Below are 144,179 nucleotides of genomic sequence, written 5' to 3' on the forward strand. Positions count from 1 at the left end.
TACATGCAAAGCAGTAGAGTAATAATAATCAAAATAATGATACCAATAAGAAAGGGTAGTAGAGAACATGAGAAGGATAATACTACTACACTCATACAACATGGGTGAATATACCTAGACATAACATGGTATTATGAGGATTAGGTGTTCAGCAGAGTGATAGTATGAAGGGAAAAACTGTCCCTGTATCTAGTTGTTTTGGCATATGATTCCCTATAGCCGTGATGGCGAACCTATGGCATGCGTGCCAGACGTGGCACGCAGCGCCCTTTCTGTGGGCACGTGAGCCATCGCCCCAGTTCAGCTCCGCTGCACATGCGTGTGTGCCTCCCGCTGGCCAGCTGGTCTTCAGGTGCCACACATGTGTGGGGGGCGGGGCGCATGCAGGAGGCTACATGTGCATGTGTGGGTGAGCGGAGCACATGTGAGGTGCATGCATATATGGGGGCTGTGCGCATGTACAGGGCCTGTGGGCGGATTGCATTTTGGGGTTTCGGGTGCGCTTTGGGCATTCGGTCCAGAAAAGGTTAGTCATCACTGCCCTATAGCAACATCGTTGCTTTAGGTGTTATCCTACCTGGATGAATATGATGATTAAAGATTAAAAAATACCTATTTTGGCTCCATATTGCTAATTTTTTTAAAAAATGTGGCTCATGGTTGCCAGAAAGAACCCCATTTTTCATTGCTTCTAATTAATTCTTAAGACTCAGTTCCAAGTACTAGATAAAGAAAAGATGAAAATGAACACAGTGAACTACATTTTGTAACTTGGAAAATCAATTTACTACTGTGACTGCAGTAACACATTTAAGAAACACAGCATATGAAAATATAGTGACACAGAAAGACCTAAATGCTTCAAGTCCTAATTATGTCAGTGAGTCTCTACTCTCTTCAGTGAATATCCCTAGGATTTAAGACCAATAGCAATAGCCAGTTAGAAATTCTGATACTAAAAACAAGGAAACAAATTCAGGGCAGAGAACTGTTCATAATACTCCAACTAGATACTTTTTAGGAAGAAAGGCATAAACTCTATGACTATTGATTTATGATGGAGCAAAGCAATGCCATATCTTACATTTTTAAAAATATTTTTTTAACTTGAAAATCAGGACTTTGCCAAAAAGTACATTAATTTACACAGAAGGAAGCCTACACAAAACTCGAAATGACAATTTGAGAGATCTGGCCATATAAGCATATGCAATTTGGCTAGTTGCCCATGGGTCCGGACACTCGAGAATACCATTGGGATTATAATGAAAATGTTAAAATAGTTATCCCACATTGCTTATTTATTTTTAGTACCATTAATTTTAGTTCACCCAAAGGTTCTTTGACCAACAGCCTGTTTACAAAAAGTTTGGGCTGTTTGCATGACAAATTGCTTGATTCATTCTCTACCAACACAAAAGATTCACAAAGCATTTTAGTCACGATTTTTTTTTCGTCTATTTGCTCTATAAGCAATGTGAGCTCATGTATATTGGAAGAAGAAAATTGTGTTCTGTTCCTTCTTCTTGGTTTTTATAAAGAAAAATCTAAGCATGTATTTGATAGACAAGAAAAGCCAAAGTTCCTGATAGGGGGAAAGAACCCCAAAGTACATAAAATAAATAGAAAATATCCTTTCTGGTACATTGGATCCTACTGCAGGTAGTCCTTGAATTATTACCACAATTGAGCCTAAAATTTATGTTGCTACTGAGACATTTGTTAAGTGAGTTTTGCCTCATTTTACAACCTTTCTTGCTATAATTGTTAAGTGAATCACTGCAGTTGTTAAGTTAGTAACTGAATCTGACTTCCCCATTGACTTTGCTTGTCAGAAGGTCACAAAAGATGATCACATGACCCTGGAACAGAGGTGGATTTCAGAAGGTTCTGGCCAGTTCTGGAGAACCGATAGTGGAAATTTTGAGTAGTTCAGAGAACTGGTAGTAAAAATTCTGACTAGCCCCGCCCCCATCTATTCTCTGACTCCCAAGTCCCAGCTGATTAGGAGGAAATGGAGATTTTATAGTAACCTTCCCCTGGAGTGGTGTGGGAATGGAGACTTTAGCGTATCCTTCCCCTGCCATGCGCACCAAGCCATGCCCACCAAGCCATGCCATGCCACGCCATGCCACGCCCACAGAACTGGTAGTAAAAAATTTTGAAACCGACCACTGCCCTGGAACACTGTAATTGTCAAAAATATGAGTCAGTTGCCAAGCACCTGAATTGTGATCACATGACCTTAGAAATGCTGCAATGGTCATAACTGTGGAAAATGGTCATAAGTCACTTTTTTCAGTCACTAAATGAACTGTTGTAAATTGAGGATTACCTCTATTTGAAGAAAATGAGAGTACAGGCAATAAAGCCATTTAGTAACTCATGAAAGTAAATTTCTCATATTTCAGTTTTACTGTTTAAAGAAAGCTCCAACATTTACCTATTGGGCCTACTGCACTCTTAAATCAGCCATGATTCAGCAATTATTTGGGGCGGGGGGGGGAGCCCTTATGTGGAAACAAGATGCCACAGAAGCACAGTGTTCTGCAAAAAAATGCCTCCCTGCATCACCATCACATGCATCTATCTAACAGTTAAATATTCCTCATGCACACAAAATATGGTCAGTTTCTATTTTGGATGGACAACCTTATGTTCCACAGAAAAAGCCATGATTAATATGACACTGCAATGACAGCCTTATCCCAAACACCAGTGGTTATCAGTACCATTTACAGCTTGTTGTGCTTAGTCCTTTCTTCAGAATTCCAGAAAGCTCTTCCGATTTGATGGAGTAGCTTTTATATGTGTGGAAAATTTAATGAAGCCTGACTAAATGATGTTCTTTCTAGGGTACCAAGTACCTTCATATAAAGATGCCCTTGAGTTAAACTTCACTCTGGGTAGCTCCCCAGACACAACCATATAATTTTCTTGGCAATAACATGGATGACTTGCCAATGACTTCTTCCATGATGGTTTTCAAGTTTTACTCTAGACTAGGGGTGTCAAACTCAAGACCCGCAGGGTGCTTAGACCTGGCCTTCGGGGCCGCCCTGGAGACAGCAAAGGATTGGCCTGCAATGCCTCTGCCAAAGAAAACAGAGTTCCATTTTTGCTAGCAGAGCGTTGCAGGAGACCATCGCAGTCAGAAACGGAGCCCGCAAGGGCCTCCCAAGTTCCATTTTCGCTGGCAGTGGGTTGCAGGAGGTCGTTGCAGCCAGAAACAGAGCCTGGAAGCCCATTTTGGGGGGCAGAGTGCTCAGGCAATCATAGGTTTGATTTGATTTGATTTTGATTTTATTAGATTTATATATCGCCCTACTCCCGAAGGACTCAGGGCGGTGAACAGCCAAAAAATAAAACACATAGATTACAAAATTTAAAAGACGGTATAAAACCACATTAAACCGGAACGAATTAAAAACACCCCCAATGGTTAAGACTAATTTAAAATTTACAATTTAAAAAGGGAAAAGTTAGGCCAGGCCAGCCTGTTGAAATAGAAAAGTCTTAAGGGCGCAGTGGAAGGTGCATAGATCTGGGATCTTCCGTATTTCCGGGGGGGAGCTCATTCCAGATAGCAGGTGCCCCCACAGAGAAGGCTCTCCCCCTGGGGGCCGACGGCCGACACTGTTTGGCCGACAGCACCCTGAGGAGCCCCTCTCTATGAGAGCATACTGGCCGGTGAGAGGCTACTGGTGGCAGCAGGCGGTCCCGTAAATATCCATGTCCTAAGCCATGGAGCTCTCTAAAGGTAGTAACCAAAACTTTGAAGCGCACCCGGAAGACCACCGAAAGCCAGTGCAGCTTGCGCAGGAGAGGTGTTACATGGGAACGCCATGTTACTCCCATAACCACCCACGCGGCTGCACTTTGCACCAGTTGGAGCCTCTGGGTGCTCCTCAAGGGAAGCCCCATGTAGAAAGCATTACAGTAGTCCAGGCGGGAAGTGATGAGGGCATGAGTGACCGTGCGTAAGGAGTCCCAATCTAGAAAGGGACACAACCGGCGAATCAGGCGAATCTGATAAAAAGTCCTCCCAGCCACAGCCGTCAAATGCTCTTCTAAAGACAGCCGTGAATCCAGGAGGACACCCAAGTTGCAAACCCTCTCCGTGGGGGCCAACGATTCACCCCCAATAGTCAGTGATGGCACCAAGTGACTATATCGGGATGCCGGAAACCACAGCCACTCGGTCTTGGATAGGTTTAGCCTGAGTCTGTTTCTCCCCATCCAGATCCGCACGGCCTCCAGGCACTGGGACATCACTTCAAGGGCATCATTGGGGTAGTCCAGGATAGAGATGTACAGCTGAGTGTCGTTAGCGTACTGATGGTACTTCACCCCAAAACCACGGATGATCTCACTCAGTGGCTTCACATAAATGTTGAACAGAAGGGGCGAGAGGACCGACCCCTGCAGCACCCCACATATAAGGCGCCTTGGGGTCGACCTCTGCCCTCCTGCTAACACAGACTGCAACCAGTCAGAGAGAAAGGAGGGGATCCACCGCAACACAGTGCCCCCCACCCCCAATTCTTCCAACCGTTGCAGCATGATACCATGGTCGATGGTATCAAAAGCCACTGAGAGGTCTAACAGGACCAGGACAGAGGAGCAGCCCCTGTCCCAAGCCCTCCAGAGATCATCAACCAACGCGACCAATGCCGTTTCTGTGCTGTACCCAGGCCTGAAGCCGACTGGAACGGATCCAGATAAACCATTTCATCCAGGTGCTGGGGAAGCTGTCGCGCGACCACACTCTCAACAATCTTCTCCACAAAGCGAAGTTTTCCCGACACAAGTGACATTGAGCTGGCCATGCCCCCCCTGGCCATGCTCCCCCTGGCCCCTGAGGTCAGACACAATCCTGATGCAGCCCTCAATGAAATCAAGTTTGACACCCCTACTCTAGACTACAGTTTGGATGTTCCTGGAGATCTTTCAAACAAGTACTAGCAAAGCCTGATCTTAGTCAAGCACAGATAAAATTCATTTGTATTTGCTTGCACCTGCAGTCATCTTGATTTGTTTTCAAATAGCTGGAGACCTAATCATACCTACCTTACAAAACCTATTCTTTTCACATATTCCTTGTTGCTCAGGGCATTGGGGATGGTTTTTTTGCTCTAGAAAAACAAGAATATTTTCTAGGCAGACTGAAGGCAAGTGAATACTAATAAACACAGACAGAAATCCAATGACAAAATACTATGCCTTTGGCCCAATGCATTTCAAATATATATCACTGAGTATATTACTCAGTGTAATATATTTGTATATTTGTATATTACTGAGGATACCTTTCCTCAATCTCAATCCTCAAGACATGGAATGCACAAATAGCAAACTATGGAGCAAGAAAGAGAAAATCTGAGAGCAGTTTTGATTTCCAAACTATGTTCTGGAAACTACCGGTAATGTACAAGAGAGAAAAGGTGAGCAATTCTCTCTTGTAGCAAACTATCACAAAAGGACAGAAGGGAAGATGCTTGGCTTATGCTACCGAAGCCCCAACTTTGAGATATCTGGTTACTTATACTGCTAGGGAACTACACAAATCTGTCACTGGTTCCAATTTTGTCATAGGTTTGGCAAAAGTCCAATATAAATACTTGAGATGCAAACTGTATAACCATTTGTGATTGTGGTCTTAGTCTTTTATGTTGGTCTTTTATGTTCTTGTTATTCTGAAAATATCTGGATATCATATATTTTTGCTGTTTCTTTATTTGGAGCTGGAAGACTCCAATGCATATTCCACTCCCAGATATGAATAAGAATAATTAAGTCCTAGTAACTAGTCAATGCATTTTGTACATATTCACACTTTGAACCTAAATGCAATCTATGACATTTCAGGCAAAATGTTATTGGAGAATACAGTCCTAATATGATGGATGGGGCTTGTCTCCTTGAAGTAATCAGAGGCATGGCAGTGAACTGTTGTCAATTCTCACATCAGTTAAAGAATGTAATTGCCATAGTAACCGTGGAGGCATTTAAACAGAGCAACAGACTTTTTATAGCATCTTTTTGCTTGTTAAACTGGCATGTGCTTTTATATTCAGAGCAGATACAAGATGGCTTTTAAGGCAAACATGAATGGAAGGAATTAAAGAAGGTCCATAGATAGGGTATATGTGATCATTTACTTTTATATTTTATGTATTAAAATAAAGAATGACTAGTATTCAGTTCTATAGAGAGAAACCATTAGAACATTCTCACCTGGCCCAATTTTCTGCCAAAGTAGCATTTTCAATTTGCTCTCAAATTCAGATTTTCCAAGCTCTTTCTGAGAAAACATTCTGTATTTGTTTAGTGTCCCTACTAATAGCAAGTCATGTCTGCAATGGAGGCTTATTCACAGATTGGGAAGTAGCGAAAGAAAGGTACTTGGCATTTGCTGAGACTTGTTTATACTGATTGTTGCTTCATAGTTTACAGAGCTGAGTGTTGCTTCTGAGTTGGCAAGATTATAAAAGAAAATCCTAGCTCTTATTCAGCTTACAAAACCTATATAGGAAAACCTGCCACAGCAATACACACAATAGGATCCCAATTGTTTGGTTCAAGATGGAAGTGAATTAGGATATAGAGCCAGGTCTGAACAGGGATGTTTCTAAGGGAATGGTTACTGACTTAAATATCACCTGACATTTTAATGAGCTATCCAAACTTTAATCAGCAATATGGGTTTCATGCAGTTGAAGTTCTTCCCATGACTGATTTTTGAGTCAATCTACTGTATGTGAATTAGAGCGATCAATAGTGATGTGTTTTATTTTTATTTTATACTGTACCATTGCAGCATATAATGTATATCAGGTGTGGGATTCAGACACTTTGGACCGGTTTGAGCGAACTGGCGCTATGCCGTCCTATTTAGTTGTGTTTTTTAAGCCGCGTGCATGTGTACAAGTGAACGCACGAGCAAAGCACATGCACAGAAGGCCGTGCACTCACATTTTCAGTGCTGGGGCGAACCGGTTGTTAATTCATGTGCTGCCCACCTCTGAATATATTACAGTTTTACAAAGAACCATATTATTTAGCATTTTTATTGTTTAAGGAATTTACACAACACAGATGACCAGACTCAGATTACCATATTTTGGATGCATTACACAAAAACCTAGCTCTCTGGAGAAGGTTATAGTGGAAATAGAAGAAAAGGCAACCAACAGCAAAATGGTTGGGCTCACCATAGGGTCACCTATGGAAAACCTAAAGTACTAAGTTAGGAACAAATTGTCACAAAGAATATCTGTATGGCTGCTAAGAGTTGACATCAAAGTAACGGCACATAATCAATAGGAAAATGGAAGAGTCAAATATTTACTGTGCTTTACTATGAAAATACTATGCTATTTTCTTTTATTATATACTTATTTGAACAGGGGGAAAAAGCATTTTCCCTCACAATAAAATACATGATTAAGATGACTAAATAGGTAGGAATTCTTTAAAACATGTTATTAATAAATTTGATCCAAATTTTATTTTCTTCTCACCATACAGTGTAATGGTGTGAGCTGATAGTATCAATAATGTGTACCCATAAATCGGTTTATTTCAATTCAATCTTTTATATTATGGTTTTTACCACAGGCTTCCCTTGAAATTTCAGTTAGGGTTTTGTTTTGAAAGTTCTGTGTGTAATAGCTTCCTGAGCAGAACATGACCGTGTTCTTCTATCAACAATCTGGACCACTCTACTTCATCCCCACCCCCTAAGAAAGTTTTGAGGCCTTGGAAGATGTAAAAACAAGTGATTACTTTTTTAAAGGGATATAAAAACAAATTATATTTTTAAAAATTGCATCAGGAACCAGAAGCTGAGTGAAGCTTCTTCCCTTTCCTAACTTCACACTCACTTTTTTTTTTTTTGCCTTCCTGACTCTTTTCCAGCCCCATCTTTTTTTTTTTTTTACTGCCTGCATGTGGCTGATTCTACTATTGTGTTGTGGATTAGATCTCATTCATTGCGATTCCTCTTGGTAGTACAGTGGTCTAAGGCACCCTGTTATTAAGCTGGTTATTAAGACCAGCTGCCTGCAATTACTGCAGGTTCGAATCTCGCCAAGGCTCAAAGTTGACTCAGCCTTCCATCCTTTCTAAGGTAGGTAAATTGAGGACCCAGTTGTGGGGGCAATAAGCTGACTTTGTATAAATATACAAAAGGACGAAGGCTATTGCTTAGCGCATTGTAAGCCGCCCTGAGTCTCCGGAGAAGGGCAGCATATAAATCAAATTAAAAAAAAAATGGGCTATTTAACATTTTACACAGCGATGAAGATTTGCCCAAAACCATATGCACTTTTAAAATGGTCACATCTTTGAAAAAAAATCTTTTTAAAATAAGGATGGACTGGGAAACACCTCCATTCAGAGCAGTGGTGTGTTTCAAATTTTTTTACTACTGGTTCTGTGGGCGTGGCTTGGTGGGCGTGGCATGGCTTGGTGGGCATGGCAGGGGAAGGATACTGTAAAATCTCCATTCCCACCCCACTCCAAGGAAAGGTTACTGCAAAATCCCCATTTCCTCCCGATCAGCTGGGACTTGGGAGGCAGAGAATAGATGGGGGCGGGGCCAATCAAAATTTTTACTACCAGTTCTCCGAACTACTCAAAATTTCCGCTACATATATATATATATATATGTGTGTGTGTGTGTGTGTGTGTGTGTGTGTGTGTGTGTGTGTTTTACTACCGGTTCTCCAGAACTGGTCAGAACCTGCTGAAACCCACCTCAGAGTGTCAATAAAGTTGAATGGAGATATATAAATGAACTACAGAGCCTCTTATCCTCAAAGGAAAGACTGGCGTTCAAAAAAGGGAAATAAGATCTAATGAAGGCCAAAACCCAAATAAAGGCAAAAGGATAACACACGCATTACATGTTCTGGCAAGACATCTTCTCAATAAAAAATCAATGAGTGCTGTGTTATCAAGGCAACTTAATTTTTTGTACATCATGATTTAGAGGCGACAGATGGTTAATTTCAGGTATTTTTCTGCCCACAAGGCATTTTTTTAATCTTGAGCTCTTCCACAAAATGCTAGTTTATATCATTAAGCCTCATTTATACATTCCTAAAAATAAGACCCAAAGCAAATATTCCTATTTAAAAAGCACTAAGTTACCTTTCTATAGGTTTTGTTAAAACCCACAAGTTAATATAGTTTTCCTGCATGAAAATAAGTGCAATTTGAAAGTTTTCATATTCAACATTCTAGAATGTCACACCTGAACACTTTACTGTAAGCATTACAAGCTATAGACTGTAGCTGATTGTAGTACTTGCTATAAATATTAAGAACATCCTCTGTTTTCCTGAATGATTTAAAACTTGTTTCAAATTATATATCATCCAGCCCTTGAGACGTGAAAGCAAAATGATACCCTGGTGATCTTCCAAGAGTAACATACAATGAAGGCAACCAAGTCCTTATAGTAAATCTTTAGATTTCTAATCCTATTGTGCTCTGCATTCTGTCTCACTCGTTCACATACATAACAGCAGGGGATGTTAAAATGTGAGCATTAAAGTGTGACATTTCCTGCTTTCATTTTTTTGGTTTAGAAAATGATGTCAAACATATCAAAAGTATTCAGGAACCGTTTGGCCCTGAATCTCAAAGACCAGCTATGAAAGCTATTTTCTGATCCTTAGAGATTACAACTAACTCAAACTCTTGAATATACAAGAATAAGGGAAAAAAAGAAAGAAAAACAAATATAGCATGCATTCAAACAGAGCAGTAAATTAAGGGAGAAATGTACATAAGAAATTAAGAACACCAGAAAGCCCAGATATGGGAGCTTAACATGTACTTAAAGGAGATCATTCAGAAGGAACAGAAATAATGTATTCTATTGGAAATAGCACAGTGCTGTTCAACATATTTCTATAAAATGCTGTAATGCCTTACAAAATACATACTTTTTCAAACAAGCTACAGTTTATCAACCATATTACAAATGTGCAATAAATATTTCCAGAAGTTGGAATTCTTGACAAATTTTAATAAGAGAGTATGATGGAATACTTTTGAACCAGCCCAGATTTGCTTGTATAAATATATTATCCCCATAATCTTTCAGTTCATGGTTGCCAACAAACCTGAACAGAGGTATCAGAATACCTAATATACTTTAAAACAGTTATTTATAAACAAATTTTAATTACCTGCAAAGCAATTACAATCGTGCAGTAAGGTTTTTTTTTTAAGTTCATTTACACTTAATTTTAGAAATCCTTAAAGAAATCTCCAGGGTTTGCTTATAGGTGTTTTTAAAAAAAAACAATCAAAAAGAAATGGAATCACCATTCCAATGTCACAGTTTTGGAGACATCTTCTGAAAAGACAGGTTCCAAAATCAAGTAGATACTCCATCAATTTGACTCTAGACTCTATTAAGTGAGCATATAGCATAGAAGCCCATACAGTTGTACATTAGTGCTAGAATGCTTATTTTTACACTCATTTATAAATGGATAGTAGTTAATCATCTCAAATTTTAAATAAAGAGCTGTACTTAACAATTAATGTAAAATCACAATTTACTGATAAAATTAATTAGTTTAAACATCAGCTGACATTACTTTGAGCATGGTTTTAATAGTACAGGAGAAGGAAGTTTGCTAAGTACTTTACCAAGATACCCCTGCTTAGGAAACTGAAATCCAAGACAATAAGACTTATCTAAAGCATAATAATGTGGTACTGTACCTTTAAGGTAGAAAAAGGTTCCTTGGCTGAAGAAAGTGCTTTACTCTTGGTTCGCAGTGACCACTTACCACTTAACTGAGCAGTTCCTAATTTTCCCCATTCAGCAAAGCTTCTCTCTCTGTCTTTCTCTCTCACTCTCTCTCTCTCCTATTCACTCTGGGAGCTTTTACCATTTAAGGTCAATGTGTAACATCTGGCTCCCTTAACAAAGCTAAAGCACTTGCTAGACTTAGCCAAGCTTCTAACATTAAAAATGCATTTTAAGAAACTATTCAGAAAGCTAAGTGAATGCTTTCCCCTATTTTAGCAGAAATGCTGGTGGGGGAAAAAACAGATTAGCATTCTCTCACAGTTTATAACACGAGGACATTACTCATTTTTGAATAACTAAATTTAAAATGGGCACATAGGAAACAGATGAAATCTCAAGATTGTGTTAACTCTTAATGCAGGTATATGTATTAGCAAAAGCATTTTTCTGAGATCTTCTTTTCACACTACTTGTGAACAAAGCTTTCAACAACATATTAACTACACCTACACATTTTGGAAAAACCTCTGACCCAGTTCCAGATTAAGACTGTATTCTCCTATTTAAAAATGTAAACTAAAAATGCATATCCAAAAGGATGCTATTTACATCTACTTGCATCTTACATAATAAGAGGAGAGACAAGCAGTAGTTTATTTTTATACCATGAATCTCACCTAGCAGAAACCTGATTTTAAAATTTGGACTGTCGAAGTTACTTGTAGCCATAAACTCCTAGTTTTTATGGCCTTAGACAGAATAGTGAAATCTTTCATTATTTATCATATCACAGAATCAAAAATGGAATTAGTACATCAGTCCTGTTAATATGGCTGGGGTTTTTTACTTTTAAGCAAATTGGATAAATACCAAATTGAGCTATTTAATGAAGAACAAAAAGAACTTTATGTCATTTATGCTGGGACTCTATTGTCTGGAGATGCATACCTTTCCACCATTAACACTACCTAATTTGCCTATATGGCCTTTTTTTTCATGACTCTCTATGGCAGGAGTATCAAACTTGCGTCGTCACGTTGTCACGTGATGTAGCACGACTTTTCTCCTCTTCACTAAACTGGAGGTGGATGTGGTCAGCACATGACACATCTGGTCTGTGGGTCGCAAGCTGGACACCCCTGGTCTATGGAGATCCTCAATCTTCCAGATCATGGTTGTCTCAAAAGTGATTTTTCAAAAGGACTTTGTTTTTCCTTGAAGATGTTTCACTTCTCCTCCAAGAAGCTTCTTCAGTTTTTTTCATGACTTATTCTGAAGACATTACTTAAAACACTCGATCTGTTTTCTGCCTCTCTTCCCCCCCCCCTCTTTTCTTTCTGGTGAATTTAACCATTTTGTCATTAAAAGGTTCTGGGTGAATTTTGCACTATTTTATAAACAATTCGTTGATTTGATAAAGATAGTGCCTTAATACAAATTCTGGATTCCTGGAATCCTAGATCAAGAATCAGTTTGCTATAGTGGTTAAGTCATAAGGCGGGAAGCTTGTGAGTTCTAGTCTTGCCTGACTAGAGGCACAAAGCCAGCTGGATGACTCTAGAACAGTCACTCCCTCTCAGCCTTAGGAAGCAGGTAATGTAAACCCATTTCCAAAAAGCCTTGGTAGGAAAACTGCAGGAACTGCAGGGCTGTAGGATAGTCTTGGAAGCTGAAAAGGCATTCTGGAGGTAGGCAATGGGAAACCATTTCTGTATTGTTGCAGTCTGTTTGTGGTGTGCAGTGGTCAAAAAAAGCAAGAGGTCAGATATAGTATTACAATACAAGATCCACTACATCCAACAAAAAAATTGGAACTTGCATTGCAGTGACCCATTTATCATCTTGCCTCTTTTGATGCTGCCTGTAGACACCACACAGTTATCAGGAAAATTGCATGAACATGACAATGAAATCACCAGCAATCAAAATGAATCTTAGAGGGAATCTTCTAAGGGAATGATCAATATTGCTTTTTAATTATTTTTTATTATTCAAGTTTCTTAGGGAGCTTTATTCAATAGACAAAGTGGGAATAAGAATGGTAGCATGAGTGTAATGGGCTTCTCTCTCTCTCTGTCTCCATAAAATATTAATCACATGGGATAAGATACTTAGTCACCACAGTCCTCACATGGATGCTCTTTGACCATTTTCTTGAAAATGTTGAAGACTGAGCATTTGCATTGTGATGCCTCTTTGTTTCGTATCTGTCTGATCAACATAGCCACAATTAACAAGAAGCTTCTGAATAATAGCAGAGGGAATATTAGCATCTTTCTTACATTTTATATAAACACAAATGTTAACTGCAGTGGTGCATCAAGAAGTATGAGTGATAATTAAATATGAGAAAGGTAAAGAATGTATTGGATTACTGCTGAGTGAATGACAAAAAGTGATTGATTTTTTTAATGGTTTAGCCGTCCTGCATAGACAAAATCATTTAGGATCAAATTGCAAAATAAACACATGAAGGAGGAATGAATGAATGAATGAATGAATGAAGAGGAATATGAAAATCAAGGCTGTGGTTACATGGTTTTTATGAGATCCTAAAAAGGGAGAGGAATAGAGAACAAAAAACAATAAATGAAGTGGTACATGCATGTGATGGAAGCTTGAGTAAGACGTTAACTTTTGGAGTAATATAATGAAGAGTATTGGTTTAGATTAATCTTAGCATTGTTTTCTTTTTCTAACACTATGCCATAATTCCACTACCATATTATTTCAGTGCTGGTATAATGCTGTTTATGCCAAAGGGAATATTTGGCGGATATGTATGAAAAACTAATATATCAAGACTACAGAGATAGGATGGAAGTCCACCACTGAAAGCAATTCTTCACCATATCTGGTATAGCGATCTGAAATTGAAAGACTGATGTCAGCTAATCCTGAACTGATTATACTAGGATTGCACAAATGCTGGGACCATTTGGGTGAAAAGAATGAGCAGAGCATGAAGCACTATTTGGATTTTTGCACTATTTGGATGTGCAAAAGATTCCGGGAAACAAGTCTATCTATGGAATAGAAGATGGAAGAAAAACCTTCCTCAGGAGTCATACAAATTTGCTCCAATAAAAGTAAACACTTGGAAAAGGTACTGTAGTTCACTGTAAATCAGAAATCCTCAAAGAGTGACAAATTGAAGATAGTGCTTCAAATCTCAATATTGGCAAAAAAACAATAACCCCATATGGGTTGTCTGCTATGCCTTGTAAATGGAGATAGTGGTGTATCCAGTGATGTATTGTATTTCAAAAGGAAATGCAGGGTATCGGCCAATTCAGCAGTCTTGAATGCAATCACTAGGACTAATATTTCAGGACTTATTTACAGAGTAAGAAAACACATCTCCTTGAAAACCTAGAAGAAATAAACCAAATACCTTAGGGAGGAAAATTTACTACAAAGGAGAAAGAATCAAATCTGACAAGTTTTCAGAGTTCAAAACATGAAAAGATGCCTAGAACCCAAATCCTTAAATGGACAGAAATAGTGTGAGGTTATTTCAAGATATTACATTGCAAAACATTGATACCTAAATCATGTGCTTAATTTTATTCAAGTCTCTTAAAAGTTCTTTCTACTCAATCTTATATTAATGTTACTATTTCAGTTTAAAATATTTCACCCATATTATGTCAACAATTAGTGTCTGTCTTCCTTAATATTTAACTGGTCTCAACTTTATGTTAAAAATATTACAGTAGCCCTTGACTTACACTCACAATTGGACCAGAATTTCCATTGCTAAGCAAAGTGGTTATTGAGTGACTCATGCCCAATTTTATGACCTTTCTGCCATGGTTGTTAAGTGAATCACTGCAATTGTTAAATGAATCATGTATTTGTTAAGCAAATCTGGCTTCCCCTATTGATCTTGCTTGTTGGAAGTTGGTTGAGAAGGTTGCAAATGGGGATCACATGACCCTGGGACATTGCAACCATTGTAAATACATGCTGAAGCTCCCAAATATCTATTATGTGACCACGGGGATGCTGTGATGGTTGTAAGTGCGAGGACTGGCTATAAGTCACTTTTTTCAGTGCCATTTTAATTTCAAACAATCACTAAACTAATGGTTGTAAGTTCAGGACTATTTGTAATGCAATTTGTAATTTAAGACTGCCAACAGAGTATATCCTCTGGTTTTTTATTGCCATATCTTCTACACAAGCCAATTCTATATATTACTGTGATAATTTCAAGCTATTTGTACCAATGAAGACTGTTTTGATATTTTTGTTTACTAGGGTATTCATTTAGGTCTCCATCTAAGCCACTTATAAAACTATTGCCGAGTACAAGGCTTAGCTATGAAGCTCACTCAATTCAATTCACTTCAATTTGTTGCCATACTACCGATGAACACTGAGAATGATTTCAAGCTGTTCAATTGTCTTTCATTCTAGCTTTGCCGCCTGCACTAGCTTTCCCCATTAGAATATTGTTAATATTATATAATTTGTTAAAACAGGAAAAATCCAGTAGAAAATTGTCCATACGTGCCTAGAAAGTACATTCTAACACTAAAGTGAGCTCTGCAATGAAATCCTATTTTAAAAGCACAAGCATAAACAAATCTGGTTCTCAATCTGCCCTGAGAAATTCTAATTTTACACAAAGTTTCTTGAAGATGTTATTCTTAGTATAACTCATGGAGGCCAAGACCACTCTTCACCGTTCATTAGCAAGAACATTTATTCCCATGGAAAAGTCATGCCAGTTGAATTACAAATGTCACTCCAACTCCAGTTAAATAGCCAAAAACAGCTAACTTTAAAAAAAAATCTTGATATGAGGAATCTTGAATGATTTTACTGGACATTAATAAAGTGCAGACAATCCGTTATCAGTTGATCAGGCTATTAATTTTGTAATCACACTTTAGATGAAAAAGAATATATACCTTACACTGAGATTGCATTTTGGTTTTAAAATAAGCTAGAGGCAACTTTTGTCAGTGTTAAAAAGATGGGGGTCGTGATTGGCAAGATGGGATAAAAAATTCCATGGGACTCAAAGTTATATACAATCTTTCAAGTTATCTAATTCGGAACCACTAAAAACTCTGGCTATGAACTACAGGATACCAACTACAGGATACCAACTTTCCTGGGTGCAATATACTGGTTCGAACATTGCAAACAAGGTAGTAATACTTGAATTAACTTGCAGGGCTGTTATTAAGATTACTTTCATACTTTCTGGTTGCTCAGGCTTTTTTTACCTCCAACAATCTGACTCTATTTTTGCTAAACTCTCAGTACCATACACTACAATCCCTTTCAGATATTCTTTGTTTAGTTTTGTTAATCACCCATTAATCTACCATGTAGAAATTACAGCTAAATATCTTACTTTTAAATATGCTAAAATAAGGTTATATGATATGAGAACTTACTCTAGAGTAGATGAAAGATGGAAAATAAACCTAGAAATTCAATGTGATTGAATCAAGGTTATTTTTCCCTTCCTTTCTTTTTTTTTCCCTGCCAAATGATTCTGTGAAACAACCTGGGAATTTTAGGTGAACTGACCAGTTTCATCTATACAAGCTTGTATTTAAGAGTATGGCAGCCTGTATTTTGAATTCTTTAGATATGAATTCTCATATCTAAAGTTCTAAAGGATGACTAGACAAAACTCACCCCTGCCTTGCATAAATTTGCTACTAAATTTTTCACCAGATGGAACATATATTTGTTTTGTTTTTATGTCTGATTATTTATTACACGGCATTTTGTTAATCACAAATTCCAGTGACTTCTGATTTAGCCTCCCAAATTGGCCTTTGATCCAGGCATCTCCTGGATCTTGGTTTCTGGCTTTCTCTCTTTCTCCTAGTTCAACTCCTAACAACAGAGCCCCAAGTGACTGCTCTTTTCTGTATTTAATTATTTCTAATCATCATCATCACAAAAAGCTTGCCCCAAGGTTAATATATATAAAATGCCATGGTTCCAGAAGTGGGTTTCAAATCCAGGCGCTACCGGTTCGCTATCGGTAGCACGCATACGCACACGCTTGCTTCATGAGTGCACGGTGCTTCTGCGCATGCACAGAGCGTTTTTGATGACGTCTGGGTGGGTGGGCGGATCCTCCCGCTACCGCCGCCACTACCGGTTTGCCTGAACCGGTTGCCAGGAGCAACCCACCACTGCATGGTTCCCATACAGGAGTGATTTTTACTGCTGTATCTTTTAATGTATCTATTGTCAAAATCTCCAGGAAAAAAAGTAGAAATATACAATTCCTGGGAACTGTAATAATATAAATGAAATCTATGCCTATCCAATAACAATTTCTGCAAACCACTGAACATTCCTATTAATAGTGACACTTGGATAATCAGTCACTTTATAGAACATCATCACCCCTGAGATGAGAATTAGTCCCAACCTTTATGGCTTTCACAAAACCCTCAAAACATATTTTTTTTTCTTCAGTTCTGGCGATCCCCTGGCAGAAAAGAGCCTACACATGTGTTGTGCACTGCCCAGAGTCCTCTTGTAGGAGATGGGCAGCCATATAAATTTGAAAATTAAATAAATAAACAAATAGCACAGCTATTATTTCCAAATTGTTTCTTATTGGATACTGCCTACTCTATAGTGTCATCCAGCCTGATAACCTTATTTGCCTTTAAGGCTGTGCTATGAATTTCATGAACTGCTATTAAATTTTATTTTTTTAAAAAAAAAAAAGTCCTTACAACATGTATTACTGTCAACATCAAGAAATCATTTCAGATATATTACAAATCATTATATAAGAATAATTTGGAAGCCAAGTTGTAATTTTTAAACAATCCTGATTCCTCTAGAAATGCAGATAATCCCACTGTAGAAAAATTTAGACTGCCTTACAGTAAAATCAATATAAATACATTCTAATATATAATGCCATCAGATTATGTTAGTCTTACTTTCTTACCTTATTGAATATTTTGGTTTTCATAGGCAATAGGACTTCTTTCTGTAAAGAATATCTGTCATCTGCTCATATCAAGGTAATTCAAAAATGTGAGAGAAAAATGATTAAAACAATAAATGCAAGAAACCAAACAACGTAGTGGAAATCGTGCCAGAACCATCTTTACAACAATACTGATTTGGCATTTATCTTCTTATAGTTCATACAATAGCCTGGCAACCAAAACCTTCAGAAGAAATCCAACAATCCAGTCTGATTATACCTAGCAACAGTTTCACTCATCTTCCTACTCAGATAATTGAAACTGATTATAAAAGTACTGGGTTACAACTCAGTAAAATTTAGAGGGCCAAAGATTCCTTATTCTTGCAGTGGGAATTGATGATTCTACTTTACTATATTATGGAATCATGTCATATTCATTTCTGCAGGTAGTCTTCAACTTATGGTCATTTGTTCAGCAACTGTTTGAAGCTACAATGGCACTGAACAAAGGGGCTTATATAACCTGTGCCCATAGTTAGGGCTATTGCAGTGCCCTGCAGTCACGTTGTCAGAATTTGGGCACTTGGCAGCCTAAATACAAAAACCTAATACAGAAATACATTAATAAAGAGAAAAAAAGTATATACACACACAGGGTGCAGGAAAATTAAAAAAAAAAATCCAAAGCAAAACAATATACAAAAATTCTCTTCTCATCCCTAAGGGTTTTATGTATCTTCCTCAATCCCAAATCTTCTACCAGAGGCCTGGGAGTTTCAAGGTTCTGGGCAGTATCTTAGCTGTTTCTTGCACTGCACTCTTCCGGACAGAGAACTTTAATGTTGTTCCTTAGACTTATTGGAGCCACTCTCCCACCTTAAGAGTCATGGCCCTGAGTGCTTCTACGACCATTGGGATCACTTCAGCCTTTACTTTCCATATTCTCTCTAGTTCCTCCTTCAGGCCCTGTTATTTCTCCAGCTTCTCATATCCATTCTTCCTGATGTTGCTGTCACTTGGCACTCCTACATCTATTACCACTGCTGTCTTCTGGTCCTTGCCTATTAGCATGATGTCTAGTTGATTGGCTGGTTTGTGCCTGTCTGCTGGATCTAGAAGTCCCATAGGACCCCACCCCCCAGGGATCTGCAGACCACAGGTTAAGATATCCCATCTGGACTTGGGAGAATCTGGCCCATACACTCTATAGGTATTCTTATATACAATTCCTGGTACTTGGTTGCACTATTCAGTTTATGCAGTCCCTGGCTGCATCTTATACCCTGCCACTATGCATTGGAGTATCTTTGAAGCCTCTGCATAGTCTGCACCTTGGGTTCTGTCTAGTGTGGTAGATTCCTGCTTCTGTGGATCTGGTGCTTATTGCATGTTCTTGCGCAGATATGGTCAGTACCTTAGTGCTGTCTTTTAATCCAGCCTTTCCAGCCACTGATATGATTTTCCAAAGTCTGCCACCTCAGCTATCTGTCAGTTGTACATCCCATGCAGGGTCTTGCTATGGCACTTGCTCTGTCTGCTGCTACTTCAGACATTCTCTCAGCAGCTCATATTTGGGTATCACTTACTGAGGATTTCATCTAGGATAATGGCTTTGACATACCCCAGACCTTGTCCACTCTCTTTCTAGCTGGTGTACAATCTCTGGTTGTTGGACTTGGGGTGGGACCCTCCATATATGTGATGAGCTTCCAGGTCTTCACATCAACAACTTCCATGTCCTTCTTTGGCCAGCTCACTATAGTAGCAGAATATCTGATGACTGACAGGGAATATACTATATGTCGATGGCATGGATCTTCTTCTTCCCATTCAGCTGGCTCTTTAGGATCTGTCTTATCCTTTGATGGTACTCAGATGTTGCTGTTTTCATTGTCTCCTCATTGTGGTTCCCATGTGATTGTGGGATACCAAGGTACTTGTAAATGATCTGATACCTACTATGTTGTCCCCCTGGGAATTCCACCCCATCAGTCTTAATTTCTTTTCCTCTCTTGATTACCGTATGGCCACACTATTCCAGTCCCAATAACATCCCAAAGTCCTCAACGTCAAGTAGATCAAAGATTCAATGTCTCATTCACTCATAGCATACAACTTGATGATAACCATGAAGAGGAGCAAGTGTGAGTGTATAAGTATGCATGTGCTCAGGAGAGAGAAAAAGTGTGTGTGTGTGTGTGTGTGTGTAGCAAGAGGAAAAAAAACCCAAACCCAAACCAAACCAAACCAAACCAATGCATGCACGCACACACACACACGTGTAAACACACACACAATTATAAAAGTCTTGGAATGCAGCTTGGCAAGGATAACTAAAGTTGTAGCAAAATTCAGCCCACTAAAGCAAGCTAAAGTTTATATGGAAAGGCCATATTGAATCTTTTCTTGGAAAAACATTTTCGAGTACCCATCCCGTATTTTTGTCATGATCTTCATGTACTGACACTCTTGAGCCACTAAAAACTAATGGAATAGATTATTTCCATGTTAACAAAATTTTTGCTTCTACTATACTCATACTTTATACTCATACTATACTCATTGAGAATCAGTTTGGTATAATGGTAAAGATTCTGACCTAGAAACCAGCAGACTGTGAATTCTAGTCCAGGTTGAGGCATAAAAACTGGTTGGGTGACTTTGGGCCATTCACTCTGTCTCAGCCAACTCACCTCACGGGGTGGTTGTTGTGGAGGAAACAGGAGGAAGAAAGGGGTATTAGCAGGAGTGAAATCCAGCAGGTTCTAACAGGTTCTGGAGAACCAGTAGTGGAAATTTTGAGTAATTTGGAGAACCAGAAAATACCACCTCTGGCTAGCTCCAGAGTGGAGTGGGAATGAAGATTTTGCAATATCCTTCCCCCAGGAGGGGTGGGAATGGAGATTTTGCAATATCCCTCCCCTGCCATGCCCACCAAGCCATGCCCACAGAACCAATCGGGAAAAATTTTGGATTTCACCCCTGGGTATTATGTAAATTTGCCACCTTGAATTATTTATTAAAAACTTAATAAAGGTGGGATAGAAGTGAAATAAATAAGTAAGTAAGTAAGTAAATAATTGTTTTAACTTTTTAGTTCTGGAGACTATACAAATACATACAGTTTTAATCATGAATATTAGAATACAGGGAAATGTAAATATAAAAATAAAAGCCCAGATAAAAAGAAAGAAAAAAAGACTCATCCCTAAATATATTTCATCTAAATATACCTATTCATATCCTTATTAACTCGGCATAGTCAACAGTAATCACAAAGTTGGTTTCTCTCAATAAATATAGAGTGAGCTACATTTCATATCCCTTATTTCCATACTGAGCTTTTATTGTAAGACCGTTCTTTATTCACTGGGGAGAGGTCTGGACATTGTCACCTTACATGTATAATCTTCCCATGCCTGGATTCAAGTGGAGAAAATAGGAAGTGCTCTGTTTTCTGCAGCATCACAGTTTTTTTTCTTTTAGTTCACAAAACATAAAGGGACTGATTATGAATTAAGCTTTCAAACACTGTCCAAAACTAGTTTGTGTAACTTGTAAAACTTGTAACTTGTAAAACTAGAGCACTCACAAATAATCCTGGATGTAAAAGCCATGTAGGAAGAGAAGAGGAGAGAACGTCTGCTCTCTCTCTATTGATGTACTAAAACCCCTAGCATTTCGGATTACTGTCCATGCAAGATGGGCTGGTGGAGAGCTTTTCATCTTCATCTGAAGGCTCTATCTTTCTAAATTGTGGGGTTTTTTTTTCAATGAGAAGGGGAAGATAGCTGAACAATAGTTTTCCCATGAAAAAATGCAATCTATTTAGCAGGCAAGAAAACATTGAAAGACCTGTCCCACGCTCCCAGAATCCGGCGTCACTCTGAAAAGGATTAAGACTTAAATAGGTCACAGACTACCTAAGCCTCTTCTTCTAACCTTAGAAACATCCCATCCTAGCATCAACCTCAATAGATGACCCCCTCAATCCCTGCAGATTTTTCCTATTGCTGTGCCATAAAACGCTTCAGAAACAGCCACGAGCCCTTTAAGAATTACCACCAGCATCTCTCCAGGGTGAAACCAGTGTTAACCTTTAAAGGACCTCAGTTGTCTGCATGCCAGCTCTTTATAAGCGTAATTGCTACTTGCTGCAATTCATTGGAAAGTGAACTCACCTGTTTTATCTGATATTATCTAATTAGGGTTTCCACCAATGGCAGCTTTACTAATCTGGAGCAGGCCTACTTAGTTCAGAACCCATCTGATTTAAATTAAGCAGGAAGAGGTGGGAGTCCCAGATTATCAAGCTAATGGTTGAATGTGCAGATGCTGCAGGAGTGTGTGTGTGTGTGGGGGGGTTCTCGGCAGCAGCTACAGAGTTCAGGCAGGTGCACAGTTGCCATGGGGAAGAGGTGCCACAAGCAGACACTATGAAGAGTGGATGGATAGGCGAAAAAGCAGCAGGAAAGGAAGTTATTCCTGATTTCCTGCTGACTTTGAAACAATAATTTGAAACAATAATTGCATGATATTGTATCTTTTCTTTTGAAATAGGATTTAATATTTTTCTTAAAACAGAAACTATCCTTTTACCTTCAGAAATCTGAATTGAAGTGTTTTCAGAAACCCTTGAATATTTCACTATTTCCAATTGTCCCACGGAAGTATTTCATTAATTATACGAGCCGATTCTTTCAAATCTTATAGCAGCAACCAGATTTTCCTTTTACAGCTCCATTTTATTTTTATATTTAATTGATACAGCAGTTCTGTCTCATGCCAGATTCTTAACGATTTCTGATATGATTTAATGTCTTTCCCCTTTTTTATTATCGGTTTTTTCAGGTGTATCAATTGTTTCTTAGATTTGGTCTTTTTCTTAGGTTGAATTAACCTTTGCATTCGTGTTTACAAAGCTGTTTTGCTTAAATAAGGTTCAAGATGGTATTTGGAAACACCCACATTGCCCTCTCAAGCAGCAAGGATAACAATTTACCACATAGTTGGGGAAAGTTTTCATCTTTTCTTCAAATGAATTTTGTTCCATGTGTTCTTCTGTTTCATCCACTTGTTCTGTCTCATGGTGTTCAGTATTAAGACTAAAAACAATTGAAGGAAGTTATATCAAAATTACTGTTAATGGTTTTACTACAAGTGTTGAATTTACTACATTTACTACAAGTGTTGAATGAGCTTCAGTTTCCCACATTTTTAAAATATTTTGGGGTTAAAGTCAAAGCTCCTAATAATATGGACAATTCCATACATGTAAGATCACAACTAGACTAGAAATGTTTGAAATGTGGATTTACAGGTGGCTGTTATGTATAAGTTGGGTTGACAAAATCAGAAACGAGGAGATGATAAGCCACCTGGGAAAGCCAAGGGAAATCATCAAAACCATAAAAAAGCGAAGTTTGAATATTTTGGACATGTGATGCGACACCCAGAAAAATACAGCATACTTCACTTAATCCTCCAAGGAAAGATTGAAGGCAAATGAGGCCCAGGCAGAAGAAGAAGAACATGGCTTCAAAATCTAAGGAACTGATCTGGACAAAACTCAACAACACTTTTTCATGCGTTTGTTGATAAAAATAGGATCGGCAACATGATTGCTAACGTCCGATGAGGGATATCACACAAGAAGAAGATCACAACTAACAACACTACCTTATTTCATCAATAAATTGTTCTATGGAGAGTCATTAATGCCACAATGAATCAGTCCAAGAGAATAGCACTAAGAAATGGCCTTTCAAATTAAAAAGTGCACTCTCATTCACACTTTTTTGTATTTTAAAAATAGATTCTCTTTCCAATGAACTATGCCCAGTGCTAGGCAAAGATGCAACTCAAAAACAATATCCATAATAAAGATAACACAAGCCTTGGAAAGACGAAAAATATATATTTGATTAAATGTTCCCGGATGGAAGGGTTTATCTTTGCGCTATTGTTTATGTTCTTTCCACTTCCTATTTTACTTAACCACTGAAACATGAAAAATTTACTTTTTTTTAAAAAAAGTAAATATTCTAAAAATATGCTACGTAACCTTTAAATTGTTTTAAAAGGAATGTTTTTTCTTATAAATAGCTGTCCGGAATTCAAAACTCAGGGAAACTGGAGTGGTTTAAATACTATTTTGGCTCAATCTGAAACATAAGTTGCTCTTTAAAATCTCTGGCGTCTAGTCAAGTTTACTTAAGTTCAGCCTGCCCGTTTATTTCTAGTCTGTTATATAAACAGTTCATTTTCAATCAATTTGTTTAAGTTGAATGGTTAATAGATGAATCAATAGCAATCTGGAATTATTAGCCCAAACAGAAATTACCAACTCCAAATTAAAAGAGTCTCAGCAAATAGTCATTCAAACATTACCTTTCTGACTATTGTAAATAGTCAACTAGTATTGTCAACTGGCAAGTTTTTCCTCTCCAAATGTCTATGGAGAGTCTCAGTCATCTAGGTCATGGTTGTCCCAAAAGTGCTTTTTCAAGCACCTTTGACTTTCTGGTTTTTTTTTCTTTGAAGACATTTCGCTTCTCATCCAAGAAGCTTCTTCAGCTCATACTGGATGGTGGGAAATGGAAGGATTTATATTCCTTGCAGAAAGTTGGTCATTTGCATCAGGGGTGGGTTCTACTTACATTTACTACCGGTTTGCAACGGGGCCGCGCATGCGCAGAAGCATTTTGATGATGTCGGGGTCAATGGGCAGAGCCTCCCGCCGGTTTTACTACCGGTTCTATAGAACCGGTACGAACTGGGGGCAACCCACCATTGATTTGCATCCTTTTAGCAAGTTGTTAAGCTACCTGGAGGTTTATCTATGTCATCAAGAGTCATCTGAGTGGTGCAAATGGGTGTGGAGTTTTCTTTGAACTGTTGAAAGGACTGTGTTGTAGACTGGAGATTTTCTTCCCAACATTTTATTGAAACCTCATTTCCGGTAACTTTAACCATTATTTTTTGGCTTGCCCTCTGGGATGACGAAAAACAAGTCTGAATTTGCTTCTCTGCACCATCTTTTTAAATATTTAAAATATTTGTCATTATATCCCACTCCAAACATATTTACCTCTTTTCAGTCATGCATTTGTGATTTTAAAACCCTACTTTTTCTGTAGGCTCAGGCTGATTTTGTGACCTACAACCCTCCTTATCAGCCTGGACATTGTATAGAACCAAAAATACAAAGTACCCAGATGTCTCTGCCTGCGCAATTTAGTGAGCCATGTCAGCCCTGGAGGCCATCTTTTTCTTTGGATCTTCAGGGCTGCCACACTTAGTGGATGGGCATGCTGTGGGAACTGGGAGGGGGGTTAGATGGCAACAGGGTGAGATCAGGGGTGGGTTCTACTTACCTTTACTACTGGTTCGCAGTGGGGCCGCACACGCACTGTTCTGTGCAAACGCAGAAGCATTTTGATGACATCGGGGTTGGTGGACAGAGCCTCCCACCGGATTTACTACCGGTTCTATAGAACTGGTGTGAACCGGGGGCAACCCACCACTGGGTGAGATGTATAGCCATAACAACATTCTTTCACTGGGAGTCAAGGACATTCAGCCTGCACCTGGAGAGGCGTGACTGGGAAGCAACTCCAGTTCAGATGGTGACATGATTGGACCATGTGATGGACATGTGGGTGCAGGGGAAGGGATTTTGATTTTCCTTTGGGTGTCCGGGAGTCTTCAGATTTGGGTTTTCCCAGATGTGCCAATATGACATCTCTAATAAAATGGAACTCTGAGGAAATGTCTGCCTCGGAGTCTTACTTGGTTGGGGATGTTACTTGGAACCCTGACAAACCATGCAATACAATCAAGCAATATAATTATAATCATCAACAGTTAAAATTAGGGATTCCAATTAGTGTCTCTGAACAACCAGATACATTATCTGGTTGTCTTCTACTAGATACTTAAAGATAACAGGAGTTAAGCCACACGCACACAAACACAAAAATTGGAGATAATACCATAAGAGCCAGTTTGGTCTAGTCTAGTGGTTAAGGCATCAAGCTAGAAATGCGAAGAACATGAGTTCAAATCCCACTTACGTATGAAAGCCAGCTGGGTAACCTAGGGCCAGTCATTCTCTCTCAGCCCAACCCACTCACAGGGTTGTTGTTATGGGGAAAATAGGAGGAGGAAGGTGTGTTGGATATGTATTATTTGTAAAAGTTATTTGTAAAAATAATAAAGACAGGATGCAAACAAATATAAATATAATAAACAGAATAAATCTTTTTTCCATATTATGTATTTTGCTTCAGGTAGATATAAAAATCATGACTTCTTAAATAAGCATTAGACCATTGGAAATGAGTGGTTTATGCATTCAAATAAATGATAAAATAATTGTCATAATAAACCTCATTTCCTTTGCTTACCCTGCACCATAAACATAATTAAGATATGGTATGGATTATGAGTCTCAGCAACAGGATTCATGATCATGCTAATCCCAAAACACCCAATACAATAATTTTATTATGACTTGGCACAGTGTGTAAACATTGACAAATCAGGTTCTCCATGTCAAAGTTGCTGTTTCCAGTCACTTATAAAAAAATTGCTTATATTTAAAACACTACTTATATAAAACAAGCATGCCAAGATAATTTTCTCAAATGCTGTGAACTTTCCACAAAAAAAAATTCTAATCTCTGTAGGACTTTTATTCCAGATATTGATGAATGGACATTAGTTGGTCAGTATCTGTAATATAAATGCAAGCAAGTGACCTGTAAAAAAACATATTATACAAAAAAATACAGGATAACCTAGTTGGAAGGGACCTTGGAGGTCTTCTAGTCCAACCCCCGCTCAAGCAAGAGACCTTATACTATTTCAGACAAATGGTTGTCCAATCTCTTCTTAAAAATCTCCAGTGTTGGAGCATCCACGACTTCTGCAAACATGTCACTCCACTGATAAATTGTTTTGTCAGGAAATTTCTCCTTAGTTCTAGGTCCGTGATGGCAAACCTATGGCATACGTACCACAGGTGGCACACAGAGCCCTCTCTGCAGGCACGCCAGCTGTCATCCCAGTTCAGCTCCATTGTGCATGCGCACACCACCTGCCAGCCAGCTGGTCTTTGGGTCTCTGTCATGCATGCGCAGGGGCAGGGCCTTCACCAATCTTGGCAGTTTCCCCACCCCAGCGCGCCCTAGCTTTCTCCTGCATTCCTGCTGCCCATGCAGGAGGTTCCACCCTCCGCAGATGCCTCTCCGTGGCAGAAATGGAGGAGAAGGCCTGGGCGTGCTGGGGGGAGAAACTGTAGAGATTGTGAGGCCCCCCCCGTGCCCCGTTTGGGGCCTGAAAAGCCTGCTGCACCAACCTGGAAGCCAAAACGGGGGTCAGGGCACATGCGCAGAGGTGTGTTCGCATTGCATTTTGGGAACTGGGGCATACACACTTTGGGCACTCAGTACCAAAAAGGTTAACCATCACTGTTCTAGGTTGATTCTCTCCCTGATTAGTTTCCATCCACTGTTTCTTGTCTTGCCTTCAGGTGCTTTAGAGAAAAAAATACTGTACTGTCTACAAAAAAAAAATACTTTGGAGAAAAAAAATACTGTGTTTTTCCCCCCAAGTTTATTTGTACTGATTTATGTGGCCACACCTCTTACAAATGTGACTCTGGGCAGTTGACAAAGATTTTTTTTTTAAAAAAACCTTTACAATATAAAAATACATTCCACAACCAACTGCAACACAATTGATAATTGGGTTCAATTACTGTTTCAACCTCCATGCTTGGGAAAACAACAGATCTTCAGTCTCCTAAAAGGTGAGCAGAAAGAATTAGGCCAATTTAATCTCAAGCACTATGGTTCCAGAGAGCAGGTGCACTCCAATGATTAACCATGTCTTTGAATGTAATCCTGGAGCCAGGACTTCTTTGTTGATTTTGTGCCCTCTGGAAAATCATCCCTCCAGAGGCTTGTCTGGCCCCATCTCTGCTCTTTCAGAAAAGCTATAAAAACCTGGCTTTTCAAACAGGTCAGAGGAGAAAATGATTTCTGATCTTGATCTTGTGGGTGATGTATAATTGATATTTGTGTCTACTTTTCTTCCCAATTCACTGCAAATAGTTTTATATTGCAAGTTTTAAGTTAAGTTTAATTTTATATCATAGTGATTTTTGACTTGGTTGCCTATAAATCTATATAAATAAAGCTCTTTCCTTTTACCGGTATATGCAGCTGGCACCGTAATAGGATTCTAGGTTTAGTGTTAATTACATTAATTGGTTATTAGATTAAATTCTATTTTTCTAGATAATTTAATCTATTTGGGGTTAAAGCTTAAATGGCCAGACACAAGATACTTAAAAAATAAACTGTTTTTATTTTGACAGTATAACTGCTGCCCCCTTCTGACACAACTTGCATGGGTTTTTTTTGCAGTTTTAAACATTATTTCAATCATTTTGCCACATCTCATGACATGCACTTATATCTTATTATTCCAGCCAACTTCAAGTTCAAAATCTTAAATGAAACGTGAAATATTTCAGTTTAAGTCTAGTTAGGCAGAATTTAAAAAGGACAGAGAAGAGAAAGGCGAATGAATGTTAAATGCTTAATATTCCCCACATTATGAAATGCCAAGAAAGATACTTGGTATTCCTATTTAACTTCCAGTTTGCTCTAGAATGCTTATTATTTCTTCCATAAGCACTTGAATATAAGTTCTCTTTCTCAGATTTTATTTTGTCTATTTCTTTAAAGATATTCTTGAAAGTTTCCCATATAATTTGAAATAATAATGCTTCAAATACAAGAGTATGTTTTCCCAGAAACCTTTATATTCTAATTGAAGAGACAAATTAATTCTAATTATCAAAAGGAAATATTAACATAAAGTACAATGTGTATAATGTGTATATATGCACATATAGTGTTTCCCATAAGCAGATTTACTGTAATTTCCCAGAAAATGATAGATATATACAAGTCCAAAATAATGTCCAATTCCAATTTAGATATAACATTCTGTTAACAAGCATCTTTCATTATTAGAGTGAATCTTCAACTTATTTATCTCACCAGATTGTTATTTTTTACTTTATCTACCAAATGTTTAAAAATTCAAAATAAGATTTAAAAAAGGATAAAAACATGAGGAAATTTTCTGAGGATTATGGTTTATATAGAATATAAAATGAAAATGTATTAGTTCATTGAATGGAGTGTTGGAAGAAAAATCCGGTCTGGTTCCAATCCGGGAGCAAGATGCTGGAAATAAAATGGAGGCTGGCTGCAGGAAAGAATTTGGATTTGGATTTATTTGGATGCCAGAAACTTCAGTGACAGCAGCATGTTTCTGGGGTGGCTGACAAAATGGGGTTGAGAGTTGGTGGGTTTTTATACATTCTTTGGGCTTTGTGATTGAGATGCCTGTTCCTGTGTTAAAATGTGTCCTTTAATATGTTAATGGCTGTTGCCAGATTCCTATGGGGTCATGTAGTGGCTATGGTTGGCTCTACAGCAGCAGTTCTCAACCTGTGGGTCGCGACGCCTTTGGGGGTCGAACAACCCTTTCACAGGGGTCGCCTAAGACCATCAGAAAACACATCATTGCACTAACCCCATCACATACATCCCGGAGTATTTTATGGTTGGGGGTCACCACAACATGAGGAACTGTATTAAAGGGTCGCAGCATTAGGAAGGTTGAGAACCACTGCTCTACAGGGAAAAGGGGAAATGTGAATCCTGTTTGTCTGAGCTAATCTTGTCATTTTTGGCTTGCCTAATTATGCTGTTTATTTGGAATCTCTTTGTTTATGAATAGATTGGCCCAGTCTTTCTGAATGGATACAAAAGCTGCATTCATAAAGATCAGCCTATTCAAGTTCAACTCTTGAACTTCAACTCCAAATCTCAACCAACAAATGCTTTGTCTTACACATTGGCAAAAAAGATCAAACACCAAATACAAGCTGGCTAGATACGACCTCATAGACAACCCTCACTCAGTCAAGGACCTTGGAGTACTCATCTCAAACGATCTAAGCGCCAGAGCCCACTGTAACAGTATTGCTTTATATTGAGCGAGGTGAGAAGAGGCGAGACGGTATCTAATAACTATTACCTTTATTAGGCAAGACCTCAGGCCATAACAACAGCAATACAGAACAGTAAGAACGAACGAATGAGGCAACAATTTCTGTCATGGCTGCTATTTATACAGCAGCTGTCAAACGGGCGGCCAATCACACACGCTCATTTCTCCCGTCGGCAGAGCTTCTTCTCCGGTAATATTGTACTGCAAACTAGGGCATACAAAACCTTTGCTAGACCAATTTTCGAATACCTGGAATCCACACTGTATATCAGACTGGAATCCACACTGGAATCTGCCTGGAATCCACACTGTATATCAGACATTAATACAATTGAGCGACTTCAGAGGTATTTCATGAGCACTCCACTCCTCTGCTCACAACAGAATACCTTATGCCACCAGGCTTGAAATGTTGGGCTTAGACAACTTAGAACTACGCTGCCTTTGGTCTGACCTATGTAGACAAAATTATCTGCTAAAACGTCCTACCTGTCAATGACTATTTCAGCTTCAACTGCAATAATACACGAACACACAATAGATACAAATTTAAGGTAAACCACTCCAAACTCGATTGCAGAAAATACAACTTCAGCAACAGAGTGGTCAATGCCTGGAATGGACTACCTGACTCTGTTGTTGTATCCCCAAACCCCCACAACTTTAACCTTAGACTGTCTACTGTTGACCTCACCCCATTCCTAAGAGGTTTGTAAGGGGCATGCATATGCGCACCAATGTGCCTACCGTCCCTGTCCTACTGTCCCCAATATTTGTAGCTCAGGGTTGAAATGAGCGCTGTCTTGAGCTTGCTTGTTTTCTTACAGACGTTTCATTACCCTTAACTAAGTAACATCATTAAGTGCTAGCAAGTTGTTCTAAAACACAGTTTTTGTTTTTAAATAATTTTATGGTCCCTTTCATTTATTCATTCAGCAAATTACAAACCACAGTACCGTAGGGGAAATAATACCTAGGTTGGGAGATTAGCAATGTTTAATTTCTAGTAATTTTTTAGATTTTTTTTTTATTTTAGTGATTCACAAAGCTTCCTGGATGTATTAAATTAACATTGTAGAGTCTGGGCTATATTGACTGTTCCTTTTTAAACAGCTAATTATAGATCAGAGGTCTTCAAACTTGGCCGCTTTAAGACTTGTGGACTTCAACTCCCAGAATTCTCCACCTACACTATGCTGGCTGGAGAATTCTGGGAGTTGAAGTCCACAAGTCTTAAAGCGGCCAAGTTTGAAGACCTCTCTTATAGATATATTCAGGCGAAACGCTCCATCTCTCTCCCTCTCTTTGACAAGGAGTGTGTGTGTGTGTAAATATTTACAGATAAACCCCATCTATTTGAAATGAGCATTACTCCATACTGCATAATATGCGAATCGTTTTCTAAAAGGTTGCTACTGCTGAGAAAGAGAAGAGCCATTTCCCCACTAAGAACCCCCCTACTCGACTATTGCCCGGCGCAGCAGCAGAAGATCGAAGAGAGGGGGTGGGGAACCTGCCCGTCGCTTCTTCACCCTCTTCCTCCCTCCCAACCACTCCCCCCGCCCGCGCGTCGCCCTCTTTCGCGTCGCCTTCCGCGCATGCTTCCGAGACTAAGGCTCGACGGCGCCTGCGCGGACGGCGACGGCGGTGGGGCTGTTGGTCAGACGGCCGCTCGAGCGGGAGGTTGGCGGGCGTGAGGTGTCTTAGGGGGCTGTAGCGATTTCCCCCCGGTAGCTGGAGCGGCGGCGCTGTCACTCGCCATCATGTCTCGGGGCTCGATTGAGATCCCCCTCCGGGATACCGACGAGGTGAGTTGGTGCGGGGCGCCCCGGTGTTTGTGTGAAGCCGCTTTGGGGAAAGGCAGGTTAATTGGATATCCCACCCGCTTCCCTTGGAGGAGCTTGGAGCGGTCCTCGTGGGGCTGCTGGAGAGTTGATGCTAAGTAAATCTGCTACCGCTAATATTTTGTATGCACTACTTGCATACATATTATGGATGCACAGAGCCTGTTTGGTCTCGTGGTTAAAAGTCCTGAACTAGGGAGTCGGGAGACTGGAGTTCTCATGTTTTAGGCGTCACTTGGAGCCAGTCCCTCTCCCTCAACCCAGAGATGGAAGCAATGTTCAGCCATTTATTTATATATATATATTGTCTAGAAAACTGCATAAATTGGTCCATATAGTTACCAGAAACTGACTTAAAGGCAAAACAAACAAACAAAAGTACATGCACATGTGTACCTATTGCCAGCAGTACTTTGTTTTGATATCCCTTAACTTGTTGCTTCCTTTAACAGCTGATAAGTTTGGGGTGGGGTGGGGTGGAAATGAAGGCATAAAAATATTTTTATAAAGCACTAAGCCATATGGATCTTGAGCCTGCTTTTATCGGTGTTAACTTTTCTTTGTTTGGGTACACAGAGGTCACTGCTGCGAGAAATTTCTTTTGCATTGGAAAGTAATCAAATTTGTGAATGAGCCCTTATTTATTTATTTTTATTGATTGATTGAATTTATATTGCCCCCTGTTCGTCCATGGCAACTCAAGGCGGCTTGCAGAATATAAAACCATATTTAAAACAATAAAAACTAACAGAATCAAATAAATTAATATAGTACAATATAACAAAATCACCTCCCCCCCACCCCCCACCCTGGTGACAGCAGATCACACGAGCCATTTAATGGGCTTCATCCCATTCTGGGTTCCCCAGGCCCGTAGGTCTTTAGCGCCTTCCAGAAGAGTATTAGAGTAGGGGCCATTCTAATCTCTGGGGGAATGATGTTCCAAAGAGAGGGAGCCACCACGGAGAAGGCCCTTCTTCTGGGTCCCACCAGATGTATCTCCCTCGGAGATGGGATCCACAACATTCCCTGCCTCTCTGCTCTGATGGGTCGGGTAGATGTGACCCAGACGGTCCCTCAGATAACCTGGTCCCAAGCCTGAATATGTAGGATGAATGCATGGAAGTCTTATTTTTCTGTGTGCTCCTGAGTACAAAATGAGATGCTGATCTGTAGAACTCCAGAAATACCCCTTTAAATAATTTTAGTCGAGGGGGCTTAATGTATTTGCTTTGTGATCTTATTGTATGTGCCCTAATAACTAATATTGAATTTTGAATGTTGTCATTTGATTTTTAGGTCATTGAGCTTGACTTCGATCAGTTACCGGAGGGGGATGAAGTTATAAGTATTTTGAAACAGGAACATACTCAGCTGCACATATGGATTGCCCTAGCGGTCAGTTGCATATCAGTTTACTCTATTTTATTTATACTGTAAGCTTTTTTTTATTTTAAATATGAGTTTGGTGACATGATGTCACCAGAGTGATGAGTGGTTTGTTTTGCAGTGGAAAGGGAAGTTCAAGAAATAAGCTAGATATATTAAGCAATACACTCAGCATACACTATACACTATCTTTTCTTTTACCTCCATCTTAAATATGAACAATTGTGTCACTAAAATTGGTGCTTTTCCTGCTGAAATTGGTGGCATAATTTGAGGAGGCTGTTGCACTCAAAAATGGAACTGGGTCTGTGTGCAGCCCATGGATTGCCGACTCCTGTAAGACACAATAAAACCATTTACACACACACACACACACACACACACAAAATTTTCCATCAACAATGAAAAGGATGACATGTTACAGATATGGCCCAGAACTCCAATTTCTTGTCATAATTTAATATGTAATTGCTTAACTTTATGTACTATGCATATTTTATGAATGCAGTTTTAATAGCAGATTGCTAAATGTATTTTCATTTACTTTTTAGCTGGAATATTACAAACAAGGCAAAACGGAAGACTTTGTGAAACTATTAGAGGCTGCTCGCATAGATGGAAACCTGGATTATAGAGACCATGAAAAAGATCAGATGACTTGCTTAGATACCTTAGCAGCCTACTATGTACAGCAGGCTCGGAAAGAAAAGAACAAAGATAACAAGAAAGAGCTTATTACACAAGCTACACTGTTGTACACTATGGCTGATAAAATTATCATGTATGATCAGGTAAGATCAGTCAACTAATTATGTTTGTTTTAGGTTAAGGCACACTGAAATAATCTCTTGAAGATGAGAGGTTTTCTAATATGTTTTGATTTTTTTTTTTAAAAAAAAGACTCTTAATGCAGGATATGATTGCATTGAAATAACAAACAAAGTCACATTGTTTAGTTTATTGTTGTGTCCAAAAGTGGAGCTTTAATGGATCAGACTGTGGTTCGAAAGAAGTACCTTAATCATAATCTATAACCATAGCTTTTTATAGTTTAGTTTACCTAATTTACATCACTAGTCAAATTTTGTCACTTAACCATAAGCTAGCCACTAGTCAAAAAGGGAAGGGTTTCAGCTCAGTGTTAGAGCATTTATTTAGCATGCAGGTAGAATTCAAGTAGAATCTTAGGCATATCTAGCTAGTGTCCAAGTATCAGTTGCTAGTAAATAGAATTAATGAAGATTTAGATAGAGAAGGAAGGCCATTTCCATGTTGGGAATGAAAGAAGGAGGCTAGAAATAAGAATCTTCTATTTAATGACAAGCACTTCTTGCTGAAATGAAGGCACCTAGTTTTGGCAATCTTTTCTGCCATTGTTATCCAAAAAGTTCAATGTCCTTCCATTGGACTATAGTGCATTAGTCAGGATCAATAGATAGAATTCAATTGTACCTTCAGCTGTGGAAGTCTTTGGGTGATTTTGAGCCAATTACTTTCAATCTATTAATGTTATATGGTTGTGTCAACAAAATATTGAAGGAGAGCGCCAGCATTAGCTTGTGGAGGAAACCTAGGGTATAAATCAAAGAAATGAACAAAAATAATTCAGAAACATATATCCATACACTATATTGGAGAAATAGTAATAGAGCAGATGGATAACATTTGTTCTCTGAGTTCCTCAAATATTTTTCAGCAACAAAAAAGGTTATGAGTAATGTAAAAATACAAAGCATCAGAAAGGTTTTTTAGATCAAGAATTTGTTGCAGATACAAACAAGAAGTTTTAAAATCTCTACTAGCTGAAAAAGTACGCTTTCCTGGTGCAATTGGCATGCTGCTGAAAAAGGAGAAGAGGCTCCAGAATTTCCATATAAAGGATTTCTGCCTGTTGGTCACTGGTTGTCTATCGTTTGCTATAGAAAGAAGTGAATGTAAAATGTAAAAGGAGGAAGACAAGGAAATCTTTGAAGCAATTAGACAGCACTTCAAAATAATGAATGTAGGAACAAAGTGTGATTTTGAAACTCTATCACTTAGAATGGTTTGTACTAACTTCTCCTAGAAATAAAAATTAAAGATAATTTCCTGCTTTTCTAGAATCACTTATTGGGAAGAGCCTGTTTCTGCCTTCTGGAGGGGGATAAGATGGATCAAGCAGATGCACAATTTCATTTTGTACTCAATCAGTCTCCCAATAATATTCCAGCCCTTCTTGGTGAGTCAGTTGTATTTTGTCTTCACGGAAATAAATGTAGTTTAACAGTGTTGAGCCCAGCAGTCTTAAGAGATTGTGATCTGTGGGATATACAAGGGAAATCTGTTTCACTTTGGTATATAACGCCTCTTGCTGAAGTCCAAAATAAGTCCTCTTACTTTTTTTGCTAGAAATGATAGTTTATTGCTCATTTTGGACTTTGAATTTAAAGTAGAAATTAAAAAGGGGCCAGTATCACGGCTTTTAATGACTTACTTAGATTAGATTGTTAGCTGAAATGGATGGTTTTTCCTATAATAATAAAAGAAGCAACTGCCTCCCTCTTCAGTACTTAAAGCTTGGCAGCACCACATGTAGAATGTGGTCATGATCTGCTGCAAAACCTGATTCAGCCTTTTGTTGAAATAAACTGAGGCTCAGAGACTTGTTTAAGATGACAAAAGTAGAGGAGAGTTCAACAACCAGTTATGGCTTTTATCGGGCCTTGTGCTATTAATAAAAAGACAGCATTAGTTATTTTGAAATGCATCTGCTGCACAACCAATACAAGCAGGATGTTGACAATTGGATTAGAGGGAAATGGGGACATACTCGTGACTTAACGTTGTTTTATATCACCTTTTCAAGGAATAACTATTATTCATTAATATATTTGCTGCTAGTAAATTGTGAACTCCTGATGTCTATCATAAACTTTAGAGGTATTTATTATCTTTTATTGCTCCTTTGTAATAGGCAAAGCGTGCATTTCGTTCAACAAGAAAGATTACCGAGGTGCCCTTGCCTATTATAAAAAGGCCCTGCGAACTAATCCTGGTTGTCCAGGTAAGAAGCAAAGCATGCACAGTAAAAAGGTTAAGGTTTCCCCTGCTCAGTTGTGCCTGACTCGAGAGCAGGGGTCGGCAACCCGCGGCCCTGGAGCACAAGCGGCTCTTTGGGCCCTCTGCCGCAGCTCCCTGTCCCATCACTGGTTCGCCCCTCCCCTCTTATTTCTTTTTTGGACTCCAGTCCAAAGTGGCATCAAGTGAGAGAGACATAGAGAATAATTTTGTGGCTAGGTAGGCATGGCTAGGTGGTCATGTGACTGGGTGGGAGTGAGTGACATCGAGTTGGCCACACCCACCCAGGTTTTGTGGTTCCTGGTATGTTTTTTTTCTGTAGGAAACGGGTCCAAGTGGCTCTTTGAGTGTTTAAGGTTGCCAATCCCTGCTCTAGGGGATGGTGCTCATCTCCATTTCCTAGCCAAGGGATCCAGTATTGTCCAAAGGTGGTCATATGGCTCTCATCACTGTACACCAAGGTGCATGGAATGCTATTACTTTCCCACTAAAGTGGTGCCTATTTATCTACTTGTATTTGCATGTTTCCAGCTGCTATTCTTAATGAAAAGTCAGTATTTTATGTAACAGTGGTTTTGGGTTGAAATAGTGACTGGCCCAAGGTCATTCAGCTGGTGTCCTTGACTAAGAAAGGAATAGAATCTGTGTTTCTCTGCTCCCTGCCCAGCAACCACTATATATTGGCCATCTATGGAATTTTTATCTTTTTTAGAAAATATTTCTGAATCTGTAGCCTTCCTGAATAACAGCTTTTGGTGAATAATGGAGATTATTACCAGAACCAGGAGCTGTTCTGTGGTTCAAATTTTAGCCAACACTCATGAAAATTATAGAGGTGAAGCTAAAGAACTTCACCTCTGGTGTGGATTTTTGTTACGGCTATGCAGCATTTTAAATTTGATTTACCAAAGATGCCTTTGAATGTATGGGGTTATAAATGTCTAGAACACCTTAAATTCATGCACTATCCAGAGGAAATAATTGTGGTTGTTATAGATGTGTTTATGCCTATCATGTTTTTGAACCATATGTTGGAAACTGAACCAGAAGTGCTGTACCACCTAACCTTTATAGTTTAGATGAGGATTTTGGAGTAGATCGTCTAATTAAGAATTTTGTATTCTCTGGAGTTCACCTGACAGAACCTCACATGCAAAAATGCCATTTATGCAAATGAACATAGGAACTCTTGAGTAAATATGCCTACTATTATGTGCAAAGTGCTTCGGAGTCATTAATACATAAGAGCCGAGGTGGCGCAGTGGTTAGGGTGCAGTACTGCAGCTACTTCAGCTGACTGCTAGTTCAGCAGATCAACGGATCAAATCTCACCGGCTCAAGGTTGACTCAGCCTTCCATCCTTCCGAGGTGGGTAAAATGAGGACCCAGATTGTTAGGGGGCAATATGCTATTTAGTATACTGTCTTTGGTGTAAGCCGCCCAGAGTCCTCAGAGAGTGGGCGGCATAGAAATACGACTAATAAAATAAAATAAATAAATAAAAGTAATAAGACAATCTTTAGGTTAAGAAGGGAATATAAATGACGATGCCAACATAATGTAGTGACCAAGTTGTTGGGCTGACTTTGGGAAGACTCAGTTTCAAACCCTCCCTCCAACCCATGAAAGCCCAATGAGTGACTTTGGGCCTTTTGTTCTTTGATCCCAATCAACCTCACAAAGTTGTTACAGAGAAAAAATGGAGATGGGGATATTACGTAGGCCACCATGGTTCCTGAAAGAAATATAATTCAAATAAATAAACATTGGAAGTATTTACTGTTTTTGTCTCCTAGCTGAGGTTCGGCTGGGCATGGGCCATTGCTTTGTAAAGCTCAACAAGTTAGAAAAAGCTCGCCTGGCATTCAGCAGGGCACTGGAACTCAATTCCAAATGTGTGGGGGCTTTAGTTGGATTGGCTGTTCTGGAACTAAATAACAAAGAGGTGAGTGAGTTTAACCTAGAATGGTAATATTGCAAGACCTTGTGTTCCTAAAATCAGTTTTTTGGGTGGCAGGAGGGCAGCTATGGACATTTTACAATTTGAAATAAAAACCTGATTATTTCTTTTTTTTAATAAACGTATAGTTCCTTTGATTTTGAAGAAACAGTTGCTGACTAAGTCATTTAAAATAGAAGTAATGGAACCAGCAAAGGTCTGTTGGTTTTATAAGGTTGCTTAGTATATGCTTAAACATCTCCAGACTTGTGATATTGCGGCAGATTATCTTAGATGGGCTTTTCTGTTCTATCTGCATCACAGGAACACACGAGGAAGGAATGTAGTCGTGCAGATTTTGTTACTTAGGCCTGAAATAAAGCACCAAACAAAATCTGTCCAAAGCCGAGTCCAGTGGTGGGATTTAAGTAATTTAACAACCGGTTCTCTGCCCTAATGATTTCTTCCAACAACCAGTTCGCCAAACTGCTCAGAAAGTTAACAACCAGTTCTCCCAAAGTGGTGCGAACTGGCTGAATCCCACCGCTGGCCGAGTCCATTAACCTATAAGTTTTGATGGTTATAAAATAATCAGATCAGGCTTGCTAAAATTTTATTACTATAAGAACAGCTCAAGCAAGAAATGGCTCTCAAGTTCATGCTAATTTATTTTTAAAACAATCCCAGCAAAAGTCATTACAAAGCCAACATGGTTTAATGTTATGAAGATGATTTGCGCTGCACTTAATTTTGGATTTATGCACTCGCCTGCCCACTATCACAGCCATGAAAAGATAAAAACTTTTTCCATTTGAATAATGTTCTGCTATTCTTGGCTCTGAAGGCGAATTTCTCATATGGTAGAGTTTTCTTATTTTTTTTAGAAAAAGCTGTTATTCTTCTAATTGATATACCATTATCAGTCTAACCTCATTCATCTTCATGGCACATTTATGAAACGAGCTACTTTTTCTGCTGGGAATGGCACCCACCCACATGGCCAGTCAAGGTTGTGACCAGGATTCTGAAATCAATTTTGAAAAACATAGCCCTTGAATTTTTAAAGACAATAATTAAGTTAACATGCATTTCAATATGAATAAAAACTATCAATATTCCTTTCAGGCGGATTCCATCAAAAATGGTGTCCAGTTACTTTCTAGAGCTTACACAATTGATCCTAGTAACCCTATGGTATTAAATCACTTGGCAAATCACTTCTTCTTTAAAAAGGTAAGACAACGGGTGTGTTTGAGTTATGCTGCTGTTTCATAATGTCAGACTAATTCAGAACTGCCTGAAATCATTCTTATTTTTGATTATTCCAATTGTGAAATGGAGTTGCATTTTGCTTTATATCTTGTGGAAATGAGGAAATGCTAATGCAAATGATGGAGGTCATAAAAACAAGTTTCTTTAGTCATCTGGAATATATAAGCTATAAGTATATATTCCACAGTGATGTAAAATTTGCAAACTGGCTTCAGGAGGTTCATTAATGTTTGTGCGTGTGTGTGTGGGAAAGAGGGTGAGATACACATGAATCCTCAAACATTCAAACATTGGCTGAATTTGTACATTACATCAACCCGGACTTCAAATTGGGACATGTGTAAACTCAACTGTTATGATGGTCACACTTTAAGAGTTAAGGATTGTATAGGCAGCAATATCTTCAGGAAATTATGAATTATTGCACTTGTAACAAATGGTCAATCTAAAGTTTCTAAGAAGTTGAATTTCAGTCTATACCTCAGACCATGGGTGTCCAAACTTTTGGCTTGCCTGTGTGCCACATTGAGTGAAGAGGAATTGTCTTAGACCACATATGAAATATATAATTAATTGTATAAATAACAAACTGCCTTTATTTTTTATATTTTTATTATATCTTGTGAAGTGGCTTTACTAGATGTCCAGGGCCATGTGGCCCTTGGGCTGTGAGTTGGACACACCTGCCCTAGAATATACTATATTATAATATACAATACTATAAAAATATTATTATGATAATCTTATTTTCTTTATACAGGATTATGGTAAGGTCCAACATTTGGCACTTCATGCTTTTCACAATACAGAAGTAGAAGCAATGCAGGCAGAGAGTTGCTACCAGCTGGCCAGGTCTTTTCACGTTCAGGTATATTATGCCTTACATACCTCTCTTTCTGTTTTGCAATCTTATTTTCCTAAGAGTTTCCCAAGTTTTAATGCCTTTCTTCCTTATGTTCTTCCTTTCATTAGGAAGATTATGATCAAGCTTTCCAGTATTATTACCAAGCCACACAATTTGCCTCTTCATCTTTTGTACTGCCATTTTTTGGACTGGGTCAAATGTACATTTACCGAGGAGACAAAGAAAATGCATCACAATGCTTTGAAAAAGTTTTGAAAGCCTACCCTAACAATTATGAGACCATGAAAATTCTTGGATCTCTCTACGCTGCTTCAGAAGATCAAGACAAACGAGATATTGCAAAGGTACAGTAAGCCTCAAGAGATAAGAGCAAAATTATAATTCATCGCTCTTTTAATTTAAGGTGAAATCTCAAACTCAGTGACAGTTATTTTTGAGAAATGCATGTACAATTAATACTTAATTAGTATTGCCTATAGACCTGGTATATATTAGGAGGGATTTTCCTATCATGGTTAAATTCAGAGGTATTTGGAACTTGTTTTTAAAAAGGGAATGCTTGTCTTAGAAAGAGCAAATGCTATGCTACTGGTAAAAGTGATTATTTATAGAATGCTGAATTTTAGATACTGCATGCAGTCCTTAACTTAGGTCTATTCATTTAACAACCGTTCAAAGTTACAACGGCCTCAGAAAACTATTTACTGTGTGGCACTTTTCAGGGAAATTCTAAATCAATTATATAAAGTAATAAGTTGCTTTTTTTAATAGGGTCATTTAAAGAAGGTGACAGAACAGTATCCAGATGATGTGGAAGCTTGGATTGAGCTAGCACAAATCCTTGAGCAGACAGATATACAGGTATATAAAAGGTGGGTAAAGTAGTCTGGTTTCATGCTGAACAATTACACATTACACTAAAACCTTCCACTGTCTCTAAATGTATAGGGTGCTCTTTCAGCCTATGGCACAGCAACACGAATACTTCAGGAAAAAGTACAAGCTGATGTTCCCCCAGAAATTTTAAATAATGTGGGTGCTCTCCACTTCAGACTTGGAAACTTAGGAGAAGCAAAGGTATGAATCTCAACTTCCCAACCACTGTTACTGTTTGTATGCAATATATTTATAACTTGGCTGTGCGGGTAAACACGTATGTGCATATGTGTATGTATAATGTATGTGCACACATGTATAAATACACACTTTTTTTCCCTTCTTATACTTGCATTTAGAAATATTTTTTGGCATCCCTGGATAGAGCTAAAGCAGAAGCGGAGCATGATGAACATTACTACAATGCAATTTCCGTGACAACATCATACAACTTAGCCAGATTATATGAAGCAATGTGTGAATTTCACGAAGCAGAGAAACTGTACAAAAACATCCTAAGGGAACATCCAAATTATGTTGATTGTAAGAAACCTTGTTGCAATCCTTAAATTGAAAATAGCTGCAAGTGTACATTTTAAAACTGTTATAAACTATGATATCTCACAGATCTGTGCATTGAGTTGCTATTAGAAATAATGTATGCAATAATTTCTCTTTGATTCATATATTGTTGGGTAGGGGTAGGATCTCACTACCTTGAAGGAAATGTTACAAAGCCACTGCTGGACTGTGTTGGATAATTCTTGTCCAGTGTCCATTGTCTCTTTTAAGAACACTTGTGGAGAACATGGTTGGGGTATGGTGCCAGAGGTTTCTGGAATAAGCATTTTCAATCTGGCTTTGGTTCTGGGCATAGTGGTGAGACGGCAATGAGTGCACTTAGGAATGACCTCTGGTGAAGCTGGAATGGATACGGTGCAGCTATGATGGCTCTGCATGATCTGTATGAGGTTCAATACCAGCAATCATAGTACCCTTCTGTAATGGCTCCAGGAGCTAGGGAATGAGGGTTGTGGTGGCTCTTCTTCTCCATAGTCAGTTAGAGTTAGTGTTGATAAGGGATAAATATCAAGCCCAATATCCCTCCTTACAGGGTCTTTATGGTTTCATTATTCCTATTTATCAGCTACATGAAACCATTGAATAAGCTTGCTCAATGGCATAGTATCATGTATCATCAATATATTGATAATATCCAGTTGTACAGCTTAACTGCTAGCTGACCATGTGATGCTGAAAAGTTCTATTGTGGGGCCTGGAAGCTTATGGATCTGAATGGAGAGGAACAGGCTTAGACCTTAATCCTAGCAAGACTTAAAAATAAGAAATTTAGAAAATTTAGAAAATCAGGAAAATAATTACATATGCCGCCATAGCCAGTAAAACACTGCTATTATAAACCAAAGTCCCACAATTTTCCTCTTTAAATCCAAATATGCAAAGTATATGCAGTTGTTTTAAAAGATAAACCTAACAGGAAAATGTGAAGATAGCATTGTTGTTTGACATCTTTATAGACTCATATTAGAATACATCTCTGTGAATTTCTGAAGCATCTTATGTTTGACTCAAGTAGCATTAGGAAGATTTGCTGCTGTAAAAAGGCATTCTGTTGTTTCTTTTAACGTGACATCTAAATGACTAGCATCATTGTATGATCCTTTCGAACCTTTAGTACAGCTGATGGTTGGCACTATAATTAATCTGTTCTGCTTTTGTCCCAATCTGGTGCAGTAGTAATATCGCAAAAGTCTTGAAGAGCAAATATGCATCATTCAAAGCGCTTATTAAACAAGATGCTGTGTTCTGGAAATGAGTCTTTGATCATTAAAATCTTTCTTTAGGCTACCTGCGTTTAGGAGCTATGGCTAGAGATAAAGGAAACTTTTATGAAGCTTCTGACTGGTTTAAAGAAGCACTTCAAATCAATCAGGTCAGTAAGAATTTGCCATCCTTTAGAAAGCAGTTTTACAGCTGAGGCCATGAATTTCTAAAGATTTTCTGTGGCCAGTTAATAAATCATCAACTTTTTTTTAAACAAAAGATCATGTGACCTAATAAATACACATTATTTCATTGCTGGCTTTGACATTTTCATAGTGTATTTTTGTATGAGTAGTTGAAATGTCTCACGGACAGTACCTATTGTGGAATTTTCTCCCCTTAAACTTTTCCAAAGTTTGAATTTTAGCCAAGTTCACTAAAGTTCTTAAAGCTTTTATGGGATAGAGCTGAGGAGAGGTGGATCTTTTTGAACTATTTCTTATTATAGTAAAGCTGAGTTTTAGTGTATTGGAATATTATTTCAGGACCATCCTGATGCTTGGTCCCTGATTGGCAATCTTCACCTGGCCAAACAAGAATGGGGTCCAGGACAGAAGAAATTTGAGAGAATATTGAAACAGCCATCAACACAGAATGACACTTACTCTATGTTGGCTTTGGGCAATGTGTGGTTGCAGACTCTGCACCAACCCACCAGAGACAGAGAGAAGGTAAATACTCTGCATCTTTACACTGTCTTTTTTGCAGCTGCTTCAATGGATGAGCACTGTTTTTTGATTTTCAAATCCACAAACTGCTGGAAAATGGATTTTCCATTCCCCAGTCTTCCTAAATAGGAGAGAGGAAGTTCCGTGCAGAAATGGAAATTGTTTTACATAATATAAAATTACAAGTTGATCTCATTGATCAGCCTTTTCTCTTTATGTACTATGAATTTATGTTACACTTGAACAACAACAGAGAGTAAGACCTTTATGAAATTGGTCTAAAATGGAAATTTTAAAAGAAATGAAAGGATAGACAGTTCATCTCTCTTTTTGCCAAGGATTCTACATTAGTTTTTATATTGATTGTGGGATGCATTTAATATATTTTAACATTTTTTAAATATGTTTAATATATTTTATTAATATGTTTTAATATATTTTAACATTTCTTGAGTATCCAGAAAACTTATTAAAACATTTTGATAAATATTGTAAATACAACTAGTCCACAACTTATGACCACAATGCGGGCCAGAATTTCCATTGCTAAACAAGGCAGTTAAGTGCGTTCTGCATGATTTTACAACCTTTTTTGCCATAGCTGTTAAGCAAATTGGTGGAGTTGTTAAGTGAATCGTGTGGTCATTGAGCAAATCCGGCTTACCCCATTGACTGCTTGTCGGAAGCTGGCTGGGAAGATCACAAATGGTGATCACATGACCCAGAGATGCTGCATGTGTTGTTAAATACATGGCAATTGCCCCAGCATCCAAATTTTGATCACATGACTGGAATACTGTGACAGTTGTAAGTGTAACTTTGAAAGATCACTAAATGAATGGTTGTAAATTGAGGATTACCTGTATTCATTTTCTTGAGAGTTCCCATCTCTCTTTTGCAGGAAAAACGTCATCAAGATCGTGCCCTAGCCATCTACAAACAGGTCCTCCGGAATGACCCCAAGAATTTGTATGCTGCTAATGGCATAGGTACTAAGATTTCTTGTCTCAAATTTTCTTTTTACATTACAATTTTGCAATGACTTTGCATGGATCTGGAAATCGGATTTTCCTTTTTTAGGAGCCGTGCTGGCACACAAAGGATATTTCCGTGAGGCTCGTGATGTTTTTGCCCAAGTGAGAGAGGCAACTGCAGATATCAGTGACGTGTGGCTTAATCTTGCACACATTTATGTGGAGCAGAAGCAGTACATCAGTGCTGTGCAGATGGTAATCCTTAACAAATACCTTGATTTAGGACATGTTTCTTGTAAACAATGAAGTAAGAATTTCAAGCTGCTCTTTTCTGTAAGGATTTTTACAGCTTGGTTTTCATGAATATATCATGTTGGGCTAAATTGGATCATTCCATGAATGTTTTTAGTACCTTTTGCTTTTCTTTTTTAAAAAATTACATTTAAATTGTGCTGGGTAATGGATATATTCACAGAACTGAATCAGTGGTATTGGTTTACTTTTATAGGCAATCCTAGCATGGGATCTTTTCACCATTTTGCAGATACAAAATGGTCTAGGTCAGAGGTCTCCAACCTTTGCTGGCTGGGAAATTCTGGGAGTTGGCAAATCCACCAGGCTTAAAGTTGCCAAGGTTGGAGACCCCTGGTCTAGGTTACCATTATAATAAATAATTGGAGATGGATTACTATAATTGAGACACATAATTGGCAGACTGAGTGGTCTATTAATCAATAGTTAATGCCCAGAAGAAAGAATGACTGTATTTTAAGACTGCAATATTGAAAGAGGATTGAAAAGGAAAAATCTTTCCCATGGATCTGAAAACTGATGAAAAATAACTCATGAAATTACAGATGACATATTGGCAAACTTTTGATGTGCCATATGTGGTAGAGTTTGTACTATGTATCATAGAAATTTATATACACGTGTTTGGCTTCTAAGCTGACGGCATGGAAAAGGAAACTCAGGTTTTTTTTCTGTCCAGCCTTCTTAGTGGAGAGGATTTTTTAAGCTGCTAAAACATTGGATTTGTTGTGCTGCTGTGTTGGGTATAAAGAGAGAGCTTTGCTCTCTTCTGCAACCTATGTAGAAATGCAGGATGTTGTAGTAAATTTTTGGAAGTTACTAAGAGATCTTTGCAAACTCATTTATAAGGCTGTGTTCAGCATTGCACTCTGGCTGCAGTGCAGTTTTGTCTGAAACACTTATTAAAGTTGGCAATTTAAACTAATTCTTCAAACGTTTATTCTTTTCCCCACCATAGTATGAGAACTGTCTCAGAAAATTCTATAAACATCAGAACACAGAAGTATTGCTGTATTTGGCCCGAGCTCTCTTCAAATGTGGTAAATTACAAGAATGCAAACAAACATTGCTAAAGGTAGGAAGTTTCTAATATTTACCAAAACGATTATCAATAATTGTTGTTATTAAAGGTTAGATTATATACCCTAGAATCCTCTACAGTCACAGTTATTACAATAGCATTTAAAATACAATAAAATAACCATGTTGGAAAAAAGTGGCCTAAGTAGAATAAAACTTCTATAGGAAGAAAAAATAATTAGTCCCAAATATCACCCGGATACAATATAGAGCAGGGGTTCCCAAACTATGAGGTGTGCCTCCCTTAGGGAGGTGCAGAGACCAGGGACGTACGAAGAACCTTTTAGTTGCATTTTTAAAATAAATTTACCTTTCTCAAAGTTTAATTGTATTATTTTCAACTGTTCATTTATGTTCATTTTGTATTTGGATATTTTTAAGGAAGGCGTGTACATTAAGATTGGGCTAAAGGAAGGTGTGATGGCAAAAAGTTTAGGAACCCCTGCTACATAGAGAGTCATCACAAACCAAAATCACAGATTATGGCTACTGTACAACATAAAAAAGGAGATGAATAATCATACACCATAGGCTCTGCAGGGAAGTTTCCTCTTCTCCAACTTGTGGGAGGCCATTACTGAGAGAGCCTGAATGGCTTCCTAGGTATGTTATAACAACAGTTTCTGCTTTCTGGCCAGTTCACATTGGTTTAATTTTGAATTAAATTTGAATTTTCAGGCAAGACATGTAGCACCCAGCGATACAGTCCTTATGTTCAACGTGGCTCTTGTGCTGCAAAGGCTAGCTACCTCTGTCCTGAAAGATGAAAAAAGTAACCTGAAGGAAGTATTAAATGCTGTGAAAGAACTGGAGCTAGCACACAGGTAAGGATATATAATCTTTATTTAGGAACCCCCCCTCCCTATAATATGCATTGCATTGGAGTATGGTGGGGGTGATGATGAAGATAAAACCAAATTCTAACCTAGCTTAACAAGCTATAGTTATTTTGTACAGCTTTGTAGATGCATCTAGAGCAGTGCCCCCCCCCCCCAACCTTTTGGGCACCAGGAGAGAGGTTCCGTGGAGAGAGGTTTTTCTGTGGACAGGAGGGATCGTGGTTTTGCATGCTGCCTGCATCCAATGGATGGAGCTTCGCTTTTTTGTGTGACCCAGTTGCTGGTATGCCATGGACCGGTGGTGGTCTGTGGACCGGGGGTTGGGGACCCCTAATCTAGAGACAAGATTAAAACTGTTTACTTTGTTACAGAATAATAATGTATTTCATAAGCTCTGCCTCACAGCTTTTAGATTTTGTTTCTGGCCATAAATGTGTGAAGTCCTTAGCATTACCTTCCTCCTAGAAAGTTAATGGGCTAAATGAAATCTTGAGGGATGGAAAGGGAAGGCAGCTAACCTTGCTGCTTCAATGGCTTTGTTCTACAAGTAATCCTTGACTGATGAGCCTAACTGGAGCTGGCATTTCTGTTGTAAGTCAAGTGTGGTTGTAAATGGAATCATCATCATGATTGGACCCAATTTTATGACCATTTTTTACCATGGTCATTAAGGTGATCGCCATCGTTATTAAGTGGATCATGTGGTTATTACACGAATCCAGCTTCCCGAATTGACATTGCTTCTGAAAAGCAAAAGAAGGTTTGCAAATTGCGATTGCATTATCATAAGATGCTGCTGCTGTAGTAAATGCGAACCAGTTGCCAAGCATCCAAATTGTGATCATATGACTGGAGGGGCCATTGCTACAGGCATAATTTTAAGAATAGATTGTAAGTCACTTTTTCCAAGGCTGTTGTAACTTCAATCTGTTTGTTAAACAAACAGTTGTAAATTGAGGGACTAACTATTGCTGTGGTCCTCGAAAACTAGTTGGTAGATATAAATGCAGGTTCAGTAGTACAGGTAGTCCTGGACATATGACCACAATTGAGCCCAAAATTTCTGTTGTTTAGTGAGACATTTGTTAAGTGAATTTTGCCCCATTTTTATGATCTTTCTTGCCTCAGTTGTTGAACGAATCACTGCAGTTGATAATTTAGTAATCCGGTTGTGAAGTGAATCTAGCTTCTCCACTGACTTTGCTTGTCAGAAGGTCGCAAAAGGGGATCACATGACCTTGGGACACAGCAACAGTCATAAATATGAACAGGTTGCCAGGCATCTGAATTTTGATCACGTGATCATGGGGATGCAATAAAGGTTGTAACTGAAAAATGGTCATAAGTCACTTTTTTCAGTGTCGTCGTAACTTTGAACCATCACTAAATGAACTGTTGTAAATCAAGGATTACCTGTACATGTGAACATTTTCAGCAGAGTCTAAAAATCCAGAGAGTCAGAAGATGAGAGCTTCAGAATTGGATCTAGTGCTCTAGCCTGCAAGCATTACTGCCTGTTTTAATATACAAAATGGGGCCGGAAGGGAAGGGGTGTCCATTCAAGTAGAAACAGAATGCGTCCCATTCAAAAGGATGCTTTTGAATGGCACACTTGTTCTTAAAATTAAATCTTTTTTAACTTAATGTATTGACGCAGGCTATTTTTTTCTCAGTTTTATCTAATACATTGCCTTATATTTTGGAATGTTCGCCTCTGCCAGAGAACTTTCTTTTATCACAGGAGTTTCTTTTGTATGAGATATTCCTAGAACAATCAGTTCATCAAGTTCTGAGACAGATTCTCCAAAACCTGTCTTGAGCCATCTGCAAGATGATTCAGGTTCACTTTTAAAAGATGCACTTCAATCTCATTGAAGAAATTGTTGTGTTGATTATTATGAGCAGTTATTGGCAATTAAAATACTTCAAGAGTACTTTCTTCTCTAGGAACTGAAAGAATAGTTTGATGGGGAGATAAAGATGGAGAGTGGGATGTGAAATTAAAAGGCAATATCTTAATTTTGACATCATTATCAGTTTATGATAAATATGTACCACTTTTAACAAAAACACACATGGCAAAAAGATTATTTTGGAAGAATGTTAAGATATCCCTAATTGTCTCTTTTTCATTCAGATACTTCAGTTACTTGAGTAAAGTGGGAGATAAAATGAGATTTGATTTGGCACTTGCTGCAACCGAAGCCAGGTAAAAAAAAAATTTTTAACCAGTACTTTCAAAAATCAGTTCCTTATGAAATAAGCAAGGTATTTGAATTGTAGGTTTCAGTTTACTTTAGTACAGACATTTAAGGTTAGCTATGTACATCTGTAAGGGGATGCGGTGGCTCAGTGGCTAAGACGCTGAGCTTGTCGATCAGAAAGGTTGGCAGTTTGGCTGTTTGCATCCCTAGCGCCGCGTAATGGAGTGAGCTCCCATTACTTGCCCCAGCTTCTGCCAACCTAGCAGTTTGAAAGCATGTAAAAATGCAAGTAGAAAAATAGGGACCACCTTGGTGGGAAGGTAACAGCGTTCTGTGCACCTTCGGCGTTTAGTCATGTCGGCCACATGACCACGGAATCATCATCAGACAGCGCTGGCTCTTCGGCTTAGAAATGGAGATGAGCACCGCCCCCTAGAGTCGAGAATGACTATGTGTGAGGGGAAACTTTACCTTTATGTACATCTGCAGCTTAAACCCACAAGGGAAGGAGAGTCAACTTATAATTAGGAGATAATGTTGACTAGCCATATGTGGGAAGTTTTGATGCCTGTAGTATTTTCTGTGGATTATTACAATAGTTTTTGTATTTCTTTTTATTATTAGTTCTAGCAGAATTTTCCAAATAGTGTCATATACCTCTTTTGAAATAATTCTACAGTGTATCCTAGATGTTCTGTAAGCTGTATTTCTCCAAGGATTCTCTTTAATGAAGAAAACCTGCCTTTGTCTTCTGGATTGGACTCTTAAAAGATTTATCTTTTTTACTGCCTAATTAAATAGATGTCAGACAAAAAGTGGTTTCAAACAAGTGTAGGCAGGCAGCTTGTCCATGAAAGCTGAAACTAATGCTTAGTTTTATAGGAATAAAAGCACTGCAGAAATTCTAAATCTAAATATAAAGGGTTCATATGATGAAGCTAAATACAAAAAAACACTGAAAATCAGATATTTGTCATGTATTGAGGCTCAAGGCATTGTAACCCAATTAGCTGGATAAATAATTGATCTTTTCTAGGGCAGAACAATTTGAGGTGCCAGGCTATTGCTTTAATAAGTGATTTGATTGTTAGAAATAAAAATCCTCTAGAAAATTTAGCAGTGAATTTCCAGCTGCATTGATATGTTTTTCTGTAAAATAGACGTATTTACTACAGTCTAGTCTCTTTAGCTACTAGCATTCATGAGTCCGTTGTTCTTGAAAAGTTTTGATTTGGCCAGTGGCATGAAATGTGTTTTTCATCGTTATTTCTGCTTTTGTCTGCAAATTTAACCCCAACTTGTAGGCAGTGTTCGGATCTGCTGAGCCAAGCTCAGTATCACGTAGCTCGGGCTCGCAAGCAGGATGAAGAAGAGCGGGAGCTGCGAGCAAAACAAGAGCAAGAAAAAGAACTACTGCGTCAGAAGTTACTCAAAGAACAGGTCCTTTATTCCTTATACCGCTAAAACAGAGCTGGGATCACTTTCTCTGCTGAGCTAGGAGCTGTGATGCTACAACAAAATGCAATGTAGATGAACAATGAATAAATAGAGGGTTATCAGCTCTGAAGATGTAAATGGGTAAAATAAATTTGGAAGGTGGTTTACTTTTAGGTTGCAAATGATGAAGGAGCGGAATGAAAATGTAGATGCCTCATCCAGTCTGTAACCTAGAAACATTTTGCTTATTTCCACTTGTCTATTTACAGTAGTGCTTCATATTATTACTACAGAGCATACTGTTTAAAGGCAGACCCCATGTCATTGTGGTTGCAAATAAGTCTTCAATACTTTGTTTTTTTTCTTTTTAAATAACCAAAAGATTAGAATAGTGCTTTGCATAGAACTACAATATAACTGGTTTCCTTACTTTTCCAGGAAGAAAAACGTCTCAGGGAAATAGAAGAACAGAAGAAACTTTTGGAACAGAGAGCACAATATGTGGAGAAGACCAAGAATATTCTCATGTTCACAGGAGAAGTTGAAGGCTCAAAAGAGAAAAAGCGTGGTAGTGGAGCTGGCCGGGTAAATAAAAATAGAGTTTTTTAAAATGATTGTTATATGGCCATGTATTACTAAAACACTCTGGTCTGTTTATAACTTTCAATTGAGTGAAATGGTTCATCACAGGGCAACAGTTTTTCAATTAAGTACCTCAACAGGGCAAACTTAAAGAATTGTTAAAATCTGGGACCCATTGTTCCTGTGTAATGGAAATTTCAAAGATCTGCACACCAGTTGTATTCACAAAGTTGTGAATACAACTGCTGCTGAAATACACAGTTAGCCACGATCACATGATTGTGATTTCCAACTAGTCTTCCCTGAAGCCTGTAGGTTGCGTGTACAAAGGAAGATTGGGGTGGGGTGGGGTGTGGTTATTCCCATGTCTTTCCTGTCTCCCTCTGGTCCCTACACTCTGGTCCCTAATTGTCTGATGGCAAGACTTGACTGCTGACTGGAAATTGGCTGGTTTGGAACCAAAGGTAAAAACTGAAATCTCTTTTAAGAGTGGTGGATGGTAAGGAAAGGACAAGGGAGTAATTCAGATCCCATCTTGTCCTGTTCTTGTTGGAGGCACAGTTTAAGGCATTTCTGGTTGAAAGGATTAGCCAGTGACATCATCATTGCCTAGAGTAATGTCTCCATGAAGGAGCTGGAGGGAGTGATGGGAGCTCACCCCTACCATGCAGCAGCACTCAGGTCTCAAACATGGGCTTGCTAACCTCCAAACCCAGCATCCTAATCATGTGAGCCACTGTGCTCCAAGAGTAATTTGAATGCCTGCTGCCAAGTGAGGTTTCTGATGGTCGATTGTTAAGCTCTTTTTCTCCCTGGAGAGAAGGAGTCTTTGGGGACACACCAGGAAAGGGAGTAGAGATGCATTTTTCCTTGTCCATAGTCCCCTTTGTTCCCCTTGCTCCCAGCAGAGTGGCAGGCAGTTCCACAGGTCAGCCGAGGAGAAGGGGGCTTCACCAGGGCTCTGCTGAGAGTTGTGAGGGAAGAGGAAACAGTGCCAGCCTATATTATATATGGAAACAAGAAAAATCCAATGGGTCATTAGTTTAGTAATATATAAAGCTATAGCAGCAAATGCTGAATTTAATCAGATCGAAAAGGTATTCACATAAGAGACATTTAGACCAGTTTTGTATTAATTTTGATACATAAACATTTCTTTTATTTCTTTCCTTTCATTTCTTTCCTTATTTTTTAAATGCAAAAAAGAGGCAGTTTTTTTTAAAAATAGAAAGTAACAATCTTGTCTATTTTGGCTCTTTGGTTCTTCTACACCTCTGTTTAATGACCTACAAAGTTGTTTGTCATTGATTATCTCGTTTTTATTTCCATTGCATCATTTGAAAGGTCTTCTTCAAGTATTCCATCTGTCATTCAACATACTTTTCATTGTCTCTTTTCATTGTTCTCTATTAACTTTTATGGTTTTCTTGGTTCCTCATCATGGTATTAGCAAGTTCTGGTTCTACTTACTTAAGAACTAGATTTTCTCTTTCTCTGTAATATTATATTGTTTGCCTGTACACATAGTTCAACTTTTTCTTTTGTTTTACAAAATTTCCCCCTCTTGGCCTTTTCTCTGCTTTAGAATTTTATCCTACAGTTATTTCTAGGATCCAGCCGAGTCCTCCTTTAGTCCTTCTTACCCATTTTAATGAAAATATAATAGATTTTGTGAGAAATCTGTTCTCAGTTGCAAACACACTCCCCTCATTTTCACCCTTAGGCCTTTGAACATTAGAAAATCCTGGCTGAATTCAGCTTTATGGTTTATGTGATGAGATAAGTTAAACCCTTTATATTTTATCTTGGTTTCAAGCAAAAAAGCAGTGAAGTAAAGCTGTCTAATATAGTCCATGACTGAATCCTCTCTTAACTTTATCTTTTCGTAATTATATTAGACGATCTTTACCAAAGGGTGAGGCTCTAATCAGATGGCTGGTCCAATTATAAAATAACAAACACCAAGAGTTACAGAGAGCTATGAAAAGATGGATTTCTGATATAGCTGATTGATGGTTGAAGTCTTTTGATTTCTTACCCTAAAATCAAATCTTTTTATACTCAGAATTTTCAGACTGCCAGCATCTCTTCCGATTCATCCAACATCTCTGGGATCTTGGCTAATCCTAAATCTTTAGCCTATGTTTCATGCTGATTATCTCCCTCATGAGTCTTTCTGACAATAATCAGACATATTTTTGTCAAATCAAGACTCTTCTTAAGATCTTTCTCATTTATTTATTAGTTTGGTCAACTACCTCTCCAAGCATCTACTGCATCCAAATAATACAGTGTGTCTTTTCTGCTCTCTCAAAATGATACATCATGTTCTTTGCCTCCTTGATAAACAGGTTAAGAAAGCCCTAATTCCTTAACTCCGTCTGTGTGAACGTTTACCAGTTCTTTTCCATTCATATCAATTCATTTCCTTTAATTGCTATTAAAATGGTAATCAAAATGAGCATTAAGATCAGATCTCTCAGAGAATAGGAGAAAGTAGGCTGAAGTCTTGCAGCATTAATTTGCACTTTTATAATAATTGCTCAAAACATACTTCATTTTAATTTTGCATTAGTATAATTCAGTGTTGTGTGATCTTATCATTTGATTTCCTATATTCATAATCTACATGTTCAGATGATTACATTATATTTTCCGATAGAAAAAAATGGTTGTATTCTATGCCTCTTGATCTTTTTTTGAGAATCTCTTAAAATAAGTCTTTACAAAATTTGTAAGAAAAATAGCAACACTTTCCTCTGTCTTTTTTAAAGTCTAGATTCCATACTTCTCTACATTTAATTTTAGCATTCTAGCATTTCATGTCTTTCATTTTGTTTTTCCATCACTTTTAATTTTGAGGTCTCTTAGTTACAAATGACTGGTGGATGTTAGAGTTAGCAAAAGTAGCGTTAGAAGATTAAAGACCAATTGGATTATTCTACTCTTTTTTTCAGTTTGTGATTTGTGTTAATCTGTGTTTGCATAATGTGAATCCTAAAAACAACGATTCTGAAAGGAAGGATTTAAAAAAACCCATAAATTAAGTGTGAAATTTTCTAACTCTGTATTCTTTTAAACTAGAGGGTAATTCACTTCCAAAATGCTTGATTAAGCAGAGGATTTTCATCTAAAAATAACAATACATTGTGGTTTATGATTTTTGTGACAGCGTTCCAGAAAAACTGGAGAATTTGATGAGTTTGTCAATGATGACAGTGATGAAGACCTTCCCGTATCCAGAAAGAAAAAGAGGAGGAAGGGCAGTGGCAGTGAACAAGATGGCGAAGAAGAGGACGGAGAGAAGAAAAAGAAGAAGCGACGAAGGTGAAATCCTTTGGAGGGAAATGAGGGTGTACACAGTGAATTTGATAACGCACATTGGGAAGTTTGATTCCTTTCTTCCCATTACGGCTCTAACCTGCCTTGCTGCCTGATTCTACGCTGCTTAAAACTCAGAAAAGAGCAGTTTTTGATAGTGGGAAAGAACCAAAGAAGTTCTGATGTGTACTCATAGAAACATTCAGAGCCTAGCCATGGCATCTGAACTGCAGTTTCTGGCATTATTATGAACTGGTGTTTACAAGTGTCTTCTTTTTTTTTTTTTTTTGCTATTATAGATGTGTAAATACAAGTTTTTAATTGCTGTTTTATGTTTTAAAAATTATTTGAAATCATTTCAAGAATTAGCTCTGCAGTGAGCTTTTTTTTTTAAAAAAAAAAAAAGCATAACCAATCCTATGATACTCATTACATTTGTCTATATTGTTAAGTAATTTTAATGTAAAGTTCTGGAACTATTAATGGAAAATGTTTTCGTATAGAAAAAGTGAAGAATCAGTAGGGGTTTTTTTTTCTTTATAGAGATCTGATCAGGACACGATGTTTATAGAACTTTGTTGATTATTTGTGTGTGTGTTTTTCTCAAGACCTCAAAAAGGAGATGGTGATACTGATGACGATGAAAACGAGACAGGACCAAGACAGAAGAAGCGACGCCCAGCCAAAACTGAGAAGAGAAGAATGGTATGATTTATAACTATTTCATTAAATGCTCTGTGAGTCTAATTAAAAATCTTTAGTTTAAGGTTGGATGGTGGAATGTCCTAGAAAGCACTGGAAGGTACCCATCCTTGCTTGCACATAGCATTGCTTCACTTATTTCTATTTGAACTAAATTGAAGACTCTGAGCGTGGGCCTTAGCTAGAGGTCCCCACCTTTTCCGGGCTAATGAACATAATTTGTAGCGTTATAAGGACATGTTATAAAAGGGCTGATGAGAGAAGAGGCTTGCCCATTCACGAAATGGCTCCAGTGGGAGATGTAATGCAGTTCTAAAACACTGATTTACTAAAATGGGGTCTGCAAACCCCTTGAGCCTCTTTGTTTCTTTGCTTACCTTTATCTGATAGGTATAACACACTTCTTTCAGAGCACTTGCATCCTCAATCATTTGTAGTTTCTAACCAAGGTTCAGGACTCTAGAATTTCTTCTTCTTCCATGTCTAGATCAAATTTAAACTGAGAGAATGAAGCCACCTTCTTGGCTTTGTCGTTGGCCAGAAATAAGTCATTATCGGTACATGCTTCTCTTAGTAGCCAACATACTAGCAGATGGGCCAGGCTCTGTGTCTCTCCACATTCACATAAACATGTTGTTATCCGCTAAGAGCCTCCACTTGAGATTATTGGTTTTACATTAAGGGACTCCAACCTTCAACCTATTCAGGGTCCTTCAAATAGTATAAGGGAGGTCAGATCCTTTAGCCATATCTTCCTTTAATGTTATTCCTTGCTCAATGGTCTCCTTCCTCCATATTTTCATTAATTAAGATTAAATTAATTTAGTTAATTTAATTTAATTAATTTAGAACTGAAGATATGGAAAATTGGAGCTTATTTCTTCCAGGATAACAGCTTTTGGTTCTTGTTCTGTTTTTTAATTTGAAACATTTTTAATACAAAAAGTTGAATGGAGGTGGTAGCCAGGTAGGTATAGGAGATATTCATGTGTCTCCTGGCACCTCCAGGCTCACAGCATATAATAACCTCCTTTGTTATGACAGAGTTTAGCAGTTTCCAGAAAGTTTGAATGGTTTTTTCCCATAGTTTTTTAGTTCAGTCTTTAGCAATTGGAAATTACTTTTATATCCTAGACCTATGGGATTGAGTGTAATTTAATAAGACGTGGATAGAAAGAAAAATGCATAGCCACCTTTTAGCTAAATCATTTTACTTTCCCACCACAAGCTTCTGTAATAGGAATATTTTATAGTTTATTTTATTAAAGAGCTGAAAGTCAATTTTCTTTACAAGTTCTATCACTTTTTTCCCTATCTGTAGTCCAAGCCAGAACGCTTGCCTCTTTCAATGAAGGGAAAAATCAAATCTAAAGCCATCATTTCATCAAGCGATGACTCATCTGATGAAGATAAACTCAAAATCGCTGATGATGGGTATGTATATTTTCCATTGGAAGTAATAGTGATTGATTTATTCTGATAAAAATGGAGTCACAGGTAACATGTATTTTCTTCTCCATTTCAAAATTGTGAAAAATGCAGAGTGAATACATCCTAGTCTATCCTAAGTAACCTTTAATTGAAGGATAATAAAACTAAATTATGAAAGATTAAGAAACCTTTTAAAAATCCAGGTAAACCAAGTGACTCTTCATTATGTTTCCTATTGATATAGTGTTTTATATTTTAAAACAAAATCTATTAGTATTTTCTATGTCTTCATGGGTACAGGTAATCGTTGATTAACATCTGCCCTAGTGACTGTTCAAACTTATGCTGAAAATTAGGTTTACAATCAGTCCTCAGCGTCCTCCATAGGCATTCATTTATGATGGTTGTAGTATCCCACAGTCATGTGATTGCCATTTTATTTATTCATATCCCACTTTTTTTTTTTAAACAAATAACTCAAGATAGCAAATGTATCCAATACACCTTCCTCCTATTTTCCTCACAACAACACCCTATGAGGTGGTTGAACTGTGTGAATGTGATTGGCCCAAAGTGACCCAACTGGCTTTTATGGTTAAGGTGGGAATTGAACTCACAATCTCCTACTTTGTAGCATGGTGCTTTTACCACTAGACCAAACTGCAAACTTCACAGCTGGCTTCCAACAAGCAAAGTCAATGGAGAAGCTGGCAGGAAGGTGCAAATCATGATAATGTGATGTTGCACTTAAAGACTGCAGGAAATTTGCTTAATGACTGCAGCAGAACAGATATCATAAGTTGGGCATAGTCACATGATGTTTCACTTAACGTTCATGTTACTTAATGGAGTTGAGAATCTCGATTGTGGTCATTGAGAGAGGATTACATGTAATAGGTTGGTAACATTTAACACTAAGTTGGGAACTAAATTGGGAACCCCCAATTTAGACCTACAGACGTATTAGGCTAAGGAAGAAAATTTAAGGAGATACAGCTTCTGTTTGGCCTTCACACTCAATGTAATTAATCCTGATTCCATGGGGATAATTCTGTATCTATGTGGAAACCGCACCAAAGCACCAATGATGTGCAAAACATTTTGATTCAAGTCATTTGAAGTAAGAAATACCTTACTTCAAATAGGAAGCAGCTGATTTGCATTCCAAAGATACTCATTTAGAACATTTGGGAAGTGTTTTGAGGTTAAACTCTGTCTCAAGATCAGAAATGATCTTTCATATTTGAGATGGTTTTATTCAAAATATTTCAGTAACATCTACAGTGCAATTATGCATAATTAAACTTTCTGAAAATGTATAAATGTGGTTAATCGGTACTTTCTTTCCTGGCTACAAAATTATATGAAAAGGTATAAACTGACATCTCAAAAACTATAAAAGTTAACAGCTTAAGGACAGTCTCAGCACACCATACATAAACAAGAACAAATTATCACAAGTGATAGTTCATTTAACTTTCTTGGCATAAGATCTATTATGCTGGACAAAATTAACAGAACTCCCGGGAACTTGTAGTATTTCATACACAGCCTAATGTTCTGCTTCAGATGTTTGCATTTTATTTTTCTCTTCTTTGCTTGAACAGCAATGCCAGGAACAGCAACAGTGACTCAGATGATGCCGAGCAGCAGCGTAACAAAAATGTTGTGTCTGACAGTGATTTGGACAACAGTAACAAATCTGGCAGCGAGGGAGGCAGTCCCAGACGATCCAGTGCCCGCCCTTCGGATGAAGACTCAGACAGTGATGGTTCAGTGAGAAAGAGAAGACACTCAGACAGTGATGGTTCAGTGAGAAAGAGAAGACACTCAGACAGTGATGGTTCAGTGAGAAAGAGAAGACACTCAGACAGTGATGGTTCAGTGAGAAAGAGAAGACAGTCTGATTCGGAGCAGTCGGATAATGAGTCTGTGCAGTCAGGAAGAAGTCCGTCTGGTGGTTCTGAGAACGAATCTCGCCCAGCTTCCCGCAGTGCTGATTCTGACAGAGATTCAGAGAGAGTCTCTGACAATGAGGGTTCAGTTAATGAGTCTGAGCCAGAGGCTTCCAACAACGAGGCTTCCGAACGAGGCTCATATCATGGATCTGATGATAGTGATTAAATATCAGCTGCAGCCCGGTTCTTATAAACTCCTTTGTAAATACATATCCCTCTGAGCCTAATGAGAAGGATAGACAACCATCATTTATATCTCAAAATTGATTTTAAAACATGCATAGCTATGCTTTAGGAACAAAGTCTTGAAATTTTTCCTACAACGTTTTTCTACTGAACTACCCATTCACTAGAGCCTAGTGTTCCTTTAGTGTATGTGAGCTACTCAAGTACCACATTTGGCAATAAGTAAGCTGCATACTTACGTTCTGTAGGCCGCCTAGAGTCGCCCTATCAGGAAGATGGGCAGCATATAAATTTAATAAATAAAATAGGGCGTTTAAAAGTTTATTTTGTTGAAATGTACATATAATGTGAAGATGAACCAAATGGTCAAAATGGTAACGTTGCATCCAGTTATGCTCACTTGAACCACCTGAGATAAATGCCTTGAAGCCCTCTGATTTGGGCGGAAAACTGGAGCTCGTCCTTCCTTACCTGGTCTTGCTAGATGTTCTGGTACTTTATGAGGTGGTGTAAAGAATGGGTCTACAACCTGTCACTCTGGCTAGCAAGCTCTTTTTGTTATGTACATACCTCTTGTAGTAAAATTCTAAATTTTAAAAGTTTTTTTTTAATTTGAAAATTGCTACAGGTACATAAATAAATTATAGCTTTGTAATGTGGCCAAATTGCAATATTGTACAAGAGCCCTCCTGGAATAAAATGATCTGTTTGTGGCATGTAGTAGTCATTATCCTCTGTTCAGAGTGGTCCAGTTTATTATGGTTTTTGACAATTCCGTTTTCTTAAATAAATCCTTTTGAGTTCAGTATTAGCATTTTGGTAGAGGATTGTATTATGGTAATCCTGAAAAGTTGGATTTGGGCATATGCGGGATTAATTTCAAATTATAAATTACCTAAATTACTTTTTAAATTATATCCTTGGTATACTGAGGAGCTGAGGGAGATGAAGCGCCGGAAAAGACGCCTAGAGAGCAGTTGGAGGGCTAGTCGTTCTGAATCCGACCGGACACTGGTAAGATCTCATATTAAGAATTACCTAGTGGCGATAAGAGTAGAGAAGAGTAACTACTTTTCTACTCTTATTGCGTCATCAGATAATCGCCCAGCCGCCCTGTTTAGGGTGACCCGCTCCCTGCTCCATCAAGGACGCGGGAAGATCCCTTGGAGGGTAGAGCTGAGGATTTTGTACAATATCTGTATGACAAAATCGCTCAGATTCGGGAACAGCTAGACTCTGACTGGATTGATCCAGGGGAGATGACAAGGGCAGGTCCTGAGAATATTATTTGGGAAGAGTTTGATCCTGTGACTCCCGAAAGTGTGGACAGGATACTGAACAGACTAAATGCGACCACATGTTTATTGGACCCGTGTCCCTCCTGGTTGGTACTGGCCTCCCGGGAGGTGACGCGAGGCTGGCTCCAGGAGATTATAAATGCTTCTTTGAGTGAGGGTGTCTTTCCCACCGTCTTGAAAGAGGCGGTGGTGAGGCCCCTCCTAAAGAAGCCCTCCCTGGACCCAGCTGTGTTAGCAAATTATCGTCCTGTCTCCAACCTTCGCTTTGTTGCGAAGGTTGTTGAGAGTGTGGTTGCACGACAACTGCCTCAGTACCTGGATGAATCGAATTATCTAGATCCGTTCCAGTCGGGCTTCAGGCCTGGATACAGCACAGAGACAGCATTGGTCGCATTGGTTGATGATCTCTGGAGGGCTCGGGACAGGGGTTGCTCCTCTGAACTGGTCCTATTAGACCTCTCAGCGGCTTTTGATACCATCGATCATGATATCATGCTGCACCGGTTAGAAGGGTTGGGGGTGGGGGGCACTGTTTTACAGTGGTTCTCCTCCTTTCTGACCGGTCACAGTCTGTGTTGACAGGAGGGCAGAGGTCGACCCCGAGGCCCCTTATATGTGGGGTGCCGCAAGGATCGGTCCTCTCGCCCCTTCTATTCAACATTTATGTGAAGCCGCTGGGTGAGATCATCCGTGGTTTTGGGGTGAAGTACCATCAGTACGCTGATGACACCCAGCTGTACATCTCCACCCCAGACCACCCCAATGATGCCCTCGAGGTGATGTCCCGATGTCTGGAGGCCGTACGGATCTGGATGGGGAGGAACAAACTCAGACTCAACCCATCCAAGACCGAGTGGCTGTGGTTTCCGTCGTCCCGATATAGTCAGTTGGCGCCATCTCTGACTATTGGGGGCGAGTCGTTGGCCCCCACAGATGGGGTTCGCAACTTGGGCGTCTTCCTGGACTCGCGGCTGTCTTTAGAAGAGCATATGACGGCCGTGGCCAGGAGGACTTTCTATCAGGTTCGCCTGATTCGCCAATTGCGTCCCTTTCTGGATCGGGACTCGTTACGCACAGTCACTCACGCCCTTGTCACCTCACGCCTGGATTATTGTAATGCTCTCTACATGGGGCTCCCCTTGAGAAGCACCCGGAAGCTCCAACTGGTCCAGAATGCGGCCGCGCGGGTGGTGACGGGAGCAATGTGGCGCTCTCATGTGACCCCCCCTCCTGCGCGAGCTACACTGGCTCCCGGTGGTCTTCCGGGTGCGCTTCAAGGTTTTGGTTACTATCTTTAGAGCGCTCCATGACTCAGGGCCAGGGTACTTACGAGACTGCCTCCTGCCACCAATAGCCTCTCACCGACCAGTTCGCTCCCATAGAGAGGGGCTCCTCGGGGTGCCGTCGGCCAAACAATGTCAACTGGCGGCCCCCAGGGGGAGAGCCTTCTCTGTGGGGCACCTGCCATCTGGAACAGGCTCCCCCCGGAGTTACGAAAGATCCAAGACTTACGCATCTTCCGCCGTGCCCTGAAAACGTTTCTATTCCAACAGGCTGGTCTGGCCTAACTCTCCCTTTTAAATTGGCTTTTAAATTGGGTTTTTAAATCGGGTTTTAGATCTCTTAGATAAATTTAGATGTTTTGGTTTTAATTTTTTTGAGCCTAAATTATTTAATCTGTTTTTTAATAGTCTTTAACTTTTATATGTCTTTGTATTATTTATGACTGTTCACCGCCCTGAGTCCTTCGGGAGTAGGGCGGTATACAAATATGAAAAATAAATAAATAAATAAATAAATATTCCTTGAATGCCCATTTCCAATCCAAATCTCTATGTCAGAACTACAAAGAGTGCAAATGGGCAGATAAAACTCAACGACAACTCCCATCATTTCCTATTTGGAACGATTGACTTGAATTTAACTTTATTCGGCCAAGTATGATTCGACACACAAGGAATTAGTCTCCAGTACAAAAGGATTCAGTATACATGCTGAGCAACAGAATAGTAATCATAGTAATAATACCAATAAAGGGGGAGTGAAGAAAATAATATGGATAAATAATAATAACATAACCATACTACATGGGTAAATATACATAGAGATTAGACATCTGTGGAGATTCTCATCCAGGTCATGGTTGTCCCAAAGATGCTTTTTCAAGAAAAAATTCCATTTGCCTTTTGAAAAAGCACCTTTGGGATAGACATTAGACAGCGCTGTAAGAATTAGATGTTCAGCAGAGAGATAGGATGGGGGGAAAAACTTGTCCCTGTGTTTAGTTATTTTGGCATGCAATGTCCTATAGCAGCATCCTGGGAGGAGGATTGAAACACTTTATATCCAGGATGTGAAGGGTCTGCAGATATCTTCTCAGCCCTTCTTACCCGTGCAATATACAGGTCTTCTATTCTGGTAGGACTGCTAAAAGCTGTAGCTCAGTACAAGTAGTCCTCAAGTTATGACCATAATGAAGTCTGCCCACTATAGTTGTCTTGACAGTCATAAATCGGATCACCCATGTGACTGGCCTGATTTTACAACCTTTTTTGCAGTGGTCATTTAGCAAACTTTGCTAAAGATTTGCTATGGGCCAATTTTGCTCGTAGCCATGAGGAGGAGGCAACTGTCAGAACTTCAAATGCAAGTCATAAGTAACCCTCTACAACTGTTACTAAGCAACTGGTTGTAAGTCAAGGATTACCTGTACCATTTAGAAGGTTACAATTATTTCTGTTCAAACTCCAGGTGCCAAGAACAATATTTAACAGAAACAGCAAAGCCACGTAAAGTTTGCTGTCTGACTATTTTAGTAGCCTGTATGTTTTGATTTGTAATTTGGAAACACAGTAGAAATGATAACAGACCAGTTTTTGATATTGCTATCTTACATAAAAAAAGAAGAACCTGGCATGTAGCATTGTTGTATTTTCACTCTTGAATAATTTTAAGGAGCCCTAAAAGAAGTAATCATCATTTGTTGTTAGCAATAGTAAACCAGAAATATGGGAATGATTTGATGAAATGAACTAAGAGATAAAGAAATGGGTAAACACAATGTAAAAATAGACATAATAGTATTACTTGATTCACAATTTCCTTAAAGAGTGATAATGTGAGGACTGATACGATATATTCTGGCTATTCTCTGCAGAGAGTTTGGCACCTGATATTTATAAGGATGTTGTAAAATTAAAAAGTCATGATTGGCCATGCCAACTATGGCTGTTAGGAATTGTGGTTCAGCAAAATCTGTTGAGTTTGAAGTTTTTCATTCTCATTCCATAAAGTTAACCTACAAAGGAAGTTATATCAAAGTCCACCAACAGAAAGGGAGAGGCCATGACAAGTTGAGCATTATAAGGAATGCCTAACTTATTGTTGAAATTCTTGCCACTTCATTTTTTCCTTCAAAATGTTTTGCTTCTCATCCAAGAAGCCTGGTTGAGAAGCTTAGATGAAGTGAAGAAGGTTCTTGGAGATGAAAAGAAAAATATTTTCAAGGAAAAACCCCCCAAGAAAATCCAGTTGCCTTTTGGAAAAGCACCTTAAGGTTCTTTCACGTAATTGTTTTTCTTGTTCTAGTTCAAAGTCTTCATTCTTTGGGAGAGAGTAGTTATTTTTGCTTAGGATATGCTGCCAAAGGGCTACACTGATCAACTTTCTCCACCTTCACCTCTTGCCAGCTTCAGCTTCCTTAGTTCCTGTCCAACACAACCACTGACTGTGTTAGCAGAGAATTAAGGAAATGGAAGTTAACATTATTACAACTGTTGGGGATTAGTTCTTGAGTAGAACAGGAACTTCCATGAAGCAGCAATTTTTTTAGGCTGCAAAGAAGACGAGGATACGTGATGTAATTTAGCTATCAAAATGAATTTGATGCTATATAAATTAATGCTGCTGTCCATATACATTTCCTGTCCATAATGCAATTCATTCTCAAATGCAATTCAGTTATTCTGGAATCGGTTCCATTGAAATTGGCAGATTAAGACAGGGGTTGCTCAAGGGGGCGTATGGAATGCATGTTTCAGAGGACTGTGGGCTAATGGACATTTTGTTGACTCTTTAGAGTAGTTGTGGCCCTTATGGTGGCTCTATATAATATATCATTAGGGAACCGTGGTGGCACAATATTGCACTATTGTAAGCTAACCGCCCACTGCCAGGAGTTCGAGTCTCATTGACTCAAGGTTGACTCAGCCTTCCATCCTTTTGAAGTCGGTAAAATGAGGACCCAGATTGTTGGGGGCAATATGCTGACTCTGTAAACCGCTTAGAAAGGGCTATAATAAAAATACTATGAGTCTATAAGTCTTAAGTGATGGGATCAGCAAGTTAAGCGCTTATTATGGGACATGCTGATATGTGCAGAATCAAGAGAAAGCCACTATAGCCAGGGCAGATAGCAACCATTGCATTAATACTACTAAAGTTATTTAAGACAGATAGAAGGATATAAGAGCCCGATCATCCATTATTGTTATATGGTTAAAAGTGCCATTTTCTTTTTCTCATATATACATTTGGTGTGTTATTTGTATGTCTTTTCCCATCATTCTTCATTAAGACCAGCACCTAGAAACAAAAAAATATCCTCACCTTTTACCTTGTCTAGCCAGCATTTTATTTCTGTAATTCAATAAGACAAAGTTCACACAGCAGGTTCTGACCAGTTCTGGAGAATCGGTAGTGGAAATTTTGAATAGTTCGGAGAACCGCTAAATACCACCTTTGACTGGCCCCGCTCCCATCTATTCTCTGCCTCCTGAGTCTCAGCTGATCGGGAGGAAATGGGGATTTTGCAGTAACCTTCCCCCGGAGTGGGGAGGGAATGGAGATTTTACAGTATCCTTCCCCTGCCACGCCCACCAAGCCACGCCCACAGAACCGGTAGTAAAAAAAATTGAATCCCACCACATCAGTTACTGACTGGAATTTAAATGAGGTACAATATGTTATGCAAAACCTTGCCAAAATATAGGGAAAACATATTTAAAAAATGACATCAATCAATTGAGCCAAATGTTCTATACTTCCCTGGATTTTTCATTTCATTTTATTGCTTTTCCCCCATATACTGTAGCATCCAAGCAAGAGAAAAGGAACACAATACAAACTCTCCAAATACAAACCCTCCAAATACAGGAAGCTGATCTTCTTGTGCCATGTCCCTCATCGGACAGTGGTGATCATGTTGGCGATCCTATTTTTATCAACAGCCGCACAAAAAAGTGCTGGAGTTTTGTCCAAACCAGTCTCTTAGATTTTGAAGCCATGATGTTCTTCTGCTTGGACCTTGTTTGGCTTCAATCTTTCCTTGGAGGATTAAGTGAAGGATGCCGTATTTTTCTGGATGTCGCATCACGTGTCCAAAATATTCTAACTTTCGCTTTTTTATGGTTTTGGTTATTTCCCTTGGCTTTCCCAGGTGACTTTCACCTCATTTCTGATTTTGTCAACCCAACATATACGTAACAACTGCCTGTAAACCCATATTTCAAATGCTTCTAGTCTCTTCAAGTGGCTTTCTGTCAGGGACCAACTCTCCACTCTGTAGAGCAGGATAGAAAAGATGTAGCATCTGACAAGCTGATATTGCTGATATAAATAAATTCAATAGGAAAATGTTCGTCTTTGTTGTTTACACAGATCACAGTTACTTCTTAATTCTCTAACAACGGGACATTTCTTATGCCATCTGGCCACTGACCAACAAAACTTTTATGGGTAAATTAGTGTCTCTTTAACAAGAAGCTCACTGCTATAATAGACCTACAAAACCCACAGATTTGCTAATTTCAGTTTAGGTCTTTACCATAGTTTCTATGACCCTGATTCAGCTATGTCTTTCCATCTATCAGACAGATCTTTTTTTTTTTTAATTTGATTTATATACCGCCCTTCTCCGGAGACTCAGGGCGGCTTACAATGCATTAAGCAATAGCCTTCATACTTTTGTATATTTATACAAAGTCAGCTTATTGCCCCCATAATCTGGGTCCTCATTTTACCTACCTTAGAAAGGATGGAAGGCTGAGTCAACCTTGAGCCTGGTGAGATTTGAACTTGCAGTAATTGCAGGCAGCAGATGTAAGTGGATGTTAATTAGTCTGCTGAGCCACCAGAGCTCAGAGATCAATAATAATTAGTTAGCCAGGTTGATCAGAAAGATGGAAGATAACAATAGAATTTACTTCCTTCCTCCTCCGCACTTATCTCCAAACAATTGATTAGCAATAATGTATGCTTTAGGTCTGTGAGTTCACAGACAATCTCTATAACTTATTATCCAATTTATAGAAATTTAAAAGGGAGCTGTCAGTTTCATTTGCTTCTTTCTAATACCCCTCTAGCCACAAATTGTCCACGAGGCCTTCTTAAGCAACAGAATGGGAGCTCAGATCTTCTATGCTATTATTTACACATCTCCTTTTGATGCTGCTGCACTAACCCAGTTTCATGCTGTGAAATGAGACAAGCAGCCCGTGTGAGAGAAAGGCCACTCTATGTTATTCTTTCACGCAACTATTATGAAGCTGAATTTATCATAAAATATTTGAGATGAAACAGAAATTTTTATTTTTTTAAACTTGTTTTTATATTCTTATTAAACATTTATGGCATGATTGCATTTGAGATTAATAAAAAAAAGAAAAAGATGCCATTTTAATACTGTGATAATAACAATTATGAAATAAATGCACAAATACAGCAGTGGTGGGTTTCAAAATTTTTTACTACCGGTTCTGTGGGCGTGGGTTGGTGGGTGTGTCAGGGGAAGGATACTGCAAAATCTCCATTCCCTCCCCAATCCAGGGGAAGGTTACTGCAAAATCTCCATTTCCTCCCAATCAGCTGGGACTTGGGAGGCAGAGAATAGATGGGGGTGGGGCCTGTCAGAATTTTTACTACCGGTTCTCTGAACTACTCAAAATTTCCAGTACTGGTTCTCCAGAACTGATCAGAACCTGCTGAATACCACCTCTGAAATACAGTATCATCCAAATTGATTGACATCCATTGACATCCGTAACGGGACTCGTTACGCACGGTCACTCATGCCCTCGTCACCTCCCGCTGGACTATTGTAATGCTCTCTACATGGGGCTCCCCTTGAGGAGCACCCGGAGGCTCCAACTGGCGCAGAGTGCGGCCGCGCGGGTGGTAATGGGAGCGTCATGGCGCTCCCATGTGACACCTCTCCTGCGCGAGCTGCACTGGCTCCCGGTGGTCTTCCGGGTGCGCTTCAAGGTTTTGGTTACCACCTTTAAAGCGCTCCATGGCTTAGGACCTGGTTATCTACGGGACCGCCTACTACCACCAATAGCCTCCCACCGGCCAGTACGCTCTCATAGAGAGGGGCTCCTCCGGGTGCCGTCAGCCAAACAATGTCGGCTGGCGACCCCTAGGGGGAGAGCCTTCTCTGTGGGGGCACCAACCATCTGGAATGAGCTCCCCCCAGAGATACGGAGGATCCCGGATCTGCGCACCTTCCACCGCGCTGTGAAGACTTTTTTATTCCATCAAGCAGGCTTGGCCTAATCTCCTCCCTCTTTTAATATGTAAATTTTAATCTGTTTTTAAATTATTGGGGTGTTTTAATGTCTGGGCCAAAATGATTTAATTTGATTTTAACTGGTTTTTAAATTTTTTGTATTTATGTATTTTATTTTTTGGCTGTTCACCGCCCTGAGTCCTTCGGGAGTAGGGCGGTATACAAATCAAATAAACTAAACTAAACTAATTGACTCGAGTTGGTTTACAAATCAAAAACATAAATGAACCCATCATAAATGTCCTTCTTTGAATCCCAAACATCACAATTGACACCAGAGTGTTCTCCTCAACACCTTCTGAAGAGCCCATTGTGAGGAGGCCAACTTAACCACAGATGAGAGGCTGTTCCAAGATATCAAGGTCATTCTTGAGAAGGGTAGCCTCTGGCCCCCTTTCATAGAAGGGGGTCTTAAGCATTACAGGTTGGGCTGGTTCTACTCAGGAGAGAGTTCTTCATACTCTTGTTGCCACTTTCTTGGCTCAACTGTTTATTTCTCTAGGATTGCAGGGCTATCATGTGAGGCCAGGAAAGGGCACATCAGAATAACAGAGTTGGAAGGGACCTTGGAGGACTTCTACTCCAACCCTTGCTCAAGCAGGAGAACCTATACCATTTCAGACAAATGGTTGTCCAATCTCTTCTTTAAAACTTCCAGTGTTGGAGCACCCACAACCTTTGGAGGCAAGGTGTTCCACGTCTGGAGGCAAATTGTTCCTGCTTTTCTGGGAACTGTCCTTCATAGCAATTTAGGACACCCTTTATGGTCATGTAGGAGAAACTAAGCCCCTGGCTTCTGCAGAGGCATATGCCAGTATACCGCTTGACTGGTGCATTCCATAGTGCTTGTCAGCGCTTATGTGAGCATTTTAAACATCCTTTGAAAGAGCATGAATCCTGTGCTGTATAGAAGATTGATTTAAGCTGGGACAAAGCTGTTGAGGAGTGTGCAGTTAGTTCTTTCACCAATATGTCCATTAGAAGTTTATTTGCTGTTTCTTCTGACAAAGTATTTCTTCTGACACATGTATATATGTATTTATTTACTAATCACATTTATATGACCGTCCATCTCATGGAAGGTGACTCTGGGTGGCATACAGCAATCCAACGAAACATCATATACAAACCATTATATAATAATCACTGAAAAAGCATTAAAACTGTAAAAGCAAAACAGGAAAAGAAAATAGATAGTGGGATATTAATAATAGTGGAGTCACTACATGATGTATCTGTCCTCCTGGATTCTCAGGCCTGCTGGCATAGGCAGGTTTTAAGGCACTTTTGAGAACTTGGGAGTAATGAGACTGACCTCATCTCTGTGGGTGCCACAGCAGAAAAGGCCCACAGCTTAAGACCCACCAAGTGTAGCTCCCTAGACAATGGAACTCAAGATTAAGACTAAGATTACCTTTATTGTCATTTTTTTACTGTGAGCAAACTGGCACAAAAAGGAAAGTATATATCTACCCATACCCATACATAACACACATATACATATGCTGTACACATATATATGTATATATACTTACACCCATACATATATAAACATACATTAATCACTGTCCATTTTGAATACATAGCGGAAAGAGGAAACATGAGAGTTCACAGGGTTGATACTTATATGGAACAAAACTGTGGCTGAATCTAGATGTTCTGCTTTGGACACCACGAAGTCTCCTTCCAGAAGGTAACAAGGCAAATAGGTCATGAAGAGGATGTGTAGTATCCCAGACAATTCTGCAGACCCTGCTCAAGCATTGCTTACCGTATTTTTCTGAGTATAAGACATACTTTTTCCCCCCATAAAAGAGGGTGGAAATTTGGGTGTGTCTTATACACTGAATTTAGCCCTGCCCACTTGCCGGCCCCCAGGAAAATGGGGTGTGTGGAGGTGGCAAGAGGCTATGGCAATCCCTGCAGCCTGAAACAGCTGATCTTCGGGAGGCCGATCCAACCGACAATTAGCTGCTTGTGCTAATCAGGCTGTGCTGAAGCTGAAATTGAAATGGGCTGTTTGCTGCAAGGAGGCAAATTGCTGGGAGGCGGAGGCAGATTTTTTTTCCTTGTTTTCCTCTCCAAAAAAGGTAAGTGCGTCTTATAGTCCAGAGCATCTTATATATACGGTATATGCTACGTCTTGGATAGAAAGAATAATCTTTTCTGCCATCCTCATCTCTGCACTGCCTTCCTGTTTGAAGCAGTAATGCTTCCAAATCAGGGAGTAATGCAATATGACAGGATACTCTTGATACTCTATAGAAAGTGGTAAGGACAGAGGAAGGAAGATGTACTTTTCTCACGCGACACAGAAAATGCAGGTGCTGCTGTAATGTACCCATAGTCCTTTTATTACTTCCAAGAACTTGTGCATAACATTAGTTATCACCTTGACTGGTCAGCCCTTCTAGAATTTGAATCATGCAACTACAATTGTTACTTTGTGCAATACACATTTACTTGTATCACTCTAGGTATGTATAAGCCATTTTGCATACTGTTTTTCTGCCTACCTTGACAGCACTAGACGTCAATAAGAATGGTGTAATTCCAAAAGTCTGCTCTAAAGCCATGTTCTCCGGGGCTGTCCTAGCTATTTCTGGATAGCACTCCAACTTGGCAAAAGTCTTAGACTTTTGAAATGACTTGATGGTTTGCTAATTTAATACTTGACACTGTAAATCATACAATACAGTAAAAATCTCACAATCCTGTGCCTCTTTACTGAGTTGGGCGTGTTTTCACATTTTAATTTTATGTTGCACATTAGTATGCTTTAAACCATTATAAGGTACATGAAAGATGGATAGGAATTGTTATTCAAAATACTGGAGAGAAATTACATAAAGTCTGTCCTAATATTATTTCAAACAGGGAATATTATTCTGTCTCATGTTACTAGAAACTTTGTGTAGTACATTTCTTCTAAATATAGCTATACAATCCTATTATCCTTTTACAGATTGCAAGTTACTCTGCTTATCTTTTTTAGATTGTTTTTTCTTTCCATTTATATTCCTTCTTGCGATACTTGGTAATAGCATCCCATCATTTTGCTCTTCAACAAATCACACATTTTGTGAATCTCAGATGTGCTTCGAGATATCCCTTACTTAGCTAATTTCAATGGGCTAAAAAAGTGGCCAAGTCCAATCTATAATAAAAACTGAGCCTGTAGTACAGTGGACTAAGCACTGTTATTAACAACTGCTGCTTGCAATTACTGCAAGTTCAAATCTCACCAGGCTCAAGGTTGACTCAGCCTTCCATCCTTTCAAAGATAGGTGAAATGAGGACCCAGATTGTGGGGGCAATAAATTGACTTTGTATAAATATACAAAAGTATGAAGGCTATTGCTTAATCCATTGTAAACCGCCCTGAGTCTCCGGAGAAGGGCGGCATATAAATTAAAGCAAAAAACAAACAAACAACTGGATTAGCAATTAGTACTGCCAGATCTGACCTGAGTCAAGTAGTGATTACCATTTTCAGTGAAACATCTTAATTATAATTAAGGAAGTCACTGACATAATCAGGTTTAGATTTACTTTCAAAAGTATTATTCCTACTTCTAAATTACCAGATTGCAAATTGGCCATACTAAACTTGTACATAAATTTACATTCTGCACATCAAATGATGCATAGATGAGGCAGTATCAGGTGTCTTCTTCCTGGATCAAAACTTGCTGGCCCTGGAAATGCACCTAGAATGTGTTCTGGCTAAAGGTACTCAGGATGGGGGCAGCAAGGAAAACAAAAATGAGTGTGTGGGAACATGCTAGTCAGAGGGTGAGAAAGCAAGTAGGCTGGTTGGACAGTGACAGCAATCACTGTTATAAAGGTGATGGAATCAGTGATGGATAGATGGCCCAGTCATATATGCTGCTTAATTCAGTAATGGAATCAGGGAGATGAGGTAGTCTTGGTTGACACATAGGCCAGATGGAAGGCGAGGTCCATTAGCCTTGCCCTATTTCCACTGAAGATTCCTCTGTTTTTTTCTCAGATGAAAGCCAGAACCAAATTGTCGGATCATAATCTTCACTAAATAATCCTGCTCAAAACTCTAGCATGCAGGTTTTGTACATGGACTCAAACCCTCTTCCAGTTTGTACACACCCCTATTCTAGTTTATTCAATATCCACATGAGTAGAATTCTTATTCTCAAGCCTACAGTTCAAAAAAACTGTCAGGTCTCTGAGATCTGACTGAATTACTTGTATCACTGATACAACTGTTTATTTCATAGCCAATAATTACAAGAATATGAACCACAAAGATGGCAAAAACATGACAAAAACACACTATCTTTCATGTAAAAAAATTATAACTAAATGCCTTATATTATCCAAGTAATATACAGGTTATTCTGCTTTTGTAAGGTTTCTACATATATTAGAACATATTCTGTAAAATGGAGCTGGTAGAGGTTTGGAAGAACAAGGATTCTACAAAGTACAGTAGATTGTGTTAATCCATTATTTAGTTTGGATTTTGTGTATCAGGTAAATCCAAACCATTTTTTAGGGTTGCTGAATGAGCCATGGCTACTAAGCCATAATAACCAACTACAGAACATTTAAGATAGTAACTTAATAGTGCCTGCAAAAATAAGGGGAAAAGCAGCATACACTACACCAATTCCTCTTCATTAGTAACAAAATTTAAAGATGAGTTTTAACTGCCACCCAACTTTAGGTTATAGATGTAATTATTTTCTCCAGAGTATTTTGATGATAGCAACACTGAATCCAAGGTCAGTAAAGGCTAAAAATGCCATAAACTCTTCCATCTTGATACCTATGAGCCTGGAATTTATATACTGCAAGTGCAAGACTATCTGTTGGACATAAATGGGCAATTGAAAATACTTCTTTAATAAAGCCATTTGGAATATTGTGGGTGTTTTGGACTCTGGAAAATGCTGTCCTGTTTCTTTTTTTGAGGGCGGATATATTTAATCAAGCATTCAATAGTTGGCAAAGAGGCTTATGACAGGCAGTATAGGGAAGTAATTATATTCAGAAAAATATACTGGGATTATACAATATTTGTCCATAGAAAGTCAAAACAATAGAAACAATAGCTAAGAACACATTTAGATCAATCAAGGCTATTACTTAAGACAATGTTAAGTACATAATAATCTATGTAGTCCTGCTCCATTTTGGCACTAACTTGTTGATTCCAGTGATGTAAAATACTGGAACTATGAGGCAAGTTTCCTAAATTTTAGGAAAATTATGTCCCGTCCCCCCCAACTCCCTGTCCATTAGAGTAGGAAAGTACTTTCAATACATACATCATTTTAGTTTTCCTTTCTTTTTGTAATTTTTCTCAGCAGAGTAATCTTTCAAATGTTGAAACATATATAAAGGGAACACAACACTTTTCTTTTAAGGCAACATAAATGTAAACAAAACAATATGGTCTTGAATTTTAACTATTTGGATCTGAAAATAGCAAGCTATTTAGGATTTCAAGCTAGTGTTTATAAATTTTGGAAAGAATGCAATGTTAATATGGCTGTCTGAGGCTTACAATTCATAAAATCATGATTGCAGAATTGTAATGCCGAATTGTGCAGCCTTTTTTCCAGATGTATTGAATTTGGAACTCCCAGAATTTCTGGGAATATTTAAAAAATACATTTTTAGGACAATAGGAAACAACTAATCTTACCAATTTACCCTTTTCAACACTTGGCTCTTTCAGTTGTCTTACCCTGGTTTAGAAGATGTCATAAAGAACTAAAAAAATATCAAGCACTTCCACAAGTGTTACTATTACATGAATCTCAAAACAGTATCATGATTCTGACATATGAATCAATGACAGGTGATTTCATGCTTCACAATTGGGAAATAATGAAACAGGGCTGCCCTGCCCTCTCCAGAAACTTTACCATACAAGATATACCTAATTAAATGGGATTGAGGGAAAGACACGTAATTCCTGCTTCAGAATCTATTTTCAAAGAAAATATAAAGAGCAGCCATTTCAACAAACATTCAAGTATCACAATGTTTATTGATAGATACAAGTATATAAAATCAGGGCATGAACATGTCTTGATAAATTAAGTAGACTTAATTCCAATACTATCATAGGGACCAATTCAGTTTCTCACCATTTTATTTCATACCCACAAAGACCACTTCCAAGGGCATCTATCCACCTCTTCAAACTGATCATTTTTGTGCAAGTAAACCATGTTTCTTTTTAAAAGACTTGTGCACTTGCCCAGGCTCAAGGATATTAAAATCTAGCACATAAAGCCCATTACTAGAGGTAGAAATACAGGCAATATACTATTACGGCAACCACCATCAATTACAGTTAAGGATTCTCTGTAACAACCAAATGGATAATCAAATATTGCAACAACTCAAGTATTACACTGAGCAAAGTGCATTTCTACAGTATTCAGTGTTGCTATTCAGATTTCTAACGAACAGCCTATGGTAACTGGCATCAAAGAAGATCCTTACACAGACTGCTTCTGAACTTATGATGTAATTATTGCATGCTGCTAATACACTGTTATCTAAACATTAAAGATATTCTAAAATATTTTTATGGTAGACTATGATTAAGACATACTACAAAAACCCTTATGCAGAAACAAGTCCTACTGACCCACTACTGCTTTAAATATTGTGAAAACATTACAGCGGAATGAGTTTTCGCAGTGGTTAGGTCAAATGCAGTTACATCATAGCAACAGTATGTTTGCACAATTTAAGGCTTTGGCTGGTTTAATCAGCATCTTCTTCAGATTCTTCTTCCTCTGCTGTTTCCAGCCAGGTCAACCACTGGTTTACCTGCAATTAAACCCGAATACTATTATTAGAATGAGGAAAAGGAAGAAATGAAATTCAAATTTATCTGGGGATTAATTACATAAGAAACAGCTACATAATAATTTATTAAAATTATTGAAAACATGAGACATATTCTCATGGCTCTAATTTTAAACTTGATAGAAGTCTGATTTTTTTCAGTATACTCTATGTTTTCTCTAATGAATTAAGTACAATGAGGTAACTGTTTTGCTTAAACCTATGGTTAACAATATAGTAAGATAAATTCACCTGGAACAAAGCTTTGCCTTTCCCTGGAAACTCTTGAGTAATATCTTCTTTCCATGCCAGAAAAGCTTCTTCTTCAATGATTTCCATATCATAGAAATGCACAAAGAAGCGCAGCAACATGCCTGTAAGATAGATTTTGCTTTTTTTAAAACTCTGATCTTTTAAAGCACCACGATTTTAAGCCATTTCTTTAGCATCAATGGCACTAAAATTTACTATAGTCATTTCGCTTAGTTCCACAAAAAGTGGTTAAGCAAACCCGACACCAACTTATACAAACACCTTTCTAACAGTATGACTATAGGAACATCTGCTTGAAATCCCTCTCATCCTGATGTCATATCAAATGCACATGAAACAGAGGCAAAAGGTTTTATTCTTACCTTTTGGAAAATTGTTGTTGTAGCAGTGCACTTGGAGTGCATAAAGGGCACTCACTTGTAGATCAACATGGTCATGAAGGAATTTCTGCATAACTGGCTTAAAGGAAAGAAGCAGCTGTTTTTCTTGCTCCAACTGTTCTTTAGAAGGAGCAGATGAAGAATCTGGTTCATCATTAGGTGGATTTACTTCACTAGAAATATACTGCAAGAAACTGAAAGAATTGGAAGGAAATTGTTTAACATACTCATCCATGTAAAGCAATAGAAAAGCAAAGATTTTTCTTTGCTCAGCATATATAAATAGATAACAGAATTAGGAAATAACCCCACCATTGCTATAATCAGTTTATAATATAGTATCGTTAGCTTATGTGTGACGTGCAACAAACTGGTTTCAGTTGCGTTTCTCACCTGGTCATCAAAATATTCACAAATCCCTTATCTACATGTAGTTTTGGTGAAATGTTGTCTTTAATCCATTTATAGATTGCTTGAGGGGATGGGTCCAACTTAATTTGCTTCAGTAGCTCCTTTTCCAGTTTCAGAAGTGGAAACAAGAAGCTAAGTCCTTTCCCTTCCAATATCTCCAGCATACGATCCTTATTCTGATCAATCTCTGTAACATATAGATACAAAACTGTCCCAAATATTCTTCAAGCATGTTAACTTAATATACTACATATTCACACTTTAGCTCACATTTTAAAAACTCCACATTTAACCATATTTTCTATCTAGATGTTTATTATAGTTACCCATCTACTTCCTAATTCCCTCCCTGTACCAGTGTACTCATTTCTTACCTGGCAGCATCTTTTGCATGTTCACTTTGCTCTGTTGGAAAAGGTCAGTTAGCCATTCTCGATCCTGCAGCTTGGCTAACTGCTGAAGGCAAAGTAGGAAGAGGGGAAAATGGGTGCCACTTTCCAATGGTTGTGCTAGTTCAGAGATGCTCACGAGTTCTGAAATTATGGCACGAGCTGCAAACTGTGCTAGATAGGATTTTACCAGAGGGATGTCCACCTCTAGTTTAGGGCACTGGTCCAATACATTTAGGAATGCCTGAAAAAAAGTTTACTAGCATTAATTACTTTCTCTCAAGTCTGGTTATGACAACAAACAATGCAAAGACATGAAAGTGTACTTATGAATACATGCATTACCTGCATGAAGTTGTCACTAGTAGCTATCCCTTCCTGTTTAAGTAAATTGATTAATGCACTTGCTTTTTCTTTATCTTCATCTGATCGATCTAGTGACTGAAGTATTATTTTGCTCAGCATCTCAGAAATAAAATGTTTTGGTGCCCTCATTTCTCTCACACTGTTAACAGCATCATTGGCATTTCCATTGTTCAAATATTCAGTCACAACAGTCTCCTAAAAAAGGAAGGAAAGTTTTTTTTTGTTTTCTCTAATTCTTTACAGTTATCACATACTATAGTTTGAAAACAGACTAAATGAACTTACTGTTAACTTGAGCAGCTCTTCCTTAGAAGGTGGTGGCTTTTTAGTTGTCTTTGCAGGCTTCTCCTGAATAAGTGGCGGATTTGTTTTGAGACCAAGTTGAGGTGGCTTAAAAAAACAAAACACCAGAAGTTTAGAGATGTATTTATTAACAGTAACACATATTACTGTTAAATATTTACTAGTTTCAAACTGCATTTTTAAACATTCTTTTAACTAAGCCTTAATTAATAGAGCTCCATGACACTGTGGCAAATTCACAATAATCATATCCTAGGAATAGCCTAGCAAAGGCTTTCACTTTCATGATCACCCTTAAGCATATATATTCTGAAAAGACGCTATTACTTATCAAATCTCACTGTTTACCTGGATTTACTCCCAAACAAGCAAATATTGTGGAATTCCAGGATATTGCTAAGCATTTGTTCTTCTGAACTCGTAAATAGAAGAAAATGACTTACTGGAGACATGTGCTGCAATGCTCCAAAGTGCCTTTATAGGACACAATATTCTCACATATGCAATCACCACAATAGAAATTAGGCTATAGTCTTGTTTCCTCCCCATTATTTTAATACCTTAAAAATGCATGCTTTTTAGAATGCAACCTGTATAATGAATATAATCAATAAATCTTTGATTAAAACATTAGAGAAACATTTACCTGTCCCAGAGGTGGTGTCTGAGTACGTTGTGGCTGTGCACTGGGAGGAATCATAGTTATCTGGGGCTGAAGCTTTGGCACTTGGTTTTTGTTTACTACAAAACACTGAGCAGGTCTCAGACTAATCTGTGAAAAGAAGCTGGATATTAAAAATCTGGAGTATGGTTCTATTATGGTAGCGGTGAAAACTACCCATAGCAGAGTTGCATGTTGTTTACAAGCACTGCTAAGTTGTAGCAACAATATTTTTGAGAAAACAATTCGTTACAAGTTTATAATGGCTTTTTATATCTCCATCCAGCAACTGAAATTACTTCAACAGCTCTTGTTTACGAGTAAGACATTGCCCTCATATCTCATAATCTTGCTCATAGGACACTGGAAACTCCAAGGAGGGGGGAAGAGAGGAAGAGGAGTGAAACTCCAAGAAGGGGGGAGGGAAGCAAGAGGAATGAAGGTAAAGATAGATAATGGGGAGGAGGGAAGTGAACAGCAGGAAGGTAGAAGGGGAGTTCCAGTGTTGATCCTCGTAATAACGCGTCTTGTTATAATCATTGGGCATCTTTTAAAGACTGTGCCTATTCTTTTTCAAGGGCATACCTCATCTGCATTAAGCTGTCCCTTCTTAGAAAACCGTGGAGGCATATCCTTAGACTGTCCTTGTTGAGACAGAAGTCCCTGATTTTGATTATGGTATAGTTGGCTTTGCCCCTGTTTTCAAGACAATGAAAAGAAAAATAAAGACTATAACAGTGTAAACTTTTCCTTACCATAAAAATATTTTTTCATATATTCTATGTGTACTGCATTTTACATCTTGTTAGAATTTTTTCTATCATGATGAAAATATTATTACTATCTTACCTTTCCATCAGTTCTAATTTCCAATTTTTCCTCACAACAATCCTGTGAGGTAGATTGGATTTAAAAAACTGCCCCCAAGTTGTTCCCTGATCTTCCTTGGCTAAGACTGAACCTAGGTCTCGCTAATTGTAAGCTACCATTTTAAACATCTCGACTGTTACAGACGGGTTGTTTTATAAGCAAGCTGATTCGGGTTGATCTAATCAAAAGGCAAAGCATTAATTCTCAGTTTATGACTCAATCCCAACAATTACATCAGTGCTTCCCAAACCTGAATCAATTACTCAAATTGGGTAAAAATGATTTTTCTTTTCTCATGAACCCATTATCCCTCATAACAGGGACATTTAAATTGACTTAGATTGCCACATGTACTAGAATATATTTAAAAATCTTTATCCTATTAAGACAAAAATTGATGAAATCACCAATAATAATTTGTTGAAATGACAAAGATAATTTAATATTGTTTTTGTAATACAGGTAATCCTCAAGTTGACTATTCTTCCAGTGACCGTTCAAAGTTATGACGGAAGTACTGAAGGAAGGGACCTAAGAGCAGTCATTTTAAGTTAGATTAAAACTTTCTGATAAGTGATTTTTAGGTCATTAAGGAAAAAGTTTGGGAACTGCTGAATTATATTATAGAAGTGTTCATAAAGAAGATACATCAAATACAATATCTGGGAGCTATTAATTATGCTTTGGATTTCACATAAATAACGGAAAAATATATTCTCTTTATTCTAAATTTTAGAAACTGGAGACAATGTTCTAAAAATGAAGTGTAGCAAGTGAAGTTGCCTGAGGAAAGAGGCAGAAAAAGTCCTCTATCAATTCCACTCCTTTACTCCTGGGTGCTCCTGACGCTGGGGGGACATTTTAAAAACACACCAGAAGAATATGGAGACAAAGAGAAGTACTTTTGTTACTTATAGGGGGAGTTCCATGTTTTGTTTTGTTTTGTTCTTCCAGAAGATGGCAAGTATTATACAAGCAGCAGGTGCAGACATGTCTTTTTGGAGAAGCAGATAGAGAAGCAGCTAGGAGTACTAGAGACAAACTAGTTCATCCATCAGCTGTTGTGAAAAAATGTATTAGACAACAAAAAATGCTTGAGGAAGAACAATAGTGGCAAGTCCCAAGAAGAAAAAAACAAGCCAGGCAGAGGAGATTGGGGAGATGACAGAATGACACAAAAGAACCAAACTTGTAAAAATGAGCTTTGTTTCCTTGGAGCTTCGGAATAGATTCCCTGCTGATGTTGTTTCTGGACTTCTGGATAAACTGCAGCTGCCACAGGGGCCAAAGAAGGCTACACAAGTTCTGCAAAGAGGACAATTCCTGTCTCTGCCTTGAGACAACAGCAAAAGGAGATGCTTATTTGAGACCTCCTATTGAGGGACCAAAGCATCAATCAGCAATGAGCTAGCAGTCTTATCAAGAGAAAGGTGCTGCCTTACACAGGCTCACATTTGGGATGTATTAGAAAATGTCTCAGGACTCCTAAAGCTCACTGAAGAATAGTCCATTTTAGTGATTCTGGTGGGAATAAATAGTAGACAGTGTTGAAAACATTGCAAGACTATAAAGCACTGGGCCGTTAAGTAAGTTTAAAAAAAAAAACCCTTCCCTGTTGAAGGCTGTGAACCCTGAAGTTAAGTTCACAAGGGAAGTTAAAAGTAACATAAACGTTTGGGTTTTTTTCAGTATTGTCAGTGCAAGAAAGCCATAATGGACAATTAGAATGTCCGGGAACAGACTGATTATATCCAAGAGCCTTAAAAGAGTTTGGCTATCAAGAATGGTTGTAGTGCCAAATGAGTAGTAGGGCAAGTGTGGGAAGACGACCCAGGTGACTACAGACCTATAAGCTTATTGCTGATATTGGGCAAACGCCAGAACAGAAATGACTGTTAATCATTTAGAAAAGAATATATTGCTTGGTAGGAGTAGCATGTCTTTATGAAAGAACAAAGCATGGCAAAGCAATCGGATCTCCTCTATTGTTTGCTTGACTACAGAGATATAGTAAACGTAATTCCCAAACCATTTAATCAAGTTTCTTACAAGATCCTTATAAAGATGACAAAATGTAAGCTGTCTGCATTACTGTTATAAGGATATAGGCTTAGCTGAACATACAGGCTCTGTATTGTTCAACACTGACTTATAAAATGGGTTAAAAACAACAAAAGATTAAGTTTTTGACTAATAAGACAAATTAAGAGGACAGTATCAGGATTCAAGAGGATGCGACAAACGAGAACAATGGACAGAAACGAACAAGATGAATTTTAAGAATGAGCTGTGTCTGCACCATTTATGTGAATTATCTGGTAAATTGCAAAAAGATTATGAGCTAATAGCATAATGCAGTTCTAAGAAAAACACAATTTTAATTTGCATTAATTATAACACAGTTTAAAGATCAAGAGAATTATTTCATTCTACTCTGTATTAATTAGATCACAACTAAACTCCAGCATCTTTTCTTGGCACTGTCAATATCCTTCCAAAAATACAAACTTGAATAAAACAAAATGGGAATAATTGAGAAAGTTAAGAGCTGGAAGAAAAGGCTTATTTGGAATAGTTGGATGTGCTAAGTACCTTTAACCTGGAAAAGACTATGAAGAGACATTTCTTCAGGTTTTTGAAAGTTGGTCTATGTGAATAGAATACGATAGACCTTCTTAGTGGTGTTCCAAAACACAGGACAAGGAACAGTGGTTTTAAATTATTGTTATTGTTGATGATGCAAGCCATTCAGAATTATGCAATCTATGATGGGTGGCTGTGCACATTTCCTACATTTAAAAAACAGGATTTCTCTTCTTATCAAAGTCACTTACTGGATTTTTCAAGAAGGATTTGCCTAGCTCTCCAAAGTGGGATTGAACAGGAGCCATGAGGTGTCCCCCATGGCCATTGAAAAGTTGATTTGACCGGTGTCGCCCCATGGTAGGTGAAAATCTGTCTTGAATAACTCCCGGACCAGTACCAATTCCACTACCTAAATTCATAAAATATACAAAAGAGAAGACGATTATAACTCAGGATATCTTTATCAAAGTATTTAAAGAAAGTAAAAAACACACGTGTCATTTCTTCACTGAAGTAATAGTAATTACCAGGCATTTGTCCAAACATATCAGCAAGCCCTCCAAGTGGATCCCTGTCAAGTTTCATCCTGGGTGGCATAAACGGTCCCTCCAGAAAGAAGTCACTTCTCATTCCTTGAGACAAAGGAGGAGGAATAAAAACTCCCAGATCCTTAAAAAGAAAGTCAGTTGGAAATCAAATTAAAAGCAGCATTTCTTAATACACTTTAATACCTATTAATGAATTGCACAGCTAAATCTGTATCTTGTGAAATACTTACTTTCACAGCATCTTGACGGATTTGATTGATAGTCTTTGGTCCATTGTCAAGAAAAGCTTTGCGAGGAATCCAATTGTGTTCTCTCAACTCCACAGTATCCTTCAAGGATTAAACAAAACAATATTAGCTTCAAGGCATATGCTAGATTTGTCACAGTAAGTAATTTTATACTCTTACCTGCAGCAGGAAACGAATCCTTGCCGGCAATTCCTTACTCATCATCAAGGAGCGCATACGGGCAAAGTACTGATCCATTAAGGACTGTTGAGAAAAAAATTCATTAAATTTGGCAAGTTGACAAGTTATCAAACAGAACAAACTTATTAATATGTACAAGTTATTTTTATTTGCGAATTAAACGTTATGTTAACTACAATATTTTATCTACAACAGCCTATCTCAGGAAGATGAATACTAATAGCATAAATACATACATATATATATATGTATGCAATTCTACTAATGCTTACCTTGGCTTTTGCATGGTCTAGTCTAGGTCCTACTGTCCTCATTATCTGACAGAGGCACTCCAAATCCTCCCCCATATCCTTGAGTTGGACTCTCTTCTTCTTTTCCAAAAGCTGGGTAATTTGAAATGAAAGAATAAATTTTTAAAAAAATTACTGCCATTTTACAACTTATTTTTACAAGACATTTATCAATAAAATCAGTATTCAATAACATTAAGCTATTAATCCTAATAAGCTATTAACATTAATCCAAGTTCACTTAAGATGCTATGGCCAAACAAGCTATACAATTCCCTTTCAGCTTAGTGTTTTATGGAAATTCAACATTAGATTCCATCTATAAACTATTGGAAAATGTTAAGGATTCCTCAAAAAGAACATCAACACAATTGGTACTTTTGATTAGCAACATTTTCATAAGAAATCCAACCACATGAAAATACAAGTAAGGTTAAGGGTAAGCACCCTTTAGTTCTAGTTAGTGCTTTACATTGGTGATAACATGACCTAGAATTTTCTATAACTTATCCAGATTTCTCAAGCAGATCTGATAGGTTTTCCTTAAGGTGTTAGCCAATGTGTAAAAAAGGAAGAACAATTTTTATTTTAGGAAATTTATTGCTAACAGTGTTTGCCCACCATGTAGTCACTAGCAGATACCACTTAATTTTTTTCCAAAGTACATTACTAGCTATCTAACTAATGAGGTTTACGTAGTAAAGATAAAAAAACACTTACTGTTTTGATGCACTTATGAAGGATAGATTCATGAATAAGATCAAGCTTGCCAAGTTCTCCAATGAATTTGATGTTTCCCAGCATCTTGATCTTAGCAATAGCTCTCTGTTCCTCCTCCTCTGGGAGGAGGGGGCCATCTTGCTTATCATAGACTAAAAATAGAGATAGGTTTTAGACATTGTTCCACTTTTATGACAAGCAAATCAAGGAATACAGTATTCTGAAAACTTACTATCAACATTTCTGGTTCGGTTTTCAAATTCATCTTGAAGTTTAGAAATTAAGAGGCGTCTGAATGTCTAGGATTTAGAATGCAAACATTTTAATGTCTTGTCTTTTTAAAATACCAATTCTCATAATAGCTTTAGTTCAAAAGAGAATTATACTCACTGTGCTTTGCTTCTGTCCTGGATGACTCTCTGCGGATGGGCCATCAAAGTTGGGTGCATCTTCTGCCAGTCGCAGACATAGTTGAGCATATAGCGAGCTATACTTTGGCTCTTCAAGGGCTTTGTCTACGATCTGAGAGCAGAGACTTCATAAATTATATGGAAGTTTGTTTAATATTTAAAACCTGCACTTTTAAATGATCCTAGCTAATCCTATCTACTTTTATTGATTTTTCAGAAATTCACAATGACAACTATGCAGTACAAAAAACTATAGTGTAATTAAGATTCCCTACCTTGCTCTTCCCCTAAACAATTAAGTAACGGGGCAATCGGTATTCAATAATTCAATAATCTACCAGGTATCAATGTCCACGAAACAAAATCTAATGTATTTTAACGGACACAATAGTGGATAGTAAGCTGCATTTCCAAGTTTGATTTCTACTCTTGGAACCTGGTGGATGGTTAGGTGAACAATCATGACACCTGAAACACACCAGCTCAGTGTTTTCCCTCAGGCCACATCAGAGCCGTATTATTTGCTATGAGACAGTATTCTCTTGCACGTAGAAATTTTTACCTTCACTAGTAAGATAGGAAAAAGCTCAACTGATTTATGTAATCTTATAAGCATACATAGGAAACAGTGCCATTACATAGTAAATCAATTGAAGATAATTCATTCTCTAAGTTGCTCTATTTTATAACATAACTCCTATAATATCCATGTTCACAATACACTGAACAACCTGCAAGCTGTACAAGAACCTTGAACAATACCTGCCGTACATAATAGAAATTTTATTAAACAGCATTTTTCTAATAAACCTATGTTATCTTACCAGCAGTATGATCCCCTTTAGGATGAGTTTAGACTCTACACCCACATTGAGGAGCTCAAGGCATAGCTTGTCAAACTTTTCAGGAGTAAGCTTATTTAGTATGCTAAAGGAAAGAAAACAAATCAAGGCTTTTTTTAGTCAAGTCTTGTTCACTGCAGTTTAACTTATAAAACCTTTTTGCTAGTATTAATCTTAAACTGCAAGCAGTTTTCAATTTTAATCTGTTAAAAAATTAAGTTTTATACTAAATGGGTAATTGTATAACTGGTTACTCAAAATCAATCTAGATTATAGAACAGATACTTTGAAAGCCCAGATTGCTTTTAATTGCTGGTTTGGCAATAAATAAAGCATCACACTAGGTACAGGCTAAGTTGGTCCCAAAAAACAGGAAAGCTAAGAAATAAAGATACTGAAATAAAAATGTTAAACTAAAGGAAAAAAAAATGGATCCTGAATTAAGAAGTGGAGAACTCAAGGGGGAGGGAGGAAATAAATAAATAAAGCAAGGTATTAAGATAGGAAATGCCTAGTATGAGCAGCCTTCTAATAAAACCAAGACATTAAGAGCTGAATTACAGGTACTACAAAAAGGGGAAAAATGGGTGGAGAATAATATAACAGAGATAGGGTGACTAAACAGTGTGAGATAAAACAGGTAATGCCATAAAAATCAGGACTCTGAATAAACAATGGGTGTGAAATACAAAGTGAAAAGCAAGAGAATGCAGGACAGAGTAAAAATTCAAAGCCTTGACCCCTAGATTCAAAGCAGTCAGGAAACACAAAAGCAAATGTTATTGAATATGGACATTGGTGTCATCTATCAGAACAGTAATGAATTCTGAGAACTATAATTCAACATTTAGTGAATCAGTAATTTCTTCCTCCTGGCCTTGACTGTGCTAACTCAACATAAAAACAATATACCAAATGAACACAACACAGAAGCTTAATAAATTTATTTTTTTTGCTTCTGCCCGCAATCATCAATTTAAGAACTGCCATCAAACATTCTTAAGACCACATAAGCAACCCAATATGGGCTGGTTATAGTCTAATGGACTGGATCTACAACCCACCTCAAATTTATTAATCTTTTCATTTTATCTCCGTAATGTTTTTAGATAGATAGGGCGGTTGACCCAAAGTCATCACTATGTTTCCAGGCTAAGAGATGAATTGAACATGTGTCCTCCATATCCAACCCACCTTGTCTCTATACCATGCAAGCTCCTTAGATTCTATGCTCAAAGAGAACTCAAGAACACCTTTAGAAAATTGTGGCTTTGCAACTAGGAAAATCTCAATTGGAAATAAATGGCTGGGAAAACAAGCATGCATTGTGTGTCTTAGCTGTGAATCACATCTTGGATTATAAAGTTCCATTGACAATTAAATTGTTACCTCAACACTTACCCTCTTACTTTCCTGAAGATTGCATCATGTCGTTCTTTGTCATTTGCGGAGTCGTCATCTCGTCTAGTGCTTCGTGAAGGAATCCATTTCTGAGCGTTTTGCCCTGGGGTTTTCCCCAGGAACTCGCTTTAGAAATAGAATATTAATTCATTAAAACCTAGAGTGTGTATTCCCATATAATCTGGAAACAATAGGCTCAATTTTAAACTTGTTTTCAAATCAAGACACTCAAGAAAGCCTGAAATTTTAGTACTATGACCTGAATTTTTTGATAGTCATTATTTAATCACATTTGAACTCATTTTTGGAGCTTTGAACTCATTTGAAACTCATTTGAAAAATTCTCTTACAGGAGCAGTTGTAGCTAAAAATTCTCAGCAGACGTAAAATACCATGTCAAGCATAACAAAAAAAAGAATAATTAAGAAGGAATTGAAGCAACTAAAATATTGAAAGCTTGGAGCATTCCATTTACAGAATGACCATTTCATGTGTTATGGTGTTCTGGCATCTCGTTTTAAATTTGAAACAAAATGGAATAGTTAAATTGTCCTTGAGTATTCAAATATTCCACAATTTGCATTTCTCCTCTAAATTATGGGAAATTTGGGTCCAGAGATTCCATTTCTGTTTTCACTGGTTGGATCAAGTCAAAGAGACTGGGGAAGATAGTTAATTACATGTTCAAAGATCTATGAATTTCTACTTTGTAGAAAACAGAGGTAGACTTGCAGAATTGATATTTATTGACTAATTCACATTAAGAACTGAATTTCAGATACTATTGCCTGTATAAGCAATCTCTCACCCAATTCCCTAAGCAGTGTTCCATTTGCTTTTTTATGCCTAAAGATAAATGCCAGGATAAATTTGACTCAAAAGGTGGTAGAGCATACTGAAAGCAGGCATCATCCCTACCTCCAGTCCTTCTACTAATGCTATTTATATGCTAGACAAAGAAGGTAACTGTCAGTCCTCCAAAGGTAAAGGGACTTTCTCATTATGGAGAGGGCTCAGAAGGAAGACTCTAGGCACAGCCAAGTAGTGTACTGAAATATTTAGCATACACATTATTTCTAGCAGTACCAGCTAAGAGCTTAATTCTAGTATTAGGTTTTCCTTGGCACACTGGGAGGGGGGAGGAGAAATTACAGGCCTTTAAAGCATAAGGAAGACGCTTGCTGACTCTTACTTCAATTATAAAATGTAACATTCAATACTGTTTTAGTGCCAGATATTCCGATGGCCAGTATGCAGATCTGTTCAGACTTGACGTGTGTCACATGCCCTCCAGCCAAAATTTCACCTATTTCTTTAGGATAGGTGACATCCTATAATCTATCTCAAATGATTTGCTAGAACAACAGATCTTCCTCAAGACTAACCTACTTCTGCCTAATTTTTTTCATCTGCCTGAATTCTCTTTCTTCACTCTATAGTCAACCAGCAGTTGTCCCAACATTCAGTGTCATCTGATTGGCTGGATACGATGCTGACTCTCAGACCATGTATGTCTGCATCAGAAATTACATTAGACAATGACTGCTGTATTCTTGGAGTTTAAGATGGTAAATAGGATTCAGAATGGATTAATAGCCACTTATGCTTGCAGCCTAAGACAGAAATAAGGAAATTGTTTTGAATTCCAAATGTTCCCTATTGTGGAGTACTCAAAATGCTTTATATTTCATTCTATTGGGATATTCTGCATGCTTTCATGCATGCCCCATTATAGGTAAACAAGTACCAGACAAAAACCTTAAAATACTAAGACACGAAGTAGTTAACAGAACAAAACACTCATTGGTTTCATACAGACTTTCAATTTACATTTACTTTACAATGGAATTTAACTTTACAAATTAAACAATGCATCACAAATCCATATAATAGCCAATATAGTACTGCAGTATACTATCATGCAATATACCTGTTGCCGGCAGTCTTGGGATAGTGCTGAAGCGCACCCCTACCTCCTCCTCCGCCTGAAGAAGCACTATAAATAAAGAATAACTGCTAAAGAATTTTTGTTTTGTATGCAGGAAACCAAAATTTTGTAGTTTAACCGTAACTATTTTGTAAACAACTTGATTTGTGAACACAAACTTCCTTGGATAATTAGTTTTTTTTCCTTCTGCACAGGTTACCGTTTCTGGTAACCTGATCTGAATCAACTAATATCTTTTATATGAAGCTAAAACCAGATGAGGTATTATCCTATTCTCTATAAACACAACAAATACACAGAAAATACTTATTTGTTGCCTTTTAATACATGGTCTGTAAAACTTAGAAACCGTGTTAATGGAATACACGTGGTAAGCCATGTATTTAATTTCATTAGTTGTGACTAACTGCAAAAAACAAAACAAAAAACTTAAAAGGAGTAAGAAATTTTTCTTAAGGCAAAAATGTTTTGTGTTCCCATCTGTTTCATTGTCAAAAAGCTTTACTTACCTGAAACGAGAAGCACCCCCTTCTGCAATCGCACTCTCCACTTTGGCGGCTTGGCAATGAAGAATCTTCCAAAGAATAATAAATTGACAGGATAGGGAAAAACAATACCTAGAAGGCAAAGAGTTAACAATGTAAGTTTTTGATTAAGGTTTCAATAATAGCACTCCCCCTAGATTTAAACAAAAATAGTTTCCCAAAGATTTTGGTATTCAGAGTCTAAATAATTATCATTTCCTAGAATCTTAACAGTTTGCCATTCAGGAGTTTCCGAGAATTTTACTTGGCATCAGAGTCCAAGTTTTTTCCACATCTGCATCTCAAGTCAACCTTTCCTCCTGCTGATTCCACATTCATATATATCCATTAAAGTCTTACCCATTATATACATTTTAAATTTTATTTCACAACAAATGCTGTGTATAAGCAAAATCAAAGCAGTCTTACTATCCATATTAACAAACACCCACCCTGTAATATTACTACCCAACATGACATGTGCTTATAAACCTGATAAACATAGGTAATTTGACAAATTCAATCCAATACCAGTAACTGTCAAGTACCCTTATATATATATATATATATATCTTATATATCCTGACTGTTATATATATATATATATATATATATATATATATAGAGTCAGGATTCCTGACATCGAAGAAAGCGGAAGCAACACACAAAAACATTTTTCCAGGAAGGATCCCTATTTGTGTCCCAACTGAAATTGCAGGATTTTTTTTTTTTTTACTTTAAGAAGACTTCGAAGTAAACCAAAACACAAAGGCGTCCAAATCCCACCGAGGCCCGCCACATCTTTAACCTCCACGGTTCTTATTATTCCCGCCACCGACCTAGCCTTAAAAAATACGCCTGCAAGGCGGGAGAGAGATGGCGTGGCGAAGCCCAACTAAAGACCCAGAAAACCCCTCCGTTTAATCCCGCCGATCCTCGGAACAAGCTGTAGCCAGCCTCAAGCATCCTGCTCAAGTCATCCTCAATCCTTTCCTACCCGCGCTGGGCACCGCCCGACTCCAGGCTCAGGCGCAATCCCGGCAATAGGCCCGGCCTTTGTTCTCGGTTCACAGCCCGACCCGCAGTTGCCGGCTATTCAGCCCCAGCAACGGAGATGGGGCATAGTTTCAACTTTTCCGGAGCGAGGGGACAGCGGGGGAACCGAAATTGATAGAACCATTCCACCGAGAGACTTAAATACAGTTCTTTCTACCTTTCCTATGGAATAGCCACGGGCGAAAAATAGTATATGCTGTATTCGTCGAGCCGCGTGGATGGCTAAAAGGCAGCGGACTATCCCGACACCGGACTTGATCGTGCCACAGTCACGACCCTCACTCAAAATCGGCCGCCTCTTTCTCCCCCTCAGACACCGGCTAGGGAAGACCGGTGCCGGCCGCCATTTTGTTATCGGCAAACGTGCAAGACCGAGATTGCAAACGAACAAGATGGCGGCGGTTTTAGGTAGCCGCCATTTTGCATACCAGCAGCCGATTCTTCCTTAGCAGCCTTCGCTCGCCCCCCGCCTCAAATACTCCCAAATCCAAGCAGTAGCAGCCCCGTCGATTCCCACCCCCCGATCATTATCTTTGCCAACGACGGTCATTTCCTCACCTTCCCTACAGCCTCGTCAGCGTCCCCAGGACCGGCGGCGAGGGCTGGGAAGAGGCGAGAGAAGGGAGGGGGAGAGGGAGCCGGGGATCGGGGCTGGGAGAGGGAAGGGGGAGAGAACGAACGGCAGAACGGATCTCTGAATCACCACAGCAGCTACTAGGCACTTCTTTCCGGCACCTCCATAGATATCGGACCAACTCTCCGCCGCTTCTAATGCGTACTGAGACAGCCCCACTAACTTTATTACACAGCGTGCAGCTAAACCCTCCTCAACAAGCCGGCTTCCAATCGCCGGTTGAGACTTTGTGGGAGTAGCCAATCACAACGAATAAAGGAGGTGGGTCCAGGGCAAAGGAGGGGGAGGAAGAGAGATTGGTTGACGGGAAGCAGCGCCGCAGTGCAGCATCGGATTCACAAAGACTAGCACCTCCTTTCTCCTGCGTAGAAAACCAACTCGAGGGATAGATTGCGCAAATGGCGTACTGGGTTAATTGGGACAGGCTGTACGCCGCTTTTTTTCCCAGCACCGTATTGCCTCCAGTGACAGAAGCTGGAAGGCAGCTCTCATTGAATTTCAGATGCTGCTGTTCTTTGGGTCGGTTTCAATAGCGTGCGCCTTTTGCAATGGCACACAGATGCCCACCCCCATAGTTCCCGGCGAAACCATTTGGTGGGCTTTGTCTTGGAAAAAACGATATGTTTAGAAGCATCAGAGGGCATGTAGACGAAGCTCTAGTTCAAGAAGAGGTACCCGAAAAATCAGGACGCCAATTCCAAGAAGGGATGAACAGGGCTGGGCATTGTTAAGGAAGTGCCGTGATTGTGCTCTTTCCGATATGAAAACGGTTACTGAACACGTTTCCTCCCCTCCCCTCCGTTTCTCGTCTGCTCCAAATCCATTTTTATCAGGCTGGAGAACAATGTTCTAGAAAAACGGCTCAAGGCTTTACCTCTTGGCTCTGACCGCAAGTGAACTGAATAATGCATGATATTTTAGAATAATTTCAGCAAGACTCAGCACATCTATCTGGGCTCACAATCAAAAGTGCTGAAAATCCTACAGGGCATAATGTTGCTTGCTCCATATCCATCTTTTACATGATGTAAGCATTTGCCCCAAAAACACATCTCACACTGGGGTTTTGAACACATTTTGAACGCTTAAACCAAAGCATCTGGTTTTCTATATCAAATAAGTAAATACTTCACGATTTCCTGACTGAAAAATATCATTTTACTTAAAACACTTCTTTTTAACTTCAAGAATGGTGGTATGATAATCCAGCTCATACCACTAACAGCAATTTCACAATCATTCATTCCAAACCATACTTATGCAATAGTTAATGACTTCCCACCTCACATGACTCCAGAAGACACAAATTTAACACATAAATCTTAGTTATGAAATTATGTGCTTCTCACAAACCGATATAAATTTTGAAAAACAATGCATAATGTATTGTTACGTTGTATTACTATGACCAGGCAAGATACGAAGATAACCTTTCATGGTTAATGCCTCTTGGCTAATAATCATATCTTACTATGTAGGATCTGAAGAAAAAAAGGAACTAGGGAAGGAGCTATAACTGGAAAGACTGCAGTTAGCTAGCAATAAAAACGTGGAAGGAGTCTTACTGCACATACTGTAGTTTGCTTCTAGAGAATCTTAAGCCTCCCCCATTGGATATTTCCCTATTTCCCTGCACTCAGTTGATACAGCAAAACTATCATGGACTTCCAATTCTATTTCTTTAAAATAAAATATAGACTACATCTAAAATATCACTTGAGGAAAGGACATACTGAATACAATATTTCAAATTCTCTTATCTAGCTACCTTCATATTTCTTTAGAGAAAAGACCTCCCTCCCAGAGGTCTTATGCATTTTTTACGATGATACTGTTCACACATATAGAGAGTGTACAGTTTATTATGTCATGATCTGAACCATCCTCTTAATTATTTAGTCTGAATTTCAGGGTATATACGAAATTGAGATATCATTTTGTTAAATTCTGGATCACTAGAAATAGTTTTACATATGACTCAGCACTGGTGAGTGAAAACCCACACACTTTCTTTTATACAATCTAACTTTATTTGCTTGCTTTACCAGATTCAACTTCATTTCATATAAATATACAGTGCATTAATAACTATTCATGTGAAACACTTATCTTAAAATAATTAAAAATTAGAACCTAGCCACATCATTTTGATTCCAGACAAGGCTTTAGATGTGACACAAATAATGACTTGTGGTCTTGACTCTATGGCTCAATTAAAAAATGGAGGATCTGAAGTGTTGGCTCTGAGTAGATTGATAAAGCTATACTGAGACAATCAGAACTGCCAGCATTCATTAGCAGAATTCTGCAGAGTGGACAATACTGACTCCCAAAGATCAAAGGAACTATCTAAAAGGTCAGTGTTGTTGTTATTACTATTCATAGTACTATTAATTAAAGTAAAATTTATTAAATTATTTTCATATAATAAATTTTGGAAATCAATGGACAATCTAAAACTTCAAGAAGAGGTTGACAAGGTGAAGAGTTTGGGGATCCCTATTCTATTGTATGTCTTTGAGTGGCCTTACAGTTGTGAAATGTATAATGAGTTTTATTATGACATACTTACCAAAATGCTGGTACCTGGATTAAGTAGTTTACGAGACACTGAGGGAACTGCTTTTCACTTCTCCGTTATCAAAGGGAACAGTTCCTCTTCCCTATTGAGTGAAAAACAAAAAGGCAAATTTTAAAATAAGTATCTTTAAGTGAACAGTGGTTCAGGTAATGACAATAAATGTCTAGCACTGTTTGTTTTACATAATCTTTGTCATAAAATGTGTGTTCGCTTCAACATATTTGCAAATCTACATTTTCAAGGACAAGTTCCATGTTAATTTTACATAAGTATTATCTTGAAACTAATTCTGTACAATTTTAACTCTAAAACTAAGGAACACATTTAAAATCGCCATGTTATAGAAAGAACATTACAGCTCCAAAACAGCAAACAATAATGGTTTATCACTGCATACATTATGGACAAATGTAAAATTGCACTATAATTCTTACGAAACCTAAATATGCCATAGTTCTGTGAGACATTAAAAATATTCCAAACATTGTCAGAAAAAAGAAAAGGAACAGAAGTACAATAGGGCTGGCATATCCACTCAGTTAGTAAATGGTATCAATATCAGGGGACAAATGGTTTTGTATGGAACTCATCTTTGAAACACGCCAAATCCCAACATGACTTCATAGTACAATTAATGCTATAATCCCACATACTTATTTGGGAGTAAGTACCATTGCACTCAGGGGGGCTTCCTATTTAATAAATAACAAGTGGAGCGCGCACTTCCGAACCGGTAGGGAAGGTAAGTAGATTTCACCCATGCCTACAGATTTATATTATTTTATGAATAACTACTGAAATTGTCTTCAAAAGATTAAGTACAGGTAGTCCTTATTTAGCGACTATTCACAGTTATGACAGTGATGAAAGAGTAACTTAGTAACCTATCCTTGCATTTATGATGTCAGCAGGTCTGTAAAGCAAAGGAAAGCTGAAGTAAAAAGATAAGCACAGTTGCAATTTCACTTATCAACTACTGCACTTAAGAACCAACTTGTTGGTTCTAATTGTGGTCACTAAGAAAGGCCTACCTGGGTATGATCTCCTTCTCTCTCCTTTTTTTCTCTCTTTCATTTTCTGGTGGCTCAGCTAAGCTTGTAGTTAATCACACAGCCAGATCCAAGACAATATTTGATGGAGTGTTAGTAGCCCAAGATATTGTGGTAACCCAATGTGTTGTATTACTGTTTCTCACCTAAGGACTCATCTAAATATATTCTGAATAGGATAAAAGTGAATCAGAAAAGGGGAAGATAATTACAGAGAGGCTGGTTTGAGACTATGGCTAGAAGGCTAGGAAGGGAGCTCATTGTGATCTCTCTCTCTCTCCTCCCTCCCTCCCTTTCTTTCTAAAGGTCCAGTGAAAGACAGCGCATTGGATTTGTTCAGATACTAGCCATGGAATTCAGTATTAGTAAACATCTGCACTCTTTAGTGACTCCTCCAAAAGAAACTGAACTCAGATAAATTCTATGGTACATCTGTGGAACTTTGCATAGTTTCGAGAAGAGAAGAAGAGGCTTGATCTTTGGTTGGTGTTCTTTTTATTGCAAGGATCCCTAACCCCCAGGCCGCAGACTGACACTGATCTATGGCTTGCCAGAAACCGGCCTGTGCAAACGAGCGAAGCCCCATTTGCACACATGTGGGATGCAAGCAACGTGTGAAACCACGCCCCCTCCAGTCCGCAGAAAAACCTCTCTCCACAGAACTGGTCCCTGGTGCCCAAAAGGTTGGGAGCCGTTGCTTTATTGGATTTAAGGATTTCATATGTAAGAAATGTGAACAGTATTCATAGGTGAAAGGTAGAGTATGACTTGTTATTGTGGCATGTTTACATGCTGATTTTAAACTATACAAATTTCTATAGAAACTAATGAAGCTGAAGAAGTTCACAAAACACATAAAAAACTGAAGTTAATGGGGGGGGGGAATGGGAAATGTATTGCATTATGTATTGCATCCCACTTCTAGACCACTTCTGATGCACCCCATGGTGCACGCCCATGCTCACCAGCCTTGACACAAAACTGCTGTTTTCTGATTCAATCTATCATAAGCCCTTCCGAATTGAAGGTCTCTGCAGCTTATGTTCCATTTCAGTAGCAGTCTCAGCTCCAATTGACCACAGTGCCTGGCATGTTCCCTCTGTTCCAAGAGTTGATTGCTGCCCTGGATAGCAACATAGTCCTGGCCTGCTAGGTGGATCATATGTCATGTTCTCTGCTGGTTGGCAATTGCTGGATTTTTAAAGACAGTCTTGCAGTGGTTCCATGATGGCACATTAAATCAACAAATCATCTTCAACCTAGGTTAATGCTTCATTTAACTCTCACATCTCCCAATGAGCACTTCTTTGATTTCTGAACAGTTGGACTGAGCAACTTTTTTTTTTCTACCTCTTGCCCATGGTACTGCAGTTTCCCTCCCTTTATTTCATTAAATTGGGAGTAGAAACATTGCATCTTTGCTTCTTTGAAGCTAAATGATCAGCTTTTCTTTGTTACAAAGTTTTCCTGGACCAATAGAGCAAAATAAAAAACAAAGGAATAGTTCTGTTCCTTATAGCTTTTGATTATTGTAGCAGTGGAACCCCAATAGTGCAATGCAGAATATAAGTGGAAATATTATCAGTCTGTAGAGGTATTAAAGGAAATAATGTGGGAAGGGATGGGGTGAAGAGATCCATCTGTGCATATCTGGGAAGCAATAGTGAGGCACGGGGATTAGTGTGTGCTTGTGTGTGTATGTGTGTGGGGAGTTGGTGATACGATCCCTAAATTGAAAGGACAGGCATTATGGAGCTAGACTGCTCCATATAGGAGCCAGTCAGTGAGGTTCATCTTCCTTGCATGGTGGGAGGGCAAGAAGAAAGAGGTCTTGCAGTGGCCTTGGTCCAGATTGATGGTCCAGCCCATTGCAATCCAGACTGGAATTTCTAAAATTGGCTTACAGTGAGAAAAAGCAGAGAGCATTATGGGAGACAAGAAGCTTAGGCTGCCGTGCAGATTGCAGCCCTAAAATGAAATTTGAGACTCTCTCTGAGGGAGTTGGATGGTTTAGAAATAGGAAATATAAACAAACAAATATATACGTAAAAACAAACTTCAGTTAAAAGCTACACTTTTACAACCTAATTAGTATATTTATTGATCAATTTGGAAAAATAACCAGTTTGCTTGGACTTTAGTCCAAGTATGCTGAAGAACAAACCACTTGAAAGAATTGGAAATATGTACAGAGACAGTGTCAGTGTAAGCTTTATCTTTTACATACAAGACAGAAAGCAACATGAGTAATAATATACCGGTATGTGCAAGATCCAACACGTCAGGCCCAAATACTTACATTAATCTAATGGAATGACTCAGCAGGTTACTTAAAACTATTCATATATTTGTCTTTTTAAATGTACTGTTTACACACATTTTTAAAGATTTGAGAAGCAGACTAATACCTCTGACCTTAATATAATTTATATATTACTCAACTGTTCCATAAACCCCCACCCCTAGATAATTAAGAAAATAGCTAAGCAAAGAGGTCTGGAGCAGTGGTGAAATCCAATTTTTTTTTACTACTGGTTCTGTGGGCGTGGCTTGGTAGGCTTGGTGTGGATTGGTGGGCATGGCAGGGAAAAAATACTGCAAAATCTCCATTTCCACCCACTCTGGGGCCAGCCAGAGGTGGTATTTGCCAGTTCTCCGAACTACTCAAAATTTCCACTACCGGTTCTCCGAACTGCTCAAAAATTCCACTACTGGTTCTCCAGAACCTGTCAGAACCTGCTGGATTTCACTCCTGGTCTGGAGAGAGGAAAAGCCATATTATATGGTATGTGGGAATGACCTTGGGAGACAGAAGGAAGAGCAGCAGTCAGATAAGAGGTAGCTGAGCTTGTAGAAGGAATGGGGACATGGCAAATATATTAGAAGTGACCCTTCCTAATTTTTTGGCTGTAAAAGTGACAGTGGAGAAACTTACTTTCAGACTTGCAAGAGTCTGTTAATACAGGTATTCCTTGACTTACAACAGTTCATTTAGTGACTGTTCAAAATTATAGCGGCACTGAAAAATATGATTTATGACCGTTTTTCAGAGTTACAACCTTTCCAGCATCCCCCTGGTCATGTGATCAAAATTCAGATGTTTGGCAACTGTTTCATATTTATGACCATTGCTGTGTCCCAAAGTCATGTGATCACCTTTTGTGACTTCTGACAAGCAAAGTCAACGGGGAAGACAGATTCACTTAACAGCCGAGTTACTAACTTATCAACTGCAGTGATTCACTTAACAACAATGGCAAGAAAGGTCATAAAAAAGGGTAAAACTCACTTAACAAATGTCTCACTTAACAACAGAAATTTTGGGCTCAATTGTGGTCGTAAGTTGAGGACCACTTGTATAACCTTATAATAAATCTAGTGCTCCTGAGTATTCTTCTTATTGGGACTACCTCACAAAGCTGACAAATTCCCAGATTGCACTTGGTTTTTTTTACTTATTAAACAGAAATTACCTTGAGTTCTAGAAACCTATATAGGAGACAAAAGAGAAGTCAATATTCTGTACATTCATTTTAAAAGAGAGATTTATTCCTGCTTTTCAGTATTTTTAGCCAGTGATTAAATACTTAGAGGGAGAATTAACATATTTACCAGTAAAATAATCTTTTTTTCAGTTTTCCCCCTATAAATCAGGTCTTTTTTTTCATTTTCCATATTGAGAAATGAGTTCTGTCCCATAACAGCAATATGGAAATCCAAGTTCTTAGTGTTTTTGATAAAAAGGTTTTGAATAGAATTTTTATTTCTAAAAAAGTATTTTAAATATCTAAAAATCTATGTTATCAAAGCATGAAGATAGTGTCATTAAACTCTATTATGAAAACTTTTACAAAGTAATCTATAGTAGTTTTGTTATGCGAGTTTTGTTGGGGAGGGCTAAGGGGAAAGAAAGTAAAATGGTTTATGGAAACCCTGCAAAGAAATCCAGTTGTTCTCCCATCTTTAGGGAAATGTAATGGAACAGAGGTAAAATTGAGTACATTAAGTGGAGTTTATTCTGGCCATATGTGATTCTCAGTCTCTTTCAAACAATGAAAAATGACGTTCTATTTTCTTTGTTATTACTGACATCATTATAAAAATACATGTGACAAGTAAGCAGCATGCCTCCTCTGATCCTTGGAAATTAAATAAAAAATTGAAAATACAGCCGTAACCAATCTTTTGGACTTTAAACCTCTTGCACCTTCAATCTCCGGATACACTGCTATTCTCTACATGGTGTATACCAATGATTCTCTTGGATTCCTCAGGAAGGGGTGAAAAACCTTCTGTCTGCAGTTCTAGCAATGGCTTGATTAATATCAAGATATTAATCCATAATCAGCTGACCCATAGTTTAATAAATTAACACAGTTTTGGAGATTCAGTGAACTCTGAACCAGTTACACTGGTTGGATTCATGCAAAAAAAAAAAAGTTAAAATGTAGTAGTTTGCTTTATAGCTAAGTGAGTTGTAAGAATAAGATGACTGTAGGCTATTTTGAATGACATGGACAAAAAGTAAAACTTTTACTTTTTACAGCTTCTTATGTTCTCATTCAGGAACATAGATCATTTTCTCCCTTGCCCCATCAATCACATACAGTTGACAATGTAATGTTATTGTTATTGTTATTAAGCCATTGTTATTAAGCCATTATTAAATTATTCCACTGTTTCTGAAATGGAACGTGACAGTAAGCAACCAAACAAAATGCACAAAAAATGGGTAATTGTGTTATAGCAGCATGTGCATGCTATGCAAAATATTATAACATCATTACACCCCCCCCCCCCAAATCTGGATAAATTTCTGGAGCTATCCTTCCAACTAAGCCAGAACTATGATTTATATGATGTCATGGAAGGATCCATGCTTTTTTTTTATCTAATAGTTTTGTATGTTTCAACCAGAAATCCATCAGATTATGTTACTCTTAATTAATAATTAATTAATCATTATTTGTGTGTCAGAAAGACATTTTCCTGCTAAATTTCTTCCTATCGTGTAATTGGTGAGAGATGCAAGAACAAACTTTGGAAAGGTTGGCATTTGCGATGTTAATCATTTCTTTTTGCTCTTAACAATCAGAACTTTCTTTGGAGAAGTATTTCCAGTTGCCTAAATCTTCTGTTGTGCTCTCTGCTACACTTTTGTGGTTTAAATTAACTCTACTAAACGACCTTTTAGAAACTGCCATTTCCAAAAATGTAGAAGCTATAGTAAATCATTTACATTTAAATGGCCAATCCCAAGGCATTGAATGTATTGCCTCAGAAGTAAAGCTATAGGTTTCCCTTAATTTAATTTGAACTCTTTCCAAACTTGTCTATTCAGTGTAGGAATATAGGAATCATTATGGTTGTTTTATAAACAATAATGCATCATCAACACAGAGAGCAATTATAGTATCTTGCTAACTGAGTTTAACCCTCTTCATATTATGATTTATCATATAGCACATCCCAGTGATTCAAACACTGAATTATGGGACACTCCTTCTGTATATATATATTTCTTACTATTTTCTTCCATTTATCTGCCCAACCAATTCAATTGATTTGGCCTGGCAAAGTATGTATTCTTTCTATCAAACAACAGCATCTATTGGGATCCTTTTGCCTTCTACAATGAGGTTCCCCTAAGATCCATCTGAGATCAGGGTAACTCACATCCTCTGATGTTTCAGAAGGCCTTAGAGATCAGGTTCTTCACCCAGGCCTTTGGTGAGCTCTGCGAAACTGCTTGCATGGAAGGAGTCCCACTTCACTACATGAGCTACAACAGGTTCTATTAAAATGGAGCAGTAACCTGACTTTGAACCTGGACCAGCTAACAAATCTGCTATAAGCTCCGACCCTCAGACTCGACTTGACTGCTCTGCTTCATGCTTCTTTGATTTGGCATTCTTGAAGCCAAATTTGCTAAACCTTGTGGAAAACCTGTCTCTAGCCTACAAGGCTAATGCCTCCTAAGGCAGCATTTAACATCCAGCTGCCTGCAATTACTGCGAGTTCAATTCTCACCAGGCTCAAGGTCGACTCAGCCTTCCATCCTTTCTAAGGTGGGTAAATTGAGGACCCAGTTTGTGGGGGCAATAAGCTGACTTTGTATAAATATACAAAAGTATGAAGGCTATTGCTTAACGCACTGTAAGCCGCACTGAGTCTCCGGAGAAGGGCGGCATATAAATCAAATTAAAAAAAAAAAGTGTTTGTGTGTGTTTGCAAACCTCATTTTATAAAGAAAACAAAATACCCTTCTTGTGTTTGTGTGTGCTTGGCCCAGGACAGGACAAATATAGTAGAATGCTACATTAACTGAAGCCTGTGATAGCGAGCGGGGACATAGTTCCTGCCAGTGGAAAAGCTTACCCACCCACAAATGTTGCAGAGCCTTAATGTGGCAAATTAAAAGATTTTTTTTTTGGGGGGGGTGTTGGATACATTGCAGTAGATCCATACGTGAATTGGCTCAGCTGTTAAACACAGATGGCAGTGTGAGAACACAGATGTCTGGAACAGAGTAGTACAGAGTAGTAGTACAAAGACTTCTGGAGGAAGTACTGAAAGTAATATATTTTATGCCACTTCTTTCAGAAATTTTATTAAGCCATTATGCCAGGTTAACCATTTATCCTATGTCACGCGTGTTATTGTATTTCTTTTTGCTGTTATAGTTGTAGAGATAGTTTTAATACTGTTAAAACATGAATATAGAATCTTGTGAGGAGATAATACATACATACGTTGTGGAATATTTGGCTTGTTCATAAGGAAACATTTAAGGTAAAAAAGAATCCTCTTTAATTATCACTGTTGAAAGTCTACCACCCTGAAAATGGATGTGAAAATGTACAATTGATTATGTATATCTTATGCATATTTGATGATGTATATTTGAAGACATCTGAATTGAATTGAAGGTATATTGGATGTGATGGAATGTAGTAAGGAGGTGAATTCCAGAGAAGTAAGAGGCAATGTAGCCCAGATATTAACTTTGTGACAAAGAGGGTGAAGACAGTCCCTCCATAATAGTTCACAGAGTGTATTATAGATGCAGATAGTAGAATGCTCAGTCTGGCAAGATTTTGTCTATAGGTATGAAAAAAGAAAGAACTCAGCTGGAAAAATCACTACATGTCTTCTTGGTTTGGAGCCTGACATTGTAGAGGTATTTTTGATGATGTATATTTAAAGATATATATCTGAAGGTGTATATTTCATTGACGAGTATGCCAACAAATCAGAGCTATAGCCATGAGATCATTACACTTAAGATGCATAGCAGAAATTGTAATGCAGAATCTAGAAACCAATGCAATCCCATGCATTCAAGTATGGATCATGTATATAGATGACATTTTGTCATAATACAAAAGATCAACTAGAAAAGACACATGAAGCAATGAACAACATCTTCAAGGGAATAAAATTCACAAGGGAGGAAGAAAACAACAATACACTGCTCTTCTTGGATGTCATAATCAGCAGAGGAAGTGGCAGCAAATTAGTCTATCAAAAAAGCATCACACTAACCAAGTGCTCCACTATGGAAGTAACACCCAACTCACACAAGAGGAATTGTATAGGAATGTTATTCAGGTTAGCACAAAAACACTAAAGCAAACCAGAAGACCAAATAAATAAATAAATAAATAAATAAAAAGGAAACAGACTGCCTATGCAACACCTTCCAACAAATTGGATATCCACACAAATGTATCAAAAAGTGCCTGACCACTCAATCCATTGCACAAGCTAGAACACTAGGGTATTTAATAGCACAACCAAGACAAAGTATGCAAAAAATAACACTGCCATACATCAGAAATATTTCAGAAACAACCAGCAGACTATTACAACCCCATAGCATCATCATAGCACAACCAGTTAAAGCACTCCATAATATCTTAAGGAAAACAAAAGGCCCAGTGGTCCAAGAAGAAAAAAAAACAGGACTCAACTACAACCATTATTTGGAATAGATGGGAAGAGCGCCTACATGAAACATCAACTAGCAGTCAGAAGACACAATGAAAACTTTTTTTTTATTGAAAAAGTTTTTCAAATACAAATTTCCCCCCGTTTTTCCCCCCTCCTCCCTAATCCCCTTCCCCCTCCCCTTCCCCTTTGACTTCTTTATAGTAAAACCCAAATTCATAACAGATTATATCATACTTTACCATCCACTTACTCCATCTCCATATGCTGACCCTTTCTTTCTAATAAAATTATCATATCCCCCTTGTACTATACTATAATATACATTTCAAAGTGACATTCTATTATAACATTGTCTAATAACTCCTAATTTAACATAATAATATTATTATATCTCCCAATTTAACGATTTCCGCTCATGATCTACCCTTTTACTACAACCCATACGATATAACATTTCGGAACATACTTCCACTATAAGACTATACAATAAATCCTAATTTAACATTTATTCAGTTCAGCTACCCATTTCCTTCCCCCCCATCATTATGTCTCTTAGCTCAAATCTTGGTTTACTCTGGTTTCTCTTCAGATCGTATAAATCTTTCGCCTTTTACAATGAAAACTTCTTAATTTCACAATACATGGACAGATTTAACTCTAGTTTTAACTGAGAAACTGAGCAACCTAGACCAAGCTAAATCACTTGGGAATTCCTGAAGCTTGACACTGGGACAAACCAGCCACCAACAGTGACATAATGATAAACAATATTCACTACATCATTCAAAAGAGCCAATAAAAAAGCTAAAAAGGAAATAAAAAAGAGCAGAACATCTTCTTGCCAGCAATCAAGACCCAAATAAGCAGGGATTAACACCAGGACTAACAAGTAAACAATAAACAGCAGCCTAATTAAAGAATTATGGTATCAGACAGTCAAGTAATAGCCTAATCAAGAAATTAGCAAAGAGAAAACAACACTCCACCAACATTGACAGAATAAACTATTATAATATATAAACAGAAAGCAAACCCTACTTCTTTCTAAGTACTGAACGTGTTACCTAGTTGGGTAATGAAATGTCTGCAAGCAAACAACTTAAGCTCAGAGAACATCATGGACTCCACGTTGAGTCCATGTTCAAGTTTTGTAAAAAATTCACACAGGCATAGAGAAGACAATAAAATGTTGGTTTGTTTGCTTTTCTTAACATAGCCATATAATCTCTGCAATGTGACAATAGGCTTGTCTCATTGCAATTAGTATTATTTGGTTTTGTGGATTGTTGAGAATGAATAAAATACCAAAAAGGAAGATGTAGTAATAGAAAATGGAAATAAAACTTGATGAGTAGTACTAACTGTCACCATCAACAATAGATGTTCTAAAACTGAAATGGCAGGAAAAATACTCAAAAACTATAATATATAAACTATTTATTATAAAACTATCATATAAACTATATATGCACCACTGGATGGATAAGTCAGAATCTGGAGAAATCGTAACTGTTAGTCACAAGCTTACAATTTCAAAGTCATCAAAAGTCTGTTCAGTTAATGCGTTGAATTCACACAGTGAATGGATTATATATATTAGCTACATTCAGATATAGTCTTAAACTAGGATGGTTTAAACTATATTTTTTGAATAGATCATAGACATCCCACACAAAATGTATCACCTAAGCCAGGGGTCACCAACCTTTCAGACCTCAGGGGCCACTAAATTCATAATTTTAAATCCTGGACCACTAATATGATCTACCTAATGACTGGCTGGGCGTGGCTAGGTGGTCATTTGACAGGGTGGGCATGGTCAACTCGATGTCACTCATGTTGAGGGGCGCCTCGATGGCCTCTCCTTGCCCCTCCCCTCCCAGCCACTCCTCTCCTCCCAATCCGGCCTCCTTAGGGTCCCAACAGTAGCAGTTGTTGGAGCTAAGCAGCCACCACGAGAAAAAGTTGGCAAAACAGCTGGCTCAGTTAAAATTGGATCTGACCGAGAAGGAGGCTCAGCAGAAGCACCTCACTGAGGACTAGGAGCATAGGCTTTCCAAGCAAAGGGAAGACCTGTGGGAAGGCAAGGCCAGGTACCAGTGCCTGGAGGCTCAACGGGCAGAGATGGTCAGCCAGTTCCAGACCATGATGCAGTCCCACTGGAACAAGGCCCTCTGGCTCTTTGCCACCAGTGGCACTTCCCTCCAGCCTTTGCCCAAAGCCCAGGAGGCCGAAGCAGACCCACTCCGATCAGCACAAAAAGGCCCCGAAGGGGGAGACTCTCTGCAGCAACACAAAACATTCATTGCACGTATCAGGCCCAGGGGCCGCAGTTTGAGGACTCCTGATTTAGTGCAATATAAAAAATGCAAATAATTTTTCTGCGGACCACCAAAATTTTCTCGCGGACCACCAATTGGTGACCGCTGAGCTAAGCAGCAAATAACCTATACTTTCATTTTGTGTGAACCAGACCATTATTACTGCACAGATTGAAAAATACCTATGTGTATGTTTCCTGGGTGTGATCTGGTATTAATCTGGATCTTACATAACATAGACAAATATTCAAATGTATGTGTTAGAGAAACAGAAACATTTATATATATCTATATATTCAAACTGAATGCTAGTTAAAGAGATAGTCTATAAATAATCAACATAATATGGAATTGTAGAGCCTATACAGCAAATCTGAATGGTTACTTGATACAAAATACATATATATTATGGTTTGAGGACTAGGCTTTGATTATTTTCTATTCCCAATATGACAGTAATAGAAGGACCACAATAAAAAAAGATGCAAAATGAAAACTTAACAATTCAGTGATTATTCTTTTTGAGGAACTATGCTTAAATCCTATTCAAAACAATCAATTTTCTATGCAAAAGAATTATATTTTTATTTCTTAGCAGCAGTGGCTTCCCAGGCTGAATACACCGGTGCTTCCCTGTTTTTGACATGTTTAAAACTCCCCTGCAAGTTACTGTGATTCTTTCTCCTCAGAAAATTTATCTTGCTTGTTTTACTACTTCCCACTGTCTGTTCACTTTGAAATAACAGGTTTAACAAGGCTGTTTGTTTGAGCTTTACTTTACAAGCATTAATTAATTCCCTGCAGTTTTTTTTTTTTTTTGCAGGCTTATCAACTCCCAGACTGGCTTCTTGTATCTTTCCACTTCCACATCTCTCTCTATTAGCAGCAATTGAGAGTTAAAAATACGCACTGGGAATTAAATATTTTTGAAAGAAATGAGCTGGAGGAACAAAAGCAAGTGATTTTGTTCATAACAAGAGTGGATTTTCCCTGATAATTTGAATCTTCTTATTGAGTTTCTGACTGAAACTAATTTTCTTATACTTTTAAAAATGGAACTCTATTAAACTCCTTAAGGATTGATGAATACGTCTATAATAGAAGCCTCATTCAGACTGCTGCTGGAGACATAAAACTTTTAAATATTTGTCCTAATCATATTTTTATAAAATTTGTGAGAATGGAGTGACCCTATTCTGTTACAGCCACCTGAATAGAATCAGGCAAGCCATGCTAGAATTAAGGCAAAACTCTTTAAGTGGGGAGTGGCCGAGAGTTTCCAATGCGACTATGGTGCTACAGAACAAACTAAAACACATATAGTTCAAGAATGTCTCCTCAGGAAATTTCAAGGTAGCTGGGATGATCTTATCACAGTCACACCTGAAACTGTTAGATGGTTAGCTTCCTTAGATACTGAATTATAACATCCATCCCATTGTAGTTCTATGGCTCCATATTATGATGATTTTATTATAGTTTCATCTTAATTTAATATTTTATCTCCTATATTGTATTGTCTACATATTTTATATATATAATATGTGGATAGTACGATATAGGAGATAAAATATTAAATTAAGATGAAACTATAATAAAATCATCATAATATGAAGCCATATATACTTTATTTAAATTAAATTTGTATATCAATGATTGCATTGATATGCCATTGGCTTTTGGAATAAGATACTTTCTCTGACCAATGCCCCAGATTAAGTAGTCACACTCAGTATCTTTATCAATAACAACTGTGAAGTAGCAAGGCAAATGTCTAGATCTATACTGAGGAAATGTGTGGAGGTGACTTGGTTACACATGAGAAATCCATAGCACAAATACTGTATTTTCAACTGCTACCATACTTGAGCTGTAAAAATTCAGTCACAAAATGGCAGCAAAGAATGATGTCATCTAGTGATTGTCTTAATCTATTGTCAGGAACTTCATTTAGGAGTGATATAGCTGGCGTAGGAGGTCAATGCATTGCTAGTTCCTACTCTATGACTTCTAGCATATAACCCTAGTAGAGTAGGAAGAATACAAAATAGAAAGGCTCCTACAACATTACGACATAAGGACACATGGCATTTATATTTCATATACATGAACTGAAGTGACAAAACATGAGAAAGTAAGTCATATAGCATATTTCTGTGCTACTATAGAATCCTCATGAGGGCCCCATCTTTTCTGTGTTTGAATAATGTATCTTATAATTCCATATTGAAAATTGTTTCCAAACTATTTTGGGGGTGGGGGAATAGGAATTAACTACAAATCTTCATGCAACCTTAAATACAGAAAGGGCCTTTTAGACCACTAAATCCAACTCTACTCATTGCAAGAATCAAAATTAAAGCATCTCATCTAGCAACAGAGGTGGGTTTCAGCAGGTTCTGACCAGTTCTGGAGAACTGGTAGTGGAGATTTTGAGTAGTTTGGAGAACTGGTAAATACCACTTCTGACTGGCCCTGCCCCCCATCTATTCTCTGCCTCCCGAGTCCAGCTGATCGGGAGGAAATGGGGATTTTACAGTATCCTTCCCCTGAAGTGGGGTGGGAATGGAAATTTTACAGTATCCTTCCCCTGCCACGCCCACCAAGCCATGCCCACCAAGCCACACCCACAGAACCGGTAGTAAAAACTTTTGAAACCCACCACTTCCTAGCAAGCATATTACATGCTATCTCATTGATGTTGAGATTTACCATTCCTTTTTTCTTTTTTTTGAGTAATTTTCATTACAAGAAGATATTTGCAAGGGTTTAAAAAACTACAGAACCACAGAAGAAAAATATATATATAAAAAGAGGAAAAGATTATAAAATGGTAAATTAATCCTTTTAATATATCCTGAAATCGTTGATTTTTATCCATTTTATCCGTTTTCAGCAAAAAAAAAAAAAAGTCTGTAAAAGTCTATAAATCAAATATGGTTCCTTTTTTGTGAGCATGTTGTATTACTGTTTGTAATGTTTTCATTTCCAGCTTTCAAAGCTGGAAATGAAGATGCATGTTTAATATACCTGGACCTTAAAATTTGCTTAAGATTTTAAGGTATCACACACATTCTCTAGACAAATCCAAGAGAGGAATATTCACAGAAGGTCTCATTCTGAAATAATATCAGTGTTAGAATAAAAGCCCAATAATATAGTTGAAGATTTGCTAGGTTAAAACTGTTATCACTTCCAGTTCTATGTATCTTGATTTACATAAGTCTGATTGAGGTTGAGTTCTACTGCTATGTTTATATTTACACAGTATATATTTCCTTTCCTTCCATCAGAAGAGAATGAATAGAAAATGATTCTCTAATTCATCTCTTCTGCTATCCTGAGATAGAGGAAGTCAAGAAATTCATCCCTAAGCCTTTCCTGTAAATCAAGAAACCTTCTAGACTGGCAGATTGTGTCATGGAGACTTCAAGGCAAATGGGGGGTGGGGGAATTAACACCAGTTTTTAGAGCTTTAGGAAAATCTGGCATGTTATTGGTGAGGAGAGTAAAGGCATGCTAGGGATTTATCTATAATTTGCTCTTTCTTTCCAATACTCTGGATTAGAGCCTAATGCACCTACAGGTTGTAAACTGTAAGAATAAATTTGTACTTAATTGTGCCCAGGCTTGGACTTATATATGACTTCATAGGGCTTTACAGCACTCTCTAAACAGTTAACAGAGTCAGCATATTTCCCCAACAATCTGTGTCTTCATTTTACCGATTTCGGAAGGATGGGAGGCTGAATCAACCTTGACCTTATCAGGATCAAATTCCTGGCTGTGGGCAGAGTTAGCTTACAATACTGCATTCTAACCACTGCTCCACCAGGGCTCTTCCTTTATCCTTTAATGTGTGTTTTCTGTCTTCCCAGTCTAATTTAAAGCTTGATAGTCATAATTTGTATAATCTTGTTTTTAAAAAATAATTGTAAGATTAACAGTACATATCTGGTCATGTCTATCCAAAAACAAGTCTCACAGAGTTGAACATAATGTGCAAAATAATGAGACTTTCAGCCTTAGAACTGTAGCCCAAGAACACTAGTAGGAACAATGTTTCACAAGACTTAAAGGCAATCAGGCAATCAATAAGGACATTTCTTTACACTGTATTGTGCAACTATTCTATTTTGTCTTTTATTTTAAGAATGAAATAAAGAGGAGGTAAGGACAGAACTTGATGACATCATATTGACCTCCTAGTGTTCAGTGAAGGAAGTAGAGTGATTGTATGATAGAAGGAATATCTGGAAACACTCTAATCTCAAAGTAAGACAATACTTCAGAACCCTAAGGGTTAATTTAAGAGTATTTGCATGCTTTATAGTTTATAATTTATAAAGAAGTTTGATAGCTCTAAAACCAGTGTTTTAAAGACACAATTTACTTTCTTTTTAAAAGGTAGATGGAGATGTAATGCTGGAAATTTGTAGGCTTTTAATTTTCCTTTTTTTATTATCATACACAATCCTGCCACTTGATGTCCCTCTAACCTAAGCTAACATTTAAAGTGCTTTGACAAATCTGAGGTGGTATACTGTATTTTCCTGTGTGATTATTTTTTTTTTACATCTCCGTTTGTCTGCAAAAGAGTTTTGTGTCATCTCATGCAATTTCTTAGTGTCACTTAAGCCATAAGAAAGCTGCTTATTAATTAGACCAGTTTGCATTTCAGCAATTTCAACAATGCTGACTGTCTGAATTCAAATATAAAATATGCAGACTTTTCTTGCCTTTTGGTAGTTCACTTATAGAATGTAAATACCATACTCCCTAACACTCATAGTTCTCATACTTCTATTTGGGGTGTTCCCCATTCCACTGCTAAACTCTCATTTGTTAGCTATAAAAATTAGAAATATAAAAATTCCTATCTGACTGAACATTCAGTTAAAAGTTAAGAGAAAACAAGAAGGGAAAAACCTTAGTTTTCTGGTGACAATAAAAAGCAAAATAAATGAATAAGGAATTCCATTAGAAATGAAAGTCTGAATGCCTATAAATAGTAACCAAATCCTACAACTGCCAATCAAATGACATACAATCATCATCATCATAATCAAAATCATAATCAGCATCATCATCATCAGGAAAACATGGAGGTCAAAGTGGAAATGTGGGACGATAGAAAATAGAAATCATTGCCATCTCAACTCCTGTAAATTTTCATAAATTGGGAATATAATGGCATGATAAAAGCCTTCTCAGATGGGCACACTCTAGTTTTCAGATGACAGATGTCTTTTACAAAAATCTTCTTAGGTAATTATATAAATGCTGTGGCTAAACTACATTCATTCAGGAAGAAAACAACTCTTAATTTAGTGCATCTGCAAACTTTGTTTTGACATGAAAATTAAGCCAGTTTGAAAAAAATAAATATGGATAAATGAGATAAAATTATCCTGAAATTCTTGAGTGACAGAATTCCATCCCCCTCAAAAAGACTAAATAAAAATAGAAAGCATTGCTATATGCCAACCAGTTTCAATACCGCAGGCATTTCTTAATAGCGAGTTTTATAGATTTGCATTGAGTACAGATATAAATACCATAATTATTTGTTGCAGTAAATACTTTTTTGCTATGTAGAGAAATCAGTAAAAGATCTCCAATCCATCCAGTCTCTGAGGAATGCTAGTTAATTATAGCAGCAGAAGACAACAAAAACCAAGTACTAGGTAGCCAGATAGTTAGCAAATTCTATATCGTAATTTCATTGAAGAGTTGCTTATAAACATTTATAAAATCAAACTATTGCTGTGTACTAGTCTTTTTAAGTATTACAAGGTGTTGATCCTTCATTTTTATCAGTATTGCATGTGTGCAGATCAGGGGTGAAATCTACTTACCTTCCTTACTGGTTCGGAAGTGCACGTGCCATATGCGCACGCAGGCCTTCTGCACATGCGCAAAAACTTCTGCACATGTGCAGAGGATAAAAAACACATTACTTCCTGGTTAAAAACCAGGAAGTAATGACACCCGGGTGGGTGGGCGGAGCTTTGCTCCGCCATTGATACCAGATCTCCGAACTACCAGCCATGATCGCTACCGGATCGTCCGATCCGGTCTGAACCGGGAGCATTTCACCCCTGGTGCAGATATACAACTGTTTTCATGAAAGCAATTCCAACAGATAATAGGATGCAGCTGATCTTGTCTGTGTTAAGAAGCAAAGCAGAGCTGGTTTTGTTAGTATGTGATAAGCTAGCCTGGGAAGGTGAAAAGAGTCACTCTATAGAGGAGGATAGCTATCAAAATGAAACACAAAACAAGTCTGTGAGATGGCCTGATGGAGAGTGACTGGCCGGAAGTCATCTTCCTCTTCCTATTTTCCCCATAATAACAACCCTATCAGGTGGGTTGGGCTGAGACAGAGAATCTTGCCCAAAGTCATCCAGCTGGCTATAGAAGTGTTTATATTTTACATCATATGTCACCACTCTCCAAAAATAGCAAACAGTTGTAATTTTTTTAAAAAAAGATGACAATGTTTAATATAAAATAGAAAGACTAACAGCAGCACTTGTGGCTTCCCATTTTTCCCATTTCTTATGTAGTGCCTATAGCATTTACTATCTAGTAGAGAAGTAGCAAATATTGCTTGGCTAGTGAATATACCTAACAAAAAATTTAAATTCTACACCAATAATAATTGCATTTTGGCAAATGTTATCTTTCTGTTTTCTGGTTAAAACATAAGCAAACCTGATATGTGCTATATAAGAATTGTATAGTAATACAGACACATGCAAACATACAGGTTTTCTACTCCCAGACTGGAGATACAAATGCAGTTTGTAAAACGATGCTGAGGAAACTTTACCCTACCTTACCCATCCTTAACAAGGTTCCATAGCTGTGAAAATATTTAATTCCTTTTTGGGGGCTGGAAAGAATGAAAAGGGAGCTGCATTTCTGTGATGGACCCAAAAGAGAAAGTAAATTGAGAGAGATGAGCTATCATGTTAGTTTTTAAATACAAGGTTGCACTAATTATTTTTAAAAATTCTTCTAGGATGCTAGGAGTGATGTCAGCATCTTCATCCCAGTTGGGTTAGAAGCCTTTCTAAAATAACTTGAAACCTGAACACGTATCCCTGGGCTATTGTAGAAGGTCCAGCTATCAATTTAGTTTTCATTGAGGCATATAGATTGAAGCTGACAGCAAAAGCTATACAGTATGTAAATGTCATCTTTCAGACTACAATTCCGCCTCAAGGCACGCTCAGTCAAATTATGCCATGCCCTGTTGATAAGAATGGTGCCAGAAACCTTCTGTAATGGATATATTTTACTCAATATTATTGAAGGAAGAAAGAGAAAGGAATGCACTTTTGTATTTAGCTTACTCGATAGAGAGCTTGCTATAATTCACAAGTAGTAGCAAAAACACCAGAGTTTTACTTTTCAATCAATCTGTCAGAGAAAGCAATCAACAAAACCAATCTAACAATGCTGTATATGATGTGGTTATTACAATGTATCATTACTGGCTTTAATCTGACTGGACTGGTTTAGTATAGGAAGGATTTGGCTCAAATTGAGTAGAATATACTAGCTAAGGGGTTTTGCATTTACCTTATGTAAACATTTTGATGGGTTTTATATCCCAGAAACTGTATGACATTTATTTGGTTGTGAATACCCAGCCTGCACTCACAATCTTTTTAAACCAGACATCTAAATGGTAAACAGTATATGTGTTTCAATAATTACCCTGTCTTCCAGCATGACCTTTAGCTCCTACACTTCAGAGATTCACTCTATCCACCCCTCCTTGACAGAGAAAAGGTTTTCTGTTTATCTTTCTTTAAAAAAAAAAAAAAGAGGTGGAATTATAGGGAACAGAATTTGAGATAACAGAGCAAGAAGATATTGTACCTGAGCTGAGAAAATAAATAGAGGGTATCACTTTCCCATCAGCTCTGATGGATGGTTAGGATTGCTCCAAGAAATTGGGAAGGTCCAAAGAAAAGAAGCAAAGAACATTGTGCTGGAATTCAGGTTATCTCTGAGAATTTTTTTGTGTGTGTCTTTGAGCCAGTGTTGATTCCTGGGCTTTCTGCACTAGTTCTTGTGGTTTTCTTTGCAAAATTTTTTGGAAGTGGTTTGCCATTGGCTTCCTTACTAGAGCTGAGAGAGAGAGTGATTGGCCCAGAATCACCCATCTGGCTTTGTGCCTAAGGCAAGATGAACTCAGTTTCCTCAGTCTCAGTCTCCAGATTGGCTCTCAGTTTCTAAAGAATAGCTAACTGTGTTAGTCAGAAGTGGCATTAAATTGTACCTTTTTTTGTCTATGCGGGATAGTTAGGCCTTTTAGTTTCTTGCTATTTTTTCCTCTGCACATTCAGTGTAATTTCAGTTGGTTTCCCAGGAGATTTATTTCTCTCTTTAATAGCTTCTTGTAAGCTAAAATCTAATCTGGAAACAGAAATCTCATTCATTAATCATAGACATTCTGTGGGCTGCTGAGAACATTGCATTTATTTTTTTGTAAATTGGGTTTCATATCCAGGTAGTCCTCAGTTTACAACTAATATCTTGGCAACCCTTCAAAGCTACTACACGCCCCCCCCCCAAGGTACAACCCAAATTTGAAGTTCTGATGTCAGCCTCCCCATGACCATGTGACTGCATTTTGGATGCTCAGCAACCGGTCCACTTTTATGGTCAATTACAGCACCCCAAAGTCATACGACCATGATTCTGGATAGTTTTGCTGGAAACCAATGTTTACTTTTGGTTTCTGGCAAATAACTGGCCCATAGTAACAATGGGTTTGCTTAACAACCACAACATTTGCTTAATGACTGCTGTGTTTGATTAATGATCACTGCATGAGAAATGTCGTAAAATCGGATCTGGTCACATTGTGACCCATTTTGTGACTGTTGTGATTTATGACTGTAAAGCTCAATTACGTTTGTAAATTGAGGACTATCTATAAACTATCTTTGAGATTTAGGCAGAGGTGGGCAGGTGCTTCTTTGAAGATAATTGGTAGCAGTAGCTACACCTGAGGCAGGAAAGTGGGGCCAGGGTGTGTAGGCAAGACAAAGTTTGATACTTCCAGATTTTTACTCTGTGGGTCAAGTGATTACAAGTCACTTACTGGGCTCAGAGGCTAATGAAACCCTTAGGAGCCAGCGAAACGACTTTTCAAATTGTGTTACTGATACACTGAGAGAATTGAATAGCAGCCAGGAGAGTGAGTTAGCTAATCATGAATAGACCATCACAGACACACCAACAGAATACATGGCAGAAAAAGAAACGGAAATAGAAACAGAAAGAATAAATGATGTGGGAAAATGACCTGAAGTCCTTGTCATGAATGGACCAATAGCAAACAGTGTGTTTAGAAACCAAGTCCCATCAAAGACCCAGATGGCAGGTATAGAAGTTAAATAAGATGATCTTGATGGAAGTATACAGAAATTGCTATCTGGAAAAAGGGAGCTGAAAGACTTTTAAAGTCCAGAAATAACAAAATAACCATTACCATTAATATTGTGTAAAGAGAACAGTTATTCTGTGAATAAAAATAAGATGAAATGGAGAAAAGGGAGTACAACTTTGTTTGGGAAACAAAATTTGATAGCAGGGATGATGGTAGGATTGCCATATCTTTTCCTTTCCTATTTATGAGAATGTGATTAGCATCTGTCCATCACACCTTATTTTTTCTTAGGTTTTTTTTTGAACAAGTATTAGATAATTCCTATTAATTACTGTCTCCAATCACCCTATCAAAATGCTTTCTTGCAGTTATAAATTGATACAAAGAATTTCCTTTTTAGCATAGGATTTGGTCCTGGATTTTGAAAATCAATTCTCTCTGGATTTTGTTTGGAGCAAAGGAAGAGTTTTTTTTACAGTGCACATATATTTGGCCATTCCTTTTTAATAATGTATTAAATGAAATATATTTTAAATATAGTATATATTAAAATTCACAAGTAAAAGATAAATATGAAAATATATTAAAAAGTTAGGAAAAGGAAAAAAAACAATGCAAAGAATAGGGAAAAAAAGATAATTGAAGACATTGCTTCAGATCTTTACAGCATTCACAAATTTAATATTCTTTTTCCCTTTTTAAAATTACATTGCATAGTTCTTTTCTATCCCATATTCCAGCAGTCCACATTCCTTTTGGCACCAGGGACCGGTTTCATGGAAGGCAATTTTTCCACAGGCCCGGGGTGGGGGGAGCTGGTTTCACATGCTACCTAGATCCTGGCCTTGCACAAATGAAGCTTTGTTCACTTGCACAGTCTGGCTTCTAAAAGGTCATGGTACCGGTTCATGGCCTGGGGATTGGGGAGCCCTGCCATGTTCAACCTTTTTTAATCAGGAAATTCAGAAATCACACTTCATTTTTTTCTGTTTTCAGAAAAATGTTTATGAAGGGTTTCTAGTCTTTAATACAATACTTATTGTTTTATCCCTGATCAAACAGCTCAATTTTGCAAATTTGCCACCTTCGCATTCCAATCCTCCCTTGCGGATATTTCAATATTTCTCCGTTGTTATGCATATCATAATCTTGCTTACAAAATAGCTATTCCTAATTGCAACTGGCTAAATGAAAAAAAAAATAGTCCAGAGTTTTTACTTGAGGCATCAATGATAACATTAAAACTATTCTACTTTGTACACATTATGTTAAGGCTTAGCTCTTTGGAAAAGGTTTTAGGGCTGGGAAAGGTAGAACAAAAGAGAAGAACATGACAATCAGCTTCAAGTTGGTGAGGCAGAATAAAGAATGCTTGTTTGTTTATATTTTATGCTCACCTGGGTTTATAAATTGCAGAAAACATCAAAATATCTCTAAATACTATTTTGATACTTTCTAATAATTTTGTCAAATGTTTGAAAATATAACACAAATACGCCCTCTTCTGGTTATGCCATGGTTATATACAGTATTGATCCAGGGGTGAAATCCGGTTCGGAAGTGCACGTGCTGCGTGCATGCGTTCGCACCACTCATGTGTGTGCACACATCACGTGTGCACATGGACCCTCTGCGCATGCACAACCAGGAAGTACTTCCTGGTTTAAACCAGGAAGTAATGACAACCGGGTGGGTGGGCGGAGCCTCGCACTGCTGATGCTACTAGTTCTCTGAACCACCCGCCGCCATCGCTACAGGTTCAGCTGAACTGGTCCAAACCGGTAGCATTTCACCTCTGTATTGATCTTAATTAACACCAATACTCTTTGACAAGTGACAGATTAAGTGATACTCTTTTGTATCTTCTAAAACACAATATAGATGTTCAAAAATTAAATAGCTCCCAAGGTGTCTCCTCATGGTTAGATCAAGTGCAACTCAGTCCATTGTAGCATCCTTAATGGAAAAAGTCTTTATCTGGCAGAAGATATCTTTATTCTATGGTCTAATTTTCATTATCAACCTAAGTAGATCATTAGAAAACTCTGTTTAACACACATTTGAATATCATGATGAAAGCTAACAAATTCCATTCAGATTAAAGGGCATCAGGCCCTCTTACCGTGGGTTATTTTTTTTTTTTTTAACTGTTGTTGGTCTTCTCAGCCAGCCACACTGAATTATCCCCAGGAACTGTGCTATCTTTCTCCTTTAACCTAACCTAACCCTGCTTAACTTAGTAATGAGGTATTTTCCTCATCACAGCCAATTCCGTGATGTCATGAATTATGAAGTCACTATCTGCAGATTGTTCAGTAGATGTTTAAAGAGAAGTTAGTTCAAATTATTATAAGCTTCATTAGTCTGAAGAACAAAAAAAAAACATATGTATTTGGGAAAATTAAATGTCCATGGACTTGGGAATAAGGAACTCAAACAGAACGTCTTGGGTTTAATAAGGATACGATTTTATCAATCACTTTAGTGATTAGACGTGTAATGATTCTTTATTAATTGTTACATTTTCAGGAATAACATTTGGTATGTGAATATGGAGATCCAAAATCCTTAATAATTATATATAGGTGACTCACATCTAGCCCTGATCCTTGGTGGAATTAAGAACTGATTATATACAGATAAAATCATAACTAAAAGAGATCTGTTGAATAGGATCCAGAAAGACCCAGTCCTTTTCATCTTCACAAAAAAATAGCCCTCAGATGTTAAATGGGAAGGGAATTCCCTAATTAATGTTTTAAAATAGCTTTCCCCAGTACGGGTATCTTCCAATTATCTGGAATTTGTTCTAGAATAATCAGCAAGGTTAAATTCTAGTCTGCACATTAGGCAGGTCTCCAGTTAAAACAGTACTGAATGTACTATCTAGTGATAAAAAAATATCCCTAAAATGTTTTTAGGGGTTAAATAGCAACAACTAAAAATCATGTTTCATGCTCTGACTTTTCTATCTGTATTTCACATCTAGAATATCAGCATACTAAATTCTTCCCCAAAGATTCATAATAAATTGGTGGGTTAAATTGATGAGTGTTTCTATTTTGTCAAATAAAGAGCAGCTTTCCAAAAAGGTGTCTGTTTTCTATTAACTTTGAATAACTTTTTAATGTATTAGTTTGAAATGTATTTGAAATCAGTATATGATGATCTTTTGTAAACCAATTTTAATGAAGAGATCTATCTCCATCTTCCCATTTGTTATCTCAATTTACAATTAAGAAATTGGAACTATATCCCCACAGATTGCACATTGTCAGAATAGAATCATTTTTAAAAATATGGGATATGGTTTGTGGATTCATCAAAAATATTTAAAAGCACTAATCAAGGTTGGGGTTTAATATTGTAAAGTGCAATTTCTGAGATTATTTCAAATGTGTTTAGCCCAAAATGTGAGATTACTGAACCAATCCACTGCAAGAGGAGTCAAATACCATTATACGCCTTTCCCTCACCGAACAGATGGAGCAGGATTAATTCATAATGTCATCTATAGGTTATTTTATTATTACTTGATTTCAGCTGACAATGTCTTAAGCAGTTGGTTTCTCCTACTCTATTTTTTTAATCTTTTAATAGAGAGCGCCAAATATTTTCCTAAAGAGATTTCAGACTTTCCATATTCCATATTTAACCTAACCATTATCCGGTATTGATCATGAAAGCTATTTTGTGTGAATCAAAACTTCATAATTCAAACTAAGCTAGTTGTTGCTAACATTGCCTCCATGTTCATTTCAGATAGATGGAACACAGATAGTACTTTAGGTTTAGAGATTTCACTTTCAAAGGAATAAGGTTCTAAATAATGATACAAAAAAAAATTATTTCCCTTACTAATCGCCTTTTGTGTTTCCTCAATTTTTTATTTTATACCTGGTGTGTAAAAAAATTGGTGAAATAAAGCTCAGAGTGTGTGGAATCCACACTGTATATTGGAAGTTAATATAATTGACCGGGTCCAGAAGTATTTCACGAGAAGAGTACTTGACTCCTCTGCTCACAATAGAATCCCTTATGCCACCAGGCTTGAAATTTTGGGCTTGGACAACCTGGAACTATGCCGCCTACTGTCTGACCTAAGCATAGTACACAAAATTGTCTGCTACAACATCCTACCTGTCAACAACTACATCATCTTCAACCTCAATAATACATGGGCAAACAATAGATACAAACTCAAGGTAAACCGCTCCAAACTCGATTGCAGAAAATATGCCTTCAGCAACAGAGTGATCAATGCCTGGAATGCTCTACCTGACTCCGTTGTTACATCCTCAAACCCCCACAGCTTCAACCTTAAACTGTCTACCATGGACCTCACCCTATTCCTAAGAGGTCCGTAAAGGTCTCCGGAGAAGGGCGGCATATAAATCAAATTAAAAAAAAAAAAAAAAGGGGACATGCATAAGTGCACCAGCATGCCTATTGTCCCTGTCCTACTGTTCCCATTTATTTGTACTCATTTCCTGTGTTCATGTCCATGTTTATACGTGTTATCTTGTACATGTTTGACAAACTAAATAAATAAATAAAATAAGAGTGATTTCTTGGGAAATTGCAATCCTGCCAACATCCTCTGACCCTGGATGAATTTGTAAACAGAAATTTTATTTTCACATCCTCTGAGAAGCTAGGACAGTTACAAACACCCTTCTTAGTTCTAACTTTTGAGTTGACTTGAACTCCCTTCAGTGATAGTACCCTCCTATGATGAAAGTGGATGGAGAGAATTTTAGCACTCATACAGTCTTATTCTTTGTCCTGTGCATCTATTTACTTCTAGCATGTATAATGGGACAGAAATGTATTTCTTTGCTGCTAATAGGCACCTTACATGTTTTGCACCCCATACAGAGAAGCAGCTGCTTGAAAATAATAGATGATGAATATTCCATGTTGTTTCTGGTAGTCTACAAAACACATATCATGATGTAAATAGAAGAGAAGCTTGTTCAGAAATACCAGATATCTATTCAGCCACCTGCCCTATTTGCATAAAAAGCAGTAGTGAAATCCAAATTTTTTTACTACCGGTTCTGTGGGGGTGGCTTGGTGGGCATGGGGTGGCTTGGTAGATGTGGCTTGGTGGGCATGGCAGGGGAAGGATACTGTAAAATCTCCATTCCTACCCCACTCTGGGCCAACCAGAGGTGGCATTTGCCGGTTCTCCGAACTACTCAAAATTTCCGCTACTGGTTCTCTGAACTCCTCAAAATTTCTGCTACTGGTTCTCCAGAACCTGTCAGAACCTGTTGGATTTCACCCCTGATAAAAAGTTAGGATTATGGATTCTCAATAAGAAAAAAGGCCATATAAGCTTTAAGCCTTGTCTTCTTTCAGTCAATTGCTTCAAAACTGCTTTTCTGCATTCCCAAATCCAGGATCAACAGTTAAACCAGTTAGGGGTAAACATTGCTACCACCACAAACTTGAGTAAAGTATTGAAGCATAGGTGTTTTTTCTGGGCTAACTTAAAAAAAAAAAGACCTCAGACTTTTGACCATCAGACAGAAGATATATTTATATGTATGAACTCACACACTCCTTCTTATGCAAATTGTCTGACTTTATGGAAAACAACAATGTCACCCTTAAGATGATTTATGAAAGTGTTGGTAAAAGATTGATTTTTTAAAAATTTCTACTGTCAATAGGTTTTTCAACATTTCCCCTCCAGGTGTCCTCCCTCCCCGATTCATCTGAAGGGATGGTAGTAGGGAAAATGAAACCTGCAGTTGCTAAGCAACCAGACCTGCTCCTTTCCAACATACTAGGAGGAAGGTGCCAGAAGGAGCATGATGCACAGAGAGCTTGGGATGCAGGCCATTTTTGTGTGCCGTAAATGTTTACAGATGGATCTTCAAGCAATATTTCTCCCAGCAAATCTGAAAAGAAACAGAACTACGTTCAGCAGTGAATTAGCTATTTAATTTTAGCCGTTACATTCTTAAACTTCATTTAAGATGAGTTTTATTTTTTTAAAAAAAATATTTCCAAAGGCTACAGTAATAGAGTCCATTTTGAAGATGGGTTAATGAAAATTTTTGGTAATGAAATGCTTATTCAATAATTCATAATGAACCAAAACTGATTTCTGATTTCTTTCTATTAATTTTACTGTACTTTTTCATGTTTCAGATATTGATTGGCTGAGAGTTGAAATAGAAGTTGCTTTTTTTTTCTTTTTTTTCTTTTTGGCAGTTGTCTTCCTCAGAGCCATTATAGTCAGAGAACCATCAGAAGAATAGCATTTGAAAAGTTGATTTTAGGGGATTAAGCTCCCCCCCACCGCAGTACTGGAAAAAGCCTATTATGTGATAGATTTAAAGTGGAAAGGAGATAATAGATGTAACCCAATTGTGAGGTACAGCTTCACACTGAGAACTTGACAAATTGGATTTTTTTTTAAAAAAAATCAATTCATCTCCTCCAGGTAAAATAAAGTAAAATCCTGTAAATTTGTAGGACACATTTTACTTTTATTAATTGGATGTTTCAAAGACATATCAAATATTGAATTGGAGTTAAAAAAAACTTCTCAAGCTTTGCTTAACTATAAAATTTCTTTGCTGCTAATATGCACCAGACTATTTTGAACCAGGCTAGCTGGCTCTTTATGGTTTTGAACCAGGTTATCTGGTTCTAACCTGGTTCAAGCCAGGTTAGCTGGCTCTAACCAGGTTATGGCTTATTTACACATTCTGTTTTAAAAATATATACTTTTCCCCGGCTCTGCTGATTAGTTGAATTTTTTTGCTTCTTTGAAGCAATTTTGTTACTTAAGAACAAATTATTACTTTTTCATGACTATGAATTTAATACTATTTTTGCCATGTAATCCTCTTTTCCCTGTTTAATTATAATATTAAGTCCTTGACTGAAAGTGATGATCACTTTATATTCTCTTTCTGGCAGCTTGGAAATGTGTTATAGTTTCTTCCTGGTGTTTTTCTTTTATCTTGACATGTATGCTCAAAACCTTTAAATTCAAAATGAGCCTCTGTGTTCTTTGGAGAGAAGCAGGGCGTAAAGGGTAAGAATCCAATGCATTGTCTTTTCTGCTTAAAATGCAACTTACATTTGGTTTAATAGCTATGCTTGTGCAGCATGATGAACTGGGACTTGAGCAGGATTAACAAGTCAACTAAACATCTAAATCCAATTACTGTAGCTACGGAGTTAGAGAGGACTGATTTAACAGAAGCAACTCTTCCAGTTAGATCTGTTATGCAAATACCCACAGCTCAGTCAAGACTGGCACATTTGCCCAGCTCCATCAAAGTTGGTGATAGCCAGTTCCCAGATTGATCAGAAGTAGCTATTTCCAAAACAAACAATAGGTGCAATCAGTCTACCCAGTCACTTCTTCATTAAAAAAAAAAAAAAAAAGGATATGCGCCCTTCCTTTTACACAGCACAGGAGAAAAGAAGCAGAACTTTTCTGCCCTAATTTGCATATATATAGGCTTCTCCTCTGCACGTAGTGGACTCATTGGAATTCTTTTGTTACTTTCTTCTTAATAAATTGTACCAATCAGGACTTTGAGAGACTTGTTCTTGGAATTAACTGTTTTCAGTCCAGGTTGGGTTTTGTTCAGTGCTGCTGGCATTCAGTGACATTGGCAGCTACTGAACCAGGAGTGGGTTCTACTTACCTTTACTACCGGTTCGCAATGGGAGCGCACGCAGATAGTCATTTATGATGTTCGGGCAGGTGGGCGGAGCCTCCCACCGCTTTTACTACAGGTTCTAAAGAACCAGACAGAACCGGGAGCAACCCACCACTGTACTGAACATACAGTCAGGTCCATAAATATTGGGACATCGACACAATTCTAACATCTTTGGCTCTATTCACCACCACAATGGAGTTGGAATGAAACAAACACAATGTGCGTTAACTGCAGACTGTCAGCTTTAATTTGAGGGTATGTACATCCAACTCAGGTGAATGGTGTACGACTTACAGCAGTTTGCATATGTGCCTCCCACTTGTTAAGGGACCAAAAGTAATGGGACAGAATAATAATCATAAATCAAACTTTCCCTTCTTAATACTTGGTTGAAAATCCTTTGCAGTCAATCACAGCCTGAAGTCTGGAACACATAGACATCACCAGACGCTGGGTTTCATCCCTGGTGATGCTCTGCCAGGCCTCTACTGCAACTGTCTTCAGTTCCTGCTTGTTCTTGGGGCATTTTCCCTTCAGTTTTGTCTTCAGCAAGTGAAATGCATGCTCAATGGGATTCAGGTCAGGTGATTGACTTGGCCATTGCATAACATTCCACTTCTGTCCCTTCAAAAACTCTTTGGTTGCTTTTGCAGTATGCTTTGGGTCATTGTCCATCTGCACTGTGAAGCACCGTCCAATGAGTTCTGCAGCATTTGGCTGAATGTGAGCAGATAATATTGCCCGAAACACTTCAGAATTCATCCTGCTGCTTTTGTCAGCAGTCACATCATCAATAAATACAAGAGAACCAGTTCCATTGGCAGCCATACATGCCCACGCCGTGACACTACCACCACCATGCTTCACTGATGAGATGGTATGCTTAGAATCATGAGCAGTTCCTTTCCTTCTCCATACTCTTCTCTTCCCATCACTCTGGTAAAAGTTGATCTTGGTCTCATCTGTCCATAGGATCTTGTTCCAGAACTGTGAAGGCTTTGTTAGATGTTGTTTGGCAAACTCTAATCTGGCCTTCCTGTTTTTGAGGCTCACCAATGGTTTACATCTTGTGGTGAACCCTCTGTATTCACTCTGGTAAAGTCTTCTCTTGACTGTTGACTTTGACACACGTACACCTACCTCCTGGAGAGTGTTCTTGATCTGGCCAACTATTGTGAAGGGTGTTTTCTTCACCAGGGAAAGAATTCTTCGGTCATCCACCACACTTGTTTTCCATGGTCTCCCAGGTCTTTTGGTGTTGCTGAGCTCACCGGTGCATTCCTTCTTTTTGAGAATGTTTCAAACAGTTGTTTTGGCCACGCCTAATGTTCTTGCTATCTCTCTGATGGGTTTGTTTTGTTTCTTCAGCCTAATGATGGCTTGCTTCACTGATAGTGACAGCTCTTTGGATCTCATCTTGAGAGTTGACAGCAACAGATTCCAAATGCAAATAGAACACTTGAAATGAACTCTGGGCCTTTTATCTGCACACTGTAATTGGGGTAATGAGGGAATATCACACACCTGGCCATGGAACAGCTGAGAAGCCAATTGTCCCATTACTTTTGGTCCCTTAACAAGTGGGAGGCACATATACAAACTGCTGTAAGTCCTACACCGTTCACCTGAGTTGGATGTACAAACCCTCAAATTAAAGCTGACAGTCTGCAGTTAACGCACATTGTGTTTGTTTCATTCCAACTCCATTGTGGTGGTGTATAGAGCCAAAGATGTTAGAATTGTGTCGATGTCCCAATATTTATGGACCTGACTGTATATCTAAGGCAGACAAACACAACATCATTGACAGATTGTTTGCAGATTTTTTTTCTGCAATGTTTTCAAAGAGTAAAAAAAAAAAAAGAAGAAGAAGCCCTGAATGCAGCCTCTTGTACCTAAATTCTTAAAACTTTGATGCTTATTCTCACATGTTCACTTCCTTCTATCCAAGACATGGCATTATACAGGGTCCGTAATATTGCCAGGGACTTTACACATTCTCTCCATGACTGGTTTTCTTTGTTACCTTCTGGGAGGAGGTATCCAAAGGAAAACAACTAGATTCTGTAATAGTTTTGTACCATATAGTATCAACCTTGTAAATTCTCAAGATTCTTTTTTCTACTAGGTATTCTAAATGGACTGTCCCCCCCCCCTCTCTCTCTCTCACACACACACACACACTGTGCGTGTGTGTGTGTGTGTGTGTATGTGTGTGTGTGTGTGTGTGTGTGTGTGTGTGTTGGTGTCATTTTTGTATAATTTGGCATTTTGGGGCTGCTGCTGTTATTATAATTATTATTATATCCTTAGGATGGTGATATTGTTTGGTGGATGGTTGTTTTTTCCCCCTATTTCAAGAGTGGTGCATCAAAATTTCATTTTACTGTGTATCATTGTGTATACAGGAAAATTAAATTAAAATTCGATTTAATTCAGTTCCGTTCCGTTCCGTTCCGTTCCATTCCATTCCATTCCATTCCATTCCATTCCATTCCATTCCATTCCATTCCATTCCATGTTCTCCAGCAGCATTACAGGTACAAATGATGCTGTTTGGGAACACTATGTAAGTACATAGTATAGAGATTTTTGATGTCTATTGTTCCCTATTTCATGATTTGCAAGTCAGGTTTGTGTGTCTTAAAAAGCAGGGATAAGGCTTACAGTACTATTCTATGTTTATCATAAAATACAAATAGTTATTTATTTTTTGAATTTATATAACTACTCATCTCACCAACATGAGTTTGGGTGGCATACAATAAAACAATAATAATTGGACAGACTGATTACAAGCAACAGGGCAACAAAATAGCAACAATGGGATATCTATAAAAAAATAACATTTGCTTGCAAGCTAGTACTGATGGGACCACAAAACAGACAAAGTAATGGAAACTGGAGAAACTAAGTGCTCTGATCAAATACTTACCACATTATGCCCTAGGTTTAACAATTGTAGATAAGAAAGATAAAAAAAACCAAACCAAAAAAAAAAAACCTAATGATTCTGGAAGCAACAGAAGAGAAGAGAAAGAACTGGAGAAAATCCCAAAATGCAAAGCTTTGCAAATAGAGGTAGAACAATTCTGGCAAAGATAGTGCCAATATGATAGGCCCCTTGGGTGAAATCCCAAAACGTCTCAAGCATCACTTGAACACCAGCAGCATTGACAAAAATCACCACCAATCAATTGCAAAGGGTAACATTACTTGGGACAGTTTATGTAGATAAAATACCAAATTTAGTCTAAAAATCTGCCTGACTATGCGACCAATAATAATACAGTGTTGATAAAATTCATGTTTAGTTAGTTTTCTGTAGGCCCAAGGATGGCTAGAGACTACTTTAACTAAGGCACAATATTGAAACTCAGAAGATGGCAGATTCTTTATAGGAATATAAAGCAGAATTTGAGCAGTCATTCCTGCATTGGCCCTTAAATTCAAGATCACACACTGAGCTATTGTCAAGACCTCTTCAAATAGTATCATGCTGATTTCTTCTTCCACTATCTAATCATTTACTTTCTGCAGAGTTATAATTTAAGTATTTTCATGTTGTTGATGTTTAATTCCAGGTTCATTTTATTCTACTTTTATATATTGCTATATAACAGTATATAAATATACTGTCTGGGAATTCTGCCCAACTCTTCCTTTTTTTAAAAATTATAAAAAAAATCTTCATTTATCCACTGGTTTACAAGCATACTAAGGCATTTCTTCCTCTTTTCAGCAACATATATCTTGGTGTGCATATTATAGATGGAGATAATACCTATGCCTCATGACGGTGTCATTTGTTATAATTATGAGCACATTTGTAAATCCTTTCAACAAATAGACATCTGGGCATGTTCTATTCCCCAAAGCTACAGATTCATATATTTTGTCTTGACTCACGAGGCAGATTTAAATTTTAGTCATTGCTACCCATTCACTCCTACTCATCTATTATTTGTGAAGAATGTCAGGGAAAGAAGAAGTTAATCAAGCATGGCAGATGTTTGCAAAAAATGAAATCTAAAAAATAAAACAGTCCTTTGCTATTTCTGATTTCTGGGAAAGTCCAAATATAACATTAAAGACTTTTCCCTTTTTCAATTACTTTTTATTGGAATTGGCTACTTGGATCATATTTGAACTGCATGTCAGAGGGAAAAAGGTTGTATCATTTGCACATCACCACAAACAGTTCCCAAAGCAGTTGAAACAGTAACTCTGCTATTGCTCAATTTATTTATCTGATTTCTTAGGCTGCCTACTTGCTAGCAAAATAAACCCTTCCTCACATATTCATAAAAACACAATGTTGAGTACAGTGGTGGGCAAATCGGTAGCGGTGGTTGCGGGAGGCTCCACCCACCTGCCCGGATGCTTCTGTGCATGCGCATAAGTGTTGTGCGCATGCAAGAGCGAACCAGTACCAAACTAAATTGAAACCCACTACTGGTTGGGTATAAATAAACTCCAAACACAGGGTTGACAGGGTTAAGGCCATCCAGATATGGTAGCGGGGATATTTGTGTGCTGTATCAAAAGGCAATTGTAGTAACATAGAAGGTATGTTTCTTGGATCCTCTTAGATGATATTACTTTGTTGATTGGACACAGAGCATGTTAATCTTGCCAGATCTAGAAAGAAGAACAGAGACACTTGGGGAAAGGTGGTCCAAATAATATCCAGGCCCAGTATCATGGGTTAATTGCTGGGGTAGTATCTTACTTTGGCTGCTAAGAATAAAAAAAAAAAAACTATAGAAAATAACAAAATGAAGAAATACAAGTGATCACTGTTGCCACTTCTCTGCACACAAAATGACTTTGGATGGTATGCAATAACTAATTGAAACCATACATATAATACAAACAATAATTAAAATAAAAAAAAATCCTGTAAGGCACAAGAGACAGTTAATGTTAATCACAATAGAGGAGCCATCTTAGAATTGCATCAGAATCCCCAGGCCTGATGACATAGCCAGGATTAAGGGACCTCTGGAACATTAAACATTAAACTTCCATTCCTCTAACCGCAATAAAAATACCTTATGCCATCAGACTTCAAATTTTGGGCATAGATAACTTAGAACTAGGCTGACTTCAGCCTGACCTAAGCATAGTACATAAAATTATCTGCCACAATGTACTTCTTGTCAATGACTATTTCAGCTTCAACCACAACAATACACGAGCAAATAATAGATACAAATTCAAGGTAAACCATTCCAAACTCAATTGCAGAAGATATGACTTCAGTAACAGAGTGGTCAATGCCTGGAATGCACTATGTGACTCTGTAGTTTCTTCCCCAACCCCCCAAAACTTTAACCTTAAACTGTCTACTTTTGACCTCACCCCATTCCTAAGCGGTCTGTAAGGGGCATGCATAAGTGCACCAGCGTGCCTACCATCCCTGTCCTAATATTTCTTTTTTACTTACTCTTTTCATGTATTCAAATTATGTTTATACTTTTACCTGCTATCTTATATATGCTTGACAAAATAAACTTAATGACTTATGACTTATGACCTCAGGGAGGAGAATATTTCACAAGGCAGGTGTTATGACAGAGAAAGTCTGCCTTCTGGAGCCCACTGCATCTAGTTTCTTAGAACAGGGGTCACCAATCTCTGGGCCACAGCCCAGTACCAGGCCGCAGCCTATTTGGAACTGGGCCATGCAAGTTTGGCAGTTTGAGTCTCACTGGCTCAAGGTTGACACAGCCTTCCATGCTTTCGAGGTGGTAAAGTAAGGACCCAGATTGTTGGGGGCAATATGCTAACTATGTAAAGCACTGGGAAGAGGTATATAAATCTAAGTGCTATTGCTATATATGGATGCAATAAAGGTGGAGAAATACAGGCATTTCACTCCTCTTACCACCCTGAAATAGATCTAGATCTCTTACCACCCTGAAATGGCTCTAACTCACGTTCAGTTGAGTTCATCCTTTGTTAAGTGCCAGCAGCACTCTTTCTTTTCTCTCGTGTCATCTTCCTCAATTTTTCCATGGTCTATGGAGAAGATGGGATCCACAAGAGGGTAGAGGTTGCATAGGTATAATCCAATCGAAACCAATCCAATCCAATCCAATCCAATCCGAAGCTGTGCCTGTCCTCTTTTTCCAAGTAGCCACCAGGATTTCAGATGAACTGTGCAGATGCCATTTCTTCCCCCAAATCTTTGAATTTTTTTTAATTCTAATTATCTGAGGCAGATTATATTTTCATCTTTTTTTTCTTGCACAAAATCATTTTGTTCATTTTGAGTTCTAGTAGTATTTTTTAATGTATTTAACAATTTTTTTAAATAGTTAGAAATGGTTTTACCAAACATTGATGTCTTGGTGTTGTTACTAGTATTTGGAATTCAGTGTTTAATTTCTAACTTAATTGAATTGATATATGACTAATAATATGCTGGAAGGCAGGTCTAATTTGGTATAGCTAGTGCATATTTGAAAAGTAGTTATACAGCATCTGTAAAAGGTTAATGAATATGTAAAAGGTTAACGAATCTGCTATTTTATTGTAAAAGAGGTAAAAAATGCAACAGTGCATTCAGAACAAGATGAAATAAGCCTCCATAGTAATGGATTTGTAGGAGGAGAGTTGTGTTAGTTGATGGCATCCAAAAATCAGGAGTCTGGTATCACCTTTTCAGATACAATGAAGTAGCATTCTATGTAGATGATGTAGACAGTGTAAGAGCCCCATACACCTATTTTGCCACCCATTTATACTAACAGCATTATCACAGGCCCCAGCAACTTCACATACATGCTGTTTGTCTAATGTGAATATGTCATCTGCCAAGGGTCCCCTTCTGGACTCCACATAAGACAAACAGGCCAGACTTTTCATAAAAGAATTAATGAAAACAAGTTTCACATCAGCAATCCAAACAAGGACATGGCAATGTTAGAACCTCCTAGGATACTGATTTCAAAGTAGCCATCTTGGAAAAAGAATTTTTGTCAGCACAATTGAAGGACAGACTTCTACATACACCAAAAGGTTTCAAGCTACTTCTGAAGGTCTCAGTAAACACAATGGGGCTTTTAACACATTATAATTGTTCACAAATAAGGTGCTTCTTATCTGTCTCACATCTAACCTGCATTTGCATAACCATTTTGTCTTCTCCTCCTTTCACTGAGCCCTACTTGACCCCAATTTAAATCTTAACATCAGCTTAGTTATTTCATGGCATCCGATGAAGTGAGCTGCAGCTCACAAAGGTTTATCCCTTTTAATAAAACGTGCTAATCTGAAAAGGTGTCACCGGACTCTTTCTAAATAATGGATGTGAAATGGCCAGTTGTGAAAGTAAGCTTAAATTCTAATTGGAGAGTCCGCTACTTGCTTTCAGTGTTTTCTTTCCTTCTAGATTACTTATAGTACATATAAAAATAGCTATGCTATTTTTTTTTTGTCCTTTCCTGTGGTAAAATATAGTCAAAAAATGACTATACAAGAGGAATGCCACTGGATGTCACCCTTTGCATGCACCTGATTTATCCTGAGTTTCCAGCATTGCAGAGAGAGACACACACACACAGACACTTAAAGTTTTTTTACATCTTATATTTTGTGTGCATCTAAGTACATGTAACATCTGACTAAAAGTCTTAGGCCTGAGGTCCCCAACTCCTGAGGAACCAGGCTGCAGCTCAGCAGTGAAATGCTACCGGTTCACACCGGTTTGGGTGAACTGGGAGGGATAAAAACCTCCAAATACCTCCGAACTGGTATTTCTGACAATCAGCTGTGCCACGTGATTTAAAATCACTAGAAAGCAGGAAATCTTGCTTTCTAGTAAATCTAAATCATGCGGCACAGTTATTCCCCCCCTTGCTGTTCTACTTACCTTCCCAAGCCTCCTTTTTCCATGTGAAGCATGCGTTTGGCGCATACTCTGCATGCGCACGTGCACAGCATGTGTTTGGCATGAACTGCGCATGCACGCACATGCAGCATGAGTTTGGCACAAACTGCGCATGTGGTCATGCAGCACACGCTTGGCGCGCACCACGCATGTACAGGCAGTGAACCGGTGGCAAACCGAGGAAGATTTCACCACTGCCACAGCTGCACAGCTGTAAGTGAGTGGCAGGTAATTGAGCGAAACTTCATCTGTATTTGCAGCTGCTACCCAGCGGTAACATCACCACCTCAGCTCCACCTCTGATTATCAGGTATTAGATTCTTATAGGATCATGAAACTTACTGTAAACTGAGTATGCAAGGGATGTAGATTGTGTGCTCCTCGCCCTCCCAAGTCTGTGGAAAAATGGTCTTCCATGAAACCAGTCCCTGGTGCCGAAAAAGGTTGAGGACCGCTGTCTTAGGCAACTTGAACAAGTGGTTTCTTAGAGAAAAGCAGGAGTTTATACATGCCATATAACTAAAGGTATTTCCATAGGTCAATTGTCTGATTATGTTGAGGGCAACTAGCATGTGAAGCATGTGAAAGTCAGATCTGTAAGCGTCACCCCTTCCCAACTCTTATGTTACGAGTTGCACCAAATTGTATCCATCTCTGATGGGAAAATGTCTGCCAGGATAGTGAATTCTGTCACCCCCTGCACCCTGGTATATCCCCTTCCTTCTCCATTCATTAGGGAGATAGGGATTATTTGAGCATGCATGGGATTCACAGAACAGAAGAGCAAGGAAACATTTCTTAAAATCTGTTGATATATACAGTATGCATTCATATTTACCTATAGATTATCTGAATCTATTATCTATTACAAAGTGTACTATATAGTATTTAATTATTATTTCATTAACAACCTTGAATGCTGGCTTATAAAATAGATGGAAATCTACTTTTTAGCAGAATGCAGAAATATATATGAACAATACATACATCCATACAGTATATATATATATGAACACAGTGGGGTACAGTAGTCTTTTCCTCAAAACATGGCTAATTACGATTACAAACCTTTGGGGAAACATAGGGTTGTTTTTTTTTAAAAAAAGAAAGAATTTGAAGATTTATATCCAAATTATCTTGATTCCTGGCCCTATATAGATCTGTCTGGTCATTCAGGTTCCTCATTATTTCATTTGTTCAGAATAGCTTGCCTCTTTAGAAGAAAGTATAAAACATGATTCTTCTTTGTCCATTAATCTTAACTGTAAGAACTAATTTGTTTGGAAACCTTATATTTTTTAAGACCACCCTTTGGTTACTTTTATGCATTCTAGGCCATATTAGGATAAATTGCTGTTTACCAGAAATGAAAAAGAAGGGATCCTGAATCTCTTTGAGCCCATTTGAGTGGATACAGTATGTTGAGATTTTTAGACTTTTTTTTAGGACTGGGAAAGTTTAAAGAGGGATATATGTACCCTACACATATTTTTGCAGTTTTGCAGAGACTTAAAACATTTCGGTAAGATATTTCAAACTTTAAAGTTATCCACCTAGCTTCCCGACCTAATGACTAGTGATTTCATTGGAAAATTGGTGAGGAAGAATTGGATGTGGTGTGCACTTCTTTCCCCTAGATCATGGGTGTCAAACTCGCCACATCACTTTGCCATCATGTGACATTTCATGATGTTTTTCCCATTTGTGGAGCTGGTGTGGGTGTGGCCTGTGCGTGATGTATTTGGCCCGTGGGCTGCCAGTTTGACACCCCTGCCTTAGATGCATGAGGTACAGAACTTCACATTCCCATGTAGTGGTTCAGTGTATAATACAGAATTAGACAAGCATTTTTTTTAGCCACTAAGGGCACCTATGTAGAGGAGGATGACCTTTCTCATCTTCAGTGTAATGGTTTGGAGCTTATATAAAGTAAGACAGTTGAACCAGTGGTGGCATTCAATTTTTTTTACTACCGGTTCTGTGGGCATGGCTTGGTGGGTGTGGTGTGGCTTGGTGAGTGTGGCTTGGCGGGTTTGGCAGGGGAAGGATACTGCAAAATCTCCATTCCCTCCCCACTCCTGGGGGAAGGATATTGCAAAATCTCCATTCCCACCCCACTCTGAGGCCAGCAAATCTGACAAATCTGGTGGTATTTTCCAGTTCTCTGAACTACTCCAAATTTCCACTACCGGTTCTCCAGAATCTGTCAGAACCTGCTGAATAGTACCCCTGAGTTGAACTCTCCATGGGATGCAACTTGGATGCAGACCTAACTGGAAAGACTGCATATTTGCTGGCTGGGAAGGAATCTGTCTGCTGTCAGCTTTTTGGGGTTTCTTGTCTTCTGTCTCATTATTTTCTTCAATATTCTTTAATTGCTGTGCTGTGTTATTTTCTTACACCATCTTGGAATAAAGCATTAACTATTCATATCAATATGGTCATTGCTTCCAAATCCCAAAAAGTTGTAACTCAACTCTGCTGGTCTGGGGCAAAGCAGGGCAAACAAACCCCTCTGCCAACAAAACAAAACAAAAAACAAAACAAAAGCAAAGCAAAGCAAAGCAAAGCAAAGCAAAGCAAAGCAAAGCAAAGCAAAGCAAAACTCCTCAGCCCTATTTATTGAGGTGATTTTCCTCTTCAACTTTCTTTCCCATCTGTCCACAAAGAAACAATTAATGCTGCTTTTAGTGGTTTCCCCCGCTTTGCTTATCAGTTTGAGGGAGCTATTATTGTACAAGAAGAAAGAATCTCGCTGAACAAGAAAAGGTTGCAGCTTATTCAAGTGTGTATATACCTGAGAGAGAAAGATCTTGCTATTACCATGGCTTCCAGAAAAATAATAAAATTCTAAAACAATAAGTATTAAATAAAGTGCAATAACATAAAATGAAAGCCAAGATTAAAAATAGCCACATCCAATTTAAAATGTGATCCTGATTGTGCTATATTAACCTTGTACAGCCCTTGAGTTTTCAGAAGTCCTATATCATCATCCGTAGAAAAGCAGAAATAAACAGGAAGAGCCCCAGCTGATCGAGCAGGCAAAAGGAGAAATCTTGAGCATCTCAACCTCTGAATATACTGGCCAAAACAGTCTTTTAAAAAGGTGGCTTTTTTTTGGTGTGCTACTTGTAAAGAAAGGAAAAACATGTATCCAAGTAGGATGTGAATGATAGATTTCTTAATTTGCTTACTTGAAATGATCAAAGAACTTTTGGGGAGACCTCTGAAACTCAGGGATAAGATAAAACAAATGCAAGTGCAATGAAGACTTAGTTCTAGTAACAAGGCTGAAGACCTTGGAAGATCACAAAGAGGTTGGAGGCTATGATTTCTTAATGGAATGACACTGGCTAGCAGTATCAAATAAAAGGGAAAGGATAAAAACATTTAGAAAATGTCTAGCTCATTGCAATTTTCTTTAGGATAATTAGGATGCATTCTGGCATCCTAGGATACCTTGTCAGTTTGAAAATAGTTCTAGACCTCAGTGATCCCATGATATTAACAGTGTTTGGGCCATGTATTTGAAACTTACTGATACTAGCATTTCATTTTACAACATTTTAAAATAACAAACCAGCTGAACTCAAGGCAAATATTCAGTCTTTCCTTCTGCAGAATTTCAGACAAAGTCTACTTCAAGGCTCTGGTGTGTGTTTTTGTGTGTGTATTTGGGGATGGACGGACAAGCAAGCAGACTTCCCATCTAAATGAATGGGAAAATGGACAAAATAAAAAGCTTGTTAATTTCCCTCCTTTATTTGGACTGAAGCAGTGAACAGTCTTGGGTGAATTATTGTGAAAAACACCTGGCTACAAAAATGCCTTTTCAATTGGTAGCTCTCAGTGGTTTTAAAATGAAAATACAAGGAATGGTGCATTTGTAGCTAATAAGTTCCCTTATATTAATTGTCTAGATCGGTGATGTTGAACCTTTTAGACACCGAGTGCCCAAACTGCACACATGCGTATGCCCAAACTGAAAGGTGTCCACGGGCGCACACATGTGTGCATGCACAGATATGCACACATGCACAGCTTAGACCCAAAGACTAGCTGGTCAGCAGGAGGTGGAGCATCCCAACTTGCAGTAATTGCAGGCAGCTGGTGTTACTTAACAGCACTTTAGTCTGCTGCACCACCAAGGCTCTTAAGTGAATGCACTCAAGGACTTATTTTCGGGGAGTGAATGCACTCAAAAGCCCGATTGGGATTATTATCAGGGGATGTCTTATTATAAGGGAAACAGGGTAACAGGAGGGAAAAGCACTAGCAGTTTATTTTTCTTCAAATGGAGAGCCTGAGAAGATGTACGGTAGGTTATTTCAGTGTAGCAAACAGGACACTGTACTGATCATACTTTCTTTTTTTACATTCAAATGTGATTCAACACTAATTTAACCCCAGTTTCTGAGGTATGCAAAACTTAAGATGACCAGGAGTCATTATTGAACTGGTTTTGAGGAGCTGCAGAAGGAAAACTGTGAGAAGTTTCCTTTCTTTCATCCATCCTCAGTTTTAATCCTATCCTGCTGTTTCTGCTAAATTTTAATGTAGACAAGCCTATCTGGTGGACATAGACTGAAGTGATCTGGGAGCTGAGGTGGTGCAGTGGTTAGAGTGCAGTACTGCAGCTACTTCAGCTGACTGCTAGTTCAGCAGATCAGCAGATCAAATCTCAAGGTTGACTCAGCCTTCCATCCTTCCGAGGTGGGTAAAATGAGGACCCAGATTGTTGGGGGCAATATGCTAATGCTAATGCAATATGCTAATATGCAATATGCTATATGCTAACTTTGTAAACTGCTTAGAGAGGGCTGTAAAGCACTATGAAACAGTATAGAAGTCTAAATAAATAAATAAACATTTCTTATCATTCTGAAATAAATCAGAATTTCACCAGATGCAAGCCTGACGTGATTTCTTCAAAGTAAGAGGATATAGGTCAAAACATGGAGTTTATTATTATACTATGCATTAGATTTGTATCGATGTACTTAACACATTTCTTTAATGCATATTTTAATTAACTACTGCCACAGAATTTCTTAAGAGATTTGAATGCTTTAAGGATGTTTCAAAGAGTATCTGTACAGGAAAAAAAAAGTGAGCCACTCTGACTTTTTTTGTATCATCTAACCAGATCTAATTTCTTTCATGCTGTTCCATTTTTAAAAATAAATTAGAAGGTAGTCTAATTGGGATTGGATGGATGAGAATTGGGAAGGATATGGATTTTAATTAGGTTAAAGAACTATTTAAAGGGAAATGAATTTTTTTTAAAAAATTCAGAGTTTAATTTAAAGTCTATAAATATTGAAATTTGTTAAGATAAAATAAATAATGTAACAAAAAAAGAAAAATATACAAAGAAGTGACTTCCAACTTTAATCACAATGAGTAGAAACAATTTTTAAAACTTTTTATTCCCTATAAGATTAATATCTCTTTATCTTATTTTTCTTCCGTTATCCATAAACAAATCCATAAAATATTAACTTTTCAATCCCGGTCAGCAAAAAGCCCATACAGGGTTGCCAAAACATTGCAAAAGTCTTCCACATTGCCAGCAAGAAAACTACATAAATGTCTCCACAAAGCCATCAGAGTCCAGCTGAATTTGAAGGAGATTCAGTTTTTTTTAGATTTGTTTAGTATTAATTTTTAATTTGAAGGGCTATTCTTTTTTTTTTTTGAATTTTTTTTTATTTTTAAATTGAAATAAAAAACAACTTAAAAATATCATCCTTACAAACAATTATAGACAGCATCTCAATCGGTTAAAATCATTTCGTGCTTACAATTTTCCAAATCTCATCATATAACAATTATTCTTTACTTGAACAGAAGATAAATATTTAAACATTTCATCTAAGTTTCATTTCATATATGCTATCTCATCTCCATACTTTTTTGTCAAACTATTGATAAAATATCTCCCATATCAAATAATATTGTTTATCTTCCTGTTCTCTTATTTCAAATGTCAATCTACTCATTTCAGCACAGTCCAACATTTTCTTAATAATTTCTTCATCAGTAATTATCTTCTCTCCTTTCCAATTTTTGGCAAATACAATTCTAGCCGCTGTTAAAATGTTCACAATTAAGTATTGTAATTCTTTATTAAATGTCTCTGGTAAAATCCCTAATAAAAATATCTCTGGTTTAAAGTCAATATGTCTCTTTGTCATTTTTTCTAACCACGTATGTATCTTAGTCCAAAATCTCCTTGCTTCCACACATGTCCACCACATTTGGTAATAAGATCCTGGAGTTTGATGACACTTCCAACATTTCTCCGATTTATTCTTGAGCATTCTTGCTATCCTCGTCGGGGGTAAATGCCACCTGTAAAACATCTTATACAAATTCTCTTTATATGCTGTTGACATTGTCATTTTATAATTATGTGACCACAATTTTTGCCATTTCTCTAAATCAATACTATAACCAAAATTTTTCCCCCATGCTATCGATTCTTTAACTTGTTCTTCTTCCAATTTTACTTCAAGTAAGTACCCATATAACTTTTTAATTACATGGTCATCAGAACCCATTAATATCTTGTCCAAACCAGTCAAAACACTATAAATACCTTCTTGTTTAAAGTCTTCTCGATATCTAGAAAGTATTTGCATGTATGAAAACCAATCCATCTTAATTCCCTGATCTTCTAAATCTTGTTTCAATTTAAGTTCATTCTTTTCATCCAATAATTCACTATATCTAACAATTTGTTCCCCTCTAAATACCACTGGATAATAAAAAGCTTCAATTGTAGATACCCAGACTGGGAATCCTCAAATAATGATATTTTCTAATCCTCTCCCATGTCAAAAACAGAGCCTCACATATCTGATGTCTTCTAAAATAACCCTGAATTTTAGTTCCTTTATACCATAAGAAAGCATGCCATCCCATCAACAAATCATGTCCCTCCAAATTCAATAATCTAGTATTTTTCAATGTTACCCATTCTTTAATCCACATTAAACAAGTCGCTTGGTAATATAATTCAAAATTCAGTAAACCAAAGCCACCCCTCATCTTGGCATCTTGTAACAATATGAATTTTATTCTTGCCTTCTTTCCCTGCCAAATATATTTCAAAACCATTTTATTTAAATCTGCAAAGAATTCTTTACCCAGCTTTATAGGAATTGTCTGAAAAAAGTATAAGATTCTAGGTAAAATATTCATCTTAATAGTTGCAATTCTACCAATCAAAGATAACTGCAAATTTCCCCATTTCACCAAATCTTGTCCTATCTGTTGCTTAAGCTTATTATAATTATTTTCTTTAAGAGAACTGCATCTTGTTGTTAGTTGAATCCCCAAATACTTTACCTTATTTGTGACCTGCATCTTTGAAATCTCCCTCAGTTCTTTGTTTTTTAAATATATTTTTAGTCATTATCTTTGTCTTTTCTTTATTAATTTTCAAACCAGCAACCTCCCAAAATTCTCCTATTTTTTTCTCTCAATTTATTTATTGATGTTAATGGTTCTTCAATAATAAAGACCAGGTCATCAGCAAAGGCTTGTAATTTATATTCTTCTTTTCTAATTTTCATTCCTTTTATCTCTTTTTCTTCTCTAACATTTCTATTCAGCACTTCCAAAGTCAATATGAACAGCAATGGGGATAAAAGACATCCTTGTCGAATACCTTTTTCTATTTCAATAGAATCAGTCAATTCTCCATTAATCATTTCCTTTGCCGTCTGTTTCGAGTATATAGCTTCGATTGCCTGAATAAATTTTCTTCCAAAACCCATCTCTTCCATTTGTAACATCATAAATCGCCCATTCACATTGTCAAATGCTTTTTGTGCATCTAGAAATATCAAAGCCGTTTACTTTTCAGGATGCGCTTCATAATATTCTAAGGTATTCAAAATTATTCTTATATTGTCTCTAATTGTCTTTTTGGAAGAAATCCGTTTTGATCTGAATGTATAAAGTTATTCATGTATCTCTTAAGTCTTTCTGCCAGTATTGAAGCAAAAATTTTATAGTCTGAATTTAGCAGGGATATAGGCCTATAATTTTTAATTTGCTGTGGGTCTGTGTCTTCTTTGTGGATCAGTGTGATATAAGCCTCAGTCCATGTTTGGGGTATTGTTTTATTTATCATTACTTCATTCATAACATCCAAAAGCAGACAAAAGAAGACATAAAGATTCTTGTAATGTCTTATAGTATTCAACAGGCAAACCATCTGGTCCTGGTGTCTTTCCATTTTTTTGTTTCTTAAGTGCTTCTGTTAATTCTATCATTGTTATACGCCCATCTAGCATTTCTTCAATCTCCTTGGGATTCAGAGGTAATTTTGCATTCTGTAGATATTTTTTGACTTTCCCCTCTTCGACCAGCTCTCTTTTATAAAGTTGCCTATAATATTCTTGTATTATTTTTCCCATCTTTTATTTCCAAATTTACTTTGTCCTTGATTATCAGTCAGTTACATTATTTTTTTTGATTCCCTTTCTTTTTTCAATTTATATGCTAGCCATCTTCCTGGTTTATTCGCATTTTCAAAATAATTCTGTTTAGCACTTCTTATTTTTTGGGCTAGCTCTTCATTCTACAGTCTATTCTTGACGTCTGGTTTCTTGCTTCCAGAGTTCCTAAATATAAACATAAGAAATATTCATTCCAAACTTTTGCTTCCCTAACACTACTTGTGTATCACAATTCTTCCGATTATTCTTAACCATTTCTTGACCATATCAACATTTCTAAAAAGAGAACAAAAGTACAGAGATATTATTTGTGCTTCAATTATTGACATAAAATGGCTGGATGCGAGATTTCAAAAAGTTACTTTTTTATTCAATGCCAAGAATCTGACTAGGAAATGACATATTCCACAAATTCTAATCATTGATTGGTCTTAGAACTTTCTTCCTTGAGAAATGGCAATAATTTGCCAGAGAGAATGTGTGTGTGTGTGTGTGTGTGTGTGTGTGTGTGAGAGAGAGAGAGAGAGAGAGAGAGAGAGAGAGAGAGAGAGAGAGGGAGAGGGAGAGGGGGGGGGAGAGGGACACACACACACATAGAGAGAGAGGGGGAGAGAGAGGGAGAGAGAGGAGAGAGGGAAGGAGAGAGAAGGAAGGAGAGAGGGAGGGAGAGAGAGAGACAGAGAGGGAGAGAGAAGGAAGGAGAGAAAGAGGGAGAGAGGGAGGGAGGGGGAGAGAGAGAGGGAGAGACACACACACACAGAGAGAGGGAGAGAGCGATAGTGAGGGAGAGAAAGACATACACAGAGAGCGAGCGAGCGAGCGAGAGCGCTTTTCTTATTTTGAAAGTAGGATAACTCTGTACATTCCTAATGATGAAACAATAGTTTTTGAGGGGTAATCTAGGCAGATTTAAGACAAAAATAATTCTTTTACACAAAGATCTAGGAATTAGGAAAAAGAAAGCTGCGTAGTTATTAAACCTCTCAAATCATATTATAAACCTTTTAGAAATGGATAGCATTTGCGAAATATTTATTCACTTTGTAACATCCTTTAAGCAGAATGTAAGAGGAGCAGAATATACTGAATTTCTTTTGCTCTCTTTATGCAGTCACTAAAAAGAATGCCAGGGCAAAAACAGAAATGAAGCCTAGTCATTTATGCCATAATACTGCATAGTTACGGCTGTTCTCAAAAAGGCAGAAAGAATAGGAAAGGATGGCTTTCACAAACTACCAGCTGTGGTATTATTACTGGTATTACCTGATCAGCTGGCAGTGAGACAGCTCATAGTGAGTCCTTATTGGATCCGCAACCTATAAGGATGAATTTAATGGTCACTTTCACTATAACATCTGGAAGATTTTTCTAATTTTATCAGATTATGCAGTACACCACAGGCCTGTATCAAGCATTTACAGGTAATCTTTAATAGATTATAATAATACTGCATCTCTTAAAGACCCTCTGCTGTATTGAAAGGGTAGTATTTTCCTTAAATAATTAGATTTTCAGGAAAAATAAACTTTTTAAAGTGACACGAATGTTGTTATTTGATGCACTATTTAACCAGTGAGAGCTAGCTTGGTAACTGTGTTTCAAGGAGTCTGAATTCTAATCCTGTTTAAGGCACAAAGCCAACAGGATGACCTTGAGGCAGTCATTCACTCTTAATCTTAGGAAAATGGTAATGGACAAACTATTTCCAAAAAGAGAACTGCATGGATGAAATTGCCAGGAGTCAAGATTCACTTGAAGGCACAAAAATAACAACAATGACACTAAACTCCATCAAAGAACTCCATCCAAACTGTAGAAAGCTAGCACCCACCCCTCTTCTAGAAGAATGAAATATTGTGACAAATATTTTAAAAAAGGCAGGGTAAAATATTTCCCCTAAAACAGAAATAAAAATCTTAAGGGAGACAGAAACTCAAGCCTCAGTTCCCTGCCCCCAAGCAGATACTAAACTGAGACCAGCTTTTAGAAATGCAGATTTGGTAATCCATTATTCCCTGCAGCACAATAGGAATTGCCCAACAAGCCCCTTCATTGCATCAGCCAAACTCCAATCAAGCTTAACTCAGATAAACTCCTAGGATTTGTACATGGCACCATGGGAGTCTGACAACAGCCAATAGAATACATGTTCTTGCACAGGAACAGGAAGCTCAAGTTCGAAGCCCAAGAGAAGCTATAAAAACCCCTCACTCTCAACTCCATGTGGTCAGCTACTTAGAATCACACGTACTTGATGGTTCTGCTTCATCATTAAACCATCTTTCCAATCAGTCTCCATGTTTCCAGTGTCTTTCTCCCGGCTTGGAATTGAACCGGATGGATATTTCTCCCAACAAACAAATCCAAGATAACGATTAGATAAGCTGCTTTTATTTGTATTTGCCAACTGAATAAGTTTATGCTTTTTGCATTCTTCCAGGAATAATCTATTCCATTTAAACATACCTTGAAGAATGTAAAATCCGTCTTCATGATAGTATGACTCTTCTTCTTTTGTTAATTTTACATTAAAACTTTGCTTCAAGCATTAGATGCATTAATCTCCCACTTAGGCTAATTGAAAAGTTGGCGAGATGGCAAACATTTTAATTTATGGTTAATGATAATTAAAGTATTATAGAATAATCCTTGAAGATGGGAATCTAATCTTTACAGGCATATTTGGTTTTAGTTTGCTGAGTTGCATAGAAACATTAGAAGATCTAAGCCTGATAGGAACATAAACACTTGCAGGCCTGATCCAGTTTGCTGCCTAATGCAATGTTCAAATGGGAAACAATCATCCCATCTCAAGAAAAATGCAGAGTAACTTAACCATCTAGGCCAGTGATGGCTAACCTTTTTGCCATCGAGTGCCAAAAGTGGGGGGAGCGCGTGCATGTGCCCACACCCATAATTCTATGTGCCCCGCCCCTTGCGCATCTGTACATGACCCCCCGGCGCTCCCCCCGCTTTTGGTACGCAGTGGCACGGTGGGCCAGGTAGGTCCGTTTTTGCCCTCCCCAGGCTCCAGAGGCTTTCTAGGAGCCTGGGGAGGGTGAAAACAGCCTTCCCCACCCGCCCGGAGGCCCTCTGGAGGCCAAAAACGGCCCATTTCCCAACTTTCAGTGGGCCTGGAAGGCCTGAAAATCAGCTGGCTGGCACGTGCATGCATGCTGGAACTGAGTTAGGGCAATGCTCGCGTGCCCACAGATATGGCTTCGCGTGCCACCTGTGGCACATGTGCCATAGGTTCGCCATCATGGATCTAGGCCATTTTTGTATCACTCATAAAACTGCCCAAATGCATCTTCTCCTTTCTGGTGTTAAATACACATATACAAAAAGTGAAATAACCTGACCATTGGCTGCCATTTATGACATTCAGCCTCATACATGCTTCACTCTGCTTCAAGGCTGGTAATTTGTCTCCCAGTACCTCCCTACACTAGAGTTATTCCCTTTCTTAAAGTTGATGTGAAAAAAAACCCTAGTGTAGGTTCCTAACCTAACATGTGAATGTGGACTTCTAGAATTACTGAGCGACACTTAACTGTTGCTACAATGCAGCTGCTGTTACACTGCTAAAATAATACAGAATAGATTAATGGTCATTCAGAGTCTGAAAACATCAGCTAGTAATGCAGAAACCAACAGTTCCCAGGCTAGAGAGAACAATTACGTAAATGCAGTCCAGTTGTCTCTCAGAACTACAAAGGAAAAAAAAACATGGGGTTTAAACTGTGAAGCACAGATCATTATGGTAGCCAGCAGCTGGGGAGACCAGGCAAAAGGGGGCAGAGTGAAAGCTGCATTGCAGTGTTGTGACACAAGCCCTGCTCCTTTTTCTAAATGCATTGCAATGCCTCAGGCATGTCCCAAAGAGGGAGAGTTTGCAGTGTAATGCCACAATGCTAGTTTTTTTTATAATTCAGATGAAAGGAGAGCCTGTGGTTGCTACTGATAAAAGCCTTTATTTTTTACATCATTGAGGACAAATCATTCTAATTTGGCTGAGCTGTGACTGAAAATCTTCTGTCAAGTCAAGCCAAGCCTAATGCTTAATAATGGGTTAAGTGTCTGAAGACCTAAGATTTACTGCCAAGCCCTAACATTTCACATGCATTTTGACTTACATACTGTAGTACGTATGGTGCTGGAGAAGACTCCTGCGAGTCCCTTGGACTGCAAGGCGATCAAACCGGTCAGTCCTAGAGGAGATCTAAAGACTGCTCTTTAGAAGGCCAGATCCTGAAGATAAAACTCAAATACTTTGGCCACCTAATGAGAAGGAAGGACTCACTGGAGAAGAGCCTAATGCTGGGAAAGATTGAGGGCAAAAGAAGAAAGGGACGACAGAGAATGAGGTGGCTGGATGGAGTCACTGAAGCAGTAGGCGTGAACTTAAATGGACTCCAGAGGATGGTAGAGGATAGGAAGGCCTGGAGGAACATTGTCCATGGGGTTGCAATAGGTTGGACACAACTTCACAACTAACAACAACAACAACAACAACAACAACAACAACAACAACAACAACTATAGTACAGTAGTGTGGCTGTTTCCCATTTTTTTTAGGGTGGTTTTCTTTCCCAGTATCTATCTTTGTTAGACTAAGTAAGGTTACTGTTTGTAACCAATAAAGTTTTTTTCTGCAGGTACCGCCAAATTTAGTGGTATTAGGGATAATTTGTCTTATAATATACACCTATTTTAATGCAATTTTAATTCTGTCAAATAAACCAGAAACCATACACTTATTTGTTTATATAGAGAGCTTTTCTTTTTTCTTTTTTTTGCTTGTGTGAAAGTTAGGTCACTTGAATTTGTTGATGAAAAACAATTAAATCCACTCACTCACCCACCCTCTATATAGAGACTCATTTGAAAGGGAAGAAAACCCCAATTGTTTGATTTTAATTCATTTTATGAGTCTAACGAGAAATCTGTTCTGCCATATGTGACACACTAGATTACTGGAGATTTAGCAGCCATTTACTGTTTTTATGACTATGTCATGGGGATGGCATTTTATTTTAATGAAACCTCCTTGGCTGATGTTCTTTTCATTCAAATATATGTGTTTGCTATATTTATAGGTTGATACTACCCACCCTTGGTAATATTCTCTGGCATTGAATCTGAGTTATCTGCCAGCCTTGGAAAATAATGCCTGCTTGGATAAACATCATTTGAAGTGATTTTATTTCTTAAGTGACTTATTTATTTATTTCATACACTTATATAATTATTGACTCTTTTTAAGAATGTAGGAATAGTTTTGATTGCATAATTAGAAAGAACAACTTTTACCTCTTGTTTGGTCCAGATTTTAAAGGTAGCCCTTTATGGTTAATGCTAAAACTAGCTTAATTTATAAAATGTATGTTCAGTACAAAACCAATAAAGATTTGGATCCAGAAATAATGTGAACTGAATTCCATCATGGTGTGACTCTGCTGGAGGAAACAAGATTCTTTTGATTCCTGATTTCCCAGTTATCTTTGTACAACAAAAGTTACTTTGGAGACTTGGAGAAGCTCAAAGATTTAACAGTATAGTGCTGAAGAAAAAGGGAATTGCTGAGAAGTTATTTTTTCTGCAGGGAAGGAGTTGCTACTGGCTCTAAATCTCTTTTAGGAATGAAGGGAGTCTTTAAATTTGTAAAAGAGCAGATCTGAATCAAACTATGGGAATCGGGTATCTCCTTAAGGACCAACAGATATGTTGTAGCAGATACTTTAATAACTAAGACAAACAAGTTGTCAGTCACAGATCAGAACAAATAAGAACAAGCACTAGAAAATTCAAGTCAGATGCATATTTTTTAGGATTGATTCACACCTTAAAGGAATTAGATCTTCCAATGACACTTTTAAAAAGTTTGAAGTCATGTTTTAAGCTAACTAAACTATTGGATAGGATGATTTAGTTATGTATACCATGATGATGAAGAATTAATCTTCCTTATACCCTCATCAATCAGAAATCTATCCTAGAAATTGATATGAATCTTGGGAGCATGGGGAGGGCATGAGGGAAAAATATCTGCATCTGTCTGTCTTCCTTTATCATATTGTGGTATGAGTTCCCAGACACATTCATAGAATCCTATGGTTGGAAGGGGTTTGGTAATCTTCTAGTAAGAACTCAGTTTTAAGACCACACTATGGTAATGAAAACTCCCATATATCTCCACTTGTGTTGCCTCTGCAATCTGATATCTGTTGGCTATGTTTATGGATCCTGGTAAGGAAGAATGGGCTTGAAGAATAGTTCTCACACTTCTGTGAATTTTTTTTTTGGTCATCTGGAGCAGGGGTCAGCAACCTGTGGCTCTGGAGCAGCATGTGGCTCTTTCACCCCTCTGCTGCGGCTCCCTGTCACTCAAAATATGTGTCACAACCGCCAATGTTCAACACCCACTGGCACACGATTTATTGAGCTTTTCAACCCCCGGTAGACCAGCTATGGATAAATCCAATTCAGAAGAAAACAGAACATTTAATTCAACTACATATGCTAGTTTTGTTTTTTTTACTACTGGTTCTGTGGGCGTGGCTTGGTGGGCATGGCTTGGTGAGCATGGTAGGGGAAGGATACTGCAAAATCTCCATTTCTACTGTACTCCAGGGGAAGAATACTGCAAAATCCCCATTCCCACCTCAGCCAGAGGTGGTATTTGCCAGTTCTCCGGACTACTCAAAATATCCGCTACCGGTTCTTCAGAACCTGCTGGATTTCACCCCTGCCTGTATTGAACAATTTGCAGAACCCAGTAGATGGCCCCAAAGACATGATTTCTCCCCAAGCATTGGGTCACAGCATGGAACAAATCCACAGGATATAAGACCCTTGAATAAATATGATTTGGTTGGTTTCAGTTGCTTCTGTTTTTATTGTATTTTCTTTTACTAATTCTGGTTTTTAAAAAATATTCTGAAGATATTTTGTTTTGTTTTATTTTTTATTCCTTGTTGTTTTGTCTCTTCAAACAATAGGTCACCCAAATTTGCTCTTATGGAACTAGGTGGCCACATAAATCAACTAAGCCAACCAGCCAGCCAACCAACCAAGCAGTCTTCCTCTTTGTTGACTAACCAGAAGAAAGGAAGAACATACACACACATCATTAAGCATTTTTCAGCCTCACTGCTAGAATTTGACTCCACAGTCATTACTCTAACTGCAGGTTGATGCCTTGGTTCATTGATGCCATCCTCTAATGCTCAAAACTCATTAATCTATCAGAAAGCTGGTATCAATGGTGACTTATGCCTTGATGCACCTATTACTAGAGGTAGAAATGAATGAATGAATGAATGAATGAATGAATGAATGTGTGTGTGTTATTCTATATGTCTATATATAAAAATGATCATGTTGGAGTCTGAAAATGATTTCCTATATTTGTACAACATCCTGGAGAGTTGAAATAAAACTGCCATAGCAAACTATT

The 144,179-nt window shown here is 37.9% G+C and overlaps 2 protein-coding genes and 1 non-coding gene across 3 annotated transcripts; 1 reads left to right on the forward strand and 2 right to left on the reverse strand.

Moving 5' to 3' along the window:
- Nucleotides 1-31,462: 31,462 nt before the first annotated feature.
- Nucleotides 31,463-59,301, forward strand: CTR9 (CTR9 homolog, Paf1/RNA polymerase II complex component). The gene is made up of 25 exons (XM_070934077.1): nt 31,463-31,612; nt 32,948-33,046; nt 33,589-33,828; nt 35,138-35,255; nt 35,991-36,080; nt 37,891-38,039; nt 39,159-39,266; nt 40,066-40,173; nt 40,278-40,514; nt 40,942-41,031; nt 41,119-41,247; nt 41,406-41,589; nt 42,912-43,000; nt 43,377-43,562; nt 44,461-44,548; nt 44,640-44,788; nt 45,804-45,920; nt 46,604-46,749; nt 48,902-48,973; nt 50,273-50,408; nt 50,844-50,990; nt 54,160-54,314; nt 54,917-55,013; nt 56,332-56,444; nt 58,049-59,301. Exons 1-25 carry the CDS (start codon nt 31,568-31,570, stop codon nt 58,563-58,565), a joined length of 3,609 nt encoding a protein of 1,202 aa, XP_070790178.1. The 5' UTR covers nt 31,463-31,567; the 3' UTR covers nt 58,566-59,301.
- A 14,163-nt stretch (nt 59,302-73,464) lies between these two features.
- EIF4G2 (eukaryotic translation initiation factor 4 gamma 2) lies at nt 73,465-87,735 on the reverse strand. The gene is made up of 21 exons (XM_070934082.1): nt 87,632-87,735; nt 87,105-87,170; nt 85,175-85,243; nt 83,756-83,858; nt 82,912-83,043; nt 82,754-82,820; nt 82,522-82,673; nt 81,784-81,894; nt 81,491-81,574; nt 81,314-81,412; nt 81,063-81,204; nt 80,784-80,944; nt 77,665-77,775; nt 77,065-77,190; nt 76,401-76,505; nt 76,095-76,310; nt 75,735-75,993; nt 75,343-75,547; nt 74,932-75,143; nt 74,549-74,670; nt 73,465-74,278 (listed from the first exon to the last, which is right to left on the reverse strand). Exons 7-21 carry the CDS (start codon nt 82,603-82,605, stop codon nt 74,213-74,215), a joined length of 2,103 nt encoding a protein of 700 aa, XP_070790183.1. The 5' UTR covers nt 82,606-82,673; nt 82,754-82,820; nt 82,912-83,043; nt 83,756-83,858; nt 85,175-85,243; nt 87,105-87,170; nt 87,632-87,735; the 3' UTR covers nt 73,465-74,212.
- LOC139309165 (small nucleolar RNA SNORD97) lies at nt 77,408-77,626 on the reverse strand. The gene has a single exon (XR_011599822.1). It is a non-coding gene; the product is annotated as a small nucleolar RNA SNORD97 (small nucleolar RNA).
- Nucleotides 87,736-144,179: the final 56,444 nt, after the last annotated feature.

The sequence above is a fragment of the Pituophis catenifer genome, unplaced genomic scaffold, assembly GCF_029215685.1.
Source record: "Pituophis catenifer annectens isolate HBS135680 unplaced genomic scaffold, rPitCat1.0.hap2 SCAF_1, whole genome shotgun sequence".
In the NCBI taxonomy this organism is placed as follows: domain Eukaryota; kingdom Metazoa; phylum Chordata; class Lepidosauria; order Squamata; family Colubridae; genus Pituophis; species Pituophis catenifer.

Coding starts and splice junctions, on each gene's coding strand:
- CTR9 (XM_070934077.1), top strand. CDS start 31,568: ATGTCTCGGGGCTCGATTGAGATCCCCCTCCGGGATACCGACGAG. Junction 31,613..32,947: donor CCCTCCGGGATACCGACGAG/GTGAGTTGGTGC, acceptor TTTGATTTTTAG/GTCATTGAGCTTGACTTCGA. Junction 38,040..39,158: donor TGGAACTAAATAACAAAGAG/GTGAGTGAGTTT, acceptor TATTCCTTTCAG/GCGGATTCCATCAAAAATGG.
- EIF4G2 (XM_070934082.1), bottom strand. CDS start 82,605: ATGCTGGGAAACATCAAATTCATTGGAGAACTTGGCAAGCTTGATCTT. Junction 80,945..81,062: donor TATGTTTGGACAAATGCCTG/GTAATTACTATT, acceptor TTATGAATTTAG/GTAGTGGAATTGGTACTGGT. Junction 75,144..75,342: donor GTGAATATTTTGATGACCAG/GTGAGAAACGCA, acceptor CAATTCTTTCAG/TTTCTTGCAGTATATTTCTA.